Below are 128,823 nucleotides of genomic sequence, written 5' to 3' on the forward strand. Positions count from 1 at the left end.
TTGAAAATTATTTGATTATAGTTGAAAATGGTTTGATTTTGGTTGGAAATTGTTGGATTATAGTTGAAAATTGTTTGATCTTGTTTATCTTGTTAGATTCTAAACACACATAAATGTGTTTTCTTCTTCCTTTTCTGCACAAAAACGTTAATATTTTCTTGATAATTCATAATAAAAGTATGAATACAGTAAAAAGATTTAAAGATCGGAGAAATGTGAGTTCTTCTACTAGAGCGGGTCAGAATTCTCGCTGCAGAGTTTTGTATGAACTGCAGACGAGACACATCCTTCTTGTTTAGACATGAAAACAAACTGTTACAATAGTCCAGACAAGAAGACACAAACACATGGATCGTAAGCTCCAGGTCATGTTGGGACAAAATTTTAGAGATTAGAGACATTTTTTGGTCAGTTTGTCAAAAACAACACCCAGGTTTCTCAGGCTCAGTTTGAAGTACTGACTCAACCCTGGAACTCTATCATCAGGAGCAATAACCAGAGTTTCAGTTTTGTCCACATTTAGCAGCAAAGTGTCATTGTTTTAAAAAAGTATGTATCAAAGGACAAGATGGAATTAAAGCAATCCCATCATAAAAACCTAAAAGAGGTCATTGAAGGTCATTCATAACTGATGGACGTGTATTTGGATCCATGCGTCTGAAGAATAAACATCTCTGGACTGTGAGACCTGCAGAGTGATAACAGATCACAGAGCAGCTCAGGTAAGAACTGAACTCGGTGAAATCTGAACGAGAGAAAGAACCTCTTCTTCTTCTTCCTATTCTTCTTCTTTTTCTTCTTCTTCTTCTTCTTCTCACGGCTCAGTTAGTTGAGTCGGCGACAGAAGGTCATGGATTCATATCCAGTAGAAGCTGCAGGAAAGTCATGATCTTTGCTCAACAACATTACAGTTAATGATTGTTCCTGTTTGTTGGACCGAGAGCAACTGGACCTTCTTAGTCTCTGACGATAAGACAAGTGTGAAAAATACACACTTGTTTATGTAGTTTCTCAGATTATGTTGTACTCGTGATGAAACTGGTACATACATCAAGATAGTTACGTGTCTTTGTGGCGACTTTAGAGACATATTCATACTTTTATTATGAATTATCAAGGAAATATTAACGTTTTTGTGCAGAAAAGGAACAAGAAAAGACATTTATGTGTGTTTAGAATCTAACAAGATGGAACAAATACATAGTTTCACAATTTTCAACTGTAATAAAAACAAATTTCAACTGTAATGTTTTTGTCGTTTAGAATATTGTAACAGTTTGTTTTCATGTCTTAACAAGAAGGATGTGTCTCGCCTGCAGTTGATATAAAACTCTGCAGTGAGAATTCTGACCCGCTCTAGTAGAAGAACTCACATTTCTCCGATCCTTAAAACTCTTCACTTTTTTCAGGATCTACTTTAAAATTCTGGTTCTTACTTTCAGAGCTATTCATGGTCAGACCTTCCATCAGTGATCTGATCCAGATTTACACCCCAGCTCGGGCTCTGAGGTCAACATTTTTTAAAACTGTAATCCAACAATTTTCAACTATAATCAAACAATTTTCAACTTTAATCAAACAATTTTCAACTATAATCAAACAATTTTCTACTAAAATCAAACAATTTTCAACTTTAATCAACAATTTTCTACTAAAATCAAACAATTTTCCACTATAATCAAACATTTTTCAACTATAATAAAGAATTTTCAACTATAATAAAGAATTTTCAACTGTAATCAAACAATTTTCAACAATAATCAAACCATTTTCAACTTTAATCAAACAATTTTCTACTAAAATCAAACAATTTTCAACTATAATAAAGAATTTTCAACTATAATCAAACGATTTTCAACTATAATCTCTTTTTTAAGTGATTGAATTATATTTTCACGACTTTGTTTCACTTTCAATTAAGTTTCTCTTCAGTTTCCTTTCCTATGACTTTATTATTCATCTATTAATCAACTTTTAATTGATTTTAAAATCTCTCAAAAGATCATTTTTAAATCACATGTTGATTGACAGACGCGGAAGTGATTGATGTAAATCTAATCATTGTCATTATAAAAGGTTCAAAAGTCACGAGCTTCCTCGTCCCTGATAGGCTCAGTATAAAACCTCCCCTCTGCCCCCCCTCAGCAGGTCTGCCCCCCTGAGCAGGTCTTCACGGGTCCACAGAGTCTCCATCCTTTCTCGGTCCAGACTCCAGAACCGGCTCCGGCAGCTCTTCATCCGGGTCCTTCCTCATCCTCCTCCAGGCTCGACCATGGCTCCTACCCTGGTCACCGCGTTCGCCCGCCGCTGGTGGATGGCGGTGACGGCCATCGTGGAGAACCTGCTGTTCTCCGCGGTCCTCCTGGGATGGGGTTCCCTGCTCATCATGCTCAAGTCCGAGGGGTTCTACTCGTACATGTGCAGCGAGGAAGGTGAGTCCACGGAAGTTGCCGAGAGGGCGCGGAAAAACCCGAACAGCAACGACCGCTGAAAACTTTTTTTTTACTAAGTTGTCTTGAGTCTTACTAAGTTAATATCATTTTAAATAACTACGTTTAATTGTTATTAATGTGGTTACGACAGTTCCTGATTCAGCCCCGTAAAGATATTTTAAAGATTTATCGATTTGTTTTTGTTTTTCGTAACTAACAAAAACGAATACACGCTCTTTAAATAAGTAAGTAAACGTAACAATAGTTTCTAACTTGTATTTATTTCAAGTCCAACAATAAGTTCGTAACTTTACTTTCAGAAAAAAAAGTCCATTATTTTTGAACGCAACATTAAAAACACGAACCGCTGTGTTTGCAAAGCTCGTTAATGTTTCTAAAGGTAACTTAATACGCTAAAATAAAGACAATTAAAATTAAATTGTTAGATATGTTTGCGTTGCTTTATTTATACAGATAGTTCTGAACGAGTAATATGTATAAAAATAACCGTTTATTTAGCATTTAGTTAGTTACAAAGTAGCTAGACTAAGATGTCCCATCGCAAGTGAACGCATCTTCTAAACACCGGATGAAAACAAACAAGAACAATAAAAAGTTTAGTTTTTTTTTAATTCTCCCCTCGTTTGTTACATTTGTATTTATTATTATCACATAAACATCGATGTAGTTTATAAATATATATTTGTTTAATCGAACTCATGTTCACAAGCAAAGGTGTAACTCAAGTCAATCCTCTTTCATTCTCCCTAAAAAGAAGTGTTTGAATTGAAGGACTCTGGAGGTTAAACGTGATCTTTTTCATTGACAAAAAGAGTTGAATAAAAAGGGGTTTATTGTCGTCCCTCGGGTTGGATGGCCGCGGGTTGGAATTCCACTCCCTATAAAAGAGATTTGAATTTGAATAGAAATGCAATTGCAAGTGAAAATACTGGAGTCTCGTCGTTTCTTATCTCCTGCCGAGTGATGTAAGAACCAGCAGCACCAGCTCAGCTCTTTGCAGACATGTGACCGTGTTTTATGAGCAGTAATGTGGACGCTAAAGTCCAGTGATAAAGGGCGAAGGAGAGACACTGATAGCAAAAAGTGATGAAGCATGTGGATGTGGTGACGATGACTCGCCGGGTTTGAGGATGTGAATCTGCCATCTTCAGCAAAAAAATAACCACCATCTTCGGGGTCGTCCAGTGACCTCACAAGATCTGTACGTGCCAGAGATTGTTATCGCTTTTTAATCCAGATACAGGTTTATGATGTGAGGACGCTGTCGTAAATATTATTTTTCACGTAGTTTGTTTTTTACAAGGCTTGGTATCTCTAGTGTTTGGTTTCAGGGTTAAAAAATAAATCCCCATTTTAACACCTTCGACTCTAGTCAACATGTATGTGAAGGATCCTGTAAATGAACGTGTACAGTTAGTTCTGTATGTGTGGAACAACTAAAATTATTAACTCAGGTCAACTGTTAAAGTTGACTGGAGTGTAAAGACAATATTATTATCATAAAAAACATTGTGTCTAATATGTCATTTAAAAGAATGAATTAACCCATTGTGTAATAATAATAAATCTAAATTGTGATTATATCGTTGTTGAAATGCCTTCAATATTATTTGAATTTCAGCTATTGAATTAAGCCCGGGTTACCTAACGTAACCACGGTTCTACGAGGGCAGAGCCCAGAGGAATAAACCATAAGCGAAGGGCCTCGCATCATGAAGTAGAATTTCCTGCCAAATTAAAAACTCGCCCAGAGCGGCAAAATATAATTTGATTTATTTGATAACATGGTTAATATTTGATGTATCAGAAACACTTGATAAACTAATAAACAATGAAAGAAAAGGTGTTTTATTTGGAATAATCAAACCACTGTATTCAAAAGAAGAACTACTTTTTATTAATACATTTAATTATCAATAATAAATTATAGTTTAATGTTTGAAATGGAAAAGTTTTCATGCAAAAATAAATTTAAAACAATCAAACAAAAAGATTGAATTGAAATATCAGAAGAACTGAATAAAAAAAAGAATTAAATTATTATTAATTGAATAATTTAATTAGAAAACATATATATTGAAAGGTTGGTATATGTTTAATACTTTAAATAGAAATTTCGAACATATATTCAAATTATTATTCTTTTTTTAAATATAGAGTTTTATACTCTAATTCCCTTTATTCAGAAATATATTTTAAAAATGTTTAAATTAAACCTTGTGTCATCTTAGGGTCATGTTGATCGAAAAACAACACAAGGGATACCTCAAACACATTTGTTTTTGGTCCTTCGGGTCACCTTGACCTAGAGACAACACAAGGGATACCACAATCACATTTGTTTTTGTGTCACCTTGACCCAAATACAACACAAGGGATACCACAATCACTTTTGTTCAGGTCACTTTGACCCAGAGACAACACAAGGGATACCACAAACACATTTGGTTTTGGTCCTTCGGGTCACCTTGACCCAGAGACAACACAAGGGATACCACAATCAAATTTGTTCGGGTCACCTTGACCCAGAGACAACACAAGGGATACCATAAACACATTTGGTTTTGGTCCTTCGGGTCACCTTGACCCAGAGACAACACAAGGAATACCACAATCAGATTTGTTCGGGTCACCTTGACCCAGAGACAACACAAGGGATACCACAATCACATTTGTTATCGGTCTTTCGGGTCACATTGACCCTGAGACAGGGTTTAAGAAACATGTTTAATGATTTAATTTCGATGACACAGCAAACGTGACGAGCTACAACATCTCGGCGGCGCCGACCCTCCCACCGGAGGAGTACGCCGAGTACAGCGAGAACGACCTGTTGGTGGAGGCGGACCAGAGCCCGCTGGAGTCCACCAACGGCCTCCTGAGGATGAACGGCTGGTTGATCTGCAAGGAACAGGACGAGATGCTGAACCTGGCCTTCACCGTGGGCTCCTTCCTGCTCTCCGCCATCACGCTCCCCCTAGGGGTCGTCATGGACAAGTACGGCCCTCGGAAGCTGCGACTCCTGGGAAGGTAAGAAGAAGAAAAAAACGTTTGTCCGTAAACTTTTTTTTATACAACATCTTCCTCGATCTCGCTTCAGCACCTGCTTCGGCTTCTCTTGTCTGCTCATCGCCTACGGAGCCTACAATCCAAACGGTGAGTTCGCGTTGATTTTTACATACAAACGTGATTGTAACGCGTTTTTTCGTGGCTTTCCAGAACTGTCCGTCCTCATCTTCATCGCACTGACCTTCAACGGATTCGGAGGAATGTGCATGACCTTCACCTCCCTCACGGTACGACCGTTTCTACGTCAATAAATTTAACCTCATTCGATCAAATCTCTTTTTTAAATGGAAAAGTAAATCTTTGGTATATTTTCTGGTCTTTTTATGAAGACAAGATGAATAGATTTTTCTTTTTAATTGCAAAAAACAACAGAAACTCATGATGAAATTGATAAAATATCCATTTATAATTATTCATTATTGATGTAAATATCAAATAATATTTGATTTGAAACATTGTTTTTTATTTAGGACATTTTTGTTTAAAATTCTGTCTACAATTAAAGAATCTTTTTTTAAATTTTGTTTAAAATGGTTGAAATTTTGTTTAGAATGATTTTAATTTAGTTTAAAATTAGTTTCAATTTGGTTTAAAATGTTTTCAATTTTGTTTAAAATTGGTTGAATTTTGTTTAAAAATGGGCAAATTTTTTTTTAAATTGGTTATATTTTGGTATTATTGTGACTTTAATTTAAGTTATTTTTTTAATATCTTGTATCTTAAACTCAATGCATTTTCTTTTTATTTAAAAAGTTGAAAGGCAAAATTAATTTGTCATAATTATATATATACTGTATATATGTTTTTTTAAATGAGCTCTAAATCATTACTGTTAATTATTGTTTTTTTGTTTACATGTAATATCAGCAGTAACTAGGTCAGTGGTGGGACATACAGTACTCAAGGGCCACATTACTGTGACTGTTGTGAGGGGCCCTCACAAAAGAAAAGTAAATAAAAGAGAATAAAAAAAGGGAAATTATAAATAAGCTTAAGCTATAATTTAATTTCGTATTATACATTACATAAATACTTAAGTACCTTAAAGTACTTCAATAATCCGAGGCTTTTTATAGTCGTGACCTCATGAGGGCCACGTAAATACAGTCTGAGGGCCACATTGCCCATGTTTGCTCTTCAGATAGTGTGATTCTTGAACCTTATTTTTCGGTTTATTTAATTAAGAAAAGATTAATTAAAAGAACATGTTATTGCGACAGAAACTGGACATAATTCAGTTTTATTTATTGAACTTATTGGTCATTATTTGCTACTAAAAAACAATAACTTCCAATCCTGGCTTCATTAAAAAAAAAAATCACTTCCAATCCATATTTTTTGGACCCGATCCTCACAACAAACAAAGCTTCTGCACATGTTTAAAAAGCTGCCGGAACATTCTTGGTCGCCCTCCAGTTCTCTCCGTCCTCCCCTCCTCGCATTCCTGGTCCTGCCATCGCTCCCTCCACCATGGTGATGATGTTCCAGGCAGAGGAACCCGTCGTCCTAAATCACCCGAATAAAAGGATCCGTGTTTCAACATAACTATCACCCACCGGTGGAGACCCCCTTTTTACTCACACCTCGTGTCACTGTTTTTGTCAAAAAAAACAACTCGTAAAGTCGGGGTCAAGGGTCGGGGTGTCCGTCCGCTCGCTGCCTCGGGTCCGAGATGAAGGAGCTGTTTACGCCATAACTTCTTGTTAATTGGGTGGAAAACAGAGATATATTGTTCTGTGCTCTTATGTAATTGTTGTTGTGGAGGAGCATGCGAGCAGAAAACTGCATGAAAGGGTCGGAGATTATCTCCCAAATCAACTCCATAACCTCCGGGAGGTTGTTCCAGTTTGTTGTTGTCGGATTGGTTGGTTGGATGTCGTTTTTTTGGATGGTTTAGTTGATTTAAATTGTAATAACTCACAATATTTGTGTTTTTTTTTCTTCTGCAGCTGCCAAACATGTTCGGGGACCTGAGGTCGACCTTCATCGCTCTGATGATCGGATCCTACGCCTCGTCCGCCGTGACCTTCCCCGGGGTCAAGGTAAAAAAGAACAAAATCTAAAAATTCATTTTTAAAGCCAATTTCATTAAATTAAAAATGTGACAAAAAACAACAAAAAAACAAACATGGCAACCTCTTGTTATAACTGGAATTAATTCTATTTAAAATGTAATTTTAAGAGTTTAAAGGAGTGAATGATATATGAGAGAGGGGGGGAAAAAAACCCTGGTTACCTAACGTAACCATGGTTCTACGAATGAATGCGAGGACCTACAGCGGGGCTCCGCTATGGTTTAACTCAACTTTATTTATAAAACACAACAACAGTCATTACAAAGTGCTGTACAATGACATTAAAAGTGCTAAGAAAGCACAGTTAAAACACACAAAGATAAAACAATATCACATAAAACAAGTAAAAAGCACTAAAAACAGCAGAATAAAAGTTTGTTTTAAGACGAGATTTAAAAATGGACACCTCGCATCGTGAAGTAGAGCTTCCCTTTAACAGGCAGAAACCTGGAGCAGAACTATCTCAAAATCTTTGGCATTTTATACAAAACTAGTTGGTTGTTTCTTTTTTAAGATTCATAACTATGAAATTAACTTTTTAAAAATGTAATTTAGTATTAAAATATTCTAGCCTCCCTTTATTTTGCGAGCGTCATTTTTTTTTGCTAAAAGAAAGCAAAAACAGTTGGAAAATTTAGGTAGATAGTAAGATAGATATACTTTATTAATCCTACTGGAGAGCTCTTTTGGGAAATTGGGTTACCAGTTCACAGCAGACGATAATTTCGTAAAAACAAGAAAGTGCAAATAAAAAGAACAGAGTGCTAAGGATGACAAAGTGCAAACTCATTTGCCCTTTTAAAAGACTATAACTTAGTTAAAAACCTTCCTTGGAATGAGAAGAACAAGTTGAGCCCACACTATAATGAGGGAGTAGCTAGTGCACGATTGTTTTTGGCCTTTTTGGCCCAGACACAGATGAGTTCATGGCGGCCATTTTGATCTCAGTAGGACCCCTAAGAGGGTCAACAACCTAGATATATTAGTTGTAATGTTTCCCCCAAATTATGCTTACTGGGAAATTTAGGGCAAAAAAAGTCTGGGCAAGCTGTAAAAATTAAACTATTTTATAAAAAAGGTTGTTGTCGATAAAGCAAATTTCAGAAAATTCATTGTAATATTTTGCAACAGACAGAACAAGGGTGTTCTCAATCACACACAGGGCCAAGAAATTGTGTATTTACTTCACAGGAAGTATGACTCTTATGTATTTCCTTCCATTAATGGAGGTTCTACTTCATTGGGTGCTCGCCCTCTAACCGCTTCGCTATTGGTTAGAGGGCTTCGCACCAATTTGTAGAACCTGAGATTATGATCATAACTCAGGGGTTTTGTTGACATTGACAATATCTGTTTTTCTCTCCACCTGACCAGGTGATCTATGACCTTGGCGTTCCCTTCATCACGATCCTGGTGGTCTGGGCCGCTTGTGCAGGGATCGTGTTCCTCAACTGCTTCCTCAACTGGCCCTTGGAACCCTTCCCGGGACCCGAGGACATGGACTACACGTGAGTGCGAGACCCGATTATAAGTAGCCGCCGCTGACACAATAAAGTTTTATTATCCGCAGTATAGGATCTGTGTGAGATAATGATGATGTTATTACTACCATCAGTGGTTAAACACGTTATATAACTCGAGCGCCGTGAAAGTCCGGAGCAAAGTCCTTCTGCTGGTGATTTATCAGCTTGTAAAGAACTCCAATTGGAAAATGACGAGATATTCATATGCACTGTTTAAACAGTAATAACTATGGTTTACAAGAAACACACACAATTAAAAAGATAAACTGTACTGTAGTGTTTGTAGTCAATAGAAACATTGATTTAGGATTTTTTTTTTAATAGTACTTGAATTGAATTTAATAATCGTATATAATGAAAGGTTACTTTTTATATATATATAGAGGTATTTATTTAAGTTTTTGAAATTTAATGGATTGTATTAAACGTTTGAGTTTTTTTTAAATAATTGTGTAATTCCGTAGCCTTCAAAATTCATTATAAAAAATATAAAAGTGCACCAGACAATACCAACAGAGTACCGATCTACCCCGATAGAAACTTTGAGCCAATCGTGTGGCGGGGCAGAAAATCATGTGACGTCGTAATCCATCGTCAGAATTTATTTTTATGTTGAATTTAAAATGCTTTTAATTCAAAGATATAGACTTTAGAACATTTATTTTTGAATGAATGGAATAAGAATATCAAACCCTATGTGTAAAAAAAAGTTAAGTTTTTTTAATTTAAATTATTTAGAGAATATCCAATGTTTTTATAAAAAAAAACAACATTAAAATAAAAAATGGTTTAAAAAAAAAAAAAGGATTTTAAATTGAATTGAAGGCTAAGAATAAAATAAAATAAAAAAAATCTTTGAAAAGTTGAAATACGTATATCAAATGTGCAAAATCATTCGAAAACATTTAATACCTTTTGATAAAAAATAATTTTAAACATAATAAAATGCTTTAAAACACAAAAAAATAACAAAAATTGTGTCAACATTTGAATTTTTTTTTAATTGTCAAAGGAAACAGTGTTTTTTCTCAACACCAAACCATGTCTTACTTTAATACCAAATAAACATGTTTAACTTTAATAATCTTCTGCTTCCTCAGGGTCAAGATCAAGTTCAGCTGGCTCGGGTTCGACCACAAGATCACGGGGAAGCAGTTTTACAACCAGGTGACGACGGTGGGTCGACGCCTCAGCGTGGGCAACAGTCTGAAGCAGAAGGAACTGGCCACCAAAGACGGGCACAAGCTCTGCCTGTCCACCATGGATCTGGAGATGGCGCCGCGCGAACAGAGTAGGCGTCTTCATCCGTCCTCTCGGGGTTCGTACTGTGGAATCTCTCAATTAAAACTTTATTTTTATCTCCAGCCCAGTCCTTCTTGACCACCATCCTGAGCCCCATCTTCATGCTCAGCCTGGTCACCATGTCGGTCACGCAGCTGCGTCTCTTGTTCTACATGGGAGCCATGAACAGCGTCCTGGAGTCGCTGAGCGACGGAAACTTTGACACAGGTACGTGACCAGGAAACAAAATAGTCAGATTTATAAACAACGTCAACGTATCATTTTTATAACGCGATTATTGTTTTACTGGAATCTACAGTGCAGAAGATGGAAGTGGGTAAGAAACATTAGCTGTTAGCATATTAGCTTGTTAGCATCACTAAACTACTTTTCATGTTTTTGTCAAGAATTTTTCCAAATGTTGCCTCAGTTTTTTTATGGTGAAGTTGCATTCAGGTGTCAGTAAAGTTTTACAGTATATGTTGTTACAGTAAATGTTACAGTAAAGTTTGTAACTGTATATGTTGTTACAGTAAATGTTGTTACAGTAAAGGTTGTTACAGTAAATGTTGTTACATTATAGGTTGTTACAGTAAATGTTGTTACAGTAAAGGTTGTCACACTTTATGTTGTTATAGTATATGTTGTTACCGTAAAGGTTGTTACAGTGACTGTTGTTACAGTAAAGGTTGTTACAGTGACTGTTGTTACAGTAAAGTTTGTTACAGTAAAGGTTGTTACAGTGACTGTTGTTACAGTATAGGTTGTCACACTTTATGTTGTTATAGTATATGTTGTTACCGTAAAGGTTGTTACAGTGACTGTTTTTACAGTAAAGGTGGTTACAATAAAGGTTGTTACAGTGACTGTTGTTACAGTAAAGGTTGTTACAGTGACTGTTGTTACAGTAAAGGTTGTTACAGTAAAGGTTGTTACAGTGACTGTTGTTACAGTAAAGGTTGTTACAGTAAAGGTTGTTACAGTGACTGTTGTTACAGTAAAGGTTGTTACAGTAAAGGTTGTTACAGTGACTGTTGTTACAGTAAAGGTTGTTACAGTAAATGTTGTTACAGTGACTGTTGTTACAGTAAATGTTGTTACATTATAGGTTGTTACAGTAAATGTTGTTACAGTAAATGTTGTTACAGTGACTGTTGTTACAGTAAAGGTTGTTACAGTAAATGTTGTTACAGTGACTGTTGTTACAGTAAAGGTTGTTACAGTAAATGTTGTTACATTATAGGTTGTTACAGTAAATGTTGTTAGAGTGAATGTTGTTACAGTATAGGTTGTCACACTTTATGTTGTTATAGTATATGTTGTTACCGTAAAGGTTGTTACAGTAAAGGTTGTTACAGTGACTGTTGTTACAGTAAAGGTTGTTACAGTAAATGTTGTTACATTATAGGTTGTTACAGTAAATGTTGTTAGAGTGAATGTTGTTACAGTATAGGTTGTCACACTTTATGTTGTTATAGTATATGTTGTTACCGTAAAGGTTGTTACAGTGAATGTTGTTACAGTATATGTTGTTACAGTAAAGGTTGCTACAGTGTAGGTTGTTACAGTAAAGGTTGTTACAGTAAAGGTTGTTACAGTATAGGTTGTTACAGTAAAGGTTGTTACAGTGAATGTTGTTACAGTAAAGGTTGTTACATTATAGGTTGTTACAGTAAATGTTGTTAGAGCGAATGTTGTTACAGTATAGGTTGTCACACTTTATGTTGTTATAGTATATGTTGTTACCGTAAAGGTTGTTACAGTGACTGTTGTTACAGTGACTGTTGTTACAGTAAAGGTTGTTACAGTAAAGGTTGTTACAGTGAATGTTGTTACAGTAAAGGTTGTTACAGTATAGGTTGTTACAGTATAGGTTGTTACAGTATAGGTTGTTACAGTAAAGGTTGTTACAGTGAATGTTGTTACAGTAAAGGTTGTTACAGTAAAGGTTGTTACAGTGAATGTTGTTACAGTAAAGGTTGTTACAGTATAGGTTGTTACAGTAAAGGTTGTTACAGTAAAGGTTGTTACAGTGAATGTTGTTACAGTAAAGGTTGTTACAGTAAAGGTTGTTACAGTGAATGTTGTTACAGTAAAGGTTGTTACAGTATAGGTTGTTACAGTATAGGTTGTTACAGTAAAGGTTGTTACAGTAAAGGTTGTTACAGTGAATGTTGTTACAGTAAAGGTTGTTACAGTAAAGGTTGTTACAGTAAAGGTTGTTACAGTATAGGTTGTTACAGTAAAGGTTGTTACAGTATATGTTGTTACAGTGAATGTTGTTACAGTATAGGTTGTTACAGTATAGGTTGTTACAGTAAAGGTTGTTACAGTATATGTTGTTACAGTGAATGTTGTTACAGTATAGGTTGTTACAGTATAGGTTGTTACAGTAAAGGTTGTTACAGTATATGTTGTTACAGTGAATGTTGTTACAGTATAGGTTGTTACAGTATAGGTTGTTACAGTATATGTTGTTACAGTGAATGTTGTTACAGTATAGGTTGTTACAGTATAGGTTGTTACAGTAAAGGTTGTTACAGTATATGTTGTTACAGTGAATGTTGTTACAGTATAGGTTGTTACAGTATAGGTTGTTACAGTAAAGGTTGTTACAGTATATGTTGTTACAGTGAATGTTGTTACAGTATATGTTGTTACAGTAAAGGTTGTTACAGTGAATGTTGTTACAGTATAGGTTGTTACAGTAAAGGTTGTTACAGTATATGTTGTTACAGTGAATGTTGTTACAGTATAGGTTGTTACAGTAAAGGTTGTTACAGTAAAGGTTGTTACAGTATATGTTGTTACAGTGAATGTTGTTACAGTATAGGTTGTTACAGTGAATGTTGTTACAGTAAAGGTTGTTACAGCAAAGGTTGTTACAGTGAATGTTGTTACAGTAAAGGTTGTGACAGTATATGTTGTTACAGTAAAGGTTGTTACAGTGTAGGTTGTTACAGTAAAGGTTGTTACAGTGAATGTTGTTACAGTATAGGTTGTTACAGTGACTGTTGTTACAGTAAAGGTTGTTACAGTAAAGGTTGTTACAGTGAATGTTGTTACAGTAAAGGTTGTTACAGTGTAGGTTGTTACAGTATAGGTTGTTACAGTAAAGGTTGTTACAGTGAATGTTGTTACAGTAAAGGTTGTTACAGTATATGTTGTTACAGTATAGGTTGTTACAGTAAAGGTTGTTACAGTATAGGTTGTTACAGTGAATGTTGTTACAGTATAGGTTGTTACAGTAAAGGTTGTTACAGTATATGTTGTTACAGTGAATGTTGTTACAGTATAGGTTGTTACAGTAAAGGTTGTTACAGTAAAGGTTGTTACAGTATATGTTGTTACAGTGAATGTTGTTACAGTAAAGGTTGTTACAGTATAGGTTGTTACAGTAAAGGTTGTTACAGTGTAGGTTGTTACAGTATAGGTTGTTACAGTAAAGGTTGTTACAGTGAATGTTGTTACAGTAAAGGTTGTTACAGTATATGTTGTTACAGTATAGGTTGTTACAGTAAAGGTTGTTACAGTAAAGGTTGTTACAGTGAATGTTGTTACAGTATAGGTTGTTACAGTAAAGGTTGTTACAGTATATGTTGTTACAGTGAATGTTGTTACAGTATAGGTTGTTACAGTAAAGGTTGTTACAGTAAAGGTTGTTACAGTATATGTTGTTACAGTGAATGTTGTTACAGTATAGGTTGTTACAGTGAATGTTGTTACAGTAAAGGTTGTTACAGCAAAGGTTGTTACAGTGAATGTTGTTACAGTAAAGGTTGTGACAGTATATGTTGTTACAGTAAAGGTTGTTACAGTGTAGGTTGTTACAGTAAAGGTTGTTACAGTGAATGTTGTTACAGTATAGGTTGTTACAGTGACTGTTGTTACAGTAAAGGTTGTTACAGTAAAGGTTGTTACAGTGAATGTTGTTACAGTAAAGGTTGTTACAGTGTAGGTTGTTACAGTATAGGTTGTTACAGTAAAGGTTGTTACAGTGAATGTTGTTACAGTAAAGGTTGTTACAGTATATGTTGTTACAGTATAGGTTGTTACAGTAAAGGTTGTTACAGTATAGGTTGTTACAGTAAAGGTTGTTACAGTGTAGGTTGTTACAGTAAAGGTTGTTACAGTAAAGGTTGTTACAGTATATGTTGTTACAGTAAAGGTTGTTACAGTAAAGGTTGTTACAGTAAAGGTTGTTACAGTATAGGTTTCCACACTTTATGTTGTTATAGTATATGTTGTTACCGTAAAGGTTGTTACAGTAAAGGTTGTTACAGTGAATGTTGTTACAGTATAGGTTGTTACAGTAAAGGTTGTTACAGTGAATGTTGTTACAGTATAGGTTGTTACAGTAAAGGTTGTTACAGTATATGTTGTTACAGTAAAGGTTGTTACAGTGAATGTTGTTACAGTAAAGGTTGTTACAGTGAATGTTGTTACAGTATAGGTTGTTACAGTAAAGGTTGTTACAGTATATGTTGTTACAGTAAAGGTTGTTACAGTGAATGTTGTTACAGTAAAGGTTGTTACAGTATATGTTGTTACAGTAAAGGTTGTTACAGTGAATGTTGTTACAGTATATGTTGTTACAGTAAAGGTTGTTACAGTAAAGGTTGTTACAGTATAGGTTGTTACAGTAAAGGTTGTTACAGTAAAGGTTGTTACAGTATATGTTGTTACAGTAAAGGTTGTTACAGTAAAGGTTGTTACTGTATATGTTGCTACAGTAAAGGTTGTTACAGTAAAGGTTGTCACAGTAAAGGTTGTTACAGTATATGCTTGTTACAGTATAGGTTGTTACAGTAAAGGTTGTTACAGTATATGCTTGTTACAGTATATGTTGTTACAGTGAAGGTTGTTACAGTAAATGTTGTTACAGTAAAGGTTGTTACTGTATATGTTGTTACAGTAAAGGTTGTTACAGTAAAGCTTGTTACTGTATAGGTTGTTACAGTGTAGGTCTATGCTAAATTCTTAATTAAAACTGACAGCAAGTACACACATCAGTTGCACTTGAACGCACCACCATCAGTGAAGGTATCAGAAGGAAAACTGAGGCACATTCTTCCCAGAGAGTCTAGTTTGTCCTTGTAGGAGAGTTTTAGTTCTGCTCTCTGCTCTCTAGTTGAATCATTAACCAACATTCCACTCGTATTGTTTTGTTCTAATAACCAGCACTTAATCAACCTTGACCTCAAACACACAAAGGAAATAAGTAACTGACCAACACTCGTGTCCACAGTGAGTCTGTACTCGTCCATCTTCGGCGTCCTGCAGCTGCTGTGCCTCATGACCACGCCGGTGATCGGGCAGATCATGGACTGGAAGCTGAAGGAGTGCGACGACGGAGATTCTCCCAGCAAGTGAGTCACACACTTGTCATCCGGGACGCCAGCAGGGTTTAGAATCACAGCGTGACCTTGACCTTCTTGTGTGCCTTTTATTTCTTTTTTCTTAAGGGGTGATGAAGCATTTCCGAAGCGAAGGGACAGGAAGACTCAGAAGGTGACCAACGCCCTGAGGGCCTTCATCCTCACCAATCTACTCTTGGTGGGATTTGGAATCACTTGCCTCATTCCCAACCTCCCCCTGCAGGTGAGAAATATAAGACAGCTTCACGTTTCTAAGGGGTTTTCGTTTAGAAGTTAGTTCTTTAAATATATATTTACATTCAATCTGTTTATTTTACTTTCAAATGCTGCTGTTAATATCAATTTATCAGTTTAAAAAGGCCATTTTATCTATTATTCTTGGGATTATAGAGCAAATGAATCAAACTATTCTACCCAATAACACACAATATCAGCCAATGATATAAACAATTTAAAATATTTACACTTTTCCTGTCATAAAAATGTATTGAGTGCATTTGAAAAGAGTTCAAATGAAACACATTTAAATATAAGAAGATAAAAAGAGTTTCAGGTTCAGATACTACTCAGAATTACTTATTTACAGGAAGTGAAAGTATTTAATGCAGTGTATAATTGTATATTTAAATTAAATAAAATGTAACAATATGTTTATATAAAACAAAAATATATTGTGTTTTATAGCATCTTAGAATTATGGGGTGTTTAACAGCTTTAAGGATATAATGTGTGGGTTTTTTTATGTTATAAATAATATGAAACAATTTAAGAAATAATTGGAATATAATATAATAATAAACATTTCACCTTAGAATGACTCTTGTTGTACAAGTGAAAGTATGTTATTCAGTGTAAAATGTACATTACTTTATATTAAAATAAACATAATTAACAGTTTGTTGGTAATTGTCTATGTTATGTTATGTTAAACATCTTAGCGTTACAGGTTGTTTGTAAAGGTATAAATAGTGTTTTTTATTTTAAAAATAATATGAGATAATATAATAAATAATATATATGTATGTTATAATATTAGTAAAATACATATGTATAAGATATATTTGATTATTATCAGACTATGATGATTATTTTTTAAATAGTGTAAACATGTAATTCAGTTTAAAATGTCCATAACTTTATATTGACATTTTTTTGGAATAGTTTAAACGCTGTAAGGTTATCATTTGTTTTTGTCATGGAAGAAATAATAATTCTTTAATATAATAATAAATACTTTTTTAGGGAATTTATTCATGTAATAAATCAAAAATGAAGATACATTTTCTTGTTAATTTGCTAATTCTATTAGGGACTCTTGGGAAATTGATTCATTATTAATATAGTTTCATAATAACAATGACAACTTAAACATAAATTACGTATTTAAATAGTGTCGAGTATTTCCTCAAGAAATAACCGGACACTTTGTAACGCAAAAAATGAATTCTGGATCATAAAGACATTTTTATAATATGAAGATATGTTGATGAGAAACACACTTTAGCGAAAAAGCGAAAGTATCTGGACATTCTGTTCCATGTTAATCTTTGTATCCTTTGTCTTTGTTATTTTTCTTTAATCTATGTTCTTTATCTTTAGATTTTGATTGTATCATCTTGTTCTTTCTCTTTATTTCTCTTTGTTCTTATTTTATTTTGATTATTTTATGAAAAATTGCTGTATTTGTTGTGGATAATTTGGAAAAAAACAATTTCCCGAAGGAGACCTCCTGAGGGATCAATAAAGTTCTACTTAACCTAACTTTAATTAGTTTCACTGACTATATTTTCATCATTTTTACTGACTGTTTCTCCTTTTCTTTCCCAGATTGTGTCTTTCGTGCTGCACACTATAGTCCGAGGATTCATCCACTCGGCCGTCGGTGGTCTATACGCTGCTGTGTAAGTAAAACTTGGACATTTCGGATTTAAGTCCATATTTGACGACTGAAATAAGGGTTTTGGGTCCATTTTAAATCCCCATCAAAAGACTAATTTAGCGTCTTGTCGACAGGTATCCGTCCTCTCAGTTCGGCAGTCTGACCGGCATGCAGTCTCTGGTCAGCGCCGTCTTCGCGCTCCTGCAGCAGCCGCTGTTCCTGGCCATGATGGGCCCCCTGCAGGGAGACCCCTTCTGGGTGAGTCCACATTAAAATGACAAAAAAAACAAGCGATTCAAACTCGTTTTGCTTAAAAATTCCCCTGGTCTCGTCCTCGCTCAGGTCAACATCGGACTCCTGGCCGTCAGCATGCTGGGCTTCCTTCTGCCGCTCTACCTGCTCTGCTACCGGCAGACGCTCTACAAGCAGGAGCAGCAGAGGGCGGTCGACGCCAAGATCTACATCAAAGTCAACGGCACCGACCGGACGGAAGCCTTCGTGTAGAAGGAACACGGCAGTAACACGGCGACATACATGGACCCACTTTTGAGACCGATCTACGGGAAAGAGGACGTTCAGAGTGGGGAAAAAAAGACGAGGAAAAGACTGTGAAAGGAATGAGGGCCCGGTCCTTCTGTACTCCCCCCAAATACCTCCGTCTTCACTTCTTCACCTCCGAGCGAGACTCTTTTTATCATTCAAAATGGTGCTGTATCAATTCATCAACAAACAAAAATTCCAAACACACCACAACGTGTCGGGGACATAAAATGCGGATTCCTCAGGTACCTGGGAGAGTACTGTACTTCTTAATGTATTTTTTAGCCTTTTATAAATTCACTTTTTAACCCTGGGATTTTTAAAAGAAAACAATGGCACAGCCGGGTTCAACTTTAGATGCTTATTTAAGCTTTAAGAAAAACTTGATATTTAACTAAGTTCACAAGTATTTTTGTACCTTTTCTTTCAATTCGATGGAATCTTGTTTTTCACCCTTTTTTTTAACACATGTTATTGTTTGTTTGAGGATAATAAAGTTGATCCATGGAAATAAAATCACATGTTTATATGTGTTTTTTTTAATGTATTATTTCATAATACTCATGAATTTGAACCTAAAAGCATGGAATGAAGATGATAAGAATTACTTATTTACAGGAAGTGAAAGTATTTAATGCTGTGTATAATTTTATATTTAAACAAAATAAAATGTAACAATATGTTTATATTAAACAAAATATATTGTGTTTTATAGCATTGTAGCATTAGCATCTTTAGCATGGGGTGTTTAACAGCTTAAAGGATACAATTTCTGTGTTTTTTTATGTTAGAAATAATATGAAATAATTTAAGAAATAATAGGAATATAATATAATAATATACATTTCACCTTAGAATGACTCTTGTTGGTTCAGGCTTTTCCTTGATTCTCTGGAACTCCTGTTGTGTTATCAGTTTTATCTTGATCTTTAAAATATATACTTTATTGAATATTGTTTTGATTGTTTAAGCGCTTTGTGACCCTGGTCTGGAAAAGCGCTATATAAATAAAAATTACTTACTTACAAGTGAAAGTATGTTATTCAGAGTAATAGTAAATCACTTTATATTAAAACAAAAAATAATTAACAGTATAGGAAGAATCATGGAAGAAATAATATTTCTTTAATATAATAATAAATACTTTTTTAAGGAATTTATTCATGTAATAAATCAAAATGAAGATACATTTTCTTGAATTCTTCTTTCAATTCGATGGAATCTTGTTTTTCACCCTTTTTTTTTAAACACATGTTATTGTTTGTTTGAGGATAATAAAGTTGATCCATGGAAATAAAATCTCTTTATATGTGTTTTTTTTAATGTATTATTTCATTAATGTATTTGAACCTAAAAGCACAGAATGAAGATGATACGTTTCACCCCAGAAATACTTATTTACAGGAAGTGAAAGTATTTAATGCAGTGTATCATTTTATATTTAAATTAAATAAAATGTAACAATATGTTTATATAAAACAAAATATATTGTGTTTTATAGCATCTTAGCATTATGGGGTGTTTAACAGCTTTAAGGATACAATTTCTGTGTTTTTATTTTATAAATAATATGAAATAATAGGAATATAATATAATAATATACATTTCACCTTAGAATGACTCTTGTTGTACAAGTGAAAGTATGTTATTCAGAGTAATAGTAAATCACTTTATATTAAATTATATTAAAACAAAAATAATTAACAGTATAGGAAGAATCATGGAAGAAATAATATTTATTGAATATAATAATAAATAAATTATTAATAATTAATTAATTAATAATAATTTTTGAGGAATTTATTCATGTAATAAATCAAAATAAAGATACATTTTCTTGTGTTCTTCTTTCAATTCGATGGAATTTTGTTTTTGACCCTTTAACACATTGTTTGTTTGAGGATAATAAAGTTGATCCATGGGAAAACAAATAAGTTTTTTAATTTAAAAGTGTTTTTTTAATGTATTATTTCATTAATTTATTTGAACCTAAAAGCACGGAATGAAGATGAGTTTTCTGTATAATAAATAATGTAATGTGAATTAATTATATATGAATTATTATTATTTAAATACAAAAATAGAATAATACTTTTTATTTATCACTAGATGGCGGTATAATCATTGTAATCTTTAGCCTTTTTTTTCACCCCCCAGTAATATTAATGTTTATTTTACATTTTCTTGTCGATCAAAATGGTGCCTGAACTTGACAGGAGATGTCTTGCGTTACATAATTGTCAAGCATCACTCACTTCCGGTTGCGTCATGACGCAGCCACTTCCTCTTCGTCATCACAGGAAAATCTCGTGACAATGAAGGTTATTTTTAAGGCTAAAATGATGATATTTTCAGAGGATATTTAAATGATAACGATCATATTTTTTTAGCTGGTAAAAACATTTAAAGTGGCACGTGTGTGGAACGACGGTGTTTCCTCCGTGAACTAAACGGATGCCCACGCACTACGTCATGATGACGCCGACCAATGACGTATCTTAAAGCGTCGTCTTATAAGCAAATCTATTTTTAATTTCTGTTTCGGATTTGCGTCACAGTGACGTGTTTTTAAGGGCATTGTATAACAACAACAAAAAGATAGTATTCTGTTTTTATTCCCGGCATTGGTGACGTCACATACATTTATATATATATTTTAAATTTCTACAGTATTTGATTTTCTAAAATGTTGGGGATTTAAATAGAGATTTATTTGAAGTACATTGTTTCTGAATTACGTCACAGTGCCGTAGTTACAGATCCGCATTGTATATTTAAAAAAGAAAAACCGTTATTATTATATTTTTATTTCCGAGTACGTGTGACGTCACTTACATGTATTCTTTATTTACTTTTTACAATATTATTTTTTTTTTTCTGATATTTAAGGGATTAAAATCCAGATCTATTTTTAAATTAATTCGTCTCGACGTAACGTCACAATGACGTAGATAAAGCCGGGGACGAGCATTGTTTGAGATAAAACCAAATTCTGTTTCCGGTATTTGTGACGTTGAATTATATTTTCTTTCTTAATTTCTTTTTTTTAATTTATAATTGTTTTTATGGTATTTTGTGCATTTATTTGAAGTAAGTGGTCTCCGCCTTACGTCACAGTGACGCGTTCAAAGCCGAGGAAGCGAATTGTATAACATTAATTCAGTTTTTATTATTATTATTATTACGTGTGACATCACTTAAATATATATTATATTATACAATTTTTATTTCTAATATTTTGTGTTATAATTAATTTTAAATGGAGGTTAATTTTGAAGTCTCTTCTCATTGGTCGAGAGCCCGTCAGCAGCTCGTCGTCAGGCCCTCTCTCGTCCACGATCAGGAAGTGAAGGATAGAACGGTGGAGGTAGAATGACATAGAGAGGAAGAGGTGGGAGATAACAACGCGAGCGGAGGAGAAAAAAAAAAGAAGAGGATCGACCCCGTTTTGAAGACCTCGAATTGTGCCACTTCTTCTTCCCCCCCCCCCCTCAATTTGGGATCCACCGCGACACCCCCCCCTTCCTCCTCCCCCGGAAAAAAAATGCTCATAAAGGAATTGTAAGTATTTATTTTTTGACATTGTAATGACAAGGGTGAACATGTTCATCTCCATCATCGTGCAGGAAAATAACTCAAAAACGGACGCATATTTTAAGCGCTCCCTGTGTAACGATTGTCCTTCGCGTGCATATATATATATATATATTTATTTAAAGCTCCTTTTCCCAGAGACTTTTCCCCAGATTAGCGTTTCGTGTGGAGAAAAAAAAACCGACGGCCGTGTAAGAGGAGATGTGTCGCTGCAGGGGGAGGGATGGCTGGTCCATCCTGGTGGAGGCTGTGTGGCCATGTTATTGATGCGCGCTGAAGGTGAAACCACTGATGGAAGCCTCTAAAGTCCTCGAGGGGGGGGTGGATGGAGGGAGGGATGAGGGGTGAAAGAATGGAGGGGTAGTAGGGATTGACAGGTGGGTGCAGATGTGTGATTTTTTTTGACGCACTGGTCTTGACAGCTGGACGTTGGGATGGTGTGAAGCAGATGTTTTATTAGAAGGGAGGAGAGAGGAAGTGACGGAGGGCCTAGTATCGGATCGGATGGAAGGGCAAAGGGCTATCGATGACTGGAGCGACTTCTGTGGGATGTTTTTTAGTGGGTTTTTGGTTCATTTTCAGAGGGATTTAAGGTTTTAAACTGAACGTTAGTGCAGCCTAGGAGCCACATGCGTCCCCTTGATTGTATTGATGGGGCCCCTGTGAGGTCAAAGTGCCGGTAGAAACTAAACTTTCTATGTTGTGTTCATTTCTATTTGACAATAGGTCTGTAAATAGCACTATTGGGTATTGATTTAGGATTTCTGTCTTTCGCTATTGTCATTTCTGTGAGTATTTATTGCCCCTTTAATACTTTATTTATTGAGTATTAATGTGAAAACCCATACTCTCCTGACTCGCATGTTGTAAATGTTGAAGTATTTATCGCCAATATGCAGTAAGTTCCTCATCATGACCATGTTTTGAACTCATTACTTTATGAAGTTGCTCTGAAATCTGGGCGAATGAGAGGTTACGTGAGTATTTATTGCCCCTTTAATACTTTATTTATTATTATTAATATGAAAACCCATGCTCTCCTGACTCGCATGTTTCTAATGTTGAAGTCTTCCTCTCCAATATGCAGTAAGTCCCTCATCATGACCATGTTTATTATAACTTATAACTTATTATTAAGTAAATGAGATGAGTGAAATGAGTGCACGAATGCTCCTATCCAGGTGCAAAACAAATAGACTCAGGGACTCATTCATCCCTCGGGCTATTAAATTGTACAATTCTGAGTTCGGGGGCAGGAGTGGAGTGAGAGTATCTGGATGTTCTGTTCCATGTTAGTCTTTGTATCCTTTGTCTTTGTTGTTTTTCTTTGACCTATGTTCTTTATCTTTAGACTTAGATTGTGTCATCTTGTTCTTTCTCTTTATGTTCTTCTTCTTATTTTATTTTTATTTATTACTTTGTATTGTTTATGAAAAATTGCTGGCTATTGGTAAAAAACAATAAATAACAATAAAGTTTTACCTTACCTTACCTTACCTTATTTATTGCCCCTTTAATACTTTATTTATTGAGCATTAATATGAAAACCCATGCTCTCCTGACTCGCATGTTTCTAATGTTGAAGTCTTCCTCTCCAATATGCAGTAAGTCCCTCATCATGACCATGTTTATTATAACTTATAACTTATTATGAAGTTGCTCTGAAATCTGGGCGAACGAGAGGTTACGAGAGCGGAGTCCGTAATGACGTGATAATGGCTTCACTCCTCCTCCAGCCAGCTGTAGTCACGCCCGCTTTGTTTTGTACAACGAGTCCCTTGGATGTGGAGACTTCCGGGATTGATAACGTGTAGTGGCAAACCTCCATGCTTAACCAATCACAGCACAGGGGGCGTGGTTCTGGTCAACAAGATTGCATCTCCAGGAAAAACAAATATGTACGAAAGAAGTCCAAGATCAATTTAAGAAACACCTAATGCAATTAGTTTTCCTTAAAAAAAAATATATATATATTTGATTATTTTGGAAGCCACGAGATCCCGGCATGACTGAGGACGAGAGGATACAGTCACTCCAGCAGCTTCCAACGCTGATATTCGGACATATTTTGGTTTGAAAACAAATGAAAGCAGTTATGACTTCGTCAAGAGTCATGTGGTCTGTAAATATTACAACACCAGAGTCAAGTACTCGACAATACTGCAAATATCTCCTTGTTACTACAGTATCATAAGATATCGCAATACAGTATATCATATCTTTGCCCCTCTATCGTGATACATATTGTATCGCCAGATTCTTGTCAATTCCCCCCCCGTACTTTTCAACCATTATGACCATACGGTCAGTCCACAGGTAAACACCGACAACCCTAAATTTGGGGTTAGACTGGGGTTAGGGATTTTGTTCTGGGGTGTAATATTTTGCCCAAGGCACAAGATTTAGGGAATGACAAGACTTGGCACAACATCAATTTGGAATTATGTCGATTAAGGTGGAAGTATGTCGACAGTGTCTTTTTTTTCTTGACAAAGAACGAGTTAATCTGGAACAGTTTAGCGCCCCCTCATGTGCTGTGTCTCAAATCGCATACTTCTCTTAGTGCACTGGAGGTTAGTATGCACCAGGATAGTGTACGTACTAACTAGTACCACACATTCTCCACAGATAGTATGTCTCAAATCAAACTCTGCTGCTACACACTAACAGGAAATGACGCGACAGCTTCTTCTTCTACTACTATTTAAGGATGATTTCAACCAGCTGTACGAACACTATCGCCACCTGCTGGCAGCACGTTTGGTTTGGATCAAGAAATATGAGAAACAAAATATTTTCGTGAGATATTTAGCACCGAAGATGTGACATACTCTTGCTGGCTGAAATGAATATGCATATATATATATATCTTAGAAGTTCGTCTCAATTCTTAGTATGTGAAATGTAGTGCTCCATACACACTTAATTGTCACTAAAACATGGATCGATGTACACTTTCTACCCTAAACGGCTCCATCTTAGCGACATTGTAAACGGAAGTTACGTCATGTATATACTGACATAACTTCCGTTTACAATGTCGCTAAAATGGAGCCATTTAGGGTAGAAAGTGTACATCGATCCATACTTAGTTTTGTGGGTGTTTTAGTGACAATTAAGTGTGTATGGAGCACTACATTTCACATACTAAAAATTGAGACGCACTTCCAAGACATACAGTCTTATGCACTAAAAATACTAAGTTTAAGTACGCAAGTATGCGATTTAAGACACAGCTATGGTTAAAGTTCAGCAGCCTGAACCTTGGTTAATCGGACGCAGTCCGTATTCCAGCCCTCCTCCGGGAACGGACTGTAAGTAAGTAAGTAAGTAATTTTTATTTGTATAGCGCTTTTCCAGACCAGGGTCAAAAAGCGCTTAAACAATCAAAACAATATTCAATAAAGTATATACTTTAAAGGTCAAGATAAAACTGATAACACAACAGGAGTTCCAGAAAATCAAGGAAAAGCCTGAACAAATAAAAACGTCTTAAGATGTTTCTTAAAGGAGTCAGTAGACTCCAACTACTGTCAATCAGGAGCATACTTAAGATCCCATTAGTGTTTATTCTATCAATAAAAAGGTGAAAGCACGACCCCAGTCTTAAAGATGGCATTTAGAGATACTCAAGAAATCAAATATTTCAAGTCGTTTTTAAGGCCAAATGTATAATAAATTAAAGTGTTTCCTCAGTTCTGGTGATAAAACTCATTCATAATATTCATCAGCGTATCCTCCGTGAACGGCACGACATATTTAATCAATAAATTGTCCGGCGCAGAAGCTCTGAATCAGATTGATGCCCGACTGAAAAGATCGCCTGTGATTACCGAGAGCTCCGGGGCCTCCGCGGTCGTCCTGGAAATTAATTAAATGAGCCCTGATGAAAAACCGAACGAAAAGGCCGTTTATCCTCCCGTCAACACAAGGCTGCTGCACACACATACCATCAGGCGAGTCCATTGATCCAGCAGGTATTCTTGTGCCACTGACCTTTAAAGCTGACCTACATCACTAAACTGAGGGATGAAAAAGCAGGTGTAAAGCTGTCAGGACCCGTTTCTTAGAGCGTCAATAGAAACACGCGTGTTTTTGACGTTGTGTTTTAAAGGTTATTTCGACGTGTAAACCAACACATTCGGGGACAAAGCGAGCTTTGGACGACGTTTCTCTGGCGAGCGCGTCTGGGATTATGTGAAATTGGGAATTTGTCAACACGATCCACAAAGCGGTCGTTCTCGCGTCCATTTCTGCGCGATGACATTCACCAGGGTGAGCCGGCAGAAGCTGCCGCCTCCATCTGTGTGACATTACTGAGCTCAGGAGAGTGTGTGTGTGTGTGTGTGTGTGTGTGTGTGTGTGTGCGCACAAGGGACTTCATTACGTTCTGAGTATGTCGGAGGTATTTTTTGAGAAGTTTTCTCAGGAAGTGTGTCCAACAAATCACTAATATGATGACTTATTTATTCACAATCGTGACGTGTATCGGCGAAGATCTGTTGATACGTTTCATGATACACAGGGTCAACAATACCATATATATCTTAATACTGTAGGAACGAATATGTTTGTAGTATTGTCGAGTACTTGACTCTGGTTGTTTCAGAATTTACAGACCACATGACTCTGCTTTCATTTGTTTTCAAACCAAAATATGTCCAAATGTCAGCTTAAAAAGCTGCTGGAATCCACTGTATCCTCTCGTCCTCAGTCACCATATAATAACTATGGTAGCGAATTAAATATGATTTGAAAGCAACGTGTAAAATGTATTTATTTTAGTCGCTATAGTGCTGTCAAATATTGATACAGTAGCGTGAAAATATATATTGTGATACATCGCCGTATCAATAATTTCGAACAACCCTACAATATAGGGTGAATGATACAATATATATAGTGATACTTTAGTAACAAGTATATATATTTGTAGTATTGTCGTGTACTTGACTCTGGTGTAGCAGAATTTACAGACCACATGACTCTTGTATAATTCGTAACTGCATTTATTTGTTTTGAAACAAAAATATGTCCAAACATCAGCTTTAAAAGCTGCTGGAGTCACTGTATCCTCTCGTCCTCAGTCTTTGCCGGAATCTTCTGGGATTTATTTGTTTATTAAGCTGTGGAAGATGTAATAACTGCTGCCAGGAGATTAATTGCGACACAAAAATAAACAAATGCAGTGAATATTTGCATGTTATTGTCAATCATTTTTTTTAAATTATTTTAAAAACACTTTAAAAACAACCATTAAAAAATGATGACAAAAATAAAATGGTTTTTTTTAAATCAAAAATGTATTATATGTGCTTGTGTTGTAAAAAAGGAAATAGCAATATTTAAGTGTATGGATATTTTCTTTCACCTCAAAAGACAAGTAGTGTATCCTCTCATCCTCAGTCATCACCGGGATCTCTTGTTTCTCATTTTGAAGACCGCCACCTAGCGGCCGGAAGTTTAATTCCACAATACAACAATAATAAAAATACAGTAATTTTTATTTTTAAAACAATGCATTGAAGTATTAACCATAATAAATGACTATGATAAATAATAAAATATGATTTGAAAGACATAAGGAAATATATACAGTGCTGTTAAATATTGATACAGTATCGTAGAAAAGAAGTTGCGATAATTTAGTGTATCAATATTTTCTTTCATCTCAAAAGACAACTAGTGTATCCTCTCGTCCTCAGTCATCGCCGGGATCTCTTGCTTCTCGTTTTGACGACCGCAACCTAGGGGCCGGAAGTTTAATTTCACAACACAACAATAAAAAAAACTGTAATTTTTATTTTTAAAACAGCGCATTGAAATATAAACCATAATGAATAACCATCATAAATATGATTTGAAAGACGTAAGAAAATCTATACAGTGCTGTTAAATATTGATACAGTATCGTAGAAAATAAGAAATAGCGATAATCAAGTGTATCGATATTTTCTTTCATCTCAAAAGACAATTAGTGTATCCTCTCGTCCTCAGTCATCGCCGGGATCTCTTGTTCTGTTCAGTTGCGGAAGACGTAATGACTGCTGCCATTTAGAGGCCACAAGTTTAATTTCAACACAACAATAGAAAAAATAAAATACAGTATTTTTTTTTTAAGCAACGCATTGAAATATTTACCATAAAACAACTATGATAAATAATAAAATATGATTTGAAAGACATAAGAAAATCTATACAGTGCTGTTAAATATTGATACAGTATCCTAGAAAATAAGAAATAGCGATAATCAAGTGTATCGATATTTTCTTTCATCTCAAAAGACAATTAGTGTATCCTCTCGTCCTCAGTCATCGCCTGGATCTCTTGTTTTGACGTAGTGACTGCTGCCATCTAGAGGCCAGAAGTTTAATTTCAACACAACAATAGAACAAAATACAGAATATATTTTTTTAAACAATGCATTGAAATATTTACCATAAAATAACTATGATAAATAATAAAATATGATTTAAAAGACGTAAGAAAATCACACTGTTCATCCAATATATGTATCCATGAAAACTTTTGATGGTTTATTCGATAAAATCAATGAACGTCGGTTCATTATTTCTCAACTTCCACAGCAGAAAAGTCATCCTTCAGGAGACGATGCAGTTGTTTTGAGATAATACATGTGCATAAATCTCTCCGACGGAGACGGAGGGATGCTAAAGCCTACATCTTAAGGTTCTCATTTATGTTGGTTACTCCCTGCAGAGGCAGCCGGTGCCAGGATGATTAAAGAAAGATATTCCTCTGAAGCGAAACCACATGTCCTTGCAGCGACAGTTTTGGAGAAAAAGATGATGAATCATTTCTATTGAAAGAGAAAACACTACGGATTTTCCTAGTGGCTATTTTTTCAAATGCATTTCACAATACATGGTGCAAATAGTGACGCATATGTCGTAACGGAATCTTGATGGTTGAGAAACCAACTTTGGGCAAAAGTACAAGTACATAATATAGAGGAAAAGTACATAATATAGTCGAAAAGTGCATTATATAGTGGAATCCATTTTAAAATGGCTAGAATCTGTGTTGTACTCTTAGATTATACTCAGAACTGGGAGGTGACTCATGGTATTACTTCATTTTAGACATAGTGATGTTGTCATTCCATGAGATAATAATAAGTTACATTTACTCTATAATATAAAAGTTATACAAAATGTATAAAACAAATGTATAGCAAAATATCTGATTCGGGAAATTGTCGATATTAAATTATATATTATTTATATAGGGCTTCCATTTAATTGAAAAAAATATGAAAATATATACTGAATTCATTGTACAGGATAATGTTTTAGTGATTATTTTTAATGTACGTAAAAAAAACTGCAGACAATTGAACGATTTGTACTTTCAGTTGTCAAAGAATAATATTTAAATAATCTTTTCCCTTAATCAGATGTTTTTTCCTCCATTGTTCAGAGAAGATTTTTCCTTCTTTGATAAGACACAAGTCAGGATGAACTGTATGACAAACAAAAGATTTTAGAAAATGTACTACTGAGAAAAACAACAAAATGGTTTCTATTGTCAAATCCCTCCAACTGTGGGGGTTACCATAGGTTTAATTGTTGTCAATAATTTGCCCAAAATTCTTTTATCTATAACTTTCAAATATTGTTTAAATTGTTTTTCTTTTTTTTCTTTTATCTGCATATTATGGGTTGAAATTAGATTTTATTTTTGTTGTTGTGTCACTGCAGTTCATACAAAACTCTGCAGCGAGAATTCCGAGATGCTCTAGTAGAAGAACTCACATTACCCCGATACTTAAAACTCTTCACTGGCTGTCAGTTTCTTTCAGGATCCATTATGTTTGGCCTTTTAGAGTTTTTAAATTTGTATGCATTTGTTAGTAAGTAAGTAAATAATTTGTATTTATATAGCACTTTTCCAGACCAGGGTCACAAATGTCTTAAACAATCAAAACAATGTTCAATAAAGTATATACTTTAAAGGTCAAGATAACACTAACTGTCTATTGTTTTTGATTGTTCAAGCGCTTTGTGACCCTGGTCTAGAAAGATCTTTACAAATAACTATTACTTACTTACTGTACAATTTAGGTAATTTCTTTCCAACTGTTTTTTTTTGTGTGTGTATAAATCTGTTCCATTTTGACTAAATATATACAATTTAATGTGGTTAGAATCTCATAATAACGTCACAATACATCACCTCATTGGCTCGTTCGAAACCCTGTCTTGTGTCATCAGATTGTTAATAATTTGTATTATAACGTGCGTTTTTCTCTCTTTTTCAGTCGAGTGATTCTTCCCATCTCGGTGGAAGAGGTAAGTCCTTCCGATCATCTTCGTCTGAAAGTGAAAAATCTCGTCGTAAATAGACGTAGACAGAGTAGAAAACGGCTTCTACTGTTATTCTCCGGCAACGTTCCGAAGCCACGCCGTCAGCAGCACTCGTCCTTCCATGCCCTCCTTTTGTCCCTCGTTCCTCTTTCATCCTCACGTCCAGAGTTGTTTGCTCCTCTATTCAGGCCGGCATCGTTAATGAGTTACCTGAGACTACTTCCGTGACTTCATGCGACCGCCCCCCCCCCTCGCCGCCGCCATCACTTGTATACATATGCATGTTGTTACCTGTCGGGTTGTGGTTGACTGTGCCTCGCATTCCAGGCAAATGAGAGATTGTTTTTGAATAAATTCCACTAAAACCTGTAATTATCCCTAATTCTAACCACCTCTGTCCCAATAGCCTCTAGATATATTAAAGCTTACTTACATCTTTTATCCTGGATGATGTGCAAGCGCTGACTCGACTCAAACTTTTTTGTTTCTGCAGCTTCTGGTTGAGTAAAAGTACTTTAAAATGATATATTTGTTAAATTCCGGCTCCCTGACTGTGTCACAGAAATGCAACTTGATCCATAATTAGTTTAAGAACATTAAAAAGTTTGTTGCTGCTTTCGCTGAGAGGGAGTGAGACGATGAGAATGCGGATGTTTGAGAGAATTTATCGAGTTAAAAGGTGGTTTTTAATTTAGTTAAAAGGCACAAGTTGGCACTGTCGTTTAGTGGCAGGAGTTAATGTAATTATTTTAGTTTGAGAAATATCCTCAGAGTGGAGGTTCTTGATTAAAAAAAAATGCTTCTTTCCTTTTTGAACTGCTATTTTTTAGCGTTTCGGAACCGAATGAATCAGATGAAAACATAAAAAGACTCTTTTCAATTTGTAACCTGCACTCTATAAATAGTAAAACAGTGTTTTAATTTATGTTTAAGATGTTATTTCTTCATGTTTCATGTACATAAGCAACTTCTTAATCGGTGGAATCCACCAATAATAATGTAAATAAAAAAAAGATTCTGATTCTGATCTAATTCTTGACAAATTGTTCAACCAATGACACGGCTCCTCTTTTGTCAGAACCTTTTCTGATTGGTCAGGCCTTCTCTGTCCCTCCCCTTTACTGCAAAAGACCTTTAACACATAGTAGGATTATTTAAAATAAATATATATATATTATTCCCACAGATAATGTAACAAAATTACAAACATGGATAAATAGAACCTGAGGTAAACAGATTTTGAAACCTATTTTAAAACTGGTTTTACATATAAACAAACAAAAACATAAATCATATTATACAAACGCAGTGAGTATTTGTATGTTATTGTCAATAAAAAATGTGAATTATTTTATACACACTTTACAAACAACCATAAACAACCATGACATAAATAAAATGTGCTTTTTTTTAAGCAAAAATAAATAATATGTGCTTTCGTTGTGAAAAAAGAAAAAAATATTTAAGTTTATCGATACTTCCTTTCACCTGGAAATACAATAAGTGTGTCCTCTTGCCCTCAGTCATCGCCGGGATCTCTTGTTTTGTTCACCTGCGGAAGACGTAATGACCGCTGCCATCTAGAGGCCAGAAGATTAATTGCAACACAAAAATGAACAAACACAGTGAATGTTTGCATGCCATTGTCAATAAAAAAAAAAATGTAATACACACTTTACAAGCAACCATAAAAAACTTTGAAAAAATATAAAAAAAAAACATTTTTAAAAGCAAAAATAAATTATACTCGCTTGTGTTGTGAAAACAGTAAATAGTAATATTTAAGCATATCGATATTTTCTTTCACCTCAAAAGACAATTGTTGTCAAGTGTATCCTCTCATCCTCAGTCATCGCTGGGATCTCTTATTTCTTCAGCTGCGGAAGATGTAATGACTGCTGCCATCTAGAGGCCAGAAGATAATTACAACACAAAAATAAACAAACACAGTGAATATTTGCATGTCATTTCCAATTAAAAAAAAAAAAAATTATACACACTTTACAAGCATCCATAAAAAACTATGAAAAAAAAAAAAAAAACATTTTTAAAAGCAAAAATAAATTATACTCGCTTGTGTTGTGAAAAAGGAAAATAGCAATATTTAAGCATATCGATATTTTCTTTCACCTCAGAAGACAGTTCGCCGGGATCTCTTGTTTCTTCAGCTGCAGAGGAAACGAAAAATATCCAGTGAGTCAATAAAGAAAAAGAGGAAGTGTTAGTGAAAAAGAGGATGTCAAGGTCACCCTGACAGTTGACTTGACACAGGAATTTTCTTTTGTTAGTCTTGTCTCTGAGGTGATAAAAACATGTTTAAATTAAACATTTTACGATATATAATCATTTATTCCCACCCTTGGTTTGACCTACTGCCCCCACAATTATACTGGCTAAATTCTACTTGAGATAAATGGCAGCTTTTATTGTGAAGGTCTTCAGTCATTTCAAACTAATAGGATCCCGATGACGAGTAAAGTGTATCTAAACAAGTTGACTGTGTAAAGTCACTCAAGGGGAAACTAAACGTATTAACTAGTCTCATATTCTGCTGATGAAAAGACAAAAGCGTTGATTTACTTTACTCTTGTCTGTGGTTTGTGAAAGCTTCTGCCACACGATCGCTGTGGTCTGTCACTCCTCATCGTGTCCGTAACGATGAGGCCGAGACGTTGCAGCAGCTCGAGCCTCTCCAGATTAGATCGTCCTAAACATTCTGGAGAAAAAAAAACTCCAAAAAAACAGCTGTTTGACGTGTCCTTAAAAAACTTCCCTCTGATATTATGAAGTCCAGTGAATTAAGGATTAATGGTGTTGCTGGAAAATACTTCACGAGTGGTTAAGTTTGATGGATATAAAATCATTGAGTGATAATCAGGCCTCTGTTCCTCTGGTTTATTGGTTTCCCCTATTATGCTTTAAATAAGGTGATAGAAAGTTCACTACGAACTGCAGTTTTATTTCACAAAACTTCCCTCGATTGTGGCTCGAGAAGTGAATGTTTCAACGTTTGGATGGCAGAGAATTATTTGTAGATAGTTTGAAATGATAAGTAAGTAAGTAATTTATATTTATATAGCGCTTGTCCAGACCAGGGTCACAAAGCGCTTAAACAATCAAAACAATACTCAAAAAATATATATACTTTAAAGCTCAAGATAACACAGACAACAACACAGGAGTTCCAATACAGGCTACCAATAATTAAACCAGGACTATGAATTATTATTATTACCTGATTTCCCCCTACTGGCAGAGCTGCGTAATTGCAGTGATTAAGTGATTAGTTGTGAAAACTGAAGCGCCTCGCAGCCTCACTCTGCACTAGGGCTCTGTTTTTGTCAATAATCTGGGGATACGTTAAGTGTCGTGACGGGGCGACGATAATATACTGTAGTAACGAGTATATATTCGTAGTATTATCGAGTACTTGACTCGGGTGTTGTAGAATTTACAGACCACATGACTCTTCAATTCAATTTATTGAAGTCGAAGTCGTAACTGCTTTCACTTGTTTTCAAACCAAAATATGTCCAAACATCAGCGTTAAAAGTCACTGTATCCTCTCGTCCTCAGTCATCTCCGTAGTTTGATGTTTGATGGCCCAAAAGATAGTTGAAAAGAATCTATTCAGTGCTATTGATTATCAACACAATATTTTAAGCTGTATTGATTTTTTTGTTTTCTAAAAATAAAATAAAAATTAATTTCAGTATAGTTCTTTGATGGTTTACTTTTTTTTGTTTGTTCTTATATTAGTGTTGTAATTAAACTTCCGAGCCACTAGATGGCAGCCATTTGCCACAGCTAAAGGAACACTGAAATGACGAAGTCGTAACTGCTTTCATTAGTTTTCAAACCAAAATATGTCCAAACATACAATCCACTGTATCCTCTCGTCCTCAGTCATCGGTGGCATCTCACATGATTTTATTGTTACTTTAGCTAGCGACGGCGTAATGAACTGCTGCCATCTAGTGGCCGTTGGCTTCATAGCAACATAAAAATGAACAAACGCGTGGATATTTGCATGTTAATTGTTAATAAAAAACAAATCATAATCGAATTATTTTATTTTAAAAACACGTTATTGAAATGTAAACCATAAAAAGGCATGAGAAAAAATAATATCTGATTTGAAAGTGAAAATAATAAAATGTAATCGATACAGTGAATAATGATACGGTATTGTGAGAATAAATATTGCGGAATTTAATAACACAATTGGGTCACTGACCCACTGAAAAAAGCAGGTTGTTGGTCAGGCTCAGACAAAGTTGTGTAGTAATAAACACTAATAAAGTAATAGCTAGAGAGTGTTGTAAAAGAGTCGTGAAAATGTTACTTTGTGCAGCTTTAAATGGGTTTAAATGTCTTTAATCCTGCTTGTTTAACAGCTTCTCAGATTTGGAATTTCTACATTTCTTTTTTTTTACAAAAACCCTGAACAGCATGACTTACGAAGTTAAATTAAAAAACCTCTCTTTCACCTTCACCTCCTCACCCCGTCAACCATCTCCATCCAACCACTATAAATATATGGCAGAGATAAGCTAATCTCTGAGTGTTAGTACTTCAACATTCCTGTCACACGGTGTGTTGTTGTGAAATGTGTGCTGCAGCTCGAGGTTACACAATGGATTAGAGGTGATTAAGAAGAAGAAAGAAGTGATTGTGTTTTGTTCGAACGCTCACATGTCGCAGGATCAGAGAGAAAGACGGTTAATGACGACAGTATAGAAATGAAAAGCATTTTTGTGAATGAGTGCAAACGTTTTCTGTTACAGTGGAAAGTCATTGAAAGTGTCTTGGAATGGTTACGTTTTAATATGAAAGCTTTTATGTTATAAAGGTCAATTATTTTGCAGAAAATGGACTTTGTTTAGAAAGAAACTGGATGGATGTTGGTTTTACTGTATCTGTGTGTGTTTTGTACTTTGAAATATGTTCTCATAATGTACAAACAATCCTTTATTTTCATTATTTTATTAATTTCTGATACATTGTTTTGGGTTTTATGCAAAGAAAATCCAATATAAATCACTTAAAAAAATAATTTTAGTTTCAATATATTGTAGTTTAACTGTAAAGAAATGATTGAAGTATTAACATATAAAAAATAACAATTTTGTTTATAATTCCTACAGTTAAGAAAAAAATGAAAGGGAAAAATAGATGAATCGGCATTTTGAATGAATATAAATTTAAAATCTAATAAAAATTAATTGTTGTTTAATTTTAATGAAATTAATTAAATATAAATGTAAGAAATGACAGGAAAAAAATAATTTTAGTTTCAATATATTGTAGTTTAACTGTAAAGAAATGATTTAAGTATTAATGTATAAAAAAGATCAGAATATTTTTTAAACAACAATTTTGTTTATAATTCCTACAGTTAAGAAATAAAAATGAAAGGGAAAAATAGATGAATCGGCATTTTGAATGAATATAAATATAAAATCGAATAAAAATTAATTGTAGTTTAATATTCATAAAATTAATAAATAAAAATGTAAAAAATGAAAGGAAAAAACAAATAAATCTGAATTTTGAATGGTAATGAATATAAAATCCAATAAAAATGAATTGTTGTTTAATTTTTAATGAAATTAATTAAATATAAATGTAAGAAATGACAGGAAAAAAATATTTTAGTTTCAATATATTGTAGTTTAACTGTAAAGAAATTATTTAAGTATTAATGTATACAAAAGATCAGAATATTTTTTAAACAACAATTTTGTTTATAATTCCTACAGTTAAGAAAAAAATGAAAGGGAAAAATAGATGAATCGGCATTTTGAATGAATATAAATATAAAATCTAATAAAAATTAATTGTAGTTTAATATTCATAAAATTAATAAATAAATATGTAAAAAATGAAAGGAAAAAACAAATACATCTGAATTTTGAATGGTAATGAATATAAAATCCAATAAAATTAAATTGTTGTTTAATTTTAATGAAATTAATTAAATATAAATGTAAGAAATTACAGGAAAAAAATATTTTTAGTTTCAATATATTGTAGTTTAACTGTAAAGAAATGATTTAAGTATTAATGTATAAAAAAGATCAGAATATTTTTTAAACAACAATTTTGTTTATAATTCCTACAGTTAAGAAAAAAATGAAAGGGAAAAATAGATGAATCGGCATTTTGAATGAATATAAATATAAAATCGAATAAAAATTAATTGTAGTTTAATATTCATGAAATTAATTAAAATAAAAATGTAAAAAATGAAAGGAAAAAACAAATAAATCTGAATTTTGAATGGTAATCAATATAAAATCCAATAAAAATGAATTGTTGTTTAATTTTAATGAAATTAATTAAATATAAATGTAAGAAATGACAGGAAAAAAATAATTTTAGTTTCAATATATTGTAGTTTAACTGTAAAGAAATGATTTAAGTATTAATGTATACAAAAGATCAGAATATTTTTTAAACAACAATTTATAATTCCCTACAGTTAAGAAAAAAATGAAAGGGAAAAATAGATGAATTGGCATTTTGAATGAATATAAATATAAAATCTAATAAAAATTAATTGTAGTTTAATATTCATAAAATTAATAAATAAAAATGTAAAAAATGAAAGGAAAAAACAAATAAATCTGAATTTTGAATGGTAATGAATATAAAATCCAATAAAAAAAATGAATTGTTGTTTAATTTTAATGAAATTAATTAAATATAAATGTAAGAAATGACAGGAAAAAAATAATAAATGAATTGAAATTTTGAATAAATATAAATATAGAATCCAATAAAAATTAATTGTAGTTTAATTTTCATGAAATTAGTTAAATAAATATGTGAAAAAATTAAAGGAAACGTTTCACCTCTCAAAACAACAAATGTGTTTATTACTTCTAAAGAAAAGAGTAAAATTAAATAAATCAGCATTTATGAATGTATTACAAATATATATATATTTTTTATAGCACTATATTTGTAACATATTCATATTAAATGCTGATTTACTTAATTTTTCAGGTTGACAAATCAATAAAGTTTTATTTAAATGTATAATAAATTGACATATAATAGATATTGTGTAAATGTGTGAACAAATCCAAGGTAAAAAACCGAATGTATATACAGTAGAGGTGAAAATAACTAATATTCTTGTTTTAAATTGAATAAAGGCGAAGTGTAAAAGGCGTAGTTAGATACTTATCATCTTATTAAAATGTAAAATATTTGGCCTCTTGCACGATGGAGTATCATTTTGAAGTGAGACTGACTCGGCTCTCGTCTCCAACAGTACCAAGTGGGTCAGCTGTACTCGGTGGCCGAGGCCAGTAAAAATGAGACCGGCGGCGGCGAGGGCGTGGAGGTGCTAAAAAATGAACCCTACGAGAAAGAAGGCGAGAAGGGACAGTACACACACAAAATCTACCACTTGCAGAGGTGAGCCACGAAAAAAAAACACAACTTGTTTAAACTACATTTAAATTGTTGTTTTTTTGCAGTAAAGTGCCGTCGTTCGTGAGAATGTTGGCCCCGGCGTCGGCTCTCAACATCCACGAGAAAGCCTGGAACGCCTACCCTTACTGTCGCACAGGTACGACACACACCTTGTTTTTTTAGCCTTAAACATAAAAAAAAAGCCCATGAGCCTCTGGTGTCACTGGAGTGCATCGACGTTGGATTATCTCTGCTGCTCCTCCTGGTGTCCGTCGCCTTCAAGGAGCAGCTGAATAATTGACGAGAGGCTTCGATACTCTCTTCTCCGATGATACACTGACACACAAGTGCAGACGAAAGGTCAACGTAGCAACGCTAACGTTCTGTTGTGCGAGAGGCCGTTTGGGACCAAAATTTAAAGTTTTTCTATCACACCTACTATCAAACCCTCTCACACTCACTATCAAGTTGTCATGCACTTATGTATAAGATCTCTCACACTCACTATCAAATACTCATACACGTACAATCGAGTACTCATACACGTACAAGTGCTAATAAAGAGTTTGATAGTAGATGTGAGAGAATTTGACAGTAGATGTGAGAGTTTGATAGGTGTGAGAGAGTTTGATAGAAGGTGTGAGAGGGTTTGATAGTAGTTGTGAGAGTATGATAGAAGGCGTGAGAGGGTTTGATAGTAGGTGTGAGAGAGTTTGATAGAAGGCGTGAGAGGGTTTGATAGTGGATGTAAGAGTTTGATAGAAGGTGTGAGAGAGTTTGATAGTAAGTGTGAGAGAGTTTGATAGAAGGTGTGAGAGGGTTTGATAGTAAGTGTGAGAGAGTTTGATAGAAGATGTGAGAGAGTTTGATAGTGGATGTAAGAGTTTGATAGAAGGTGTGAGAGGGTTTGATAGTAAGTGTGAGAGAGTTTGATAGAAGATGTGAGAGAGTTTGATAGTGGATGTAAGAGTTTGATAGAAGGTGTGAGAGAGTTTGATAGTAAGTGTGAGAGAGTTTGATAGAAGGTGTGAGAGGGTTTGATAGTAGGTGTGAGAGAGTTTGATAGAAGGCGTGAGAGGGTTTGATAGTGGATGTAAGAGTTTGATAGAAGGTGTGAGAGAGTTTGCTAGTAGATGTGAGAGAGTTTGATAGAAGGTGTGAGAGGGTTTGATAGTAGATGTGAGAGTTTGATAGAAGGTGTGAGAGAGTTTGATAGTAAGTGTGAGAGGGTTTGATAATAAGTGTGAGAGAGTTTGATAGAAGGTGTTAGTGGGTTTGATAGTAGATGTGAGAGTTTGATAGAAGGTGTGAGAGGGTTTGATAATAAGTGTGAGAGAGTTTGATAGAAGGTGTGAGTGGGTTTGATGGTAGATGTGAGAGTTTGATAGAAGGTGTGAGTGGGTTTGATGGTAGATGTGAGAGTTTGATAGAAGGTGTGAGAGAGTTTGATAGTAAGTGTGAGAGGGTTTGATAATAAGTGTGAGAGAGTTTGATAGAAGGTGTGAGTGGGTTTGATGGTAGATGTGAGAGTTTGATAGAAGGTGTGAGAGAGTTTGATAGTAAGTGTGAGAGGGTTTGATAATAAGTGTGAGAGAGTTTGATAGAAGGTGTGAGTGGGTTTGATGGTAGATGTGAGAGTTTGATAGAAGGTGTGAGAGGGTTTGATAGAAATTGTTAAAGGGTTTGATAGTAAGCGTGAGCGAGTTTGATAGAAGGTGTCAGAGGGTTTGATAGTAGATGTGAGAGTTTGATAGTATGTGTGTGAGGGTTTGATAGTAGGTCTGAAAGGGTTTGATTGTAAGTGTGAGAGGGTTTGATAGTGGATGTAAGAGTTTGATAGAAGGTGTGAGAGAGTTTGATAGTAAGTGTGAGAGATTTTGATAGTATGTGTGTGAGGGTTTGATAGTAAGTGTGAGAGGGTTTGATAGAAGGTATGAGAGAGTTTGATAGAAGGTGTGAGAGAGTTTGATAGAAAGTGTTAAAGGGTTTGATAGTAGATGTGAGAGTTTGATAGAAGGTGTGAGAGAGTTTGATAGTATGTGTGTGAGGGTTCTATAGTAAGTGTGAGAGGGTTTGATAGTAAATGTGAGAGGGTTTGATAGTAAATGTGAGAGAGTTTGATAGTAGGTGTGAGAGAGTTTGATAGTCAGTGTGAGACGGTTTGATAGTAGGTGTGAGAGAGTTTTATAGTAGGTGTGAGAGAGTTTGATAGTAGGTGTGAGAGAAAAACTGAATCTCGTCTCAAACGTTCTCTCATATCTTTGTGTTTATCTCTTTATCTTCCATGCGTCTCCTTCATCTGCTTCCACAGTCATCACCGTAAGTAAAACCCTCCGGCGTCAAGTTGGCGATTGTTGAGTCAGGAACTGATCGACCTTTGATCTCTGCAGAACGAGTACATGAAAGACAACTTCCTGATCAAGATCGAGACGTGGCACAAACCCGACATGGGACGTCAAGACAATGTAAAAAAAAAAATCTTCTCTTGTCTTAAATGTTCTTTGATTTTCATAGAAGTATATAATAGTGTTGATGAAGCTTCATGAAGTGTCATTGTCTCCCGAGTCCACTAGATGGCGACGTCTCTGCACTATTTTCCTGTTCTAATGAAACATCACTTTCATCCTTTTTAAACTGACGGCACCACCTACTGACCTCCTAACAACATGACACTGTTTCATGAAGCTTCATCAACACATCACTAGTATATAAGTGACATTAGAATATTTAAAATAAAGTTTAAATAATTATATTCAATAATTTTAATACAGGTATTGAAGTGTTGAATAAGTTTTCATTGGATTATTGAAGTTAAACAAGTAGGTAAATGTTAAATTAGTTTTTATCGAATAATTGAATTTTCAAAATGTTATATATACAGTATATATTTTTTTTAAGACAAAATTTTTTTGTTCTGTTTTTTTCTTTTATTTTATGCATATATTTTGATAATTTAATTCCAATAATTCAGCAAAAAAAGGTCTGAATTTAATATCCTTAAATGTGTAATTAGTAGTAATTCATATATAATGTATTACATTCAATAATTAAAACAAATTCAACCTTATATTATTAAAATTGTTGAATTAAATTAGTCAAAGAAAAGAAGTATTCAATACTTCCTAAACTACAACATTTAGATAAAAACATATAAAAATGTTAATAGTTATTTCAAATAATTGAATGTTAATTGAGACAGTTTTGACACATTTATAATTATAAAAAAGATTCATATGTAACTCACGTGGTGTTTAAAAATACAACTACAACATTTGATCCTTTTTTTTGGTGTAACATATATTTAGAATTTGTTGACTTTATTCCTGACGTTCCAGGTACATGGTTTGGACGCGGAGACATGGAAGAAGGTGGACGTCGTCTATATCGATATCGCAGACAGAAGCCAAGTGGAATCAAAGGTGAAAAAAAACGTCTTATTTTGTTGTTATATCAATTTTAATGATATTATTATTATTATTATTAAATCGTTTGCTCCTGCAGGACTACAAGCCAGAGGAGGATCCCTGCAGATACAAGTCTGTGAAGACGGGACGAGGTCCTCTCGGTCCAGACTGGAAGGTGAAGTGATTAACAAAACAAACATGTGACATTAAACGACATCATTATTTTTTAAATTATGTATGAGCTCAAACAATGTTCGCACGAATCTTTGTTGCTAAGCAACCACGACGATCAGTCAAACTCTGCGACTATCCCTCCGTGAATTTATTCATTTTAAAGTAGATTTTTAAAGCATATCAATCTTACCTTTCTTTATGTAGCATTAAATATGTTTAATACATTCAATTAATTTGAATTTTTCAACATTTTTCATTCATATTTATCTTTTTTTTGGTTATCATTTAATTCTCTGTATTTCTTTAGTTTTTCAATTCAACTTTTTATTATTGTATATTGACTTTTTCTCACATTTTTATTCATATCTTGACCTGATAAATGATTTCCTTCTTTATTGTAACTGCACATAAAAGCGCTAGCAGGTTGTTGGCTTGTGTGTAAATTTAATATATATTTATTAACAACAAAACTATGTTTTTTTTATGTTTTCCAGAAGGAACTGGCCAACAACAAAGACTGCCCACACATGTGTGCCTACAAACTGGTCACTGTCAAGTTCAAGTGGTGGGGGCTGCAAAATAAAGTGGAGAACTTCATTCAAAAGGTTTGTCGTTTGTTACTTTCACCAAGAGAAAGTGTAGAAAAGCAAATTAAAAAATCAAATAAAAGGAAGATCTTGATCTTTGTTATTTTTCTTTGATCTATGTTCTTTATCTTTAGACTTAGATTGTATCATCTTGTTCTTTCTCTTATTTCTCTTTGTTATTGTTCTTATTTTATTTTGATTATTATTATTATTATTATTATTTTTATGAAAAATTGCTGTAATTGGTGTAAAGTTCTACCTAACCTAACCTAACCTATCAAGCGCTAGCCTCGCTAGCTAGCTATGTGTTAACACATGTTAGCTTAGCATAATGTCCACAAATTGTCTTGAACATTTTTTATATAATTGAAGGAAATATTAAATCAATAATTTGAGAAAACTTTGAACTGCACATGAAACTATAAATATAAATTAATATTTACGAAATAAAAAAGAGCAATAGATAACCAGAACATGTCAGCCAATCATGAAGCAGCGTCGGAACAGGAAGTGACGGACAAACCTTTGAAATTGATCCGATTGACAAAGATGTTTCTTTGAAAAAAATATATATATATATATATATAAATGTTTCATGTTTTGGTACAAACTACAAAGTGCAAGTAATTTAATAATTTGAAGTTTCAAATAAAAAATCAGTTTCTAACAGGATGTGACATCATCATGTAGGAAGTGTTTCTGCTCATGATGTTTTGTTCTTATATTAGTGCTGTATTGTGCTATTTTGATTGTGTTACATTTTTGCATTAGTCCACACACTTAACTGTACATATGTATTGTAAGGATCAATAAAGTTTTACCTTACCTTACCTTACCTTATTAAAAAAATACTCTTTTTAAAAAAAACAATAATCTATTAGCCCTGTTTATTTTTATTTTCAATAAACTACTTTGATTAGCTAGCTTGTCGACATTGTCAATGATAACAGCTTTTTGTTAAGAAAAAAAAAGGTGAAAAATACTTGAAATTACTGTCCATACATACTTTAATATGATAAACACTACAAAAATTGAACTACTATATTATAGATTAGTTAAAACTTTGCTGTTAAACAAGCTAACACAGGGAATAAGACACCAGTGGATGTTTTTAGGGGAACCGTTGCTGTAAATACTTTAAAAACCTGGATTTTTTTTACATTAGCAAGAAGTGCTACAGTATCTAAGATTAGCCCACTTCGACTCCATAGGTGGTCTGTGCTCTACTTCCTCCAATAAAAACGTGAGTTTAACGACAATTTCCAAACGCTCTCGTCTCAACAGCAAGAGAAGCGTTTGTTCACCAACTTCCACCGTCAGCTGTTCTGCTGGATCGACAAGTGGATCGAGTTGAACATGGAGGACATCCGTCGCATGGAGGAGGAGACGCGCAAGGAGCTAGACGAGGTGGAGAACGATGGACCGTCCAGCGGCGTTAGAGACTGTGGTCGTTACATGTTGTTACATGTTGTTTATGTTATGTGTGTGCGACAGATGAGAGTCAAGGATCCGGTCAAAGGGATGGTCGCTCTAGAGGACTGAGCTCGCGTCGGACCGTGAATGCTGCTGTTTATCGGGTGAGGACATTTTTATTTGTTAACATCTTCGCCAGGGGTCGGCGGTTCGATTCCCTCAGGAGCAGAATTATATACAACTTTTGGAAGCAGCCAATCCGAAAAAAAATCATACTGTTTTTATTCATTTTATTAAAAGATCCTGAAGAAAAACAACACTTTTTTATATTTTGACACAACAAAAACACCATTAAATCATACAATTAAGGTAATTAGTTGTAATTGTTATTTTGTGGTGCAGTATTTCATTTGTATGTCTTTTATTTTAGAAAACATTCCCCCATAAAAACAAATATAAGGGGGAAAAGTCCTAAAAACAAAGATCTTTAATTACTTAATTTTGATAATTCATTCAAGTCCAAGTTGAAGTTCTTTTATTGTCAAATATGCATGTATTGAGACATACAGCATAGCTTCAATTGTGGTCCTCTCTGACCCACGATGCAAAACATGAATACGTTTGACATTAAATGACATTAAATAAGACATTGCTTAACACTTACTTTTTATATATATGATCATTTGTACAGTTTGACTATGACCTTACAAGGGCCAAATTAATAAAGTCGGAGGGCCCTGTGTGTGGCCACTGGGGCTGCTTATTGCACATGAGTGTTATATACTGATAATTGTATAATTTACAACACCTAAACAGTATGGATGGATGGATGGATGGATGGATGGATGGATGGATGGATGGATGGATGGATGGATGGATGGATGGATGGATGGATGGATGGATGGATGGATGGATGGATGGATGGATGGATGGATGGATGGATGGATGGATGGATGGATGGATGGATGGATGGATGGATGGAAAAACTTAATTGATCCCTCTGGAGATCTCCTTTGGGAAATTGGCTTCCAGTTCACAGCAGACGATAGATTCATAAAGACAAGAACCAGAACAAAGTTCAAATATAAAGAACGTAGATCAAATAATATAACACAAAGAAAGAGATACAAATATTAACATAGAATACCATCATCTTTTCACTCCTGCCCCCAAACTCAGAATTATACAATCTAATAGTACGAGGAATGAATGAGTTCCTAAGTCTATTAGTGTTGCATCATGGGAGGAGCATTCAAAAGGGAAACACACCCCGAAATTCAAATGCATCCAATTTAGATGAAAATTGAAACCATTACGTACTGACAAATACTTTGTTTGTTGTCACCGTCTGTTGAGAAATGTCTGTATTTCCAGTATATACACTTGGAAAATTGAGTTATTTCTGTCCTGGCAAGATGCCGTGGAGTCTTGAGGTAGCAGTCTACAGAGTAGGGTCTTCAGGGAGCAGGTGGAGGAGGGACCTGGGAAGACGGGTCTGCAGCCTGACCCCTCTCTGCACACATATATATATATATATATATATATATATACAGTATGTATTAAACATTTGCTGGATGCTTTGTTTCAGAACGGAGTACACACCAGCTGATTCACACCCTCAAGACAACTGGAACCGGCTGCTCCAAAACCTCCGCCTCATCCCTCGCTTCCACCTTCTTCATCTGCTTTTCTTCTGGGACGTGGACCCCGTTGAGCCCGTGGTCCTCGGACCGCTCATCTTACTTTGGTTCTAGACGTCTAAGAGGCCTCCAGTAGCACCGGCTTAGATCTCGTCAGTCATCCCTCTCTCTCTCTCTCCCTCTCTCTCTCTCTCTCCTCCTCCCTCCTTTGCTCTCAATGGAACTAAACTAATTGTTGCTGGATTTTAGGATTTATTTCTATCTGAGATCTCCCGATGGTTGTAAATACACAGTATAGAGTAAACCAGGGGTAACTGTATTGAAGATATATATAAATATATATATATATGAACAGATTTTTTTAAATATTATTGTAAGATTGTGGATGTTCATTTATTTCCAGATCAAGCTGTGTCTGCTCATGTGATTCTTTTTTTAAATATTTTTATTTATTTGACCTTTTTTCCCCCCATCAGCTTTATGCAGTTTTTAGTTGTTTTTTTTAATTCGTTCAATTTCTGGATCACATGACTTTTCTCTCTCCATCCGAGGAGTTTCGACCCGTGTTCCGCTCGGCGGCTTCTAGGAGTACTTGGCTGCTTTCTGGCTTTACGTGGGATTATTGTGTGCTTTTATGTTTTTCATGTATTTATAATAGTGTTAGTGTATGTGTGTGTGTGTGTGTGTGTGTGTGTATTTGTGGCATCTGGTGGCCATTGGTTTCTTTTACACGTCTCCTTATCTTTGAGGTTTAAGTAGCGATTTTGGCCAAAAGTTTAGGACCATTACGGATTTTTTTTTTTTAATTGTTCCGAGTAAGTCTCTAGCTGTGTCTCAAATCGCATACTTGCGTACTCAAACTTAGTATTTTTAGTGCATAAGTGCGTCTCAAGTCTTAGTATGTGAAATGTAGTGCTCCATACACACTAAATTGTCACTAAAATGCCCACAAAACTGAGTATGGATCGATGGACACTTTCTACACTCAACGACTCCATCTTAGTGACGTTGAAGTTGTAAACAGAAGTTGCCTCACACATATATATATATATATATATATACATATACTTACAGGTGCATCTTCGGTGCTGATACCGGCGTAAATATTTAGTTTCTCATATTTCTTGATCCAAACCAAACGTGCTGCCAGCAGGTGGCGATAGTGTTCCTACAGCTGGTTGAAATCATCGTTAAATAGTAGTAGAAGAAGAAGCTGTCGGTCATTTCCTGTTAGTGTGTAGCAGCAGAGTTTGATTCGAGACATACTATCTGTGGAGAATGAGTTACTAGTTAGTATGTACACTATCCTGATGCATACTAACCTCCAGTGCACTAAGAGAAGTATGTGATTTGAGACACAGCATTTGTGTAGATTTGATTTACTATTCAAGGAGTTATAAAGCTAAGCTAATCACGTATGGTTTCAATTGTTGCTGCACGGTTGGATTTGTACATTCCTGACGTTAAGAAATTGTTTTTCTTTCATGACAAATATAAATAGTTAAAAACTACATTTTCAACCAGACTAGTAGCTATTTAGCATTTTTTTTCAATCCTAAAAACTATAATGGACTTATTACGTAAACAAAGTGAGTACCTGCTTTTAAAAAATGCTAGCATTAATACCTGAACTACTAGTTAAGATCAAGTTTTTTTTTTTCCGATTTAAGGCCCAAAAGCACAACTTTAGTCATAATATTCTCCACAGTCCGTCTTAGTTTTTGTCAATTGATGCATGAAGTGAATCAGTGGTCGTCTTTGCCGTTTTTACTTGAATTTTTTATGCCGAAAAACCAGCGTTATTTACCGTATATATATCGCTATAATTGTTGTGCGGCACACATGATAATTCAATTTTAAAAATGTAGTTTAGAATAGAGCAAATAAAAATAAAAAAGGTGCAACCGGTTTACAGTCCTAAACTTTTGGCCGACGACTCAAGAGGAAAAAAAGATATAAAGTCGACGCAACCGTAACGAAAACAGCCATAATGACAGTCGGCCTCTTTTTCACATCTAGCATCGTTTTTTCTTGCAAAAGCAGATTCTCCGCCGTCTCTCTCTCTCTCACCTCCAGTGGATAAACGGTCTTATCCAGCAAAGAGCAATAACTACCATGAAATGTTTTTCTTTTTGATTGTACAACCGTTTTTTTAGTGACGGTCCCCGGGGTTTCCACGTCTGTCTGGATGATTCGTGAAAAAGTGTTGTTGTTTTTTTTTCTTTTCTCGGTATATGCATGAGTGCTGTACAGTGGTGTGTCTTTAAGAAAAACTCTCACGCTCGGCTGGTGAAGAGGGAAAGATTCAGTCGGTAGTAACATCCTCTAATTTTTAATTTTTCATCCTTTTGTCCATCTGTCCCTCTTTGCCACGTCTTTTAAACAAAGGCGACGGAATATTTTCACAATATTTATCGGCGTAAAATATATAGAATTATGTTCAGAGGTTTTTTTTCTTTTCAAATATAATAATAAATGAATTAAAAGTGTTTTTCCGGATGAAAAAAGTGCTGATTTGAACATGAAATTAGTTAAAATACTCTTGTCGCCTTCAGTTAAAAGTTAAAAACACATCCTTTCATCCTTTCATCCTTTCATCCATCAAGTCCTGGAGGAGGGAAGTCGACTGGACGTTTGTGAAATTATTGTATGTATTCTCTGTAAATAACAAATGAAATAAATGTCCATGAACACACATTATATAGATGTATATATGTATAGATATATATACACATCTATATATATATATATCTCAGACAGTCTTGTTGAAAATTACGGCTCTAGTCACACCATCTCTTTTTCTTTTCCGTATTAATGTTATAAGAAACTAAATAATAATAATAGGAAAAACGATATTTTTCTCTCTGAACAGAAACAACGAATCTGCTCACGGTGTGAATGTAGATTTTAGACGAGTAGAAATACCAGATAATAAGTGATTTAAAAAAAACGATTGTAGTGATAAATTTGGGATGTGGTTTCTTGTTAAAGACCATTTAAAAAAAAAAAAAAATCTTTCACATCTTCTTCCCTTATAGGGACCACGTGTTAAGGACTTGGACAAGTGTATGAATCTATATTTTTGTTCTCAATGTTGTCGTACCTTTGTTGTCGGTCTCTCTGGAAACTCTCAAAATGGCAGCTGGCGTCATTAAAAAAAAACAAAAAAAACAATTGGCAAATAAAGAGATCAAACGATATATAAGAGACAATCTGACGGATAAATGTGTTATTAGTAAATTGCGGTTCGTGACGAAAGATGATTCCGCAAACCTTGTTTTATGAAATAGATAAATATGATTTTTGACCCCTTTCCTTGTTTACTTGTCTCTTGTTTCTTTTATTCTTCCTTTCTTTATTGTGGATTTGTGCCTTTTTGTCATCTAATCTTCCAATAAAAACACTGTAAATTGGACCAAAAGAAAAGAATAAATTGAAGCGAATAAACTATTTTGTTTTCTTTTTCTATTTCTTCTGAATCGTCAATATATCCATCAAGTCTTCATTCCTCTCTAAATATATTTTTAAAAGTTTTTATTTACACTGTAAATTGCTAAGCTAATAAGGTTAGCTAGTTAACATGGATTACTCTGCTCCAACAAACTGTTCCTATGCCTCGTCTATTAGACTAATATTTACTTTATTATTGTTATATCTGCTGCAAGGAAATCGTTTTTTTGTTTCTTTTCTTTAAGATATTGTTGTGGAGTCTGTTTAAATAAAGGTAAGTTCCTGGACTTTAGCTTTAAGCTAGCTTGGCATTAGCTTAATTAGCCGAATGCAGCTATTAGCTAGCATCATTATGACGTTCAAAATGTGTTTTTTTTATGTAATATAAGTAACTAATATGCTTTATAATATACTGATAGACTGTGGTGGTAACAAAAAAACAACCGCATAATAAATAATAAATGAATAAAGTCAGGCTAAGAGAGAGTGAGCTATTTATGCTAACTGAGTGTAATTTCAAGATAGTTCACAAAATACAAACGATAAACTTCAAATTGAAATGCTAAAAGTAAACATGGATAAGATAAACATGGCATACGATCTTTCTTCGTGACATTAACATGTCCTCGATATTTTTCTTCCTCGCTGGGAACTCCTGTTTCCCCATAAATAATGTTATTTGGTTCAATATTAATAAAATGGAGAAATAGATACTGTATATACACACACACACACATATATATACACACAAACACACACACACACACACACACACATATATTTATAGTTAATTTAATAATTGTTGATGTCATAGACAGATAGATAGATAGTTAGATAGATAGATAGATAGATAGATAGATAGATAGATAGATAGATAGATAGATAGATAGATAGATAGATAGAATGGACAGAATATTGACTCGTTTCACAAAACAGAACAAAGTGCAAATATAGAACAAAATGCAACAAATATAAATTGCTAACTATATACATTTTTTACATATATATATAGATGGATAGAATTTTATCCATCCATCCATCCATCCATCCATCCATCCATCTATCCATCCATCATCCATCCATCCATTCATCCATCCATCCATCCATCCATCCATCCATCCATCCATCCATCCATCGATCTTCCATCCATCCATCCATTTATCCATCCATCCATCCATCTAACCATCCATTTATCCATCCATCCATCCATCCATCCATCCATCCATCCATCCATCCATCCATCCATCCATCCATCCATCCATCCATCCATCCATCCATCCATCCATCCATCCATCCATCCATCCATCCATCCATCCATCCATTTATCCATCCATTTATCCATCCATCCATCCATCCATCCATCCATCGATCTTCCATCCATTTATCTATCCATTTATCCATCCATTTATCCATCCATCCATCCATCCATCCATCCATCCATCCATCCATCCATCCATCCATCCATCCATCCATCCATCCATCCATCCATCTTCCATCCATTTATCCATCCATCCATCCATCCATCCATCCATCCATCCATCCATCCATCCATCCATCCATCCATCCATCCATCCATCCATCCATCCATCCATCCATCCATCCATCTATCCATCCATTTATCCATCCATCCATCCATCCATCTATTTATCCATCAAATAATGTGGCCCCTATGAGAAACTCAAGTCCCCCAGTCTTAGGCCAACATCTTGCTACAAGTCCTAACAATCCACAAGTCTTTGCTAAAACCTGAACGTGACTGTTGAGAAACTGCAGGATTACTTCGAAGCACACAAAGAGGACTTGGTTGCAAGAAGAAAAAAAAGAGCATACGTCATGGTGACATTAGGAGAAAACAGACATGTCCATTCATGGAGCAGGTAATTCTTTCTGACCGGGTTTGTTCAGCGACTAATAGTTTGATCCGATGTTGCGCTTTAAGTCCATAGCGGGTTGTGTGTGGAGGACCTTGGACCCCCGAGCCCAGAGGAAACCCAGGGAGACCAAGCAGTCCACGACGGGGCTCGGCAGCGGGAAGCAGATCCAGGATCTTGACTCATCTTCGGAGGACTTTGTCGTCTGTGACCACGGAGTCTGCAGCTTCTTCCTGACGCCGCGAGAACGTCCAGCAGAGACGGGTACGATCGCCATTTTGGTTTATTCCTGATACTTTAAGATAAGATGTTGAGATGTTTTTTTAATTCTTGTTGTCATTTGTTATTTTGTCTTAATGTGTGTTATTGTGGCCCAACTGATTTCAAAACATACTCCGTGGTCAATGCATTACTTTATTAGTCTGACCCCGTTTTGTCGTGATAATATCACTATTTTTAATTGTGTAATAGATCATCTAGTTGTGATCCTTATCATTTTTAATTTTACTGTTTTTATTCGTATTTATTAATTTAAAAAACATGACAAATAACGTGTGTTTTTATTTTTTTAATTACTTCAACATAGGTTTTTACTCTTATTGGAAGTCTCTGTATATTTGTTTCTTATCTTATCTTAAACACTGGTGTCTTTATTGGTCGATGTCGGTCAATGAAATTCCCTCAGGGGCCACATTTTATACAGAGGGGCCAACCCAAGGAAAATCAAAGGAGTGAAAAGTATTAAATAATTAAATAAAATCAAGCTAAAAATAAAAATTATATATATTATTTTATATAACTTTCCTTTTTTTTTAAGATGAATCTACATAAAATGGGAAAAAATAAAAATAAAGGAGTAAACTGAATTAACTAAATCAAGCTAAAATCAAGGTTTTTTCATTGTATTTTATGTTATCAATGAATCAAGTAATACAATCAAGCTACATTTTTTATTTTATCTTTTACAACCTTATTTCTTTAAACCTGAGATAAAAATGGTATTAAAATGTCCTCATGTGGGACTAATAAAGGAAATCCAAAAAGAAAAAATAAAACCTACATAAAATAGGACAAATACAAAATAAAATAAAGAAATAAACTAAATCAAGCTAGAATTTCCCCTTGTGGGACTGATGAATTTAATCCCAAAAAGAAATCTAAATCTAAAATAAACCTAAATAAATAGGACAAATACAAAATAAAATAAAGGAAGAAATTGAATTGACTAAATTGAGCTTAAGTCAAGATTTTTTTTGGTATTTTATATAATTAAATCAAGTAATAAAATCAAGCTAAATAATATTTTTTTTTAGAATCCTCTTTTTTAAAACCTGAGATAAACCGACATAAAATAGGAAAAATACCAAATAAAGTAAAGGAATGAACTGAATCAATTAATCAGGGTAAAATAATTATCTTGTATTTTATATAACCATAATTTTTATATCTGATATAAAAGCACTTATTTACAAATAAGTATTTGTAAAATCCAATTAACACATGTGTTACCTCAGGGTCAAGGTGACCCGAATGCCCGAAATAAATGACCTCCACCACTGCATATGTATTTCTAGAAGCCAGGGAGGTCGTTCACCTTGACCCCAGAGACAACACAAGGGATTCCACAAACACATTTGTTTACGGGCGTTCGGGTCACGTTGACCCTGAGATAACACAAGGGTTAAATGTTTTTCATGTGCAATGAATACTCACAAAAACTAAGGACAAAGCTTACATAATTATAGTTATATTTGGCCACTGGGCCTTGAGTTTTAAATGTAAAAGTGAGGTTTTTATACAGATTGAGATGTTTTATATATGAAGGACTTTATCTCATCTGGTCATCATGTCATGTGTCAACAGGAGAGAACATGAGCGCTGGAAGAAAAAGTGTCGCTCGAGACAAGTGCAGGTAAATAATCGTTTTCTTCTTCTGCTAACTGTCCGGAACATTCCACCGAGTTTAGTCGTCGTAAGAAGATTGAAGTGACGAAACATTCTTTTCTCACTGAAACCCCAGTGAACTTTAATCCTGAGTTTAACCACCGACCACAAATACATGAGTTAGCAGAGTTTGATACTAGAATATATGAAGCAGTTAAAAAACAAGATTACAAATCGTGGCTAAACTTATATCCATGTCAAGAGTCATATGTTATTGTCACAAGTGTTTGATTTTTTAACACCAAGATATCATTATTTATACATATATTAAAACATGGAATGGCAAGTAGGGTTTACTTCTAAGGAAGTTGCTGCCTATGGTTGCCTAGAAGTGAATTTGTTTCCAAGTTTGTAAATGTGTTTCAAGATTTTTTCATATTTTGTCAGAGTTAGTTAGATTTATTTTCAGAGTTTGTACATTTGTTTCAATAAACTATAAATTTGTTTCAAGAAACTGTACATTTTTTTCAAGAAATCGTAAATTTGTTTCAAGAAATTGTAAATGTGTTTCAGAGCTTTTAAATAGGTTACAAGGAAATTGTAATTTTGCTTCTGGAAATTGTGATTTTGCTTAAAGAAATTCTAATTTTGCTTAAGGAAATTGTAAATGTGTTTTAGATTTTTATATATTTGTTTCAAGAAATTGTAAATGTGTTTTAGATTATTATATAATTGTTTCAGGAAATTGTAAATTTGTTTCAAGAAATTGTAAATGTGTTTTAGATTATTATATAATTGTTTCAGGAAATTGTAAATTTGTTTCAAGAAATTGTAAATGTGTTTTAGATTATTATATAATTGTTTCAGGAAATTGTAAATTTGTTTCAAGAAATTGTAAATGTGTTGCAGGAAATTGTAATTATGTTACAGAGTTAGTAAATGTGTTTCTTTTTTTATTTCTTGCAGAGTTTATCAATTTGTTTCAGGAAATTATAAATGTGTTTCAGAGTTTGTAAATGTGTTGCAGGAAATTTTAATTATGTTTCAGAGTTAGTAAATGTGTTTCAAAAACACACTATTCTGCTACTACTGTGTAGTATTTTATTTACAAAGTTTCTAAATATATTACTTTATTTCACGTAATAGTCATTTTCTTTCGAAAATTTCAATTTATGTTTCACAGTTTGTGATTTTGTTTCAGGAATTATTTTTTTTTTATCAGAGTTAGTATTTTTTTGAGTTTGTACATTTATTTCAGTAAATTATCCATTTATTTCAAAGTTTTATTTTATTTTACGACAGAATTAAGGCTTTTTTTCAGGTAATTGCAAAAAAATGAACTCAGGAAATCATACATTTGTTTCAGGGTTTGTACATTTAATGAATATTCATGTAAGTTTAAAACAAACGACACATTTACGATCTAAAATGAACACGAGTTAGTAAATGTGTCGCAGCAAAACAAGACACATCCCTGCAGCACATTAAATAAAGCCTCTGTTTCCCACTCGTCCCTCGACCCTCATCCTTAACCCCCGGGACTCACAAAACAACAGCGACCTTTCACCCACATCGCAGCAGGTGTAAACAGTAATCCTTCCGTACGTGTGTATTGTGCGAGCGAGTTCACCGGATTGACTCGCGTAAACCTCTTAAGTGTCACAATACTCTCGTACGATCAGCTCTTCCATTGACTTCGCACACATTCACGTGATCGTCTCCTGCCCGGGATTAGTACCCCGGGGTGGGACCACATTCCTGATTGTGACCCCTGGGGGGGGGTGACCCCGGCGGGCGGCGCTCCTGGACCACATGGCAGGAGGACTTAAGCTTTTCAAAACCCACTTTCACTGACTCTTGGACGATGGAGAGACAAACCAGTTGATGGATTTCTGGATTTAACACGTACAAGAAATCACCCCAAAGATGGATCCGGCGTCCGACCTCCGGCGCCCTCGCTCCGACAGCTCCAGCAGCTCCACGTCCACGGGCTCCAGGACCAGGACGCTCCTCCGCCAGCGCCTGACCCAGCTCCTGACCCGGATAGACGACATGAGCTCGGACGACGAGGCCAGCGAGGAGGTCTCGCGCACGCTGGACGAGGCGTATCAACTTTGCGGGCGTTTGATTCCGACCGAGGCGTTCAGGTTGAGGCGGCGGCGGCGGCGGTGGCGCGATCATGTGACAGGAAGTGAAGGTTTTAACGTGATGAATTGTTTTTTGGACTCAGGTTGCACGTGGTCACCTGGAACGTGGCCACGGCGGAGCCGCCCGAGGACGTCAGGTCTCTGTTGCAGCTGGACGTGCAGCCGCCCTCGGATCTCTACGTGATCGGGTGAGAATGATACACTTAAAATATCGGAAAATACTGGCATTTATTTATTTACTACAATTTATTATTTCTTTGCTTTAAAAAATTCCATTTTTATCCTTGCTTTATATTCAATGAAGTGTGTATAAAATACGATACTTCGATAAACAAGCTCGATAAGATATTGCAGTATTGTATCGATATTCAACAGAACTGTGTAGATAATTAGCATCCAAAACACATTATGTTTTGTTTATTTGGTCTATATTTTAATGAAGTTTATATGAAATTAAGTAATTCGCTTTTTTTTTTTATTTACAATTAACATGCAAATATTGTTTTGTTCATTTTCCTGTTGTAATTAAACCGCTCGTCCACTAGATGGCAGCAGTCGTTACGTCATATGACGTTACGTTAAATGAGCAAGAAAATCCAGCGACACACCAGCAATGACTGGGGATGAGAGGATACATTCAACTCCAGCTGCTTTTAAAGCTGACGTTCAGACATATTTGACATGTATGAAAAAGCTATGGAATTCAGTTAAATGAGCAATAAAATCCAGCGACACGCCAGCAATGACTGGGGATGAGAGGATACATTCGACTCCAGCTGCTTTAAAAGCTGACGTTCAGACATATTTGATATATATATAAAAAAAGTTACGACTTCAGTTAAATGAGCAATGAAATCGGGCGACACGCCAGCAATGACTGGGGATGAGAGGATGCATTAGACTCCAGCTGCTTTTTAAAATCGACGTTCGGACATATTTGAGATATATATAAAAAAAAGTTACGACTTCATCAAGAGTCATGTGGTCTGTAAATTCTGCAACACCAGAGTCAAGTACTGGACAATACTTCACATATATATATTACACTATCACTACATATCGTATCATTGACCCTTTATCATGATACGTATGATATCGCCAGATTCTAGTCAATACACACCTGTACTTGTTCAAATTCAACTTAAAAAAAACTGAGACCATATTCGGAAAAAATAATTAATTACGTCGTCCGCAGTTGACTGAGCAATGAAATTGGGCGACACGCCAGCAATGACTGGGGACGAGAGGATGCATTAGACTCCAGCTGCTTTTAAAGCTGAAGTTCGGACATATTTGAGATTTTATATGGTCTGTAAACTCTACAACACCAGAGTCAAGTACTCTGACAATACTACACATATATACAGTATATATAAAATCCAGCGACACACCAGCGATGACTAAGGATGAGAGGATACATTTGAGTCCAGCTGCTTTTAAAGCTGATGTTTGGACATATTTTGGTTTGAAAACAAATGAAAGCAGTTACGACTTCATCAAGAGTCATGTGGTCTGTAAATACTACAACACCAGAGTCAAGTATTCGACAATACTACAAATATATACTTGTTACTACAGTATCACTATGGAACGTATCGTTGTCCCTGTATCGTGATAGGTATCATATCGCTAGATTCATGTAAATACACACCCATACTTTCAGGCTTTTCCTTGATTTTCTGGAACTCCTGTTGTGTTATCAGTTTTATCTTGATCTTTAAAGTATATACTTTATTGAATATTGTTTTGACTGTTTAAGCGCTTTGTGACCCTGGTCTGGAAAAGCGCTATACAAATAAAAATGACTTACTTACTTACTTACTTACTTCACGCATTCTGAGTTGGTTTTTGAAAAAACAAAGATTATTCTATCGTACGCAAAATTGCCAAATTCAACTTAAAAAAAACTCAGATCATATTCGGAAAAAATCAAAACTTAACAATACTACTATACTATTGTATTGTATCGTTGCTCCTGTATTGTGATACGTATCGTATCAACTGACTCTTGCCGATACACACCTTTAAATGTCACACGATAATACAATAATTCTTGTTGTGTTTATAAGTCTGCAGGAAGTGTCGTCCACCCCCATCAGGTTCATCTCGGACCTGATCGCCGAGGACTCGTGGACCCACGTCTTCATGGACACACTGGCGCCGAGAGGATTTGTCAAGGTTAGGGTTTTGGAAAAAACTTTCATCTCTGTTGTTCAAAGCTTCACATCTTTAGTCTCGGAGGTTTCACAGGTTTACACATTGTTGTGTAACTTCACACTAATCACAGGTCTTTAAAGAAGTCCTTTTATCTTGATATAACTATTGATTCCTTGGGTAAAATCACAAGTTATAATATTTATTAAATATTCTATTTATATATTTTATTTTATTTATAAACTGTTTGAAAATGCAGACCTAAGCCTTTGTTTATGGTTCTATAAATACAATTTAAAAATATATTCACTGAGTATTTTAATGTGTTTTTCACGCATTAATTTCTATTTGTATTAATACTAACTTGAAGTGAATCCTTTTATGTTCCATTGTGTCATTGCACATCCTTTTAAATTATATTTTATCACATATTTCACATGTATCTATTCATTGATCTATTTTTAAATGATTTATAAGAGGAAAATTGTAATTCATTTATTATTATTATAGTTTTGTGCATTTTTCGAATTCTATGTCTAATCAAAGGTTTGTTTTAAAGGTAAAAAATAATACGATGAATTGATTAAGAGTCCAAAATCCACCAGAGAATCCTTAAAAATCTGCCCCTAATACAAAAATAAAATGTTATTTATTTATATTATCCAATTTAACCACTTTTTAAAATGTACTTTTTAGTCTTTTAGTTCTATGAATACAGTTTAAAATGCATTTATCCACGTTTTTAATTAATAATAACAGTTTGTCGTGCGTGTGTTTCCAGTCATTACAAATATTTGTAATTATATAATATCAACAATTATTAGTCATTTATTCGTAAACGTCTTTCCTAGTAATTTATCGAAGGAATTTGTCATTTAATCTTAAATTATCTTGAAAAGTATTACATATTTTTAAAGATTTTTTACATGATAGATGGATAGATAGATGGATGGATGGATGGATGGATGGATGGATGGATGGATGGATGGATGGATGGATGGATGGATGGATGGATGGATGGATGGATGGATGGATGGATGGATGGATGGATGGATGGATGGATGGATGGATGGATGGATGAGAGGAGAGAGAGAGAGAGAAATGGATAGATAGTTTGTTTTTCTTTACTTCAAACCACAGACTGCAGAAATACATATAAAACAGATAAAACACCTTCAAAATCAACATGATACACGTAAAAAAACACTGATTTAAATCGAATAAAGTGATGGATTATGTTGTTCCTTTAAGTGAAGACATTGAATTCTATCTCTAAACGTGTGCAGGTGACGTCGGTGAGGATGCAGGGTTTGCTGCTGCTGATGTTCTCCAAACAGCACCACCTGCCCCACATCAGGGACATCCAGACCACCTACACTCGGACCGGCATCTTCGGGTACTGGGTGAGCGAGGACCGGGTCGTGTGATGTTTTGGAATCTCACGTATTTACAGAGTCGCCCGTGACGTGAAAGAGCTGTTTGTGTTTGTGAAGTGGGGCGTCCTGCAGGCCCGGCTCCTCGTTAATGGGCTCAAAGGAACAAACCAGTTTCCTTTCTTTCAGATCAACAGTTTGAGTTTATGCTAGTATGAGAATATTGGTTTGTTTTCGAGTGTTGAAACTTAGAAACTTCAAGTCTTCAACGTCAAGTTTTTTTAAACCTGAAATAAATAATTTGTAAAATGAAATTAGAATACATTTTTTTATCGAGTAATTTAACTAAAAAAAAAAAGTGTATTGAAAGTTTTTATGTATTTTTCAATACTTTAATTAGACATTTCAAACATATTCAACATGAATATTTTATTATAATAGATTTCGTTTTCTATTTCCATTTATTCAGATTTTATTTATTTATGTATTTATTGAAATTAACCTCTGTGTTGATGACCCTGAGGCAACACAAAAGGGATACCACAAAAACGTTTGTTCTCGGGACTTCGGGTCAACTTGACCCATAGACAACACAAGGGATATCACAATAACATTTGTTCTCGGGACTTCGGGTCACCTTGACCCAGAGACAACACAAGGGATAAAGAAATATGTCAACAAATGTTGATTTTGAACATATTTAATTTTTTGTTATTCAAATTTGCAAAAATCAACAACAAATTCACCAATTTAATACACAAATGATTTAATTATTATTAATTCATTATTTTAAAAATATTCAAATCCTTAATAAAACATGGATAATTCAATATCCAAAGAAAATGGTTGTTGTTTTTCAATTTTTTAATAAAAAAGACTGAACATTTTCAAAATCAATTATCTTTTTTAACGATAGTTATTCCAATAATTTAAAAAAATGAAATTTCTATATTTTTCTATTTTTAATGTTGGTAGTGTTATCAGACAATATATTGTAATAATATAATATTGACTTTAGAAAGTTGATTTAAGAATAATTGCAATTAGAACTTCAGACTCTTTCTTTAAAAACCAAAAGTTGTTATATATTCGATTGTTTAATTAAATGATTAAAACCTTTCAGTAAAGAAATTATTGAATACAAATATTCATAATTAATGCTTTAAAAAACACAAATTCCAAGTTTCAACATTTAACCCTTGTGTTATCTCTGGGTCAATGTGTTTGTGCTATCCCTTGTGTTTGTTTTCTGACTGATATGAGTTGAGGATTTACTTCAAACCTCATGCCAAATTAAACTTTTGTGTGTGTGTGTGTGTGTGTGTGTGTGGGGGGGGGGGGGGTGTGTGTGTGTGTGTGTGTGTGTCAGGGCAACAAAGGGGGCGTGTCCGTGCGCTTTTCCTTCTACGGCCACACGGTGTGTTTCCTCAACTGCCACCTGGCGGCGCACCTGCACAACGCTTTGCAGCGCGTGGACGAGATCGAGTACATCCTGGACACTCAAGACTTCGAAGACACGGACACGCGCAATCTCCTGGACCACAAGTGAGTCAACTACACACCGGAAACGCACACGAAACATGTCAGAGTTTGTCATTACAAAACAAAATGTATAGTATGATAACAGGAAGTCTAATTTTTATGTTGGTTTATTTTTTATTTTTAAGTTCAAATTATATATTTTTTCTGTGTTTGTTCACATTCCTTTGCCTCAAGTCAGTCCCTCATCTTATCTTAAACATTAACATAGTTATTAGGTTACTATATCAAGATGAAAATTAATCTGCTTTTATTTTGAAACAACCCTACTTCCTACGCGATGACGTCACACGCTGCATATGCGAACGTCTCTTTAAAATATTTTTTTAATGGGTTAAAGAAACGTCAACAGAAGGTTTAGTTGATACTTTTACCACACATTTAACATTTATATTGACAAAAAGACGATCTTTGTCAACCTAATCACTTTCCGTTATTTAATTTCCTGGTCTGACGATACATGTGACGGAAGTGCCCGAGCTACATGTGACGAAGCCGCTGATTGGCTGAAACTGTTTTACTAATAACAACACACAACTGTACAATGCAATATTAAAACATAAAACATTATAGCTCCGAAATAATTCGCTTTCCAAATAACAAAAAATGTTAGAATATTCTCCTTCTTATAGCTCATTCTACCTGTCAGTAGTTTGGATCATAAACACCTCAGTAATGATTTAGTTTTGATTTCGATTTTTTTTTCCTGATTAAAAATTAATTGTTTAATTTATATATGCCCACTTTATTGAAAGAGTCATTTTATTTTTATTTAATCTGTTCCATTTTTATGAAGACAGAAAATGTATTGGGGACAGAAAATGTACCTACACTGGGGGGCAATGACTTTGACTGTATCTTATTTAACATAAAGTTTTTATTATTATTATTATTATTATTATTCGTCTCTCCAGGGTGGTTTTCTGTTTCGGGGATTTGAACTTCCGCATCGCAGATCATGGACTACACTTCCTGCGCTCGTCCATCAACAACGGTCGCCTCAATCTGCTGTGGGACAGAGACCAGGTGAACTTGACAAATAAAATAAACTCAAACTGCATATTTAACTTGTTTTTTGTTTTTATTTTATTGCTGCAGCTTCTAACCATGAAGAAGAAAGAACCTTTCCTGCAGGAGTTCGAAGAGGGTCCTTTGAATTTTAATCCCACCTATAAATTCGCCCGTAACTCTCAATCCTACGACACCAGGTAACAAACACCTGAAGACACTTCTGTGAAACATATCAGTGGCGTCAGAATATTGAACGGTTGAGTTTTACATTTTTTCAATTTGATTTTATTAAATTTATTATTTCTGTATTGAAAAGTTTACATTTTATTAATTGAATTAAATAATTGGTATAATACAAGTTTTAGTTTGGTTTGACTTAATTATTTATTTCCATATGTGTTTTTTTTTAAATAAATCGAATATTTTTCCAATTTCTTTACACATTCTTATTCAGATTATTCAAAAATAAAAACGTTTTAGAAAAATCATACAATGAACATTTTGTTTTATTAAATTATTTAAAAAATAAAACTATATTGAATAATTTCATGAAATAATTGTTAAAATGAAAGGTTAATTATGTTCTTAAAAATAATTTTAAAAAAATGTATTGGGTTTGATGTTCTAATTGCAATATTTAATATATTGGATTGTTATATAATTTGTAAAAAAAAAAAAGAAAAAAAAAGAAAGAAATGCAAGGTATTGTTGAACAAAATATTCAATTCAATTTTATTTTTTTTCCAATTCCTTAAAATATTTTTTTTTTAACATTTTTAAATAAACAAATTAAAAATGCTAAATGAAACCTACTAATTATTGAATAATGTAATTAAATAATTGTAATATTGAAAGGTTACATTTGTTTTTAAATTAGATAATTAAATTAAAATCTTAAAAGAGTTTGTTCTAATTCCAATATTTAAAAATAAATGTTCTTAATAACAAAACTGACTATAAAAGTATTGGAATTTTATAGGCTTGTCTAAAGAAAATGCGACATATTATTGAACAAACAATTAAATTCAATTTAATATTTTGTCCAAATATCCCTTAAGAAACCAACAACATTGTTTTAATAAACAAAGTTTGAACATTAAAAAATGCCGAATCAAACCATACAATATTCCGATGTCACTGATTTACTTCCGTACACTTCAGACTCAACAACAAACTCCTCAACACACACTTTGTTTGAATTTCAAACAGTGCGCCGAAGACATGGTTCGGTTTTGAGTAAGCAGTATTTTCTATTACACTGGCTGCATGCGGCACTTTTTTCCTTTTTTTTTTTTTTATTTCTGAGGGTGTTTTCACGCTTCGTTAGCATTTAGAGTCTCGTGGTCAGATCTCAGGATCTCTTATATCATTCCTTTGGTAATATTTTCACCTCCAACCTTTTTTTCTAACTGTTAAAAAAACATGAAATGATCTGATAAAGTGTCTTAATATTTAAGAGCTTTGTTGTGATTTGTTGAAAACACCCTCACACTCACGTCACCAAACCTTTTTGTCACAAGTTCACTGGCGGTTCTGATCCTCCTCTTTGACACCAGCATGAGTAGATCAGTGTTATCTGTGTGTGTTTGTGTTTGTGTTGTTGTCTCCACCTCACTGTGTTCACGCCCTCATCTTCCTCCTCACTACCCTCACCCGGGGGCTGCTTATGTCAAGTTTGGCGCTGAGGGACGAGATTCAGATGAGATTATTTTTCTTAAAAGATGAAAAAACTATTGGAAATATAGGAATTAATAGATGCAATTAATTATAATTAATATATGTATGTGTGTGTGGATCCATAATGTTTATTTATTGTATTTTTACCGCTGATCTGTGTAGAACAAAAAGAGGATGTTTGTGACATTGAGAGCTAATCATTTTATTTTGTGCTAAATAAAAGCTGCTTAAACCTTGTGTTATCTAAGAGTCAAGCTGACCCGATGGCCCCAAAAAAAAGTGTTTTTGTTATCCCTTGTGTTGTCTCTGGGTCACGGTGAACAGCCTTCCATAAATTCATATGCAGTGGTGGAGGTCCTTCGGGTCACTTAGACCCTGAGATAACATATTTGTTTTCATGCCTTCGGGTCACTTTGACCCTGAATATAACACAAGGGTTAAGTTCTTTTTTAAGTAATATTTCCCTTTTGGAAATATTTCTACAAAAATACACGCTTTTATGTCAGGTTGCAAAAAAGGTTTATAAATATTACATTATACTTCGATTTTATTAGTTAATTTTAAACTTTTAGTTTATTTATATATGTTTGATCCACGTTTACATTTACAATATTAAAGCTTGATTGAGTCAGAGCAGCATCTAGCATCAGCAGTATTGTAGCTAATATCAAGTTAGCTTAACTGTTTGGTAAAGAAACAATATCCAAGTTGATCTAAAATATTTTTCTTATTAGTTAGCGTTGTCTGTTAGCATAACAAAAGTCTAAAATGTAAGTTTGCGTCATTAGCTACATTTGTTAGCTATATGCTTCAAACGCACCAACAAGTTTAAACATTTTACTATTACAATTTTAAATTTAAAAAATGATTAAATGTCCAAAAAAAATTATCAGGTTGCAAAAAAGGTATATAAATATAACATCATTAGCTTGATTGTATTACTTAATTTTAAACTTTTAGTTTATTTATATATGTTTGATCCAGGTTTACATTTACAATATTAAAGCTAAATTGATTCAGAGCAGCATAGCTACATCTAGCATTAGCAATATTGTAGCTAATATCAAGTTAGCTTAACTGTTTGGTAAAGAAACAATATCCTAGTTGACCTAAAGTAGTTTGGTTGTTAGTTAGTGTTGTTTGTTAGCATAACTAAAGTCTAAAATGTAAGTTAGCGTTGTTAGCTACATTCTTCAAACTCACCATCAAGTTAGCTTTAGCTTTAACCAAGTTGAACTGGCATCCTAGCATCAATTTGCTACATTCTACTATTAACATTTTAATAAAGAAATATTTAAAGATTTTTTTGTTGAAGAATTAAAAAAAAACACGCTTTTATGTCAGGTTGCAAAAAAGGTATATTAATATTAAATTTTAGCTTGATTTTATTACTTCATTTTAAACTTCATTTAAACAATGTCCCAGTTAGTTGCAATAAAATAGTTAGTTAGCGTTGTTTGTTAGTGTACCTAAAGTCTAAAATGTAAGTTACCGTCGTTAGCTACATTTGTTAGCTGTATGCTTCAAACTCGACAAAAAGTTTTTAGCTTTAGCTGTAACCAAGTTGAAATACATTTTAATATTACATTTTTTTAATAAAATAAAAATTTTAATGTACAAAATACAAAAAAGGTATATAAATATTTCATTTTAGCTTTATTTTATTATTTAATTTTAAACTTCTCTCTCTGTTATTTTTGCTTGGCGGCCCCTCACAACAGCGACTCTACAAAATGTGGCCCCTGATGAAATTGTCCTAGACTCCTCCTACAGTGGGAGAACCTTCTTCCATTTCCTCAGTAAAGCAAACCCTTAACTTTCCTCAGTGGTAAGAGGAGGAAACCGGCCTGGACCGATAGAATCCTGTGGCGCATAAAACCCAAAGTCCTGCCGTCAGAAGACGAGGACGACAAGACCTCGGTCGCCACCGACGACGGGCAGGACGAGTATCCCGTCTACGTCCACCAGGACAAGTACACGTCCGACATGAGCTACGGGGTCAGCGACCACAAGCCGGTGATCGGCACCTTCTGTCTGGAGGTCAGTCGTCCGTGACCTTTGATGAGCGAAGACATGCGAGTGAGACTTTGCTTCGTGCAGATGAGGAAATACTCGGACGGTCCTCTGGTCCACGTCTCTCCTGAAGGGGTCTGGAGCGCGGACCAGAACGCTCAGATCAACTACACCGTCCAGGAGGACTTCCTGTCCTCCACCTGGGACTGGATTGGATTGTATAAGGTGTGAAAAAAGTAGTTTTAAATCAGTAGAATGAGTCGTTTATGAGATGAAATGTTTGGCAGGTTGGATTCAAGACCGCACTGGACTACGAGACCTTCGTCTGGGTTCGAGCGGACGATCTGCCGGAGGTCAACGAGACCATTCAGGTGAACAGGAAGTGGTGGTTTTTAATTGAATTAGGATTAAGATTTTAACTTCATGGTCAAGTTGTTCAAAAGGTAATCTGATCGGATTTTAGGTTAAATCTTGAATTTATTTATTTTTTTGGGGGGGGGGTGAGGATTTTAAAATGGAACCAGATCATGTGATCATATCCTAGTTTTAATCTGGATCAAACCTTCAGATTATATAATATTGTTAAAAACATTATCTTGAGCCTAACAGGAAATTTCAAGGTGGATTTCAGGACTTAAATGTAGACAAATTTTTAAATAGATACAATTTAAAATTTCTATCTTTTTGTGTATAGAATAAAAATCATGTTTGTATTTTGTAATTGATTTGTTAGATTGTTACAGGGATGAAGTAGATAATATAGTAATTAATATTTTCAGTATAATAAGGTAAAAACTTAATAAAAATGATCTTTACTCCATGAAATAAACAACAGTTGAATAAATATACATTAAATATTCATATGTATATATATATATATATAGACAAATCTGAGATATACTGTAGTCAAAAATATTTCTATAAACATGAACATTTTGTTCAACTATTAGACATTTATCCTTTTTTTTATTTATTATTTAAGACTGTTTCAATAAATAAAAATGTGTTTTTTCACTTATATTTGTTATTTGTTATTTGTCGTTGCTCACACGACTGTCCATAAATTATACCATAAATAGAAGATGGAGGTTTATGTTTTGTTTTGTTTTTTATCTAAAAAACACACAAAAACTCACTTTTTTTGTGTTTTTTTTTAATCTAAAAAACATACAAAAAAGCGAATCTACCTATTTTTACGTTGCACTTGTGATTGTTGTTCTAGAGAATATTGGTAATCTGGATTTCGTAAATTAAAAAAAAAGGGATATCAGAATCACGGTAATAAAATCCAATGTTGCTTTTAAAAACTAGTCAAATGGATTACCTGGTCCTAGAAAACAAAAAGGGGATTTACAAATCCAGAAAATTTTAATCCAGATTAGGTTTTTTTTAATAATCCGCCTCATGTGTTTGTGTAGATAACGGTGGATAAGGATGAAATCCCTCTGTTGGGCGGAGAGTTTGTTCTCGGTTACTTCAGCACGAACATGCAAAGCATCGTCGGCCTCAGTGCAAACTTCCAGGTTCGTGTGAAACATTATTATTATTATTATTTTGTATTATTATTTCCAACATGTTTTAAACACGTTTAAATCCCGCAGATCCTGGAGTCCAAGCGTGCCGTCATGGAGGGCCTCGTTCCTGACAACGTCAACGGAATCAACAAATGATCTTCCAGTCGAAAAAAATGGAATGTTGCGTGAATGTTGGAATATTGAACGTGAGACATGAATCAGGAAGTTTGTGTGGTTTAAGAATGTTATTAAATGATATATAATGAATGAATACAAGAGATTCTGCGAGCAAAGAAAAGTGTTGAAAGTCTTAATGTATGGATGCCTGTTAAAGGTGCCAGTTTTTAATATAAAATAAAGAAGATTATCAACGTCAAAGATTGTTTTAAATTGTTTTGATTGACACTCGTGTTGTAAGGTTTGTGTTAAAGTTGTAGAGCGACATATTGATTCAGTATCATGAACGGATAAATAATCGTATTCAAATGAAACTACCTTCCAGAATCATTGTGTTTCACCATATTGTGTCTTCCAGTGGAAATCTGAATAAATAAAAAGAAATTTGTCGACAATTTGTGTGATTCACTGCTTCTTTATATTTTATTTTATACTATATTATTCAGAGGCTCACATGTCATGTCCACCCCTTCATTAAAATTTAACGACTTTAATGTGAGAAATATACGCAATATATAATTTCCTAAACCATGAATAATCCCTACTTTTAATTCTATTAAATGATAACAACATTAATAACAAAATAATGCCACTGTTAGTAGTAATAGAGTAATACTGAGGGAAACAAGATACTAATGATGAATATAATTCAAAATGAAATATGTATATATTATATATATGTATTATAATTGATTGTATTAACTTATTATCGTTAAGGTTCCTAATGCTAAATTTCATATCAATTCTATAATTTAATAAAAAATATAAATTCAAATAGATTCTATAATTGTTCACTTGAGATCGTCATTGATTTAAAAGTGTAAACTGTCACAGAATCTATTGTTTTTTCAAATAACTTAAATTAAATGCAATGTCCTCCCATAAGGCATTGCGGTTCAGTGACGTCAACGGACTTGTCAACAGCGGCGTCTCTGCTTGACAACACACGTGGACGAGAACCCTCCTCGTTAAAGGTAAAATAAATCGCAAACATTGATGCAACAGTCGTAGGAATTCACAGATAAACAACCTATTTAGTTGTGTTTAAGTCATGAGGCTTGTGTCGTGGCGTTATAACACTTACGAGGACTTAAATGGCTGAAGGCTAACAGCTATGCTAACTCTACTGACCGGCTATCAAGCTAATGTAGCATTTTTCTCTTTATATTACCTTCAGTCGGAATATTATTATTATTAAACGATCATAACTTTACGTTTATTTAAGTCTAGTTTGCATATAAACCTGGTTTCCCTTTGTCAACCTTGCATTAAGCGATATTTAAGTAAGTAAGTAATAGTTATATTTAAAGCACCTTTCCAGACCAGGGTCACAAAGTGTTTTAACAATCAAAACAATACACAGTTAAAATACATACTTTAAAAGATCAAACAAACACAAGAGTCCCAGAAAATAAAAGTGTCTTAAGATGTTTCTTGAAGGACTCAGTAGATCATCAAACACAGAGATCGTTCCAAAGCTTAGGAGCAACAGTCTGAAAGGATTTCTCTCCTCTGGTCCTGAAGCGTGTTCAGGAACCATAAGTGGACTCTGATCCACAGACCTCAGAGCCCGAGCTGGGGTGTAAGGCTGGATCAGATCAGTGATGGAAGGTCTGACCATGAATAGATCTGAAAGTAAGAACCAGAATTTTAAAGTTGATCCTGAAAGAAACTGGCAGCCAGTGAAGAGTTTTAAGGATCAGAGAAATGTGAGTTCTTCTACTAGAGCGGCTCAGAATTCACGCTGCACAGTTTTGTATGAACTGCAGGCGAGACACATCCTTCTTGTTTAGACACCAAAATAAAACTGTTCCAATAGTCTAAACGAGAAACACAAACACATGGATTATAAGATCCAGATCGTGTTGTGACATAATTTTAGAGATTTTTCTCAGTTGAAAAAAACGGTTTCTGGTCAGTTTTTTTGCAGTGTTGAACAAGAGACATTTAAAAAATGTTCTGTTTTCTTCAGGATGGCGACCGAGGATGTGGAGCGACTGCTCATCCAGTTTCAAGATGAAAACGGGGAGATTTTGGGGTCACCCTTTGACGTGCCCATCGACATCACTCAAGATAAACTTCAGCTTGTTTGTAATGCTCTACTGCAAAAGGTATTTGTCTTTTCTTGACAATATAATTACACTTTTATACATGTTTCTACTACAAAATGTATTTTTAAATCAATTTATAGGCGTGATCGATGTCTAAAAAAGTCACTTAAATTGTAGCTTTCAAAGAATAACACAAAATTGCAAAAAATGTGGATTAATGTTGTGTTATTGTCATCAATATTTGTCAACTATATTTACATTCAAATATCTCTTACTAGTTGTTATTCATAATTTTTATTATCTCTGTTTATTATTGTTTTTAACAAGTGTACTTTGGTATCATATTACGTGTATGTACTGCTGAAACGACTATAATTACCACAATAAAGGAATATCTATATACTGTATATCTATCTATGTTAATGGTTAGTAAACTACCAAATTAACTTTTGTTTGTGTTTTAAAATACCAAAACAATTTCAGGAGATGTTGTACAAAATAAATTAGAGTAATAATGTTATTAAAAATGTATCATAAATGAAAGCGTAAATGAATGTAACATTAGCCACTTAAATGATAAGTAGTAATAAAAACGAAAATACACTTAATACTCTTAAAATACTTTTAAATATGGACTATAGGACAAGATATACATTTTAAGCACATTATCACGTAACATTAAAGTAAGATAATCACTGACTTTACCTGCTGGTTCACCATTTTCTCCGGTGGTTTTGTATATTGTTTCATTTCAAGTACATGTCGAGACTTAATAGTCGTTTTATTTATGTTGCACATCGCCCCAGGTACAGTCGTAACCCTGGTTCTAAGAATGTGTGCTCTGCCCTCTACAAGGGGTCTTGGAATTTCCATATGTGTTGACCCATAGTGACGGCCTGTAGAGGGCAGAGCATGCATGAAGTAGAAAGGTTTTACATAGTTTAATTAATGCTGATTTTATTCTCTGGTCCACGCTCCAGGACGAGCCCATACCTCTGGCGTTTTTCGTGCAAGGAGAAGCCGAGGTTGTGACCAGTCTTGGCTCCTGTGTCAAGTCTCTGGCCATCGAGACGGAGAAGGTCCTCCCGGTCGTTTACCAACCTCAGGCCGTGTTCCGTGTCCGGGCCGTGTCGCGCTGCACCAGCACCCTGCAGGGTCACACGGAGGCCGTCATCTCCACCGCCTTCAGTCCGACCGGCAAGTGAGTTTGTCTGCACTCATGTTCACTGTGTGAATGCTGAAAGCTTTATGTCTCGTTATTTTACTTTCTTCGCAGCTTGTTTACGAAATGCGGGCTGTGTTCTAGCTTTCGTTAATTCTTCAACTCTTTCTTCTCTACCTCTTTTTCTACCCTTTTTTCCCCCCATTCACTTGACCTTTCATCTTCCAGTAAATTAATCTGCTCACACATGGAATCTTCATTCAACTTTAAAAACACTTTTATCTACTTACGAAAACCAATACTACTAATTCTACTAGTACTTCTACTACTTATTTGACCTCCACTACTTCTTCGCTACTACTTATTTTCCTTCTGCTACTGCTTCTTTTACTTCTGCCACTACTTCTTCTACTTCTGCTACTACTTATTTTACTTCTGCTACTACTTATTCTACTTCTACTACTAATTATACTGCTACTTTTACTTCTACAACTATTTCTATTACTTCTTCTACTCCCACAACTACTATTTCAACTATTCTACTCATAGTTTTACTACTAATTCTACTACTATATTTACTACTCATACTTGTACTACTAATTCTACTTATACTTGTACTTCTAACTCTACTAGTAATTCTACTTATACTTGTACTACTAATTCTACTCATACTTTTACTACTCATACTTATACCACTAATTCTACTGCTACTTCTACTTCTTTTGTCACTACTTCTACTACTAGTTTTACTACTCATACTATACTAGTAATTCTAGTTATACTTGTACTATTAATACTACCTTAACTTTTACTACTATTTCTACTGCTACTTCTACTTCTTCTGTTACTACTTCTACCATTTCTAATACTTCCATTTCTACTTTTTTCTCTTTCTTTATTTTCTTCTTAACTTGTTTCAGTTCATTTAGACTTCTTCACATCAGTCTTTTTCCTTTTTAATGTGATCATTTAAACTTTTTTCACTTTAAATATTAATTCAGTACTTTCGAAAATGTCATTTTACATTTTCATCAGATCCATCATTCACACGGATGTAAAATGTTCTAGTTAATCTGTGCGAGTCTTCATGGTGTGAGATGTTGATGGTTCCGGGCGTTTTGTTCCAGATACTTGGCGAGCGGCTCTGGTGATACGACGGTGCGTTTCTGGGACCTGATGACGGAGACGCCACATCACACTTCTAAAGGTCATTCTTTAATAACTTTAATGTACATTTTTTAGTTTTAAAAACTTGTCGTTTACTGACTCGCTTTTCCATCCAAGGTCACACACACTGGGTGCTGAGTATCGCCTGGTCACCCGACGGCAAGAAGCTGGCGTCCGGATGCAAAAACAGTCAGGTGTGTATTTGAGAGCAGACGGTGTCGGGTGTCTGGAGTCTGTTTTAGTTTATCGATTATTTTACTTTTCTGAAATGTGTCGCAGATTTGTCTGTGGGATCCAGTGACCGGAGCACAGATAGGAAAGACCTTGAGTGGACACACCAAGTGGATCACATGGCTCTGCTGGGAGCCTCTGCATCTGTGAGTTCACTCGAAGCTTGCTTTAGTGGTTGAAAATGTCTCATTTAAAGCATGTTTGTAACCATTTTTTTGCATTTAAGAAACTTTTTTAAGCCACTTTCTTTCTGTAAGATGTGTGTTAAAAGAAGGGGAAACAAAAAACATGCCTTTTTTTTTAAAGAAATGTGTTTTTTCTTCCTAGAAACCCCGAGTGCCGCCACCTGGCGAGCAGCTCCAAGGACGGATCGGTGAGAATCTGGGACACGGTGTTGGGACGTTGCGAGAAGATCCTGACGGGACACGTTCAGTCGGTCACGTGCGTGAAGTGGGGCGGAGACGGACTCCTCTTCACGTCCTCCCAGGACCGGACGGTCAAAGTGTGGAGGGCCAAGGATGTAAGGAATCGTCTCTGGAATCTTTTGAGCAACAAAGTATTTTTTTTTGAGCGAGCGATTCTTCTGTTCTTTTGACTCAAGGGGGTGCAGTGTCGGACCCTGCAGGGACACGCTCACTGGGTCAACACTCTGGCGCTCAGCACGGATTACGTCCTGAGAACCGGAGCTTTTGAACCTGCGACTGCGACCATCAACCCTCAGGACCTCAGCGGTTCACGTAAGGATTGAAACAAACGTCTTAAGACACTTTTATTCGTGCAGGCTTTTCCTTGATTTTTCTCGAACTCCTGTGTTGTTCTCGGTGTTATCTTGACCTTTTAAGTATATATTTTATTGAATATTGTTTTGATTGTTTAAGCGCTTTGTGACCCTGGTCTGGAAAAGCGCTCTATAAATACAAATGACTTACTAGTTTTGAAGTCGCTGTTATAAAGCTGTTGCAATGTCTCCCTCTAGTGGAGGAAATCAAAGACAAAGCCCTCCAGAGATACAATAAAGTTCGGGTGAGTTCTTTCGTTTATCGGCTTTATCTTGACTGTTTTTTAAATTCACATACTTTGGGTTAACAGAACTCGGGCTCCGAGCGTCTGGTGTCGGGCTCGGACGACTTCACCATGTTCCTCTGGAATCCGGCGGAAGAGAAGAAGCCGGTGGCCCGGCTGACGGGACACAGCGCTCTGGTCAACGAGGTCCTCTTCTCGCCCGACACCCGACTCCTGGCCTCGGCCTCCTTTGACAAGTCCATCAAGATCTGGGACGGACGCACCGGAAAGTGAGGAGACGACGATGACTTCGTAATTCCAAATTTGTCCACCAGAGGGACGTTTCGACCAACTTGGGGCCCCTGTGTCTTGCTAGGTACATGATGTCCCTCAGGGGTCACGTGGCCTCCGTGTACCAGGTGGCGTGGTCCGCCGACAGCCGGATGCTGGTCAGCGGCAGCAGCGACAGCACGCTCAAGGTCTGGGACATGAAGACGGGGAAGTTGAGTATAGACCTGCCGGGTCACGCCGACGAGGTGAGGAAGTCATTTAAGTGACTTTAAAATGATCTTTTTTTAAAAAGATTTGATCTGTTGACATGTTTGTCTCTGAAGGTTTACGCAGTGGACTGGAGTCCTGATGGACAGAGAGTCGTCAGCGGCGGGAAAGACAAGTGTCTGAGAATGTGAGTCAAACAATCTGTGGATCAAGATAAGAGCCGTCGGAATATTGAACGGTTGAAGTTAACATTTATCTTTTAAAATTCAACTTATTTCAAGATATCAATTCTTTTATCAGTTATTAATTATATAATTTTTATATTATTAATTTTATTTTATTGAATTTATTTTTACACAGAGTTTGATATTCTAATAATCCAAAAAATATTTTTTTAAATTAAACATTTTAAGATTCGTAGCCTTTTAAATTCAATTTAAAATGTTGATATAATGGTGTCAACAGAAAATAACAAGTGACTACAAACTACATGATGGAACTTTCGGCCAATCACGCGACGCATAGACGATCACGTGACAACAATAAAGCACTGAAGCGTAAATGTAGGTTAAGTCCAGACATTTTGTTGACTTTTTGCTTAAAGTCCAGGGTCTCGAAAAGATGTGTTAAAGCGTGTCATTGTTGACTCTTTTTATTCAATAAACACAAAAAAAAACTTTCAAAATACACATTTTTTTGATTAAATAACTTGATGCTAATGTCAAAAAAATACAACTTTTCAATTTTTCAATGAAGAAAATGGACAAGTTTCAACATTTGAGATGTTAAATTAAACCGTTCAATATTCTGATGATATACTTCATACTTATACTTGCAAAAAACAATCTTTTATTTGAAATTAATGTATTTTTGTCAATTGCAGATGGAGAAGATAGTGACGTCGATCACTAGCGTAACGTTTTGTGCCTCGACTTACTGCGAAAGCTACGAAGGTAGCTTTCTTTTTAGCTTCATGACGAACATGAAACGATCATGAAACGTGAAATTCTTCTTCAACTATGACTTCGGACCAATTCAAACACGAGAGAAACTCCCGGGACAGTTGACTCACATCAGTGAATAACACCTGTTCGCTCTCTAGCCATATAACACAAGATGATCCTTATTTTCTCAATCTGCTGTGATGGGAGTGACGGGGGGATGAAGGCGGGCGACAGGTGGGCAGATAAAGCCTCACGTCTCACTCCTTTTAATCCCCTCGGATCTTTCCCTTCACTCTGAGTCGACTTCAGCAAATGTTTTCGATCACGGATCATTAAAACCTTCCACAAATACTCTGATGTTTTCAAATACGACGACTGTACGCACTAGAAATTGACGCCATCTTGGTCACCGTAAATAAAACCATAACAACCCACTTTTTTATGATTGATCTGTTTGTGTAAAGTGAGTTGACAATTATGTGTTACATTTATATCTGTCGAGATATTTAGTCGCCGTCCTTATCTGACCAACAAGACCCCAACGTACTTACAAGTCAAGTTGTGAAGGATTGAGTCTCTTATCTTGACATTTCAACCCTGACAGTGAGAACAATACAGTAGAAGCTTTTTTCTATTTTTCTTCTCTCAAAATGACGATTGATTTAATGCTGCTGGTCTTAATAAATATTTCTTTTACAAATTAACAACTTAACACTGACCAGAACATTCACGAAATGCAGAAGCTTCTCAGCAAATATGTATATTATTTTGTTGCACTTTTCTGCCATTTAAAAATGAGAAGAATGACTGACACTTCCTGTTCGCCACATGACGCTAGCGGAGGTAGCTATCATGCTAACTGTGCAAGTGTCATTTTATCACTGTATAATCTTGTAAATGTAACAAGTTCCTGTTTTTTATTATTAGTGCTGAACATTGTTTGATTATAGTCAAAGAAGGTTTGATTCCAGTTGAGAATTAATTGATTGTTAAAACGTTTAATTGATAAATTGTTTGATTTAAGTTGAAAATGTATTTATTTAAAATGTTCGATTAATGAAAGTTGTTGGATTATAGTTAAAATTTAATGTATTGTTTAAAAAAAACGTTGATTTGATAAATTGTTCGATTTAAGTTGAAATTTAATTTATTGTTAAAACAAATTTTAGTTTACATTTGTTTAAAACATTCAATTAATAAAAGTATGTATAAAAATAACAGTTGAAATGTAATTGTTTAAAAAAAGTTTGATGAAAATTGTTCGATTTAAGTTGAAAATGTATTTATTTAAAATGTTCGATTAATGAAAGTTGTTGGATTATAGTTAAAATTTAATGTATTGTTTAAAAAAAACGTTGATTTGATAAATTGTTCGATTTAAGTTGAAATTTAATTTATTGTTAAAACAAATTTTAGTTTACATTTGTTTAAAACATTCAATTAATAAAAGTATGTATAAAAATAACAGTTGAAATGTAATTGTTTAAAAAAAGTTTGATGAAAATTGTTCGATTTAAGTTGAAAATGAATTTGTTGTTTAAAGTTCAACTTGTAAACTGTTAAATTAAATTCGAAAATTCTTTAATAACAGTTAAAAAATCGATTTAATTATAGACAAATTTTGCATTTAGTTGAAAATTCCAGCATTGTACCATTTATACAAACTTTATGCAGACAAGACGAGAACTGAGGAAAAACAAAACCAGCTCACAGGTGATGAATCATGGCAACTTTATTCGATCAAACTTTAAGCAGCGATTCAAGTTCGACTAAAAAAAAAACGCCAGATTCTTCCGTAAAAAAAAACATTTTCAGTTGAAAATGATCAGTAGCTACTAACATCTGGAGTGATTTGGCAAACGGTGTAAACAATACAGCGATGGAACGTTGAGGATGAAAGCAGGGATCACGTGGGAAGACGACTGAAGCGTCTGCGTACGAAGAAACGCTCGAGAAGAAGCTGCGACCACGAGGGTCTCCAAGATCTACCGACACCACGACAAGGCCTCGGTCAAGTTAGCAGGTGACGATGTCGATATCTCTGCGGATGTTTGTTGTTGTGCTAGTCATAGTAAGTACTCGGTGAACCAAAAGACACATTAATGGTTTCAGTCGTGAAGAACCATCGTAGCACTCTCTGATGTCAGTGGAAAACACAGACTTCATGGACTTTCTTTTACTTTTCTCTAAAGGTCCTCGTTCACAACGACACACAAGACGAATCATCATAACAGTCTTGGTCAAACATACAAGAAGGTTTTCTCTGGTTCAGTCCTCGAATGACTCGAGAGTCGGAACTTTTTTTTTTCTTTTCTTAAGTGCAACGACGTCGTCGTCTTCTTCACTTCCTCTCTCGAACGGAGCTCAAAAGTCTGTGCTTTCCTCGGACCGTCCTGGTCTACTGCGTCTTCCACACGTTGTTGAGCAGCTTCACCACCTCCTCGTAGATCACGAACACGATGGCCACGTCCAGACACACCCGTCCCAGGCGAGGGACCGTCCCCTTGTAGAACCTGAGGGCGGACGCCAGAACGTTAGGATATGTTGGGACAACAACACGATACAATTTGATACTGTAGTAACAAGGATATATGTGTAGTATTGTCGAGTACTTGACTCTGGTGAATTTACAGACCACATGACTTGACGAAGTCGTAACTGATTTCATTTGTTTTCAAACCAGAATATGTCCAAACATCTGCTTTAAAAGCTGATGGACTCACTGTATCCTCTCGTCCTCAGTCATACTCGGACAGTATTTTAATTGCAAAACAAAAGTTAACAAACCGCAGTTTTGCATGTTTGTTGTAAATTTAAAATAAAAGAATCAATACAGTGTTGTTGAATATCGTGAGTGCATCTCGGAAGAGAATTCACGCTTCAGGTCAACAATTTCGATGTATAGCGGTACTGTAGGAACAAGTATATATGTGTAGTATTGTCGACCACATGACTCTTGACGAAGTCTTAACTGCTTTTATTTGTTTTCAAACCAAAATATGTGCAAACATCAGCTTTAAAAGCTGATGGAGTCACTGTATCCTCTCGTCCTCAGTCATACTCGGACAGTATTTTAATTGCAAATCAAAAGTTAACAAACCACAGTTTTGCATGTTTGTTGTAAATTTAAAATAAAATAATCAATACAGTGTTGTTGAATATCATGAGTGCATCTCGGAAGAGAATTCACGCCTCAGGTCAACAATTTCGATGTATAGCGGTACTGTAGGAACAAGTATATATGTGTAGTATTGTCGAGTACTTGACTCTGGTGTTGTAGAATTTACAGACCACTTGACTCTTGATGAAGTCGTAACTGCTGTCATTTGTTTTCAAACCAAAATATGTCCAAACATCAGCCTTAAAAGCTGATGGAGTCGACTGTATCCTCTCATCCTCAGTCATACTCGGACAGTATTTTAATTGCAAAACAAAAGGGAACAAACTGCACTTTTGCATTTTTTTTGTTGTAAATTTAAAATAGAAGAATCAATACAGTGTTGTTGAATATCGTGACGGGCATCTCGGAAGAGAATTCACGCTTCAGGGTCAACAATGTCGGTGTATTTTGATAGTGTAGTAACAAGTATATATTTGTAGTATTGTCGAGTACTTGACTCTGGTATTGCAGAATTTACAGACCACATGACTCTTGACGAAGTCGTAACTGTTTTCATTTGTTTTCAAACCAAAATATGTCCAAACATCTGCTTTAAAAGCTGATGGACTCACTGTATCCTCTCGTCCTCAGTCATACTCGGACAGTATTTTAATTGCAAATCAAAAGTTAACAAACCGCAGTTTTGCATGTTTGTTGTAAATTTAAAATAAAAGAATCAATGCAGTGTTGTTGAATATCGTGAGGGGCATCTCGGAAGAAAATTCACGCTTCAGGGTCAACAATTTCGATGTATAGCGGTACTGTAGGAACAAGTATATATGTGTAGTATTGTCGAGTACTTGACTCTGGTGTTGTAGAATTTACAGACCACTTGACTCGTGATGAAGTCTTAACTGATTTAATTTGTTTTCAAAACAAAATATGTCCAAACATCAGCCTTAAAAGCTGATGGAGTCGACTGTATCCTCTCGTCCTCAGTCATACTCGGACAGTATTTTAATTGCAAAACAAAAGTTAAAAAACCGCAGTTTTGCATGTTTGTTGTAAATTTAAAATAAAAGAATCAATACAGTGTTGTTGAATATCGTGAGTGCGTCTTGGAAGAGAATTCACGCTTCAGGTCAACAATTTCGATGTATAGCGGTACTGTAGGAACAAGTATATATGTGTAGTATTGTCGAGTACTTGACTCTGGTGTTGTAGAATTTACAGACCACATGACTCTTGACGAAGTCGTAACTGCTTTCATTTGTTTTCAAACCAAAATATGTCCAAACATCTGCTTTAAAAGCTGATGGACTCACTGTATCCTCTCGTCCTCAGTCATACTCGGACAGTATTTTAATTGCAAAACAAAAGTTAACAAACCGCAGTTTTGCATGTTTGTTGTAAATTTAAAATAAAATAATCAATGCAGTGTTGTTGAATATCGTGAGTGCATCTCGGAAGAGAATTCACGCCTCAGGTCAACAATTTCGATGTATAGCGGTACTGTAGGAACAAGTATATATGTGTAGTATTGTCGAGTACTTGACTCTGGTGTTGTAGAATTTACAGACCACTTGACTCTTGATGAAGTCTTAACTGATTTCATTTGTTTTCAAACCAAAATATGTCCAAACATCAGCCTTAAAAGCTGATGGAGTCGACTGTATCCTCTCGTCCTCAGTCATACTCGGACAGTATTTTAATTGCAAAACAAAAGGGAACAAACTGCACTTTTGCATTTTTTTTGTTGTAAATTTAAAATAGAAGAATCAATACAGTGTTGTTGAATATCGTGACGGGCATCTCGGAAGAGAATTCACGCTTCAGGGTCAACAATGTCGGTGTATTTTGATAGTGTAGTAACAAGTATATATTTGTAGTATTGTCGAGTACTTGACTCTGGTATTGCAGAATTTACAGACCACATGACTCTTGACGAAGTCGTAACTGTTTTCATTTGTTTTCAAACCAAAATATGTCCAAACATCTGCTTTAAAAGCTGATGGACTCACTGTATCCTCTCGTCCTCAGTCATACTCGGACAGTATTTTAATTGCAAATCAAAAGTTAACAAACCGCAGTTTTGCATGTTTGTTGTAAATTTAAAATAAAAGAATCAATGCAGTGTTGTTGAATATCGTGAGGGGCATCTCGGAAGAAAATTCACGCTTCAGGGTCAACAATTTCGATGTATAGCGGTACTGTAGGAACAAGTATATATGTGTAGTATTGTCGAGTACTTGACTCTGGTGTTGTAGAATTTACAGACCACTTGACTCGTGATGAAGTCTTAACTGATTTCATTTGTTTTCAAAACAAAATATGTCCAAACATCAGCCTTAAAAGCTGATGGAGTCGACTGTATCCTCTCGTCCTCAGTCATACTCGGACAGTATTTTAATTGCAAAACAAAAGTTAAAAAACCGCAGTTTTGCATGTTTGTTGTAAATTTAAAATAAAAGAATCAATACAGTGTTGTTGAATATCGTGAGTGCGTCTTGGAAGAGAATTCACGCTTCAGGTCAACAATTTCGATGTATAGCGGTACTGTAGGAACAAGTATATATGTGTAGTATTGTCGAGTACTTGACTCTGGTGTTGTAGAATTTACAGACCACATGACTCTTGACGAAGTCGTAACTGCTTTCATTTGTTTTCAAACCAAAATATGTCCAAACATCTGCTTTAAAAGCTGATGGACTCACTGTATCCTCTCGTCCTCAGTCATACTCGGACAGTATTTTAATTGCAAAACAAAAGTTAACAAACCGCAGTTTTGCATGTTTGTTGTAAATTTAAAATAAAATAATCAATGCAGTGTTGTTGAATATCGTGAGTGCATCTCGGAAGAGAATTCACGCCTCAGGTCAACAATTTCGATGTATAGCGGTACTGTAGGAACAAGTATATATGTGTAGTATTGTCGAGTACTTGACTCTGGTGTTGTAGAATTTACAGACCACTTGACTCTTGATGAAGTCTTAACTGATTTCATTTGTTTTCAAACCAAAATATGTCCAAACATCAGCCTTAAAAGCTGATGGAGTCGACTGTATCATCTCGTCCTCAGTCATACTCGGACAGTATTTTAATTGCAAAACAAAAGGGAACAAACTGCACTTTTGCATTTTTTTTGTTGTAAATTTAAAATAGAAGAATCAATACAGTGTTGTTGAATATCGTGACGGGCATCTCGGAAGAGAATTCACGCTTCAGGGTCAACAATGTCGGTGTATTTTGATAGTGTAGTAACAAGTATATATTTGTAGTATTGTCGAGTACTTGACTCTGGTGTTGCAGAATTTACAGACCACATGACTCTTGACGAAGTCGTAACTGCTTTCATTTGTTTTCAAACCAAAATATGTCCAAACATCTGCTTTAAAAGCTGATGGACTCACTGTATCCTCTCGTCCTCAGTCATACTCGGACAGTATTTTAATTGCAAATCAAAAGTTAACAAACCGCAGTTTTGCATGTTTGTTGTAAATTTAAAATAAAAGAATCAATGCAGTGTTGTTGAATATCGTGAGGGGCATCTCGGAAGAAAATTCACGCTTCAGGGTCAACAATTTCGATGTATAGCGGTACTGTAGGAACAAGTATATATGTGTAGTATTGTCGAGTACTTGACTCTGGTGTTGTAGAATTTACAGACCACTTGACTCGTGATGAAGTCTTAACTGATTTCATTTGTTTTCAAAACAAAATATGTCCAAACATCAGCCTTAAAAGCTGATGGAGTCGACTGTATCCTCTCGTCCTCAGTCATACTCGGACAGTATTTTAATTGCAAAACAAAAGTTAACAAACCGCAGTTTTGCATGTTTGTTGTAAATTTAAAATAAAAGAATCAATACAGTGTTGTTGAATATCGTGAGTGCGTCTTGGAAGAGAATTCACGCTTCAGGTCAACAATTTCGATGTATAGCGGTACTGTAGGAACAAGTATATATGTGTAGTATTGTCGAGTACTTGACTCTGGTGTTGTAGAATTTACAGACCACTTGACTCTTGATGAAGTCGTAACTGCTTTCATTTGTTTTCAAACCAAAATATGTCCAAACATCAGCCTTAAAAGCTGATGGAGTCGACTGTATCATCTCGTCCTCAGTCATACTCGGACAGTATTTTAATTGCAAAACAAAAGGGAACAAACTGCACTTTTGCATTTTTTTTGTTGTAAATTTAAAATAGAAGAATCAATACAGTGTTGTTGAATATCGTGACGGGCATCTCGGAAGAGAATTCACGCTTCAGGGTCAACAATGTCGGTGTATTTTGATAGTGTAGTAACAAGTATATATTTGTAGTATTGTCGAGTACTTGACTCTGGTGTTGTAGTATTTACAGACCACATGACTCTTGACGAAGTCGTAACTGCTTTCATTTGTTTTCAAACCAAAATATGTCCAAACATCAGCCTTAAAAGCTGATGGAGTCGACTGTATCCTCTCGTCCTCAGTCATTGCCATTGTTCGCTGTAGCTGTGGCGGACGTAATGACCCCTGCCATCTATCGTCCGGAAGTTTATTTTGCCAGCAAAATAAACAAATGTTTGTAGGTTAATTGTAATTTTGAAAAAATCTAGTTGCTGGAGTCCGGTGTATCCTCTCGTCCCTAGTCATTGCTGGGGTGTCGCTGGATTTCATTATTTATTTAACTGCGGAGGACGTAGTAATGACTGCTGCCATCTAGTTTCAGAGAGTTCAAGTACAACACAAAAAAATGAGTCCACTGTATCCTCTGGTCCTCAGTCATTGCTGGGATTTTGTAGGATTTTATTGTTCCTTTAGCCGTGGAGGACGTAATTACTGCTGCCATCTAGCGGCCGGTTGTTCAATTGCAACATAAAAATGAACAAACACTGTGAATATTAGCATGTTAATTTTAAATATTATTTAAAAAATGAATTATTTTATACACACTTATTGAAATATATACTACAATCAAAATAATAATAATTTAACGACCAAAAGTGACTCACGCTTGAGGTCCTTCCTGCCTCAGGATCTTGAAGGCACAGTCCACGGTGTTCTTGTAACGATGGGCGTCCAAACCCTGATTTGATAAAACATTTATTGAAACTTCTCCTATAATTTATTTTTTTCGATCTTCAACGTGGACGAAGTACTCGCCTGCATCCTGGTCTTCACCACGTCTAGAGGCGTGTTCCCGAAAACACTGGCAGCTCCGGCCGTCGCCCCGAACACGGCCGTCACCAGGGGGTGCATTTCTCGACCGGGGTCGTCGCCTGAAGAGAAACATACTTTATTTTATGAGGGATTTGTTGACACATTTAAATCTGGAAATCTTTTTCCCTCTGCAAAGTTTCCCATCTACCACAAAAGATACTGAACTAGAACCAAAAACTACATTTTTTAAATAAAGATTTTTTTAAAGTATAAATATGTGAACAACTTTTTTTAAACTGTTATTTTGATACTTTGTTTTTTTTCTTCTCTCAGTATCTTTTTCATTAAAAGATTCCAAAGTACAACTAAAACCGCATTTTCTTAATTCAATATTTTTTTTAGGTATAAATACAAAAACAACTGTTTTTTCAGGTGTTATTTTGACGTTTTTCCCTTTTTTTCAAATGATACTGAAGTAAAACTAAACGTATAGGTTTTATTTTATCTTAAGTACATGAAAACAACTATTTAAAAAACTTGTTTTTGAAGGGTTTTCTATTTTGCCATCCAACGTTTGCAATTACAAAAAAACACAAAGATGAAAATAAAAATGTACTGTTTTAATGTTTATTTGAATTTTTTTTCTCAGTATTTTTTTCATTCATATCCGCCAATTGATACTTAAACAAAGCTAACAACTCTTTTTTTTCAAGTATTTATAAATAAAAAACATTTGTTTACAACATTACTACATTTCAAACGAAAGATACTGCAGTAAAAAAAAAATACAGTTTTTAAATACTTGTCTTTAAAAGTAGAAATGCAAACTTTTTTTTAATCTATTTTTTACATTTTCTAATTTAATTTGGTTTTCTCAGAAACATCAGATCTGATTATAATGTACAGGTATTGACATACGATACTAAAGTCAAAGTGAAACGATCATTTTAAATACTTTTGAATGTATAAGTACACAAAAATACTACTCAGTTATAGTAGAGTTGAGTAAAAAAAAAAAGCTTTAATTACTGTCAAGTAGAAGTAGTGGTTTCTAATGACGAGTGGACGAAGCTTCGTGAAACCGCATGATACTGTGTCTTGACCACTAGATGTCGCTCTCTCCGCTTTATAATATTTGGCTAATTCAACGTAACTTGATCATTAACTCAAGAGTGACATCTAGTGGTGGTTCAGGATGAAGTCACTGTATCACGATACAAGTGTTTCATGAAGCCTCGTCAACGCATCAGTATTTCACTCACGTGTTTGTCGTCTTTAAATCCAACATCAAATCAAGATAAATAACAAACGAGTCTCACCTTTGTACCAGTTGCGAAGTAAGTTCATGACGTAGAAGCGAATGGCCTGATTGGTTCCCTGCTTGAGAACCGTCGCCGTCAGACCCTGGTACGTCCCTCGCACGCCTGAGCATTGAAATGAATATATGTTGAAAATACACATGTGATATAACAGTATTTTTTCAAACCTTGTTCTCTGATGATCTCACTGACTCCGTGGAAGAATCCTCTGTATCGAGGCGTCATGGAACACTGGTCGTGGATCATCTTCACCTGCAGCAGGAAAACTAGTTAAAAACTTCATAGTATTGAACATTAGAAAATATATAATATAATAATCATGATGTTTGTTTTTGTCATAATACGGTATCGTTACTCAACAGCACTACTTTATATATATATATATATATATATATATATATATATTTAACTACTCATGAAGTGTCAATATTTTCCAGTAAATATGTATTAAATATATATATATATTTTTTTTATATGATGGATATTTTTGGAACATATTGTTTTCAACTTGTACATTAAATATTATATATTTAATGTCTAACAATGTTGTTTTTTTTTATCACAATACTGAATAGTTTTAATGGAAATACAATTTAATTTAAATTGTGTTTTTATTAATTTTCACACATATACAGTATATGTATATATATATATATATACATATACAGTATATGTATATATATATATAATAATATTAATTGTGTTTTTGGTATGTTTAAAATTAAATAATTTGTTTCTTTTCAAATTATTCAAAATGAAGACAAAATGCTTTAGTGCTTTTATATAAATATAATATTAATTGTAGAGAATAAAAAACAATTTCAGACTGAGTGTCAATATTGGATAAAAGAAAATTAATTAAGAATCGCAATATTAGTGAGAATAAATAAATGTAAATAGTAAAACATAAACAAACTGAATCACAATATAAACAAAATGTTTTTTTTTATTCAAATCACAATATTGGTTAAAATAAATATATTTAAAAAAATAAATAAAAACTGCAGACTGAAACATAATTTTAATATTACTTAAAAAAACAAATAAATAAAATAAACACTAAATTGTTATATTGTAAAAATTAAGAAATTAATAATGTTATATCGGTCAAAATAAATAAATGAAAAAAAAGATTCTTAATCTTAGTAAAAAAAAAAGGTCTAATAATAATATTAGTTTAACAATAAGAAACACATTTAACTGATTTTTGTAACACAACACTTGTATATTTCCTAAACAAAAACAACACAACAGTTCATGTGTGTGTGTGTGTGTGTGTGTGGTCATAATGTTACGGCTGCTCTGTTTATATCATGTTGGCCGACCTTCAGTGTTTCCATGGGACACACGATGACGATGGCTTCAGCTATTCCGGCTCCTAATCCACACAGGAGGCTCCTGGTGTTGTCCAGGCGCCCCGTGTGGTCCCTCAGGGGGTTGCTGAGGATCTCGAACGTGCCGAACCTGCCCACCAAAAAACCAACATCAGCGTCTGGATCTTCAGAACCAGGAGGGTCGAGGGTCGAGGGTCTCTCACCTCACGGCCGACTTGGGTATGGACCCGTACAGCAGCGAGCTGAGACCCCTGTAGAGGCCCCGGAGCCCGTGATCCTGCACCGTCAACTTCACACAGTCTCCTGGGAACACATGGGAAAGTTGTGTAGTGAAGACACACACACAAGAATCTGGCGATATTATACATCTCACAATAAAGGGACAAGGATACGATATATCGTGATACTGTAGTTACAAGGATATATTTGTAGTATTGTCCAGTACTTGACTCTGGTGTTGTAGTATTTACAGACCACATGACTCTTGACGAAGTCGTAACTGCTTTCATTTGTTTTCAAACCAAAATATGTCCAAACATCTGCTTTAAAAGCTGCTGGAGTCACTGTATCCTCTCGTCCTCAGTCATGACCGGGGTATCATTGTTCCTCTAGCTGTGGAGGATGTAATGAGTGCTGCCATCTAGAGGCCGGAAGTTTAATTGCAAAACAAAAATGGAGAAACGCTGTGAATATTTTCATGTTAATTGTAAATAATAGGGGAAAAAAATAAGTATTTATTTTATACACACATTATTGGAAAAATATAAGAAACTGCTTTCATTTGTTTCCAAACCAAAATATGTCCAAACATCGGCTTTAAAACCAGAAGTCTACTGTATCCTCTCGTCCTAAGTCATCCCCGGGATCTCGCAGGATTTCAATGTTCATTTTGCTGCCAACTAGTGGCCGGGAGTTAAATTGCAACACATAAATGAACAAACACTGTAAAGATTAGCTTGTTAAATGTAATTTTAAAAGTAATTATTTAAATACTTTATTGACGTATAAACCATAAAAGAACTATGATAAAAAATAAAATTTGAAAGAACATAAATACATCAATACAGTGTTGTGAAATACGATATCGTGAAAAAAATAGCGCAATATTCAAGTGTATCAATACTTTCTTAATCCTCTTCCTGTTAAATAAACAAAGTTTTTCAAAAGTTTTTCATCGTGTTCTACTTAAACTTGGTGAGGTTTATTTCCACAGTGACGTACCGATCCCTCGGTACCGTGGTGGGTTCGCTCGCTCGTCCAGCTGCAGCTGCGTCTTCACGTACTCCGTCGGGAACGTGATGCAGATTTCTATCCCTCCTGCGATGCCTCCTGAGAAAACACGCATCTGGTCAACGACCACTGGACTGTTAAGAATAAGGTCGTATGAGTCAAAATGAAAACTTTACAATCACCACTTAATAGTAGTACACTGACTCACCAGGAGGTGGCGGCAGAAACAAAAGCGGTCGAAGGCGAAACACATTCCACAGTGTTTCTGTTTTTTACAAATTATAAAAAAATATTTTTTACATATTCCACTGGTTAAGAGAGTTATATTGAAATATTTTCACTATATGATAATTTTAATTATTTATTTTTTTGTACATTTTATTGTGCTGTTGGTTTTTTTTATTTTATCTTCACAGTTTAAAAGTTAAGATATTTAATTCAAACTACTACTACTATCTACTATCTAATAAATGTTGTGTTGGTCATACTATACCTTGACAAAAAATCAAACACTGAATCAATTAATAAAATATATAATTTAAAATATATATATATAAAAAAAAAAAACTTACTGAATCAATCAATAAAATATATAATTTAAAATATATATAATAAAAGAAATACACATTGAATCAATTAATAAAATATATATCATAAAATATATACAATAAAATAAATACATACTGACTCAATTAATGAAATATATAATTTAAAATATATATAATAAAATAAATACATACAGAATAAATGTATAAAATATACAATTTAAAATATATATAATAAAAGAATTACATACTGAATCGTAATTTCAATATTGGTAAAATATATATATATATATATATATATATATATATATATATATATATATAATATTATATATAATATATATTGAATTGCAACATTGGAAAAATAAATTAATTTCAATCACAATATAAAAAATAAATATATTTTAAAATGAACTTCAAATTGCATAATATTATGTATTGGTTGAGAAAATAAAACATTTATTTATATTGAATCATAAGAAAGGGAATGAATGAATAAAAAATGGCAAACAAAATAAATAATAATAATTGCGTACTGAATCGCAATATTGGTAATACAAATATATAAAATATATATATAAATAATAAAATTGTAATAACATTTAAGGCAATATTCATAAATATAAATATAAGTTAAAGATACTGAATCGCAATATTGGTTGTAAAAAATATATATAATTTTAATTCTAAACAGCCACTGACCACTGCAGACAAAGCGTGTTTAATCCAAGTCTGCATTGTTTCAATATTCGAGCTGTTTTAACGAAATACAGGATAAAAAACCGCTGAGGTTGTGAAGCAGACATCATGGTCTACTGACCCAGATCTGCTCGAGCAGACCCTCAGGATTTGAACCAGAACCAGACTCTCCTCCGTACCTGCGAGGATGGCCTTCCCGGGGTGAGTGATCTTCCTGCCTCCCATGGCAGCGGCGGACAGGTTCCTCCTCGCCGAGGACGAGCGCTGATGCTCGGCCAGGGATCCGAGCCGCGCCGCGGAGGCCTGGAGGACCGGCGGCTGCTGGAGGACCGAGACCGGGGCGGGGACTCTCCCAGGCGGGGACTCGGACACCGAGAACGGCTTCAGCAGCGACGACATGGTCGGTCTCTGTGGTCGGTCTGTCTGGAGGTCTGTCTGCCGGTCTGACCCCCCTCACACACGAACCCCCCCCACCTCAAAAAGTGTCAACACGAAGGCGATCCGGCATCGATATTTTAAATGGTGATCAGGTGATGGAGCCGACGATTGGCTGGGCTCGGCCACGTGATGGTGTGTGATCCGCAGCGACCAATGAGATGAGAGATGCTTTTATTTACGCGACAAGATTCTACGATTAATCTTTCTTTTTTTTTTATAAAGTCAGAATATGATTTATGATCTTTAAAGACGTTTTAATTTCACTTTGATATGTTTTTTATTTGTTTATTTTGATGTATTTAATTCCAAGACATTTTATTTTTTATTTTCTGTTCAGCTTATGAGAGTTACAATGTTAAAATATTTGAGTAACAATATATATTGTATAGTATAGTATATATTTTTAATCACGTTACTCAATGATTTTTATAACACAGGCCCCAAATCAAATGTGTTTGTGGTATCCCTTGTCTCTGGATCAAGGTGAACGACCTCCATCCCTGCATATGTATTGTTTTTGTATGGGTTGTTTTCAGGTCTTTGTATGTGTGTGTGTGTGTGTGTGTGTTTGTATGTGTGTGTGTGTGTGTGTGTGTGTGTGTGTGTGTGTGTGTGTGTGTGTGTGTGTGTGTGTGTGTGTGTGTGTGTGTGTGTGTGTGTGTTTGAGTGTGTTTGTTTGTGTGTGTATTTGTGTGTTTGTATGTATGTGTGTGTGTTTGTATGTATGTGTGTGTGTCTTTGTTTGTTTGTATGTATGTGTGTATGTTTGTATGTGTGTGTGTTTGTGTGTGTTTGTTTGTGTGTGTATGTGTGTGTTTGTATGTGTGTGTGTTTGTTTGTATGTATGTGTGTATGTTTGTATGTGTGTGTGTTTGTATGTGTGTATGTTTGTATGTGTGTGTGTTTGTATGTTTGTGTGTATGTTTGTATGTGTGTGTGTTTGTATGTGTGTATGTTTGTATGTGTGTGTGTTTGTATGTTTGTATGTGTGTGTGTTTGTATGTGTGTGTTTTTGTATGTATGTGTGTGTATTTTATACAGTATGTGTGTGTTTTTGTGTGTTTGTATGTGTGTATTGTTTTTATGTTGTATGTTATTATGTTTGCATGTGTGTGTCTGTATGTTTGTATGTATGTGTTTATTTTTAAACAGTATGTATGTGTGTTTGTATACATGCTTGTCTTTGTGTTTGGATGTGTTTTTGTGTGTGTCATTGTTTGTGTGTGTCTATGCGTGTGTTTGTATATATACATATATGTTCCTGTGTGAATGGGTTTGCGTGTGTTTTTTGTGTTTTTGTCTACAGTATTACAGTATGTGTGTGTGTTTGCATGTTTGCATATGTGATTGTATATAGTGTATGTGTGTGTTTGTATATAGTGTATGTGTGTGTGTGTGTTTGTATATAGTGTATGTGTGTGTTTGTATATAGTGTATGTGTGTGTGTGTTTGTATATAGTGTATGTGTGTGTGTGTTTGTATATAGCGTATGTGTGTGTGTGTTTGTATATAGTGTATCTGTGTTTTTTGTGTGTGTGTTTGTATATAGTATGTGTGTTTGTGCTTGTCTGTGTTTATGTTTTTGTGTGTGTTTGTATATATATTATATGTGTGTGTTTGTATATAGTGTATGTGTCTTTTTGTGTGTGTGTTTGCATATAGCATGTGTATGTGTTTGTATATAGCGTATGTGTGTTTGTGCTTGTCTTTGTTTGTGTATGTGTGTGTTTGTATATAGTGTATGTGTGTTTGTGCTTGTCTTTGTTTGTGTGTGTGGGTCTTTGTATATAGTGTATGTGTGTTTGTGCTTGTCTTTGTTTGTGTGTGTGTGTCTTTGTATATAGTGTATGTGTGTTTGTGCTTGTCGTTGTTTGTGTGTGTGTGTCTTTGTATATAGTGTATGTGTGTTTGTGCTTGTCTTTGTTTGTGTGTGTGTGTCTTTGTATATAGTGTATGTGTGTTTGTGCTTGTCTTTGTTTGTGTGTGTGTGTCTTTGTATATAGTGTATGTGTGTTTGTGCTTGTCTTTGTTTGTGTGTGTGGGTCTTTGTATATAGTGTATGGGTGCTTGTTTGTGTGTATGTGTGTATGTCTTCTGTGGTTGTTATCATTGTGACATCACAGTTATCTTTACTCTACAATGTTTTCTTTGTTTGAAATTCAAGCTCAAGTTTCAAACATTAACAGATGCACGTTTATCTCGCTCTTTAAATAGTGTGTGTTGACGTCCATCTTCTCACACACACACATACAAACGCACACATACACACACACGTACACTGCCTGCCCAACCTCACATTGAAAGTAGGTCATACATGTTCACTGATGCACGTAAAACACAACTTCCTGTCTGTTCTGATTGAAGTCAGGATGATATTTTCGAGTAAAAATGTTCACTTTTTAACATAAAAATCATCATTATTGTGATCATTTTTCATCTCTGCGTCGACAAATGTTATCTCGTGCATCACCGCGTCAGAGCTGGAGATTAATTGATATTTTAAAATCCTGCTGTAACTGATGTCAGAGGAAAACAAAAGATAAAAATGTCCTCATAGTGTATGAAAGACAAAGAGAGGGTTTTGAATCAAACTTTATTGACAACATTGATCACGACAATTTATTCAAAAATAAACATTTAGAAACGAAGGAAGAGTCACTTCTTTGGGGTCTTCATCCCGTCGAACAGTTGACACTTTGCCTGCTCAGAGAAAAAACAACGAGACCCTCCAGTCAGACCCCACTCTTGTGTGAGTGTATTTATAAACGTGTGTGTGTGTGTGTTAGATTTCTGTGTTGTCGTGCCAACCTCGTGCCACAGGAGTGTGTCCGCAGGAAGACCCAGATGGCAGTGAGGGCACATCTCGGTCTTTTGGGAGTCCTCGTGCGCCCTTTGACCCCAGTTTGGCCCCTCACTGCCCCACAGGGGGCGACACGGGGAGTGGGAGGAACAAGCCACGCCGAAGTGAGGACGAGGGTCTGTCTGGTAGTTCACCTTCTGGCCACCAGAGGGCGGCAGCGGCAAAGGCTGGGATTCTTCCTGACGCGAGAAGAGAAGTTCATGTTTATTTAAAAAAAATAAACCAATAGCTTTTTCCCCTTTTATTAAAAAATTGTCCTTTTAGTGAGTTATTATTTTTCTCGAAATCATTTGTAAGTACATTAAAAAAATGTTTATAAAAACATGCCCATTAGGATATTTTTGTTTTGAATTTAAATAAAAATAATAGTAGCTTATTTAGCTTTGTTGTAAATGTCATGGACTAATAACATCTATATTTTTTATTTTAATTATTTTGTTTCTTGTTTTTATTCGCTTGACGGCCCTTTACTGCAGTTGTCGTAAATAATATATAAATGAAACAATGTGACTCCTTAAGAAATGTAATTGACCACCTATAATAGTACGAACAATAAAAAACCTAAATAATAAAACTCACAAAAGACACAAATCAAAGCAATCTTTTTGTCTATTCCACGATAAAGGTGGGTTTTCTGATTAGCATTAGCGATTAGCATTTCATATATAGTCATAAATAAAATAAAATAAATAACTTCAGACATAAATCACTAATAATGTTATCATTTGGACTGAGAGTGAATTGATGCTAACGTTATTAGCATTAGCATGTTATATTATTGAAGTGCATAACATGTCATATTTAAAATACAAAATACTATGTAGGGTCTCAGATACATTAAATTACCAGGTTTTTTTTTCACGATACCGTATCAATAATCGAATTGTGCTGTTTTGTGTATTTTAATTGTCTTAGCTTTTAAATCATTTTTTTTAATTTTTCAATATTGTATGTATAAAATTAAATAATTATATTTATTTTAAGTTTACGATGAACATCATATTTGTTTTGCAATTAAACTTCCGGCCTCTAGATGTCAGCACTCATTACATCCTCCACATCTAAAAGAACAACGAAATCCCGGCGGTGACTGAGGACGAGAGGATACAGTCGACTCCAGTGGCTTTTAAATCTGATATTTGGACATATTTTGGTTTGAAAACAAATGAAATCAGTTACGACTTCGTCAAGAGTCATGTGGTCTGTAAATACTGCAACACCAGAGTCAAGTACTCGACAATACTACACATATATCCTACAGTGTCACGATAAATTGTGACGACTGTCGTAAGAAACCTGTTGTGGATGGAAGTCGGCGTCTTGAGAGCGAAGGCAGTACCAGCACGGCTCGGACTCATGATCTGTGGAGACACAAAGACACAAAGACACAAAGACACAAAGACGTCACTTTGCTCTCAAGCTGGTACATGATGTTCTGTCGTACGTGGTGAGGGGTGAGGCGAGGAGGGGTGAGGTGGTGTGGAGGGGTGAGGCGAGGAGGGGTGAGGTGGTGGTGAGGGGTGAGGCGAGGAGGGGTGAGGCGTCTCCCCCGCATCCGTGGCCTCCCTGTCAACATCCTCCTGTGTGTCGCCATCATTCAACACCTGGAGACCAAAGATGAGACACGAGTGAATGTCATGAGTTTTCTATGGTAGTATATCAGTGACATCATCATGTTGAAGGGTTGGATTTAATATTTCAAATGTTGAAACTTTGATTTTTGTTTTTAAACTAAACTGTTTTTAAACTAAACGTGAATTTCTCTAAGGAGATTAATAAAGTATCTATCTATCTATCTATCTATCTATCTATCTATCTATCTATCTATCTATCTATCTATCTATCTATCTATCTATCTATCTATCTATCTATCTATCTATCTATCTATCTATCTATCTATCTATCTATCTATCCATCCATCCATCCATCCATCCATCCATCCATCCATCCATCCATCCATCCATCCATCCATCCATCCATCCATCCATCCATCCATCCATCCATCCATCCATCCATCCATCCATCCATCCATCCATCCATCCATCCATCCATCCATCCATCCATCCATCCATCCATCCATCCATCCATCCATCCATCCATCCATCCATCCATCCATCCATCCATCCATCCATCCATCCATCCATCCATCCATCCATCCATCCATCCATCCATCCATCCATCCATCCATCCATCCATCCATCCATCCATCCATCCATCCATCCATATATCCATCCATCCATCCATCCATCCATCCATCCATCCATCCATCCATCCATCCATCCATCCATCCATCCATCCATCCATCCATCCATCCATCCAACCATCCATCCATCCATCCATCCATCCATCCATCCATCCATCCATCCATCCATCCATCCATCCATCCATCCATCCATCCATCCATCCATCCATCCATCCATCCATCCATCCATCCATCCATCCATCCATCCATCCATCTATCTATCTATCTATCTATCTATCTATCTATCTATCTATCTATCTATCTATCTATCTATCTATCTATCTATCTATCTGTTGTTATTTTTAATATTTGATATTTGGAGAAACATAAGAATAATTGAATGTATTTAAAATGAATGAATTCGTTTTTACACATACAGTTTGATATTATAATTCCAATAAATTCAAAATAAAAAATCCGAATTCATTTTGCTTTTATTTGTAGCCTTTTAAATTCAATGAATCAACTGTAATTTTTCACCCTAATGAGGTCGTTTTATCATTATGTAAAAATCCTCCAATAACTAACAATTTCATATTTTTATTTTTCATTTCCAACGTACACTAAAACCATAAAAAAAATGTTGTATGAGGCACTTTCCATCTTTTTCATACTTTTGTATTTGTCCTTTTTGTAAGTTTTTGTTAAAGTCAATTTTAAAGAAAATATTAAAGTACATTTTTGGATAAAAATGCCTTTTATGATATTTTATTTATGATGAATTTCTTTTAAATAATTTAATTAAAAAAAGAGAAATACTAAAAAAAAAAAAAGAATCTATTTTTACACATAGTTTGATGTTCTCATTCCAATAAATACAAAATAAAGTTTCAGAATTCAATATTGTTTTATTCTTAGCATTTTCAATTCAATGTAAACATTTGGTTTAATGGCAGCAACATTTTATTTCCAATTAAAAACTTTTAAGACTATAGTCTCGAACTCTTGTTGATCGTTTTTTGTTTTTTTCGGCGAGTTTCATTTTTGTTTACCCACTGTCCTGGCGGATCTGGCGCCTTGCAGCCATGCCTGCCCTGAACTGTGTCTTTTATTCACGGACTATTGTTGGGCTTAATATTGTTGGTTTGCTGGTGTTTTTTGTATTAAATTGCATTTTGTTCACCTCAGCTGTTGTCATTTTATTCTCTTCCGCATCTGGGTCACCTTTTTAAGTGTCTCATTACACATTTAAATTATTGGAATTTTAAAAATTGATTTATATATATATATAAATGCAACCTTATTTATTCAAAGAAAATGGTTGAATGCTTTGAACAACCCAAGAAAGTTTCAATAAAAACATTTAATATTCTGATGCCACTGATATACTTTCCCCTTCATATCCACAAGTGTCTGACCTGGTCCACCTCACAAGCCTCGTGGTCCTCCTCCGGCTCCTCTCCGGGTTCTTGGTCACAGGTCTGGGTCGACGTCATGATGCTGAGGTTCAAGAGACAAACAAACACACAAAGGTCAACGACTACATGAACTTCCAACGATCTTATCAGCTCCAGTGTCTTGTTACCAACTCTCTCCTGTTCTCACCTGATCTCTTGATCCTCCTGCTCGTCCTCCATCTCTACCGTCTCTTCTTCATGGCGTCATCCCTGTCAAATGTTCTCCCTTCTTTCCCTCCTTCTCTCTCTCCTTCTCTCTCTCGTTCTCTCTCTCTCTCTCTGTGTGAAACGGAAACTCCGGGTCTTCAATATTTCATGTGTGTGAATGGTTTTGTGTAAAGAGTCTCAGGTGAGAGTCTCGTGACTCTGAACCAACAAACCGGGACTAAAACCCACAAACTCCAGATGTTCCTCCGGACAAACCAAACTTAAATTATTGTTTGTTTAAGTATTTGTTTGTGGTGTGACTGTGAGGTTCCATACAGACACCTGATCGATCACTGGTGATATTATGAAACATGTGTGACTGGAAAAACTACGACACCAGGTCATTTTATGATATTCCTGAATTAAAAGGTTAATTTTATTTTTAAATTGTAATTACAATTATTTTTTTTATGAAACATAATTTATAAAAAAATTAATAAAAAAATTGAATAAATGAATATAGTTCGATATTTTAATTCTTATGATTTAATTATTTGGTAAATTATTTTTTTTAATTTTAATAATTGAAATTAAAAAATTGAATACATTAATATAGTTCAATTTTAATTATAATTATTAAAATATATTTTTCAATTAATTCTTTGAACTGGTCCACCTCACAAGCCTAAACTTATTTTAAATAATATTTTTTTTAATGATTAAATAAATCGACTATTTGTACATTAAATGCATTTTAATATATTTTTAAAACATATATATTTCAATTATTGCAGTTAACCGAGTTGATATTCTACTTAAATTAAACAATTTGTAAATTATATATATATTTTTTAATGATTCAATTTTTTTTTAAAATAGAATACCATCAAAATTAATCATTTTTACTTCACTTAATTATTTCGTATTATAATATAATTGAATCATTTGTAAATTAAAATGTTAAAAAATTTGAAGGTATTCATGATGAATTATTTTTTGAAAAACCGAGTTTAATATTCTAATTAAAAATTATATATATATATATTTAATTATTTGCCAATACAAACATGTTGGTATAATAGTGTCACCAGAATTTAATAATGAATTAAATAGGCTAAAAATTGAAGAAAAAAAAAATCAAGTTATAAAATGTATTTTTGAATTATTAGAATCAAAATGTATCATTAATAAATATATTCAATTCTAAGTATTTTATTTATCAAAAAATGTATATATATATATTTAAAAAATGATAGATATTTCATTATATAACTCAATAGAATTTCAATAAAACACAATTAAAGATGAATAATTTGAAATGTTATATATATATACTGTAAATATATATATATATATATATTAAACTAAACGTGAATTTATATATATATATATATGTATATATATATATATATATATGGCTGTCAAAGCGCTTTGTGACCCTGGTCTAGAAAGGCGCTATATAAATAGAGATTATTATTATTATTATTATATATATATATATACAGTTATATTCTGACGTCACTGATACATTTCCATAATAAATTCCACAGCATTTTCTGAGAATAAAAGGCTGCAGTTCAACACACGTCCAGCAGAGGGAGAACGCGTTCTAAAATCCACCTACTGTCCAAGTTCAAGAACAAAAAGTGAAAGATATTTCCATGTTGTTTTCTTTGTTTTGCCGTCGCTCATTTTGTGTTTATTACCACGACTCACCTCCATTTATCCTAGTCTGTTTTTTTTAAAGCCTGAAAATAGTCCATTAAAAAAAAACAACCCAGCATTCATGGCTTCAAACAAATCAAATCCAAATGAGCAAATATTACTCGCAGGGTTTGATGCTCGTGTCGTCTTTCTATAAGAGCTCCGCAGGTCGCGAGTAATTTGAGTGTTTTTTTTTCCTGTAAATGTTTTTTTTTTTTTCTTTCCTCTCTTATTTGGAGGAAGGAGAGCGACGGGAACATAACTGGTGATGACTCACCAGTCTTTTGTGACAGTGGTGCAGAGAGAGTGCTCCTCACCCATGTCTCCCCCCCTTTGGGGCGCGTGCATACCAAACAAGAAATGGGGAGAAAGAGAGAAAAAAAAAAAAGGGGGTTGGATTGGAAAGTGGGGAAGGCTTTGAGGAGGAATGGCACTGTAGATAATTAAAGGACAAAGAGAGAAAATGGGAGGATGGAGGAGGATGAAAGGAGAGAGAGCAAGAAAATAAAAGGCAGGTTTGGAGAGAGATGGTAAACAAAAGATGCAGCTCTTAGACAGGAGGGTTTTTTTTGTTTTTTTTTCCAGGTCTAATGGCTGGTGAAAGCTCCACTGATCAGAAGCATTAAGGATTGTTTTCCCGCTCGGAGTTTCCACTCACCTTGTGTTTAAACAACTGGCCTTGATGTTGAACCAGATGTTTTTAAAGTGTGTGGTTTTTTTTTCAAGATTGACTTCAGACTCGTGTGCGTTTTAATGAGTTGTTTATTTGGATAATTGAATTTAATAGTTTGTTTATTTCGTTAAAAAATCGAAAATATTAATAGAAATGAATGACATTTTTTTTTTTACTCATAGAGTTTTATGTTTTTATTAAAACAATTAAAAAAATAAAGCTTGTAAATCAATATTTTTTCATTTGTAGCCTTTTCAATTCAGTGTAAAAAATGTGCAGCCAGACAGTAGCAGGAGAGCACAGAGCTACTGGATCGAACTTTCATTCAAGAATATGAATTAAAAAAAAACATATTAAATTTAGAAAATAAACATGTTAATTGAAGTAGAAGCTAGTTTTATTTACATTTTTTACAACATGTTTTCCCACAATTTTGATGCTTCATCAAGGACAATTTTTATGTTTTGTTTATAAATAATAAATAAATAATAATATAATAATAATAATATAAATAATAATAATTTAGCAAGTTAGCAGTGAACGCGGGAATGTTATTGTCATAATTGGATGCAAAATGATTCTCAGTTGTGTTATTATATCGGGTACAAAGCTGTTTAATATTGTAAACATGTTTGATGTTAGCATTGGTTAGCCAGGTAGCCGGGTTAGCACAATTAGCATGCTTTTTTTATTTTTTCGACCGCACATTTCGAAATGTAAGAACTAGACAAACCGACAATGAAAACCGTAGATTGTGTCTGTCGGTATCAGACACACCGTACTCTGATGGTGGTAGCAAAACAAAACGGTGTATAACATTTAAAAACATTTGATTCTTTGATGCAAAGCTAGCACAATTAGCATGATGGCTATTTTTTTTTTATCCCCACGTACATTTAATTACGTATAAACTACACAAAATGACAATGAAATCCAACCAGGAATCAAAAAACACATTTTAAATCCGATGTTTGACTTGGTAAATAAAGCTAGGTTAGCTCAATGCTAATTCAACCAGTTAGCAAGATGTTTTATTTACTAGCTGTGCTTGTCCACTCATTTTACTGGTGTAAAATTGGTGTGAAGAAATAAAAAAACAAACATTTTATTTGGTTAACAAAGGTTAGCCACATAGCGGAGCTAGCATGTTGGCTATTTTGTTTTAGCCCCTAACACGTTACATAATGTGAAAACACAATCATGAATTAAAGAAAATACATTTTAAATCAGATGTTTGACTTAAAGAAAAACTAGGTTAGCTCAATGCTAATCCAACCAGTTAGCAGAATGTTGTTTTCACTCACTTTACTTTTAGCAACATGTTGTCCAACAATATGATCTTGAAGCAGGACAAAATGTTTTTGTTGTAGCTTATATATGTAGTAAATTATCAAAGAAACAAAATAGTGTAAAAAATTCAAGCACATTTTATTATTTGCTATTAGTGGAGGTTAGCCACGTAGCAGAGTTAGCTCGATTAGCATGGCGGCTATTTTGTTTTATCCCCACACACATCACATCATGTAAAAAAACAATCTTAAATCTGAAAAATCAATTTAAAAGATCTTTTTTTGGTGTAAAGAGGCAAAAATATAGGTTAGCTTAATGCTAACAGCTAACAGGAGGAATGTTTTCTTGTCTCTTTCCTTTTAATAGTCGAATCACTTTACTTTTAGCAGCATATTGTCCAACATATGATCTTTAAGCAGGACAAAATGTTTTTGTTGTAGCGTATACATTATACAATGTAGTAAATTATCAAAGGAACAAAATGGTGTAAAAAATTCAAACATATTTTATTATTTTGCTATTAGTGGAGGTTAGCCACATAGCGGAGCTAGCTCGACTAGCATGGAGGCTATTTTGTTTTATCCCCACACACATTACATCATGTAAAAAATAATCTTAAATCTGAAAAATCATCTATTTTTGGTGTAAAGAGGCAAAAATATAGGTTAGCTTAATGCTAACAGCTAGCAGGAGGGATGTTTTCTTGTTTTTTTCCTTTTAATAGTCGAATCACTTTACTTTTAGCAGCATTTTGTCCGACAGTTTGATTATGAAGCAGGAGAGAATGTCTTTGTTCGGCTTATCAACAACATAATGTAGCAAGTTAGCAACAAAAGCGGGATCATTATTGTCATTATCGGACACACCGATGGTTGTGTTAATGTGTTGTGAACAAAAAGAGCTCTGACCGGAGTATACAATTTACAGCCATTACAAAACACAAGGGGTTGCCACGCAACCTAATGCGAGCAATTCCTTTAATGGCGTCCGCCATGATATTTTATTTTTATATTTCCGTGAGTTTTGTCGCCTCGAAGCCGTAGAGTGTGCGATTAAAAAGCGACTAAAAAGCGTGTCTTCTCTGCACCGTCGCCGACGATCCGAGGAGCTGGATGTTTACCAGACGCCGCTGCTGTCGGAGCGGGAGGCTTTTTAAATAATCTAATTGCATTTTAATTATAGAACTCCCACCAGGCATATAGAAGCGATTTTGACGACGCTAAATTTTGTCTGTGGATTTTTTTTTTTAATATATATATATATAAAAAAACGTAGGAGTCGGAGGCGTAAAATGAAAAAAATAAAAGTGTTAGTGAGATATCAGTAGGGGCGGTAAAGCGGCGCCGAACAAGATGTTTGACACGAAAATAATAGCTTGAAAATTTTCACGACGGGTTAATTGGTGGCGAAGCCACGGGCGCCGCGGTCAGACGTACGGCTACAAAAGACTGATTATGTTGCTCAGTGTGTTCTGGATGCCACTCGGCTCCTGACGTTTTATTGTATGAAATACTTATGAAATACTTGTATAATTCAGAATATTATTGATCAGTGTTCTTTCCTTGTTACATTAAATAAAAAACAGTATTTTTCAGAATATCAGTCATAAAGGTTATAAAGTAGTTTATCTTTGACATTAGCTGAGCTTAGCAACGTAGCAATGCTAGCAGGATTAGCATGGTGGATGATTTTTTTCTTCTTCTTTTAATCGACTTCACATTTCAAAGTTTAAACTGACAATGAACCCTGAATCTATAATTATATTAGAAAAGAGATATTTGATTTATAGACGTAAACATCTAGGTTAGCTTAATGCTAATCCAACCAGCCAGCAGGAGGGATTAGTCAACTTAATTTAAGTTTAAACAACAATTTGATGCTTTGGCTAGGACAGTTTGTTGTTGTGATGTTTATAAATAACCCCATGTGGCAAGTTAGCAAATAAAGCAGGAATATTATTTTCATTATTGGACGCACAATTACTCCGAGTTGTGTAATTGTACTGGGAAAAAAACTGTGTAAGACGTTCAAAAATAATTTTATTTTTGATGTTAGCAGAGGTTTGCCATGTAGCAGGGTTAGCACTATTAGCATGACGGATTTTATTTTCACCGATTGCCCATTTTGGAATGTAAAAACTACACAAACTGACAATGAAAACAAACTTTGAAGCAAAAATTACATTTGAAGAGGATTTTTTAACTGATGAACATTAATTAGCTTAATGCTAATCCAACCAGCTAGCAGGAGATATGTGTTTTCATTTTTTCTTTCTTTATTGTAAGAATATTTTGTTCATAGCTAGATATGTTTCAGTCAACTGTTTCAGTCAACAGGTTTTATTGTTTGTTTATAAATAACATAGTGTAGCAAGTTAGCAGTGAAAGCAGGAATAACATTGTCATTATTGGACATTCAAAAAGATTTGTATTTTTAATGTTAGCAGAGGTTAGCCACAGCTTTTATTTTAATCGATTACAAATTTCTAAACGTGAAAACGACACAAACCAGCTTTGAAATAAAAATGACAATTGAAGAAGATTTTTGATGTATGAAAGTAAAACATCTATGTTAGCTTAATGCAAATCCAATCAGCTAGTAGGAGGGATGTGTTTTATTGTTTTTGTTTTCTTTATTGAAAGAATATTTTATTTCATTGCTAGTTATGTTTCAGTCGAATTCAATTTTAACATTATGTTTTCCCGCTAGCAAAACACAAAACTGTGTAAGACATTTAAAAAAAAAAGAAAAAAAAAAGTTAGCTTAGGTTAGCCACGTAACGGGTCTAGCACGATTAGCATAGCTGTTTGTTTTTTTTAATCAACTGCATATTTCAAAATTTGTAGCTACACAAAGTGACAATGAAAACCAACCATGAAGCAAAAATTGCATTTGAAACAAGATTTTTGTTGTATGGACATAAATACTAATTTAGCTTAATGCTAATCCAACATGCTAGCAAAACTGTTTTCCTTTCTTGTTTACTTTATTGTAAGAATATATATATATATATATTTTTATAGCTAGTTATACTTCTGTTGACTCATTTTAAAACATATTTCCTAACAATTTGATCTTGAAGTTTTATAAAATATATATTTTTTCTGACTTGTAGATAACATCATGTAGCAAGTTAGCAATGAAAGCAGGATTATTATTGTCATTATTAGACGCACAATAACTCCAAGTTGTGTTGTGTTAATTTGTTGGGAACAAAACACATTCTAAAACATCCTTTTCTTGTTTTGTTTTTTCTTTATCTACTTATATTTGACGGTACATAAGCAGTACGTCGTCCCTTCATCTCTACTTTCTGATCCTCCGAGTTGAAAATGAAGTTCATTGGAAAAACTCCATCCTCTCGTCTCTCTCCAGAACATCATGTCCTCGTCCTCGTCTACACAAACAATCCCGAGAACCTCGTGACGGACAAAGACACTTAATCGTCGTCAGAAACGAGGTCCAGGAGTCAATTGTGTAAAAAAATGTCCCCTCAGCCAGTACGAGACCAAAGTGCTCAAGATCCAGACATTTCTGGGCGTCATGGCGACAAGAGTCAAAGAGCCAAACGAGAGCGATGGAGTGGCTGAGGGAAGAAAAAAGAAAAAAGAAAAGAGCTGATTATGTTGTCGTAAGTCTGCGTCGCTGTGAGGAAAGTAAGACGGTCTTTTCTCTTCTGCCGTGACTTTTTAATCAAAATATTCATGTTTCCGCTCGACAAGGACATTGTGTTTCTGTTGCGCCGCAGTTTGAGCTCTTGTTGAAAAGATATAGCATGAGTCGAGCAAATCACTTCTTAAAAGGAAGTGATGTCGTCTTCGCCTTTTTTCCACTTTTATCGTTGATCGCAATAAACATGAGTTGACACGTGTGGTTTTAGCAAAATGATGCTAATTTAAATGGTACCATGGCTTAGCTTAAACAGCCTCGTAAAAGGACTTTAGCGGCCCTGGTTTGGCCCTCGGGCCATCGGAAAAACAGCTATGTAACTGTAGATTTAGCTTTGAGACTAGCATCCTTATAGTTAACGATATGAGCATTAAGATCCTTTGAGTTTTACCTTTCTTTGCCAACCATCTGGCAGTCCAAATAATTAGAATTGAGAGGGCCTGATTTGGCCCCTGGGCCTTGTGTTTGATATGCCATTGGAGTAATAGTTCTGTAATTGTAGCTTTAGCTTAGCTTAAAGACTAGCATCCTTATAGCTAACGATATGAACATTAAGATCCTTTGCTTTTTACTTTTTTTGCCAACCATCTGGCAGGCCAAATAAATTTAATTTAGTGGGCCTGATTTGGCCCCTGGGCCTTCAGTGACACGAAAAAACAAAAAGATATTGATAATAGTACCTTAGCTTAGCATAGAAACTAGCAACTCTATGGCTAGCAACTTAAATTGAATTTATTTTGGGCCAAACATCTGGCCGGCCCCATAAAATGACCTGGTGCGTCTACAATGGTCCCTGGGCCCTTAAGTTTGACTCGTGGGAAAGCAAAATGATATTGATACAAATGGTACTTTAGATTAGCATAAAAACTAGCAACTCTATAGCTAGCAACTTAAATTGAATTTATTTTGGGCCAAACATCTGGCCGGCCAAATAAAAAACCTTCAGCACTCCTGATTTGGCCCCGGGGCCATGAATTTGACACTTGTGGAAAAGCAAAACGATATTGATACAAATGGTACCTAAGCTTAGCATAGAAACTAGCAACTCTATAGCTAGCAACTTAAATTTAATTTTCTTTGGGCCAAACATCTGACCGACCCCATAAAATGACCTGGTGGGCCTACAATGGTCCCTGGGCCTTGAGTTTGAAAGATGTCCTCTACTGGATCGGCAACAATGAAGAGTAATATAATAAAATTAATAATAACTGGTACTTTAGCTTAGCTTAAAGACTAGCGTCTTCATAGGCCGACACATCTAAGAACTAACTGGTACCTTCTATCAAAGACTAGTATCTCTACAGCTATTAATGTGAACATATTAATTTATTTTGATTTTAAGCCTCATAAATGAATAATAAATAGAAGATTTTCAATTACAACACCATGCTGAGGTCTTTGGAGAATATGCTGAAGCGGTTCGTCATTAATGAACCACTGCGTCAACAAGTGTTTGACGACCGCCGAGGTTGCGACATCGAAAAACGTCGTAAAGATTTCCGTTACAATGTGTTTAACCTCCTGTGTGTGTGTGTGTGTGTGTGTGTGTGTGTGTGTGTTCTGCCGCCGCAACATATGTACCGATGGATGACTCACCCACCAATCATGTGACTCATCAATCACTGCAGTTACCACTTCCCTCCCGCCGTCTGAGTGATTCTGTTCTTCGCTCACTCCTCCCTTTTCTTTCTTTCTTTCTGTTTTTTTTGTTCGCATTCCTGCAGATTTTGATTGTCCTTCGCTTTCGTCGTCTCGAATTGATCACGTCGGCGGAAAGACACGTACGTACCACGACCACAAGTCATTAAAAAAACTGAACTTTAATAAAATAATTGCTTTTATTTTTGTAATATAGCAAAACTAGTAATCATCATGCTGTTATTTACACATTACACAGGCATATTTATTTCACACTGTACATTTTACAATGCTAGAGTTGACATCAACAACAACCTCAGAACAAGACAGACGGCGGCACTGCCTCTTTCCTTTTTCAGGATTTTTAAATTCTTTTTTTTTTTTTTTTCACAGTTTTATTCAGAGAAAACAACCAATCTTCGTCATTCTCTTCGTTTATTTTTTCCTCTTTTTTTTTGGTAAAATTTTTTTTTGTCTATTTTTTAAGATGCAAGTAGAAAGACGTGCATTTGAGCGGCTTTAGCACAATCCCTGACTCCCCGGCCTGGAACTTTTTTTGAAATGATTCCGGAAAAAATGAATAAAATCGAGAGAATTCAAGTATATTTTGGTGAAGGAACAACTAAAAGGGATATGGATGAAATGAAAAAAGACTCCTGGCGAAGTGATGACGATGGAGGTTTTTTTTTTAAATCTGCTATCAGAGTTCAGGATGAATGAAAAACCCTCGGTCCACCAGGTTGGAAGTGTTTTGAGTTTAAGTTTGTGCTTTTGGAGTCCACAGGGTTTTGTCATTAGGACCTGTTGATGGTTCGACTACGCAAACATGACGCTCACCTTGATGCTTGTAAGGCAGAATTCAGAAAAACTGAAAAATGATTGTGTGTCTGTGTACAGTTGCCGATCACCAACAAAGAAGGCAACCACAGATTCAAACAAAGGTGTTATTCGTGTGTGTGTCGACGGTGAGATACACGTTGATTGTGTAAACGTGGTTCCCCTTTTGTGTGTGTTTGTCTGATAGAAAACTCTGAAAATGCATCAGAGGTTAAACCTGAATGGAGTCAGACATACACGCCGGTATGTTCTGTTTTTTTGTTGTTTTTTTTTTTACAATGTAAACTGAGCAAGAGGCCGAACATCGTCTCTCTGGAAAAAGAATCAACGAAAATACCGTGAGTTAAACAACACAAATTTGTCGCTCTTGGGCCCTTTTTTTTTTTTAATCGCCGTCCAAGTCTTCTCGGAGACTTCCCGCCCTCGCAGCTAAATCACCGCTTAAGAATCTGTTGGAACCGTAAATGTCCTCAAAAGTCTCAGTACATTCTACGCTTCATGTAGATCCTCTCGATAAAGTTCTCCAGCTCCTCCTCGCTGTCCAGCTGAGGCACCAGCCCGTCTTCCTCGTAGTCTTCGGCCGGCGTGACTTGCGGGTAGTAGTAGGGGGGCTGTCTGCCTCTCCGGGGAGGGGCGATGGGTTTAGGGGGAGGTAAAGGTTGATAGGTCCGTGGGTGAGGAAGGATGTAGTTGGAGATGTAGGGACTGAGAGGCAGACTGGGTGGCTGCCTCCAACCCTGACCGCGACCCTTACCGGGCCTTTGTCTGCGCCTAGGGACCGGCAAGTCAAATTCCTGGGGGGCATATGGCTGTTCTCTGGAAGGTGGGCTCTTGCCGTAGAAGTGTTGTTTGGGGTGCGGGAAATAGACGGGGTAGTATGCTCGATATGGCTTCTGGTAGTAGGGGTACGAAGGGAAGGCCAGAAACTGTTTGGTGGGCTTGTACCAGTACTCGAGCTGCTTCTGCGGCCGGTACCAGTAGTCCTTCTTGTACGACTTCTGCCACTTCTTGTTCTTGTACTTGTGTCCGGCTTTCTTGGGGTTCTTGGGAGCCGCGTAGTGGTGCTTGGACGGGAAGGCGAGGGGCGGAGGCACCAGGGGCCTGAAGCGAGGCATGACGGCGCCGCCGCCGTTGCTCGGCTGCTGCAGCAACTCTTTCCGCTTCTTCTTCTTCTCCTCCACGTCGCTGATGATCTCGATGACGTCGTCGGCCGGCAGGTGCAGCTTGCTGCTGATCTCGATCAGCCGGTCGATCATCTGCTGGTCCATGTCGTCGTCGTCGTCGTCGTCCTGGCCCACCTCCTCGGAGCGCTTGTCCTCGGCCGTGTTGCTGGCCGCGCCCGAGCTCTTCTGCCGGGGCTTCAGGAAGTTCTGCTGCTTCCTGCCCATGTACTGCAGCACCATGTCGGAGGCGATGTCCGCCAGCCTCTGCTCCTCCTCCCGGGCCCGCTCCGCCTCCTCCTGCTGCCTCAGCACCTCCTGCTTCTCCGCCTGAGCCCGGGCCTCCTCCTCCATGTGGGCCAGGCTCTCCTCTTCCTCCTCCAGCTCCTCCTCCATCTCCTCCCCTCCGTCCTCGAAGTCGTCCATGTAGTTGCCGCCCTTGGTGCGCCTCTCGCTGGGCTGGTTCTCCTGCCAGTGCTTCTTCTTCCCGGCCCAGGCCAGCTGAGTGTTGTAAGCCTTGTATCCCTTCAGCGGCGGCAGGATCTCATTGTCTTGGAGGCCCAAGTCAATGTTTTGGAAGTACCCCCTAATTCTGCGCTGCAAAGAAGCATCGGCCACCAGCAGAGGATTTCGCCCTTCTTTACCCTCCCTTCCTTTCTCCGCGGACCACCCTCCATCTTCTTCGCTGGTGAAATCTTCACTTTTCTCCTCGCCCTCAGCCGCCGCCAATTGACTTACAATTAGCTGTTCAATAGTCTTATCAGCCGCCCGTCCTTCCCCGTCCTCCTCGGCCCCCCTCTCTCTTATCTCCCCACCCTTCAGGTCTACATCCTGACTCCCCTCCCAGTCTCTGTTGTCACTCTGGTGGTCCAAAGCCTCCAGGAGAACCGAGAGCACCCGCGCCGCCGGGTCTAGGGTTTTATCGGCGGGGTCATCTTGCGACGCGTTCTCCGCCCTGGACGAGGTCTCGGACGGGGGCGCGAGGAAGGGGTCGTCGAGGCGGTCCTGTTTTTCGGCGCGGGTTCGCCCCTCCGCACCTCCCGCCCCTCCTGCGCCCCCCGCGGGGGCGGCGCCGGCCAGCCGTGGAATTACAAGGAGCAGAACCAATAGGACGAGGTGGGCTGAGGAAGGGGCGTGATGACCGGTCATGACCATGCAGAACTGGCAGGAGGGAGGTGAAGCACCTGGAGAAGACACGGAGGAGAAAAGCGGGGGAAGAAGAAACGTCACATTCGTCATTTTCTTTTTCTTTTTTTAATCATTTTTTTTTCTGCAGTCATTTTGGAAATAAAACCTGATCTAATAATGATATTTTGAACATTTAGATTTTTGTATTTTCCTTTTTTTTTAACTGCATTTACTGGATTGTTTATGTCTTTAATAATGTTCTTAATTTATCCAGTGAAATTATCACTTAAAAAAACAATTGTTTAAATAAAAGATTAAAACGAGTGTCTGGAGCGCAACAGTATGGAGGCGCAGCAGCGCATTTTCGTTTATACACTCGGGTTTGAACGAGTGAATCCGAATAAATGTTCGTTTATGTCGCACATATTTAGAATTTAAAAAGAAAAAAAGGCGTTTTGATTCCGTTACTTATTTTTTCCGACTGATGCCAAACGAAATGAGTCCCGTTTTCATAAAAAAAAATGCGCAAATATATTAAACGTCTGGCAAAAAAACAAACATTTTATCTCGTTCATTCTTCAATCAATCCTCACAGAACTGCGCCTGTTTGAAACTATTTCTTGTTTAAATGATCGTTTCTCACCTGTTCCTGCGGGAGAAAATGTGCGCATCTGCCATTTTTTACGCAAAACCGATTCAGGAAAAATAGAAACGAAAAATCCGTGTTTTTTTTAAGGATCTTGTGCGTCAAAAAAAAAGAAGAAATAAAGCGGCGGAACGTTTTGGAGAAGTCGTGCGTAAATGTGCGATCCAAGGCTGTTGAACCCTGCAGGTTTCTGAGCCCACGAGTGGATCAGCTCCCACATTTTTAGTGGACGAAGCCCCCCTTTTTTTTGTGCAATGGGGGAGAGGGCAGCTGCTATAGAAACCGAGCTTTGTCCTCATAAGGTGGGCACGATTCTTCCCACTGGAGGAATGCGGAGAAATTTCACTGCACAGTCGTATTAAAATGATTCGGTGTTTAACGCAATTTATGGAGGAAAAACGCATTTTTAAAAATGAACGGATTTATTACTGTTATTCATCTTATTTTTGACGTTTTTATTTCAATCATGAAAAAGGATTTTAGTATATTAAGTAATGATTTAAAGTGTATTTCTTAACATAAAAAAATTGAAACAAAAAGTCTTAAATCAAAATTAAATACATTTAACAGACAAACACGTTTTTATTTTCAGTATCCTAATTTTTCGTTTAGTTTTCGATTCAAAAACATGTCAATGGGTTGTTTTTTTTAATAACCAAACGAAAGAAAAGTCATTCACACACTGAAAGCTTGACAAACACAATAGAAGCAGGTTTTTAGTTCCACTTACCTGGAGTCCCACTGTGTGTGGGGAAGGGTTGAGAAAAAAAAACAGCCAAAAATTCTGAGTGGTGGATAAGTCAAGAAAGAGAAATTCAGTCGTCTCCTTTAACTGCCAACATGAAGAAAAACCACTATAGTTGCGCTGCAGTGGTGCTTATGTACAATTTAGTCAGTGTTTTCAGCACCACGGCCAGCGCAACTTTATTGTATATACCCTCCGTGGACCACGTGACTCGTCCCCCCCCCCACACCCCTCCTCCACCCTCCCCCCTGCTGCAGGCAGTGCTGACGTCACGTCCATTGATAAGAACGTTGGTGTGGAGATGGCACCGTGAGTCGAGGCTGGCCCCGGCTGATGAATGAACGGAAATGGCATGAATGAAAATGTAGCTTTTTTTTCCTCAATGGACGTGGAAAAGTGAGTCGTTTTTTCCCCTCCGTCCCTCCTTTGGCGGGCGAGCGTGAGTCCGAGTCCGAGGCTCAAAAAACCCTGACCCGGGCTCTTTTAATTAAGGTCGTTTTTGGAAAGGTGTGGGATCATTGATGGGAATCGGGGCAGCTCTCCAGAGATCAGCCTGTTGAGCTCTCGTCCGATCGGTGGGCCCCCCCAAGGGTCTTTCTTCCCAGGGGGGGGCCACACACGGGAAGAGAAAGTCTCGCTCAATTTCTGTTCAATTTCCAGGGATTGCACAATTTTCCGCCCGCTGTCTCAAATTATTTCTGGCTGCTGTCGTTGATGGAGCAGGACATTGTGCTCCTCTGTCGCCGTGACACCGGCGACCCTGTGGTGCCCGGAAAAACTCATGTGGCAACATGTTATAACTGTGTGAATAAAAGACATTTAAAATGTCGGAATGAATTGATGTGTTTTCAGAATCACTTTTTCATAATTCTCTTTCAGGGTGTTTGTATTAGGGGTGTGTATTGGCAGTTGTCATTATGATGTTTTGTGATCAATAGTAACGAGTATATATGTGTAGTACTGTCGAGTACTTGACTCTGGTGTTGTAGTATTTACAGACCACAAGACTCTTGACGAAGTCGTAACTGCTTTCATTTGTTTTCAAACCAAAACATGTCAAAACATCAGCTCCCGGAGTCACTGTATCCTCTCGTCCTCAGTCATACTTGGGCTCTTGCGAGATTTCATTGTTTCATTAGCTGCAGACGATCCAATGACTGCTGCCATCTGGCGATCTGATGTTTATTCGCAACATAAAAAATTAACAAACACCATGAATATTAGCATGTTAATTGTAAATATTATTTTAAAAAATCGATGTATTTATTTTACACACACTTATTGAAGTGTATACCATGCAACAACAAAGTTGTTTTCATTTGTTTTGATACCGAAAATTGTCCAAACATCAGCTTTAAAAGCTGCTGGAGTCACTGTATCCTCTCGTCCTGACTCATCCTTGAGATCTTGCGGGATTTCATTAGCTGAGGAGGTCATTATGACTTCTGCCATCTAGCGGCATGAAGTTTAATTGCAACACAAAAATGAACAAACGCTGTGAATATGTTTGTGTTAATTGTACAGTAAATATAAAATCAAATTATGATAAAATAATTATATATGATATGAAAACCAATATATTGGATTTAGTACCGTGAAAAGAAAATTGTGATACATCAGTGTATCAATATCTTATCTTGGTTTAAAGAAAATACTGATCGAGTGACCACATGATGCCGGATCTTCTCTCAGGGACTCAGAGTAGAAACCAATTTCTCATTGTGTGTCTTGTTGTGTATTCATTCGTCTGATATTTGTCAAGGCCTTTAAAAAAAAAACGGTGTGTCATCGTATCCTACACACTTGACTCCCCGTTGATTGACAGAACTCACAAAAAAACATCAGACGCAAACAACTTCTCCAGACTCTGTGACTCAACCGTGGAATGGAAAAAAAACCAACAAACAACCAATGGCATCGAAGCAAACACAGCGACACAAGACTGTTGGCGGCTCATGTCAACGAGGCTACGAGACAACAGACGTCACTTGAGTCCGGACCAGAGAGTTGCTTAAATCTGGATTAACAAGTCAAATAAAGGCCAGAATCACTTGATATTTACTGATATACTGTCTATAAACTACGTCATAGAGTTTTTCAGGTTCTTTACTTACCTTTACCACTAGCTCTAGGAACAACCTTTGACCTCATCCAGGGCTTTGGACCCTTTCAATAAGTCCTCTGAAGGACACCAGTTAAGGTTTGCCCGGATATGAAGGAGGATCCCCCAAGGAGGCCCCATCTCTAGGGACATGACCAGTGCTGTTGTGTCCTTGACCTGCCAAGAGGTTATGTTTTATATCGCCCGGTATATCTGTCGGTCCTTTTCCCAAATCACCCCAAAACAGAAGGACTTCATTCAGGGATAATCCTCATGGGATTGTTTATGATTCAATATTCGTGGTGGTCTGAGGTTCCATCTGGACCCAGGAAGGTTTTGAAGGCCAGGTTTTATTCACCTGTAAGGCGTTGAACTTCCTCTGTTCTTTTTAGAACTGAAAGAAAACCCGGAAAAACCCGGAAAAACGAATCTCTGGAAACTTTAGAAATCAAGTTTTTGGAACGGCACAGATTGCTACTTGAAGGTCCAGTCGCTCCGTATAATTCCATGGTCAGAGAACATGTTTGCAGTGAGTCCAAGCATTTCTTCTTGAATCAGGGAAGTCTTCCCTTTCTCTAGAATCTATCCTGATAAAAAACAGGTGATTTAGAAAAATGGAGTCGTGACCAGGTTTAGCAGTCGACGCTCATTGAGGAGGTTTCACCTGGAGGAGACCAGGAAAAAGTCCAGGTGAAATCATAATAAGTACAGGTCAAGCGGAAGAAAATTCCAGTTAGAAAGTTGAAGCAAAAAAACAAACAAACTGGAATCAAGAAGTAATTGTTGTTGAAACATACCTAATTATTTGAAAATCAGAACCAAATATTTCTGACTGTACTGGGAATCTTTTTGTTTTCCTGGAGGTAACTTGGTCGCCTAAGGTTGGCGGTAGCTATGTATAGCTCCATTTACTGGGTGGAATGTTGGTGTAAACCTGTGGCTTACAGGCCTCCTCTGGCCCCTTTAAACCAATTGGTCTGGCCATATGAATATTCATCAGTGAATTTTTGAATGTATTGTCAAAAAGCAGTTAAAACTGTCGTTTCCCCGATCTGTGGAATCTTGTGATACTTTCGGCCTCTCAAAGTGACGTATAGTTACAATCGAAAAACAGAAGATTTAACCGAAAATGAGTTACGATGTCGGCGCCGTCAACAAGGAGTATAACGTGTGGAGACACTTTTCAATACAATAGTGATTAATGATATATAACATTGTGTATCTAACTCGTCTAATTTGACTATCATTAAACAGGAAATAGTAGTAGAGTGACAGTATCTGGTCTTCAGGAAACTTTAATAGAATAGTCCCGAAAAAACGTGAATACAAGAACAGAACTCTGAAAGTTAATTTGTGTATTAAAAAAAACCCTCTTTTTTAAAAAAAATCTGGACCGAGGCTAATATAACTTATTATGGCTCGCGGGGAACATTCGATCCCATCAGACAAGTTGTTGTTGACAAGACTTGTTCTCACCATCCGCATGTTGACTTGAATATATTGTCTAAAATCTGTTAAAACTGTTCGTTTTGCCGATCTGTGGAATTTTGAAAACAGTTTGTACAATAAGCCAAGGAGCTACGGTTTAGCTAACGCAACACGGCCTTCTCAAAGTAACGTAAAGTTGACACGAAACTTATATTTTATAAAACAAAATTATTTTCTTTTCACATAGATATTTTAATTCCAATAGTCCCAAAAAAAAGTTGGAAATTCAATATTTTTTAGTTTGCAGCCGTTTAAATTCAATATAAACATGTTGGTATAATAGCACCTTCTTACCAGACTAATGCAATCGAGCACTGAGCTATAACTTTTAAATTCAAGATATAAAACTGATAGTTTCAACGTCGTCACGTGATCATTTGGTGTCGCACGATTGGCTGAAATAATATTTTTTTATATTGAATTCAAAAGGCTACGAATTTAAAAATATTGAATTTAGAAAATGTATTATTGACTTATTGGAATTAGGATATAAAACTATATGTGTAAAAAAAATGTATATAACATTTAGAAATTATTTTAATTAATATATATATAAAAAAAATAATTAAATTAAATTAAAAAAAAAAAACTTTAACATTGCAATACAACCTCAATTCAACTATCAATACTATCAAAAGTCACAGATGTACTTCCCTAGAGGGTCGTCTTAAGCGTACAACTCTTTCATCGTTTATAAAAACCTTCCTCTTGGAAGCCGCGCTCCGTCTGTCGCCGCGGCCCCCCGAGATAATCACCCCCATCAATTATCGTCTTCTGTGTACGACGGCGTGTACAATTAAAGCGACGTCTCGCAGGTGACACACTCTCCCGCTGTAATGGGAGTTGTTGGAACAATCGAAGGCTCGCATCTCATTTCCCGCCACGAGCCCGGAGAAGGAAGAAAAAAAAAAAAAACGCGCGATTTGTTGCGAGCAGATCAGATATGCCAACCTCAAATGAAGTTGCAATTTGCCGCGATAGCTTCGGGCGCCACATAACCTCTTTTTGATTAGATTTGGTGCAGGGGGGGGGGGGGGTTACTGTTCGACGCTTGTGTCTGTCATGAGGCTGTGTGTGTGTGTGTGTGTGTGTGTGTGTCTTTGATGGCAACAGACGGATCTGGCGAAAAGGTAAGCGTGAAGCCATAGGGCAGATGCTGATATAACACTCTGGTATTATCAACTGCCACTCAGCATTATTCGCCCCCCCCCCCCCCCCTCCCACCACCCCGGCCCACCACCACCACCACCGACCCCCTTTTTTTTTTACCTTCACTCCACATGTGCACACCCCCGCACTGACTCACACTCTGCAGCCTGCCTGGCCACTCACATAGACTCACACTTGTGTTTGAAGTGCTTGTGTCTCAAACACAATTTTTGTGTTACAGTAATGCATGGGGGTCCGATGGTGGGGGGGGGGGGGGGGGGGGGTAAAAACGACGAGCCAAGAGGGGAGTGAAGGTGTGACGATCGGCCTTTTGTTCGGTGTAATTACCCTCCTGTGTCGGTGTCGGCCGGCGTAGAGCCGTTGGGGTCGTCGGTGCAAAAACCCTTGGCGAAAAAAAACAAAAAGGCCAAAGTTAACACGAGGCTAATGATCGATAATCCGTCTCCGGCTCACGCGTGACAATAACGGGCTCCTCTCTCCGACGCCCAAAGTGCTCAGACGGAGAAACAAGATGTACCGAAAACACAATTTGTGATTAACAGAAGCTTTTTCCACCCACACCACGTCGCCTTGGGATTGAAGGGCAAGTAATTGCTGCGTAAAAAGGTTTCCCACAACACAAAGAAGTTCTGACTTAAAAAAAAAAAAAAAAACGTGCCGACGCCCACGCTCGTGAGCAACTGTTGCAACTTTTTTCTTTTTCAAAAAGTTTGAAGCAGAGGAACAACTTGTGGACATCATTTCAAGCCTTATATTTGTACTTTATAGGTTTTATTTTACATCGGGGGAAGTCAAACTAAGTTAGCCGGTACGGTACGATGTTGAATGATACTGTAGAAACCATGCTATATTTGTAGTATTGTTGAGTACTTGACTCTGGTGTTGTAGTATTTACAGACCACATGACTCTTGACGAAGTCGTAACTGCTTTCATTTGTTTGCAAACCAAAATATGTCCAAACACCAGCTTTAAAAAGTTGCTAGTGTCCACTGTATCCTCTCGTCCTCAGTGATATGTTGTAACTCAATGGAGGACATAATGACTGCTGCCATCTAGCGGCTGGACGTTTAATTGCAGCACAAAAATGTACACAATGGCATGAATATTAATATATTTATGTCATGAAAAAAAAGAAAATAATAAGAAAGGCTCACATTTAAAGGCGCTATATAAATAGAGATTATTATTATTATTATTATTATTATTTATATCTTTAAACATTCTATATGACGCTGTATCTTTGATGTCACGGTTTTGAAGCCAATCCGCGGTGGCGGCCATTTTGAAAAATGCAGTCTTCAAGTTTAGAATAATTTCGGTTTTGGCTGAAATTTGATTTGCTGATGAAACTATGCCAGTTTAGTTAAAGTCAATAAGGCTAATACGCGCTACCTTCGTAGTGAAGTGAACCACGCCCCTTATTATGCAAATCAATAGTTACAAGAATACGACTTTAAAAACTTCCCTTATTAGGTATTATATCTTCAAAGGGAAATAAAGACAGATGAGATTTAATTCATACTTAAAATTACTGTAACATACTGTAAAATTGGAGGTTATGTTTATTTTAACATCCTTTTCCAAAATAGCTCAAAAACAGATGGACGTGCTACAACGAAATATTGAGTGAATGTTTATGATGGAACAAGGGACAGATGAATAGTAAGTACGTTAGTAAGTAATAGTTATTTGTAAAGCAATCACAAGTAATACATTTTTAAAAATACCTACAAATTAAAAAAAACTCTAAAAGGCCAAGACAACATAATACAAACGTGGGAGTGCCAGATACCCGAATACCTCTTAGTGGAGTCCTGTGGCAGCAGTCATAACGTCCTCCATAGCTAAAGTGACAACATATCACTGAGGACGAGAGGATACGGTGACTCCAGCAGCTTTTTAAAGTGGATGTTTGGACATATTTTAGTTTGAAAACAAATGAAAGCAGTTATGACTTCGTCAAGAGTCATGTGGTCTGTAGATTTTGCAACACCAGAGTCAAGTACTCGACAATACTACACATATATACTTCTTACTACAGTATCACAATATATGGTATTGTTGACCCTGTATCATAGGTGTGTTAGAATACCTTTCAGGGGAGTTCTGTGGTTCCATCTGGATCAGAAAGGTTTCTAAAAGCCGGGTCTTTTTTACTTCAATGGCTGCTTGTGTTATGTATAAAACTGGCAAAAACACGGAAAAACCCTGAAACAAGAATATAATTTAAATTTGATTGTATTATTAAAGCCAGTATAATTGTAATGCTGTAAAAGTATATATTTTTTCGTTATTGTGTGTACGCCTCTTCCTGTTTTCCTACAACCAGCCTCTAGTGGTCACTTAATGAAGTGCGGCTTTTCATATTTCCGAAAACTCTCGAATTAAGTCCTTAAATACCAAAAATCCCAGATTTGAATCACTTAAAATAATCCAGGACAACAGAAATACCCCTAAATAATCTCAGATCCCAGGTATGCTGGTCCCAGGTTTTTCCTGGATGACCGAGTCCTAAAGAAACCGTCCTAATTCTTCACGTAGAAACACCAACGTTAACCTCTTGAAATGGTCAATTTTCGTTCTGGTCACCACAACAAAAGCTCTCGCTCAAAAAAGGTCAAGCTGTAATTGATCATTGATCAAAAACACCGTGACTCTTTTGTTACCTCGGTCACGTGCCTTCTCTCGTCCGCCGCTGACCACCTAGCGAGCTAGCGTACGCGGCTAACGCGAGAGTGAAGACACGACATCAGGCGTGACAATGAAGTCGTGTAATTAGAAGAGACGAGAGGATGAAGCCACTGATGACAGCATCTCATCATCTCCACGAACAGACCTCCCGCGTCTCTGAGTGTCTTTAAATTGCTTCCAACTTTTAGATCCAGCATTAAATAGGGCAGCTCGGATGAATCCATCATCACAACACTCACACTTGTGTAACAAACACTGGATTCAATCCGTTCTAATATAGATATATAAAGTTAATCTAAAGGTCTTTGATGTGTTTAGTGTTTCTACTAATGTGGCCCGAAAATAAATTGATTTTTGTTGTGATAAAAGCTAGGATATGATGTGTTTTGTATCGTTATGTGTATCGTATCATATTGTGTATCGTATCGTTCAGGTATTGTGATGTGTTTTGTATCATGTGGTTCGTAGTGTGATGTTTCTCATTGTGATGTGTATTTTATTTTGATGTGTTTCGTATTGTGATATATATAGGATTGTGTATCGTATTGTGATGTTTTTCGTATCATGATGTGTTTCTTATTGTGATATGTATCATATTGTGTGTTGTATTGCGATGTGTTTTGTATCATGATGTGTTTTCCTATTGTGATGTATATTTTATTTTGATGTGTATCGTATTGTGTTTCGTATTGTGATGTGTATCATATCATATTGCATCGTGATGTGTTTTGTATCGTGATGTGTTTCGTGTTGTGATATGTATCATATTGTGTGTTGTATTGCGATGTGTTTTGTATCATGATGTGTTTTCCTATTGTGATGTATATTTTATTTTGATGTGTATCGTATTGTGTTTCGTATTGTGATGGGTATCATATCATATTGCATCGTGATGTGTTTTGTATCGTGATGTGTTTCGTGTTGTGATATGTATCGTATTGTGTATTGTGGTGTATTTTGCATCGTAATGTGTATCGGATTGTGTATTGTATTTTGATGTACTTCGTATTGTGATGTGTATTTTATTTTGATGAGTTTCGTATATTTTTTCGTATTTGTGTATTCTGGTCTGTTTTGCATCGTAATGTGTATCGGCTCGTGTATTGTATCGTGATATACTTTGTATTGTGATGTGTTTTGTATTATGATGTTTCTTATTGTGATGTGTGTTTTTTTTTATGTACTTCATATTGTGATATGTATTGTATCGTGATGTGTGTCGCATTGTGATATGTCTCATATTGTGTATTGGATTGTGATGTTTTTCGTATCCTGATGTGTTTCATATTGTGATGTGTATCATATTGTGTGTTATATTGTGATGTGTTTTGTATCATGTGGTTCGTAGTGTGATGTTTCTCATTGTGATGTGTATTTTATTTTGATGTGTTTCGTATTGTGATATATATAGGATTGTGTATCGTATTGTGATGTTTTTCGTATCATGATGTGTTTCTCATTGTGATATGTATCATATTGTGTGTTGTATTGCGATGTGTTTTGTATCATGATGTGGTTTCCTATTGTGATTTTCTTCCTATTGTGATGTGTATTTTATTTTGATGTGTATCGTATTGTGTTTCGTATTGTGATGTGTATCATATCATATTGCATTGTGATGTGTTTTGTATCGTGATGTGTTTCGTGTTGTGATATGTATCGTGTATTGTGGTGTATTTTGCATCGTAATGTGTATCGGATTGTGTATTGTATTGTGATGTACTTCGTATTGTGATATGTATCATATCATATTGTGTATTATATCATGATGTGTTTTCCTATTGTGATTTTCTTCCTATTGTGATGTGTATTTTATTTTGATGTGTATCGTATTGTGTTTCGTATTGTGATGTGTATCATATCATATTGCATCGTGATGTGTTTTGTATCGTGATGTGTTTCGTGTTGTGATATGTATCGTGTATTGTGGTGTATTTTGCATCGTAATTTGTATCGGATTGTGTATTGTATTGTGATGTACTTCGTATTGTGATATGTATCATATCATATTGTGTATTATATCATGATGTGTTTTCCTATTGTGATTTTCTTCCTATTGTGATGTGTATTTTATTTTGATGTGTATCGTATTGTGTTTCGTATTGTGATGTGTATCATATCATATTGCATCGTGATGTGTTTTGTATCGTGATGTGTTTCGTGTTGTGATATGTATCGTATTGTGTATTGTGGTGTATTTTGCATCGTAATGTGTATCGGATTGTGTATTGTATTTTGATGTACTTCGTATTGTGATGTGTATTTTATTTTGATGAGTTTCGTATATTTTTTCGTATTTGTGTATTCTGGTCTGTTTTGCATCGTAATGTGTATCGGCTCGTGTATTGTATCGTGATATACTTTGTATTGTGATGTGTTTTATATTGTGATGTTTCTTATTGTGATGTGTGTTTTTTTTATGTACTTCATATTGTGATATGTATTGTATCGTGATGTGTGTCGCATTGTGATATGTCTCATATTGTGTATTGGATTGTGATGTTTTTCGTATCCTGATGTGTTTCATATTGTGATGTGTATCATATTGTGTGTTATATTGTGATGTGTTTTGTATCATGTGGTTCGTAGTGTGATGTTTCTCATTGTGATGTGTATTTTATTTTGATGTGTTTCGTATTGTGATATATATAGGATTGTGTATCGTATTGTGATGTTTTTCGTATCATGATGTGTTTCTCATTGTGATATGTATCATATTGTGTGTTGTATTGCGATGTGTTTTGTATCATGATGTGTTTTCCTATTGTGATTTTCTTGCTATTGTGATGTGTATTTTATTTTGATGTGTATCGTATTGTGTTTCGTATTGTGATGTGTATCATATCATATTGCATCGTGATGTGTTTTGTATCGTGATGTGTTTCGTGTTGTGATATGTATCGTGTATTGTGGTGTATTTTGCATCGTAATGTGTATCGGATTGTGTATTGTATTGTGATGTACTTCGTATTGTGATATGTATCATATCATATTGTGTATTGTATCATGATGTGTTTCTTATTGTGATGTGTATTTTATTTTGATGAGTTTCGTATATTTTTTCGTATTTGTGTATTCTGGTCTGTTTTGCATCGTAATGTGTATCGGCTCGTGTATTGTATCGTGATATACTTTGTATTGTGATGTGTTTTGTATTATGATGTTTCTTATTGTAATGTGTGTTTTTTTATGTACTTCATATTGTGATATGTATTGTATCGTGATGTGTGTCGCATTGTGATATGTCTCATATTGTGTATTGGATTGTGATGTTTTTCGTATCCTGATGTGTTTCATATTGTGATGTGTATCATATTGTGTGTTGTATTGTGATGTGTTTTTTATCATGATGTGTTTTCCTATTGTGATGTGTATTTTATTTGGTGTGTTTCGTATTGTGATGTGTATCGTATTGTTTTCGTATCGTGTATTGGGGTGTGTTTTGCATCGTAATGTGTATCGGATTGTGTATTGTATCGTGATGTACCTCGTATTGTGATGTGTATCATATTGTGTGTTGTATTGTGATGTTCCTTATCGTGATGTGTATCGTTTCGTGATGTGATTCCTATTTAGATGTGTTTTGTATCACAATGTGTTTTGTATTGTGATGTGTATCATATTGTGTATTGTATTGTGATGTGTTTTGTATCATGATGTGTTTTCCTATTGTGATGTGCTTCTTATTGTGATGTGTATTTTATTTGGTGTGTTTCGTATTGTTTTCGTATTGTGTATTGGGGTGTGTTTTGCATCGTAATGTGTATCGGATTGTGTATTGTATCGTGATGTACCTCGTATTGTGATGTGTATCATATTGTGTGTTGTATTGTGATGTGTTTTAAATCGTGATGTGTATCGTATCGTGATGTGATTCGTATTGTGATGTTCCTTATCGTGATGTGTATCGTTTCGTGATGTGATTCCTATTTAGATGTGTTTTGTATCCCAATGTGTTTTGTATTGTGATGTGTATCATTTCGTGTTGTGTATCGTGTCGTCATGTATATATCGGGATGTGTTTTCTATCTTCTCAGGTTATTTGCATCGGGATGTAATAAAATTTAAATCCAGAAAAAATGTCTTTATTTGTTTTATCTTCTAAACTTTCCTTTGACTCTTCAGTTCAGTGTGAGATTGAAAGTCTCGTCACACGCATTAAAAAACGAAAACACGTGAAAAAGCCGCTGGAAGAAGAAAAAAAAAGTCTAGTTGGATGATTCCAAGTGAACATAAAGCGAGGCGGGGGGTCGGCGAGCAAACGTTCCGTCTGATGCACAGAACCGGCGCTGAATGCGTAAGAACAACACTTCCCTCCAGAAAGACCATCTTCACGTTGTGTTTCCCTCGCGCTCGTGTCATCAGCGCCGCGGGGAAGCTAAGACGTACATTTGAATCTTTCGCTCCGACGACGGGGAACCGACGGCGTCCGTGTATGAATCAGACGTCGTCGTCAATAAGGTCCACGTCCTTGTGTTCGGAATGACGTCTCCGACATTTGTTAACTGTTCACACGCTCGGCGCCGGATATTATTTACCTCCTGAATATTCGCCATAAATCGCCGCGTTGCTACTCTTTGAGGAAGTGCAGGCGCCGGTTGACGGATGGCGGCGACGGCCAGAAGCAGGCGATGAATTTGAGGTTGATGAGGCGACTCATATAAGAGCGTGCGACATCAGCACTCACCATCAATCTACCCCCACACCCCCCCCTCCGTAGACAACCAGCGCACGCATGAGCAAACACGGCGGCAGGAAGGGGAGTCGAACCCGAGACCACGTGCTCCGGGTGTGACGGCGAAGGGCCCGGCGCCAGTGGACACTTTTATCAGCGTAATAGCCTGAGAACACATCATGTGTAATCACCGCGCCACAGTGCACAGATGGTGCCGAGTGCAGATGTGGCGACACTGGCACGAGTCCACGACGCTACCTTTTTTTTTTGAACGCACACCGTATACAACGAGACACAAAATTAAAGTGTGTGTGCGACTACACAACGGTGGGATGTAAACAATACAACGACTAATTGACCCTTTTCTGTTGAGTAGTTCAAGCATTGAGTCGTTTTTAGAAACTATTGTTTAAGTCGAAGATGATGAATTTCATTTAATTTAAGACAATTTTTAATTATTTTTATTTTCTTCTTTTGCAAAGTTTTCTTTGTTACTTCCTTTGATCTATTATTCCATCCATCCATCCATCCATCCATCCATCCATCCATCCATCCATCCATCCATCCATCCATCCATCCATCCATCCATCCATCCATCCATCCATCCATCCATCCATCCATCCATCCATTCATCTTTCATCATCCATCCATCTTTCATCATCCATCCATCTTTCATCATCCATCCATCCATCCATCCATCCATCCATCCATCCATCCATCCATCCATCCATCCATCCATCCATCCATCCATCCATCCATCCATCCATTCATCCATCCACCTTTCATCATCCACCCATCCATACATCCAATCCATCTATCCATCTTTCATTATCCATCCATCCATCCATCATCCATCCATCCATCCGTACATCTATTTTCCATCCATCCATCCATCCATCCATCCATCCATCCATCCATCCATCCATCCATCCATCCATCCATCCATCCATCCATCCATCCATCCATCCATCCATCCATCCATCCATCCATCCATCCATCCATCCATCAATCCATCCATCCAGCCATCCATCTTTCATCTTTCATCATCCATCCATCCATCCATCTTTTATCCATCCATCCATCAGACCAATCTATCTATCCATCCATCCATCCATCTTTCATCATTCATCATCCATCCATCCATCATCCATCCATCCATCCATCCATCCATCCATCCATCCATCCATCCATCCATCCATCCATCCATCCATCCATCCATCCATCTTTTATCCATCCATCCATCAGACCAATCTATCTATCCATCCATCCATCCATCCATCTTAGGCATAAATGGTATTTTTTTTTTGACGTGATGAATTCAAAGAACTTCACTAATACTTAGATGCTTACACTAATACTCAATACTTAGATGCCTTTGATCTTCTTAAAAATACATTTTCAAGAGCTTGTATACGTTTATATCCAAAGACTTGACAGAAATATCCAGGCTGGAGATGAGATCCTTCTCTAGGTAGAAGAATTTACAATCCTTTATGAAGATAAAGCTCGTCCACCAGGAGACACTTGGACTCAAACCTCTCGTCGCTTTCATTCAGAAAAAGCAAACGTTCTCTTGACCTTCTGGACACGAGTGCGACACAAGCTCATTGATTCTGTCATTTTCGGTGACACACAGAGCAGGTGGCGAGCAGCGCCGCGAAGAAAACCTCGAACAAAAGAAACACTCGTGTTCCTCCGGGCGGTCGCTCGTCAGACTCCATGAGAAGAAGAACCGGTGATTTGGTGGATTAGTGTTGCCACGTGTACCGACTTCAGTCCTAACGCACACACCAGCAGACGATAGCCGGCGGGCAAACAAACAGAGCGAGGGATGAGTCTGCCGGAAAAAAAAAAAAACTCCTCGTCGAAATGAAATCTTTTATCAGTTATCAGTCCGACAGTGAACTGGAAGGGAAGTCATTTGAAAGCAGTTTGAAACGCAGTAATTTGCTGGTGTGACTCATCGCTGACACCTACAGCGACAAAAAAACCTCTGATCCGCCGAAGAAAGAGAATAGGACCAGCACAACCCGAGTGTGTGAGAGTGTGTGTGTCTGTGTGTGTATCTGTGTGGGTTTTAGTTAAAACAAAAGTATAACTGTAAAACAATTTCCTGCCATTGTTTAACAAAATGAAGCCGTATGCTGATGACGCCACGATCATGGAGGTCTGTCTTTGGTGTTCATTACATGGATCAACAGTCCCCCCCCATTAAATCAACATTTAATTCAGTGGTCTTTTATTTTGACATCATTCATCAGGTTTAGCCGAAAAAATCTTTGCTTAACACACACACACACACACACAAATGTTCTTAAGATAATAATTTGACAAATTGTGTGAAGATGTTTGTATTGTTTGTATAAAATACAAATTGTTATTCATTTCATGGAGAGTTTGATGAAAAAAACGTCCATCAAAACAAATGAAATAATCGGAAAAACGTTTTGACAATTAAATAAAACAGATTTTTGTATTAATTTGAACACTTTTGTGTTGAATGTAAAATATTTAAAAATAACTGAGAAAAATAAATTGTTTTAGTTTTGTTGTTTTGGAAACCAAATGGTCCAAGTGAAAAGTTGTTTTAAATAAAGTTTTTCTCAAACAGTTATAGGTTATACAGTTATAAAATAAAATAAAAAAAACATGCTAATATACCTGAATCTGAAGCCTCATAACGATAAAGATCAATATAAAATATTACCATGTGCAAACACAGCTCAGACAAAACTATATATATATATATATATATATATACTGTATGTTACCAAAATGTTTTTTTTTTACTTTTGTGAGAAACTTTCTCGAATAAAATCAATTCCAAAGTGTCTGAAAAGTTTTATCTGGTAACGTATCCGTCTGAATGTCAGTGACAATGACTCAGCTGAGCTGTCACCAAAAGTCTTGAGCAACTCATCAAAGTGGACTTTTTTTTTATCAAACTCTCCAGCAGTCGAGGAGAATGTGAATTTCCAAAATGTCAGAGTAAAAACTTGACCAAAGATCCAATGTGAAAGTACTGTTATCCTGCTTAGCCTAAAATCGCTAGTCTATGCTAATTTAGCTCATTTAATTGAAACTAATCGTCACTTAATAAACTTACAAAATTGTACTGGGATGAAGGTTGATTTTCAATTGCGTAAAGCTGGGAACGTTTGGAAAACTACATGAATAACCAACATCCATCTATGCGGCCCAACCTCGATCAAAATAATGCCATAAAACTATATATATTTTAAAATAAGGTTACTGATTGCTAACAATTGTATTACTAGTTTAACTTTATATATAACTTGTAAAGTTGATGATAATTGTGACTTATTTTTTCCTCCTTTTGTACTTAAATATTTCGTATTGGTTTTGTATCATTTAAAATGAAACGTAAGAATATTATACAATTTATTTTCTGGCATCATATAATTTTTTTTTGCATTTTATTTAAAATAATAAATTCTATGAATTATGTTCAAAAATATTTTTGTAAAATTATTTAAAAAATAAATTACATACAATAAAAAAAGAAAAGAAAATGAAGCTTATTTTAGAATGTCATTTTACTTTTTTATTTTTTTCCCATCATATTAAATTCTTTATTTATCTTTCTTTTTGGCTTGGCGGCCCCGTATAACAGTCACGGTAAATTTTGTGGCCCTCGTTGAAATTTAACCACGAACCCCTTTTAAATTCCAGCCATACATCCCGCTTATGATGCCTTTTGTTACGGAGAATCTATGTTCCATTAGTTGCTTAATTGCCGGCCTGTTTTTCATCCTACTTCTGACACCATTGGTCACTGAAAGAAACTTCTTTTAGAAAGCAACAATTTAAAGAAACCTGTTTTTGGATGTTACGTACAGAAGTTTTTGGGTTTATTTAAGTGTAGTTTGCGACTATAGCTACAAAAACAAAAGTGCTACTCGTGACAGAACTCACAGAACGCACAAAAAGGTAGTGATGAAGCCGATGAAGCTTCATGAAACAGTGTCATGTTGTTTAGAGGTCAGTAGGTGGCGCCATCAGTTTAAAAACGATGCGATGTTTCAGTAGAACAGTTGTTTAAAACGAAGGAAAATAGTGCAGATACGCCATCTAGTGGATGGAAAATAATGACACTGCTTCATGAAGCTTCATAACACCATCACGACATCAAGAGGTTTATTTTTTCCTCATTTTGTCTAAGCTAAGCAGCTGAAATCTATTTTAAAAGTTGCATCAAACAGATATTTGATAAGACTGTTGACAGATTTCAGGAACAGATTTGTTTACGCATCTATTAAAACGTAAAGATTCAAGATGACGCACAAATCCGCGTATTTCCAGATCAAGACAAGAAGCCATGTTCGATGCTATCGCGGCGGGCGCGCTAACCAGAGGCGTCAGGTAGAGGAAATTATCATGAGTAATGCAAGGTTACAATGTAATCAGTCTCTCACTTGCTCATCATTATCTGTCTCCTGATTAATTTTGGCTTCAGATGGAAAAGAAGATATCAGCCTCCATTGTGTTTCCGCTCTGGGTAAAAATACATTTAATCATGAGTCAGGATAATAAACAACAAATTAAAGGGTAAAATTACGCGACATGGTAATTACGAAAAAAAGGTCACGGATGATAATCCATGAGCAAATTGAGGACAAAATTGGATCATAAAATGACCCAAAAAAAAAAAAAACCCTCTCAGAGGAAACATAATCAGCTCAACAGATTTTTATAAATAAATATGTTCTCTGATGCAAAAGGAATCGTGTCTTATGCTGTTAGCATTACGCCGGTGAAGAGAAGGAAGAACCATCCTGGGAAAACTGATAAGATTCCAAAGTGGTCTTTTATTTGTGATGGATTTTTGACTTTGGCTTGGCTGATACGTTTAATAAATCCCATATATAGTGAATTATATGCCTTTGCTATATAATTATCTTAAAACGCTATCATGCTAATCTTTTTTTATTTGTTCTGTCCCAACTTGGTTACATTTGGCCAATTGGCAAGGCGGTATAAAGCAGGGGTGTTAGAAATATTAGTCTTTCTTCATGATACTGTATCGATATTCCAACAATTTTTGTTTTTTGGCTTCAAATGATGTCGTTCTTTAAATAGCTTACAGTTCAACAATGTGTTTAAAAATGTGTTTATTTACAATTAACGTGAAAATATTAACGGTGTCTGTCCATTTTTGTGTTGCAATTAAACCTTCGTCCTCCAGATGACGGCAGTCATCAGGTCCTCCGTGGATAAATGATCAATCAGCGATGGCTGAGGACGAGAGGATACAGTGACTCCAGTAGCTTTTAAAGCTGATGTTTGGACATATTTTAGTTTCAAAACAAATGAAATCAGTTAAGACTTCGTCAAGAGTCATGTGGTCTGTAAATTCTGCAACACCAGAGTCAAGTACTCGACAATACTACACATATATACTTGTTACTACAGTATACCAATTTACTGTATCGTTGCACCTGCATCGTGATAATGTATCGCCAGATTCTTCACCTACATAAGATAGAAACTCTCTGGGGAAAATAAATTTAGGTCCAAAAAAATGCTTTTGGATCAAGTTTAAGAAACTTAAGAAATGCTAGAAATTAAAAGATTCTAGCAATGACTGAGGACGAGAGGATACAGTGACTCCAGCAGCTTTTAAAACTGACGTTTTGACCTATTTTGGTTTGAAAACAAATTAAAGCAGTTACGACTTCGTCAAGAGCTATGTGGTCGGAAAATTCTGCAACACCAGAGTCAAGTACTCGACAATACTACAAATATTTGTTACTACAGTATCGCAATATATCTTATTGTTGTCTCTGTATCGTGGTACGTATTGTATCACCAGATTCTGGCCAATTCTTTTTCCGAAATATATCAAATGTTCCCGGTTTGTGGGTTCGTTATAATATATATATATATATATATACATATGACATTTTCTACGGTTATTAAGATAATGTGAATCCTATTTTAAATCGGTGTCGAATCAGTTTCATCGTTGCGAGTAAGAAGAAACAAACGACACCTATACAGCATTAAACACGTACAAACTTTTAAGTTGATGTTGTGAAGTCAATGGACATTGTTGATGTTGTGAATAAAGAGTTATTTATTTCATCGGATTCTATTCCTTTCTAAAAACCCGGCCTTATTATGTGATTTTGACTCAATAATTCCTCGACCACAAACATTCATCTGCACAGGTTAAATGTACATGTATACAAAGGGTAAATTACAATTACTTCTGTGTGTGCTCGACTAGGTGCACATGAATACAGCCTCGTGTAATCCATAAAAAAAAAAGAAAGAAAATCTCTTTCAAGGCGGACGCTGCTGGATAAAAAGCCAGCAAGTAATTCAAAAAGGATTCAGGCTGTAGAATACTTAAAGTAGCTTATATCCTGCTAGCTCCTTATTCGCTAAATCCAGATGGTGGAATAGAATAAAAATTCCCATTTCTCCATCCGTCTCTTGTATAATCCAGACACTGATCTTCGCAGGACAAAGCTGTTGTCTATACGTAAGTGAATGTCACGAACACTGGTATTGTTCTTTTATCGTCTCTCTATTATGGTTTCATGCATTTGTTGTAATTTATTTCCTTCCCCTGTCACGACGGGTATATGTTCTATTCCCAGGTGTGAGTGGGCTTATCTTGGAGTCCGCGCCAAGGACACAATTTGCTCTCTATTGCTTGTCACTTCAAGCCATTATGTGTTTTTTCTAACATCCATAAAAGGCTTGGTTTTGAATTGTATTCCAACATTCAAACTGTGGTTTTGTACTCGACATAAACCTGAGGACAACTTGGATGTTGAAGTATTTGTACCTTTTATGACTTTTTCGTCATACTTTACGTAATCGTGGATCATAACTCGCGCATTAAGTGAGTCAGAGATTGACTGAAGTACTATGACAAGTCTCCAGGAACATGACAAGAACCCAACAAGAGCCTCGTTTTGTCACCAAAATTACCTTATAGTTCATTGCATTTTAACTTTTCTGTCATGTTATCTTGACCTGTAAAGTATATACTTGTTTTGATAGTTTAAGCGCTTTGTGACCCTGGTCTGGAAAAGCGCTATATAAATACAAATTACTTACTTACTTACTTACATGCAGCGTAGCCACAAATAACTTTACTAAACCTATATATTTTCCCTTTAAAGCATATTATTTAAAACAAATGCAGTTATATATACAAACGCTGGGCATCGATAATGACCAAGGTAGAAGGTATTAAGTATCTTTGGGTCTTGTTCACGAGTGAGGGAAGAAAGGACGACATGGACAGGTGGATTGAGGCGGTATTAGCGGTTATGCTGCACTGATCCGTGTAAAAAGCGAGCTCAACCAAGAGGCAAAGCTCTATGTATACCGGCTGATCTACGTCCCTTCCATGAACTATGGTCAAGAACAGTGGGTAGGAAGGAAAACGTCCAAGTGGGTAAAATGTTTTTTGGGCGCAAGGTCCTCCGGTAGAGACTTGGAGTAGATCGGCTGAGTCCGTCAAAGGTGGCTGATTATGATGCCGCCTTGACCCACCTGGTAGGAGACCGCGGAACCCAGGACCCACTGGAGAGACGATTTCTCTCAGCTGGTCTGGGGGAGTCTTGGGGGCCCCCGGGAAGAGCTAGACGCTGTGACTTGGAAGAGGAAAGTCTGAGCCTCTTCTGCTGAAACTTCTGACCCCGCAACCCCAACCCGGATAAGTGAAAGAAGACGAGACTCTAGTTGCTTTTTAGGATTTGTGTTTCAGAGGAATCCACATTTCTAGTAGCAATTCAAAAATAAGTTGTTCCAAACGAATGCAGCTTTGATGTAAAAAAAAAGGACCATAATGCTCATAATCCAGGACAGGTATGTATACCAGGTTTTAAACAACCATAATAAGGCTGACTTAAAACTTTCTGTTTCTTTCACGGCAGATGATTTTACGAGGCGTTCAGTTGGGAGAGGAAAGTGAGACACAATATTTTATATGGTAATTGAAGAAAAGCACGGTGTTGTTGTGCTTATCCACGCGGCCCTAGAGGGTCTACTGTTCGTGTAATTGTGGCTCAGGATTTTAAACTGTGTTCCTCGTGTCTATCGTGGCAATATAGTGAGCGTTCAGAAGTGCGAATGAAAGGACTAAAGTAGGATGGAAACGCAACAAAGGTTTATTTTGTATGTTTCAGAAAACAGATTTTATATGTTGATATTGAACCATTATGGTGATCAGGATTTGCGGTTCTAGGGCTTTTTTTTGGCATCTTTAATTTTCAAAAACCATCAAAAAAGATTGAATTGAATTGAGAAAAGATGGAAAAGTTCTTTGACGAGAAGGAAAAACTTGTGTTTTGAGTCTTCCCCAGACTAGTGTCCAGCAAACTCACTGTACAAAGGATCTCTTTCAAACACTACTTCCTTTTAAGTCTTTAACTTGAACAACAGGGTCAAGCATTTCCAATTGATTCTTATAACATGTTTCATGGTAGTTCGATGGTTAATGGTCAAAACCAACTGGTTCATGATTGGTTACTTTACGGGCCACACAACCAGCCTGCCTGGGAGACTGGTGACAGAATCCGGACGTGCTGGACCCGGTTCAAGACATTCTGCATCATCCTGGAGAACATGGCAACAATAACATTATAATCCAGACATTCAAAAATGGGGAAATTATCAATTGTGTTGCCTTTATGAGTGATGTGTGACTGTTAAGACAAGTATTGTCTTCACAAATACACATGATTTACATAAAATACTTGGCTTTAATAAAATACACAAACAATGGCATCTTCACTGTTTCTCTTAAAAGTGTATTAGCATGAAATATCGTTGAAAGTAATGCTTAATTAGCGTTGAATTAAACATCGTTTTTATGTGCAAGAAATAATGCTTTTCACATTAAATACACAAACAATAGCATCTTTAGTGTTACTCTTAACCGTGTATTAGCATGAAATATCATTGAAAATAATGCTATATTTGTGTCAAATTAAACATCGTTTTTATATGCAAGAAATAATACTTTTCACATTAAATACACAAACAACTAGCGTCTTCACTATTAAAAGTTAACAACTTAAAAGTTTATTAGCATGAAATATCGTCTAAATAATGCATACTCAAGAGTTTACAAACAAACAATAGCTAACGGTAGCATCTTCACCGTGTGTTTATATTTTATCAACATGGAATATCTGCAAAAACAATGCTTTCACATGAAATGAATGAAGACACACTAGTTTTAAAGCGAGAATACTCACATTTGTGTACTGAATTCCTCGCCATTGTTCCCTCTCTGTCAGCAATCGGTTTCGAAGTGTGCCTCCCACCTCACTACCTCTAGTAGGGAGACCTGGCACTACCTTGAACACTTCCACTACGCGGAAAATAGAATCGGGAATCCACTACAACTCGCGGGCACGCGCCAACGTAGTGTTAGGGCCGAGTGGTAGGGCTGAAACTGAGAATCGGAATTGGGCCTAAGGGGTTAAGGTTAGGGCTAGGGTAAGGGTTAGGGCAATGGTAATAGTTAAGCCCAGTTCATGGTTACTGTTACGGTTAGGGTTAAGGTTAAGGTTAGGGTTAGGCTTAGGGTTAGGGTTAGGGTTAGGGTTAGGGTTAGGGTTAGGGTTAGGGTTAGGGTTAGGGTAAGGGTTAGGGTTAGGGTTAGGGTTAGGGTTAGGGTTAGGGTTAGGGTTGCGGTCACAATAAGGGTTAGGTATTTAATCAGATGGGCAATTGCAAATGACGAAGAAGAAGAACTTCGCCGACCCTCGTCTCTGGATTAAAATAGTCGTATTGCTGAGGAATATTTTCTTCGACCATTCAGCAACTTTTTTTTTTTCGACATTATGTTTCGGAAATCCAAAGTAGGATTGTCGAGTGGACAGGAAAAATGTGCCACCGTGAGATGAACCTGACTGCAGGGGGTATCAGCGTGGACAGTATTAAGGTTTCCACCGCTGAGTCACTCATCCTATTAAGAGGCCTTTATCAAAGCTGAAGTGTGGGGCGTGTTGGGCGTCCTCAGCATGAAAACATCAACCTTGCTGTTTATCGGGAAAAAAAAAAAAAAAAACGACGTAGGAAAGTTCCCCCCCGTGGAAGCTCTGACTCACACATCTCACCGCTGTCACTTTGTA

General features: G+C 35.7%; 7 protein-coding genes across 7 annotated transcripts; 4 read left to right on the top strand and 3 right to left on the bottom strand.

Annotated features, from left to right (window-relative positions):
* The first annotated feature begins 2,197 nt into the window (after positions 1 to 2,197).
* slc43a2b (solute carrier family 43 member 2b) lies at positions 2,198 to 18,714 on the top strand. The gene is made up of 13 exons (XM_087807825.1): positions 2,198 to 2,432; positions 5,207 to 5,483; positions 5,554 to 5,609; positions 5,673 to 5,749; positions 7,472 to 7,564; positions 8,972 to 9,105; positions 10,221 to 10,411; positions 10,486 to 10,629; positions 15,650 to 15,770; positions 15,867 to 16,002; positions 17,607 to 17,680; positions 17,793 to 17,916; positions 18,001 to 18,714. The coding sequence occupies exons 1-13, from the start codon at positions 2,273 to 2,275 to the stop codon at positions 18,160 to 18,162; spliced, it is 1,749 nt and encodes a 582-aa protein (XP_087663951.1). The 5' UTR covers positions 2,198 to 2,272; the 3' UTR covers positions 18,163 to 18,714.
* Positions 18,715 to 21,573: 2,859 nt separating this feature from the next.
* Positions 21,574 to 48,213, top strand: pitpnab (phosphatidylinositol transfer protein, alpha b). The gene is made up of 12 exons (XM_087807364.1): positions 21,574 to 21,759; positions 30,075 to 30,105; positions 37,403 to 37,548; positions 37,611 to 37,702; positions 39,857 to 39,864; positions 39,936 to 40,010; positions 40,881 to 40,964; positions 41,047 to 41,124; positions 41,618 to 41,728; positions 42,995 to 43,117; positions 43,205 to 43,287; positions 44,712 to 48,213. The coding sequence occupies exons 1-11, from the start codon at positions 21,743 to 21,745 to the stop codon at positions 43,250 to 43,252; spliced, it is 813 nt and encodes a 270-aa protein (XP_087663490.1). The 5' UTR covers positions 21,574 to 21,742; the 3' UTR covers positions 43,253 to 43,287; positions 44,712 to 48,213.
* Positions 48,214 to 53,894: 5,681 nt separating this feature from the next.
* Positions 53,895 to 65,574, top strand: inpp5kb (inositol polyphosphate-5-phosphatase Kb). Its single transcript, XM_087807253.1, has 13 exons — positions 53,895 to 54,115; positions 54,199 to 54,303; positions 56,185 to 56,293; positions 57,556 to 57,672; positions 59,012 to 59,187; positions 60,096 to 60,207; positions 60,280 to 60,389; positions 61,402 to 61,428; positions 63,696 to 63,909; positions 63,970 to 64,107; positions 64,170 to 64,253; positions 65,301 to 65,405; positions 65,484 to 65,574. Exons 1-13 carry the CDS (start codon positions 53,895 to 53,897, stop codon positions 65,550 to 65,552), a joined length of 1,587 nt encoding a protein of 528 aa, XP_087663379.1. The 3' UTR covers positions 65,553 to 65,574.
* A 923-nt stretch (positions 65,575 to 66,497) lies between these two features.
* On the top strand, positions 66,498 to 73,062 carry nle1 (notchless homolog 1 (Drosophila)). The gene is made up of 13 exons (XM_087807977.1): positions 66,498 to 66,547; positions 67,546 to 67,684; positions 68,605 to 68,825; positions 69,914 to 69,993; positions 70,071 to 70,147; positions 70,233 to 70,330; positions 70,512 to 70,704; positions 70,786 to 70,921; positions 71,161 to 71,207; positions 71,274 to 71,476; positions 71,563 to 71,722; positions 71,801 to 71,871; positions 72,568 to 73,062. The coding sequence occupies exons 2-13, from the start codon at positions 67,547 to 67,549 to the stop codon at positions 72,578 to 72,580; spliced, it is 1,437 nt and encodes a 478-aa protein (XP_087664103.1). The 5' UTR covers positions 66,498 to 66,547; position 67,546; the 3' UTR covers positions 72,581 to 73,062.
* Positions 73,063 to 74,342: 1,280 nt separating this feature from the next.
* slc25a1a (solute carrier family 25 member 1a) lies at positions 74,343 to 86,492 on the bottom strand. Its single transcript, XM_087807102.1, has 9 exons — positions 86,179 to 86,492; positions 84,747 to 84,854; positions 83,729 to 83,828; positions 83,517 to 83,655; positions 82,359 to 82,443; positions 82,192 to 82,296; positions 80,876 to 80,991; positions 80,725 to 80,798; positions 74,343 to 75,141 (listed from the first exon to the last, which is right to left on the bottom strand). Exons 1-9 carry the CDS (start codon positions 86,396 to 86,398, stop codon positions 75,027 to 75,029), a joined length of 1,062 nt encoding a protein of 353 aa, XP_087663228.1. The 5' UTR covers positions 86,399 to 86,492; the 3' UTR covers positions 74,343 to 75,026.
* Positions 86,493 to 89,092: 2,600 nt separating this feature from the next.
* On the bottom strand, positions 89,093 to 93,116 carry LOC148065923 (uncharacterized). The gene is made up of 6 exons (XM_087808110.1): positions 93,085 to 93,116; positions 92,898 to 92,979; positions 90,742 to 90,901; positions 90,605 to 90,658; positions 89,246 to 89,493; positions 89,093 to 89,137 (listed from the first exon to the last, which is right to left on the bottom strand). The coding sequence occupies exons 1-6, from the start codon at positions 93,114 to 93,116 to the stop codon at positions 89,093 to 89,095; spliced, it is 621 nt and encodes a 206-aa protein (XP_087664236.1).
* A 9,122-nt stretch (positions 93,117 to 102,238) lies between these two features.
* LOC148065924 (uncharacterized) lies at positions 102,239 to 106,929 on the bottom strand. Its single transcript, XM_087807998.1, has 3 exons — positions 106,814 to 106,929; positions 106,559 to 106,783; positions 102,239 to 105,238 (listed from the first exon to the last, which is right to left on the bottom strand). Exon 3 carries the CDS (start codon positions 105,207 to 105,209, stop codon positions 103,374 to 103,376), a length of 1,836 nt encoding a protein of 611 aa, XP_087664124.1. The 5' UTR covers positions 105,210 to 105,238; positions 106,559 to 106,783; positions 106,814 to 106,929; the 3' UTR covers positions 102,239 to 103,373.
* Between the last annotated feature and the right edge of the window lie 21,894 nt (positions 106,930 to 128,823).

This window comes from Callionymus lyra, chromosome 14 (genome assembly GCF_982586985.1).
Source record: "Callionymus lyra chromosome 14, fCalLyr1.hap1.1, whole genome shotgun sequence".
In the NCBI taxonomy this organism is placed as follows: domain Eukaryota; kingdom Metazoa; phylum Chordata; class Actinopteri; order Syngnathiformes; family Callionymidae; genus Callionymus; species Callionymus lyra.

Bases quoted from the DNA above. Each gene is read 5' to 3' on its own strand.
- slc43a2b (XM_087807825.1), top strand. From the start codon at position 2,273: ATGGCTCCTACCCTGGTCACCGCGTTCGCCCGCCGCTGGTGGATGGCG. The intron at 7,565-8,971 runs GTAAAAAAGAAC...CCACCTGACCAG, and splicing joins TGACCTTCCCCGGGGTCAAG to GTGATCTATGACCTTGGCGT. The intron at 9,106-10,220 runs GTGAGTGCGAGA...CTGCTTCCTCAG, and splicing joins CCCGAGGACATGGACTACAC to GGTCAAGATCAAGTTCAGCT.
- pitpnab (XM_087807364.1), top strand. The intron at 37,549-37,610 runs GTGAGCCACGAA...GTTTTTTTGCAG, and splicing joins AAAATCTACCACTTGCAGAG to TAAAGTGCCGTCGTTCGTGA. The intron at 40,011-40,880 runs GTAAAAAAAAAA...CTGACGTTCCAG, and splicing joins ACATGGGACGTCAAGACAAT to GTACATGGTTTGGACGCGGA.
- inpp5kb (XM_087807253.1), top strand. From the start codon at position 53,895: ATGGATCCGGCGTCCGACCTCCGGCGCCCTCGCTCCGACAGCTCCAGC. The intron at 54,116-54,198 runs GTTGAGGCGGCG...TTTTGGACTCAG, and splicing joins ATTCCGACCGAGGCGTTCAG to GTTGCACGTGGTCACCTGGA. The intron at 60,390-61,401 runs GTAACAAACACC...AATTTCAAACAG, and splicing joins TCTCAATCCTACGACACCAG to TGCGCCGAAGACATGGTTCG.
- nle1 (XM_087807977.1), top strand. From the start codon at position 67,547: ATGGCGACCGAGGATGTGGAGCGACTGCTCATCCAGTTTCAAGATGAA. The intron at 70,922-71,160 runs GTAAGGATTGAA...GTCTCCCTCTAG, and splicing joins TCAGGACCTCAGCGGTTCAC to TGGAGGAAATCAAAGACAAA. The intron at 71,723-71,800 runs GTGAGGAAGTCA...TTGTCTCTGAAG, and splicing joins TGCCGGGTCACGCCGACGAG to GTTTACGCAGTGGACTGGAG.
- slc25a1a (XM_087807102.1), bottom strand. From the start codon at position 86,398: ATGTCGTCGCTGCTGAAGCCGTTCTCGGTGTCCGAGTCCCCGCCTGGG. The intron at 82,297-82,358 runs GTTTGAAAAAAT...TTCAATGCTCAG, and splicing joins TGAGATCATCAGAGAACAAG to GCGTGCGAGGGACGTACCAG. The intron at 75,142-80,724 runs GTGAGTCACTTT...GTCCGCCCTCAG, and splicing joins AGGCAGGAAGGACCTCAAGC to GTTCTACAAGGGGACGGTCC.
- LOC148065923 (XM_087808110.1), bottom strand. From the start codon at position 93,116: ATGGAGGACGAGCAGGAGGATCAAGAGATCAG. The intron at 89,494-90,604 runs ATCCACAACAGG...ATAAACATGAAC, and splicing joins CTCTCAAGACGCCGACTTCC to TTCTCTTCTCGCGTCAGGAA. The intron at 89,138-89,245 runs GTTGGCACGACA...TTCTCTGAGCAG, and splicing joins ACACACTCCTGTGGCACGAG to GCAAAGTGTCAACTGTTCGA.
- LOC148065924 (XM_087807998.1), bottom strand. From the start codon at position 105,209: ATGGTCATGACCGGTCATCACGCCCCTTCCTCAGCCCACCTCGTCCTA.